Below are 144,179 nucleotides of genomic sequence, written 5' to 3'. Positions count from 1 at the left end.
TTTTTGGTGTTACAAACAAATTTAATAAAACGTCGTTGAAGGAAACGGTATTAACGATATTCCGTTATCACGGACAAAATCTTTGCCCGGCGACGGATGTGTCCTACAGGTCGGAACTCCTGAGAACTAGAGGACCCGACAACTGGGTATCATTTTGTACTGGTAAGGATATTGTAAACTTTATTCAAATAAGAGTCATTTTTCTGCATCTTTGTTAATTTATTTTGTATTTTAAAATGTTACATTCTCAATCAATCCCATGACTGTGTGAGATAGAGGAGGAATGGTACATGAAAAACGGGTCGGTGTTTGTTTACTAATCGTGTTTACTAAAAATGTAATAAAAGTGTCGCAATATATTTTCTTTTTAAAATAGCATACCGGTAAGCTATTATAACACGTGTAGTATATGTTCGAGAGCAATTTTGTAAAATTGTATAATATTTGTAGTAATAAAATGACAAATCCATTTTTTATACAAATTATACACGTTGTAAGTTTTTTATTGGAACATCGGCAAAATGCCTTTGACCATTTACATAAAAGTTAACAAATTATAGTCGAAGTGCATCAGAACCATACAACCAAATTCATAATTATACACATAACTATGTTAAGTGTTCAAACATCATTTAAACAAGATGTGTTTGTGAAACACAATGTCCCCCTATATGATATTTGACCTTGTTGGATGACCTTGACCTTGTGAAGGATGACCTTGACCTTGACCTTTCACCACTCAAAATGTGCAGCTCCATGAGATACACATGCATGCCAAATATCAAGTTGCTATCTTCAATATTGCAAAAGTATTCATAAAATAAGCGACTTGGGCCACATATATTTGACCTCTGACCTTGAAGGATGACCTTGACCTTGACCTTTCACCACTCAAAATGTGAAGCTCCATGAGATGCACATGCATGCCAAATATCAAGTTGCTATCTTCAATATTGCAAAAGTATTTATAAAATAAGCGATTTGGGCCACATATATTTGACCTCTGACCTTGAAGGATGACCTTGACCTTGATCTTTCACCACTCAAAATGTGCAGCTCCACGAGATACACATGCATGCCAAATATCAAGTTGCTATCTTCAATATTGCAAAAGTATTAATAAAATGAGCGATTTTGGCCACATATATTTGACCTCTGACCTTGAAGGATGACCTTGACCTTGACCTTTCACCACTCAAAATGTGCAGCTTTATGAGATACACATGCATGCCAAATATGAAGTTGCTATCTTCAATATAGCAAAAGTTATTGCAAAATGTTAAAGTTGGCGCAGACAGACCAACAGACAGACCAACAGACAGACCAACAGACAGGGCAAAAACAATATGTCCCCCACTACTATAGTGGGGGACATAAAAAGTAAATGTATTAACAGTTAGGTAAGAATAAACAAGTAGTAAATAAACAATATATTAAATGTTTTATACAATATTAATTAAGAACGCACAAACACACCGCGACAACATATAATCAACTTCGTGAAATCTGGTGAAACTGCACAGAGACAACCGACACAGAAAAGCTAAATCCTCAACGGCGCAACCGGGTGGATCATGAAGGTTGACCTTAACAACAAGCTGGTCTCCCCAAGTATCGTGCCTGCAGACAAACCTCAGGCCCGACATCGTGCTGTGGTCAGAGGCAGTGAAACGACTCATCATGATCGAATTAACTGTTCCTTGGGAAATCAGATGCGAAGAGGCCTACGAGAGGAAAAAGTCCCAATATACAGAACTGCTAGAAGCTTGCAATCAAATAGACTGGCGTTTTTGTTGTTCCTCATAGAAGTAGGTGCAAACAGTCCTGTGCAAAATCCGTGTGCCGACTTATGTCAGCAGTCCGGTCTATTGGCAGGGATAGACGGCGGACTATCCAGAAACTAAGCCGAGCTACAGAGCGGTCGTACAGCTGGCTGTGGCTGAGGCGAGATGATGCAGCTTGGAAAAAAGTAGAGCTATCGACATTCACACCGAAAATACGGTGGCCCCATCCTCCCGAGATGTCCATGGGGCAGGGGCAAAACATTGACGACGGAAGAATTCCATGCTGATGAAGAATGTCGATCAGCACTATACAACCATCATAGAACACCTGACACAAACACATACAATCGTGATCTAGAAAATTGTTTACCTTGTAAATAAATTATAATAATTGCTCATGCTTTTCGTCCAGTCAATTGATATAGTGTTTATAAAATGTTTGTAAAATGATGAATAAATATTGTTTATTGGTTTAAATTCAATATGATTGGCGCATAACAATCATTGCAACACTAATCAATCTTGCTTTATAATAAATTCAAATAGTAAAAGTCTAAATACGTATTAAATGCTTACTTGTTATGAAAGTTAATATGTAGGTTGACGTTTACTTTTGATACAATTATAAGAAACGCGTTCCAAAGATTATACAAAATGAATGTGGGCCTAACTTACAAATTATCAGCTGTTGCAAAATGCTTTCTTAAAGCCTAGCGTCTATAAAAAAGGCATTAGCAAACAGCGTAGACCCAGGTATGCGCTGTTTGTATAAAGAAATTTATGTAGGAAATAGTCTAAATATAGAAATACATATACTAGACATCCCTTATGTTGGAAATAAATCTTAATGATAGTATCAACCATGAAATTTTAATTGGTTTGTTTTATTAGTAAAAATCACTGTGTGAATGTCTATACAGGAAATGTAATCAAAATACCTATCCAGAAATATCTGCTGGAATCGAAAAGCTAAAGAATCAAAACGTGACATTACACAACAACATGAACGTCAGATCACTACAAATATGAGGACACTATTCAATATTCGAAAAAGGGGCTAAAAATTAACAATTAAGTAAACAATTAATTAATCCCATAGACATTATCAATAGTCACAGCTGCAAAGACAAATGGCGATGTTGTAACGTGTCTTGACCGAGCGTCGTTCTTTATAGTATGGTTCAGGCAATAATACAAATCACAATACAAAAGTATATAATTTTCCTTAAGCTACCTTGCTTTATTATTGGCTATTTATACAATGATTGGTTTGAACAGTAAATCAAGTATAACCAAATGCTATAATCATATGACCTCGAACCTCACTATTTACGCCTATGACCTCGGGTCTATGTCTGGAGACCTATGTCTTGGGACTATGTATGGAGACCTATTCCTCGATACTATGTATGGAGACCTATGTCTCGGAGCTATGTATGGAGACCTATGACTCGGAGCTATGTATGGAGACCTATGTCTTGGAGCTATGTATTGTGACCTATGTCTCGGGACTATGTATGGAGACCTATGCCTCGAGACTATGTATGGAGACCTATGTCTCGGAGCTATGTATGGAGACCTATGTCTCGGAGCTATGTCTCGAGACCTATGTCTCGGGACTGTGTATGGAGACCTATGCCTCGAGACTATGTATGGAGACCTTTGTCTCGGAGCTATGTATGGAGACCTATGTCCTCGGGGCATGTCGAAATGACTCCGAGTCTGTGTGACTCGATACCCTAGGTATGGAGCCTTTAAGTGTTTGTGTGAAGGTATGTAACTTATATATCAACTATTAGCGACTCGGGCTGCTAAGGGGTAGGAATCCAACTTCAATGCTCCCAGAACGTTTGAGGAGGATAGCCAGTCTCTATGTGCCCAAAGTCCCTTATGTATGTTAATAATATAATTTAATTACCTATGTTCGCGATGTTAACTCGACGAAGTCGGGAGTAGAACTGCTTGTTTAGTGTGTGTGTTTGAGATTTATTTACAGGTCGTCCAGCGTCTTCGCGACTACAGATGTATCGACCTGCCCCTGTGACCCTTCAGGGGAGAAAATTAGGTCATATTATACATCAGAGCACGATGGCCAATGAGACCTTAATGTGTCTAGATGCTTTTTTATGGATTATGTAGTGGTTTGCCTTTTATCGAAATGTTTTTTGCAGTATTCCTATTATCTCTAGAATAGCATTATCCTTATTGGCATTAATGTTTATTCCTTAAAGTTTGTGTGTGGTTTTTGTGCTCTCCGCCCCAAGAGGTGTTAGTGGGGGTTCGAGCGGGATACAGAGGGCGCTCCGATTCCAGAGGCGCCCCTGGTTCTTTTAAGTGCCCGGTGTACAGCACCGATACACTGCACCCCCGTTTAACGTCCCTCGCGGAGGACTGGTTAGTACATAAACATAGATTAGTACATAATTATATTACTCTACTGCCCTGTATCTTGGTGTAAATTCTGCTTGTTTAGAGAGAAAACGAGCGCTTTTATACTGTCTTTACATGCGGCGTTACTCGGACATTTCCATAGTGATAAAGTTGAAATCTACGTAATAGTGGTTTGACTTAATTATATGGCATAATAATGAGGTTCTGGTCTTTATATACTCAATAAACATTTATTAAACAAATGGATATAAAAACAACACACAACGATACATTTCTAGGCATATTTTCAATAATGAATAAAACCTCGACAATGCTTACCGGAAATCAATGGACGCTTTTAATATATTAGCTAAAAGGAACAATATACCCAAAGAAAAATGAACGAAAGTAAAAACGGCGGTAGGTTAAAAATCACCACAATGTTATATACTTTGTCTTGGCCAAAGACCTATAGATGTCTTTGTCTTGGCATAATAGAGCTAAGCTATATTCGATATGAATGGCGCGCAATCCCCCCCCCCCCCCCCCACCCAGTAACTTGGATATAGGCTCGGGTGTAATCAGCTGGCGTTAGGGCAAGAGTCGAGATATTCACTAAAAAAACATAACCAGCGACACTATCAGTATCGAAACTGAATGAACTCATCTGATCCAGGCATGACGCTTTCAAAAGACAAACTCATTCGATCCTTGCGTACAAACCGATTAACCTTGTACAAGGAAAACCATTTATTTATTTCACGTAATCTGATAGTGTAAAAGAAAGAATAATGATGTCACCAGGCACAATCCAGTTGGATTTAAGACAAGAAGTAAAACAATCTCAGAAATATAAGGCATGATATGATATTGCTTCAGGATCATAGAAACTAGTGCATCTTAACCCATTTATGCCTTGTGGACACTCCCATTCTCCTAAATTGGATCAATTTATCTCCAAAATTGGGGATGTCTAGTACTACAATGATTTGTCTGATCACATGTATTATCTCAAATAATTAATAAACATTCCTTTATATGTTTTACCTTTAAATGTATTTGTTTTTTGTTCAAGTGCTTTTATTGTTATAAGTACACAGATTGATTGAACTTCAAACTAAACTCATAAAACGATCAAAATTATTCTGATTTTGGATTTAAGCTTAATTTTCCAACTTTTATTTAAGTTATTAAAATTATGACATAATTATAATTAAACACTATAAATACAAGTTTTAAGCTTGCCTATTAAATTAATAGACTTAGCTACTACTTGCCTAAATCTCCATGTCTGCATCTGCATAATGCTTTGGTTGGGTTAGCTTGCAATGGAGAGTAAGTTGGTTCCTTTTTCCTAGTTCCTTATTCCTTAATTATTCGAATAAGGAATAAGGAACAGTTCCTTATTCCTTATTCACGATATCTTATTCGAAAAAGGAAATGTATTGCAGTTAAAGTTTTGGATACACAACGTGAAAAACAATGATTGCCATTGATTTATCGGTCTCTTTGGTTCATTTTCATTTTTTTTAGTAAGAAATCTCCAGTTCCTTATTCGATTTAAATAAGGAATAAGGAGCCAGTTCCTTATTCATTATCCAAACCGAATAAGGAACTGGATTCTCATTAAATAAAACTTAGCAGCAATGTATTGCAATAAATATTTTATTTACATGTAGCATCATTTCATTGACATTAAGTATTGTTTGGTTAATTTTAATTTATGTTTGAGTAAGACAATGCCATTTCCTTATTATCGTCTTAATAATATTTGTTGTCAGCGTATTTCGTAAAATAGAATAAACAAAGAAATGTGACAGAATATATCCATATAACATAATCAAGCTTATATAACACACACATCTAAACATAAAATATCCGAAAGTGATTGTCCGAAATACAGGCTTCTGAATAAGGAACTAACTTATTTCTAATTCCTTATTAAGAGGCCATAATTTCGGATACTTTAATCGGATCATTCTAGTATCTGATCCTTACCTTTGGCCAAGACTATCCGATGTATCAGACATGTTTTCATCATGTTGAAATCGAATAAGGAACTGGGTAATAATTAAATAAAACTTAGTCGAAATGTACTTCAATAACTATTTTGTTATACCCAACCTACATTAACAGTGGTTTTCATGATTTATTGATCCCAGTGATTCATTTTCACTTATTTTTTATGAAGAAATCGCCAGTTCCTTATTCGATTTGAATAAGGAATAAGGAAACAGTTCCTTATTCCTTATTCAAACCGAATAAGGAACTAGTCTAAAATTAAATAAAAAGTAGACATGTACTACAATTCATATTTTTGATGCCCAATCTACATTTAAAATGATTTTCATTGATGTACAGTAGCCAATTGTATAAATCTGGATAACTCTTAACCAGCGGATAACTTGTGGTTATCTTATCATAAAATTGAAGATAATCAAAAGTTATCCGCTGGATAAGAGTTATCCAGATTTATACAATTGGCCGCTGGTCTCTTTGGTTCACTTTAATTTATCTTTTTTGGCAAGAAAAAATTGCAGTTCCTTATTCGATTTGAATAAGGAATAAGGAACCAGTTCCTTATTCCTTATTGAATTCGAATAAGGAACTGGGTTATAATTATTAAAAAAATAAGTAGAAATGTACCTCAATAAATATTTGTTATACCCAACCTATATTTACAGTGATTTTCATTGATTTATTGATCTCTTTGATTCCTATTTATGTTTTTGTTTAGTAAGAAAATGCCGTTCCTTATTCGATTTTGATTTATTATTTATAGTAAGTACATTCCAGTTCCTTATTCGATTTCAATAAGGAATAAGGAACCAGTTCCTTATTCCTTATTCAAACTGAATAAGGAACTGGTTTATCATTACTTAAAACTTAGTAGAAATGTATTGCAATGCGTATTTTAAATATCCAACCTATGTATACACATGTATATAATGATGTTCATTTATATGTTGAACAATTTTGATCAATTTTATTGATGTTTTAGTAAGAAAATGCAGGTTCCTTATTCGGCTTGAATAAGGAATAAGGAACTGGTTCCCTTTTCCTTATTCGGCCGCGAAAAGGAAATGGAGTTTAACTGAAAACAAATATTAGGAAATGTACTAGATTGCATTTTTATATCACATAAATGTTAAATAAGTATACAGGCTAAAGGTTTGGTTTATTTGAAGTTAGAATTCGAAGAAGATAATGCCGGCTCGGGTTATTCAAAAAATCCTATTAAAACGCTAAGAAGAAACATGAATATGCATCGTTATACACAAATTAAATGTATTCTTGTTATTTAGCTTTGATTTAATTAAGAATTATTTGCATTATTTTTCTTAAAAAGCTTAGTCAAATATGTTAAGCGTGAATAAGGAATAAGAAACTGTTGTTTATTCCTCATTCGAATAAGGAATCGTGAATAAGGAATAAGGAACTGTTCCTTATTCCTTATTCGAATAAGGAATAAGGAACTAGGAAAAAGGAACCAACTTACTCTCCATCAGCTTGCAACATGTTTACAATTGAAAATCACACATGTGTTCAGGATCATTGTGTCATTGAATCAATTTTCATAAATCTGGACTGGAGTTTAGCAGAATTATGCTATGTACTAGTATATTTATTTCTATATTTAATTTTTTTCCTGCAGAAATGCTGAACCTAAAGGTGCGCGCAATTTGACATGCTTTAACAGGGGAATAACCCTGGCAAGAAGAACCTACGAACGAAAATACGGATTAGTGCAAGTTTTGTACAAATATTCTTAACATTTAAACATCTTGTCTGTAATATTTTCATTAGCAGAAAACGAGGCCGATGCGTAAAAAATGAAAATAAAAATAGTCCAATGCAATTTAAGTTAAATTCTGTATAAATGGCATAATTTGTTCTAATGTGTTATTTATAAATTAGTTTGATAATTATTTCAACATCGATTCAGATATTGATGGTGAATATTCATGATATCACTAAAGAAAAAAGTAAAAAATGTAAAATAATATTCGCTGCGAGCAGGGTTCGAACCTGCGCGGGAAGATCCCATTGGATTTCAAGTCCAACGCCTTAACCACTCGGCCATCACAGCTCCTGAAAATTGTATAACTATTTAATATATTGAAGCTGATGTAAAATGTCTGTCTTATAATTTAATAAAAAACGTTATTGTTTAGATCAATTTCTTATTAAATTTCTCATAAGGTTTTCAATTAAATTGACCGAACTTTTATCTCGATAATTGTTCACGCTTCAATATGATTTTCACTTTGCCTACGTATGCGCATGCGCCTTCAGTTTACGAAAACAACAACAGGTGAGAAAAGGTAAATGCAATTGACTGTTTCAAACTAAAGTTTACAAGTTATCGAATACATTTTGCAATTTGACTACACGAAAAAGTTGTTATTCATGACATAACCGGAATCAAAATACTCTGACAAACTGTAAAACGTTTTAGTACAAACTTTATACCTGCCTGTGAATGTTAGTTAACTTTGTGAATTCAATTTCCTGGTTTTCAAAACACCGTTTCAATAGTTGATTGAATCATCAATATTATGTTTCTCGATATCGTTAATATTTTATGTGGAATTTATTTGCAGATTGTTTGATATTACTCTTACCGACTTAAAGCTCTCCTGGTCATGTAAACAAATTGTTTTTACATAGAGCAACCAAGATTTTGAGACCCCATATGCATAGTTTCTTGAATTCTGTGCAACTGTGGTATTAAAAGAGTAATGCAATCTATTACAACCTACAATTTATAATGTTTGAACAGTTACCTTGTCACAACATGTCTTTTTGTTTTCACAAAGCTAGTGCACATCTAGCTAAAGAAACTTCAGCGTACAGTTTATATAGTATTGACAGACCTGTACGCTGAAGCTAACCCCGTATCGAAAGTCAACCAGAGTCGTAACATATTTATGTCACGCTATAAATCAAAGAAAGCTCATTTTCTTGGATACATTTCTACATATATTAGTGAATGAATATAAATTACTGCATCTGGGAATATTTTAAGGTTCAAATATTTCAAATGCATCTTACAATAGATGAAAATAACTCTCATCAGTCTGAAATTCACTATTTTGACGCCATTGTCGCTTTGTCATGTGACGAGTTTTCATTTGGTTACTTTCGGATCGACCTTGACATTTTTTGCTGAAATTGTAAACATTACTTTCGTTTTCTGAAATCAATTATTTGTGATTAACAACTTACGTATGGTGGATTATAAGACTGATTTCAGTGTGAATCAGGTAGTTTTAAATAATATTTACTTTGAGTTCGTATTTACACTACAATTTGTTTACAAAACAAGCCAGAATAATCTAAAATACCGGGAAATGTCATTCTTAATTTGAAAACACTTGAGCACAGTCATGGTATGTTACTAAAAATAGAAATAACGTCATATGACCGTGAAATCTCGGGAGATTTGCATTTCAAGAAAGTCTGTCACATCGCTGTTTTTCTCGATATGTAAGAGCAGAATAGATAAATTTTATATGTTTAAGATAGTATTTTGTGAAAGAATATATCAGTTTAATGTGAAAAATGTTAATCTTTCCGATCAAGTGGTTGATTTGGGTCAATAACTGCCTATAAAAGCTGTTTTGGACCGGTCTTTGTTAACTGTCAACTTTTCGGGAATTTCTGGTTGACTTTCCTAATGGGCTTGGTCCATAACTATAAAGTCGCGCCAGTCAAAAATCATAACAAGCGACATTTAAAGTTATGGTAGCCAGAACTAGTGCACATAGTATTGTTTGACAGAATATTTGACAGCATGTTCTTCTGTTTTTTTTATCATATGATATTTTCAAGATTGCTGTACTCAATATTTGATCTATCTTATATGAACAGAAAATGCTAGGAAATAAAAGAAAATGTGTAAAAGGACATAAAAAATACCATGAAACAGGGCAACAGATAAGATTTTGGGTCAATTAGTTTTCACTGCAAGCTTTTTGCAACAATTAGTTTTTTCCCTCAAAACTATTTGTCAATTAATTTTGTTTTCAATTTGATCAAAACGTACATATATTTCTGGATCAGATTAGCGTGTCATTTTTGGATATTGATAATTCTCAGCAATTCTTATTCCAATTAAGTAATTATAAATTCACAGTGGCAATGGTTGTTTGTAAATATTAGTACTAATTGTATATTTACAAATGGATGATGATGAGTCATTTAATTTCAATCAGTTTCAACTCTCCTGCCTCTCAGTCTCAGATCATACTCACATTGCCAAATCCTCTCCATCAATGACAAGCCAGTGGAGATCATGATGATGTTAGTTAATTTGAGACACGGAATCGCAGCGGTGTTTTGAGCCGAATATTTCAGAATCTGTCACCACTTGCGCTATTAAATGTGATTGTATACTCTTCACAATGTCTTTTCCCGACGGTTTGGCTCGCATACCGAATTGTAAAATATTGGGCGCGCACGCCGTTAATGAAAGTTTCCTAACCAGACAGCGTTTAACAGAGAACCTTTTCCTGAACTTATTTCGGCTGAAGTAACTTTTTATATTGACACCGGCCTATACGAACTAACTGAAAATATTACGGCCGCATTAAAGGTTGCAATACACTTATTATAATTAAAAGCGGTATGGCGGAAAACGGAACAACTTAAACGACAAAGAACCAATTTCAATTGGTTTTCCATTTTCATAATCGTTTTCTGTACGATTGATTTTTCAATTCGTTTTCTGTCAAATATGAATCGTAAAAACGATAAAACGAACCTTATCTGTTGCCCTGATGAAAATAAACAAAATGACTTCACTATACTGTCTGTGTGTTATGATGTTGCTGTCAGGGGTGTCAATTATTCAGATTAATTGTTGCAGAAATCCAGATTTTAGCCAACCAGGGTCGATTTTAATATCAATGTAAATGTGCAGACCACAACGAGAATGAAATTAATATATTTGTTAAAGCTTCATAGTCTTATGGAAATTTGCACTTGGTACCGAATTCGCCCTGGATTTTATTTATTGTTATTGCGTTGTCCGTCCGTCCGGAGCCATATCTTGGGAGTGCTGTGGCGGATTTCATTGAAACTTGGTATGAGAATATATATGGATAAGAGGATGATGCACGCCAAATGGCATTGTTTACCATTTGTTAATAACAGAGTTATGGCCCTTTGTATCTTGAAAAAATGCTCTTTTGAGTGTCAAATATAATTTACATTTTGTGTCCAGAAGCATATTGGCGGGGGATATAAATTCAACAAATTTGCTTGTTTATTTCTGATTGGCTTGGGGATGACATGAACAGTAGCTGACGAATGACGAATACATATGCGATGATATGGACTGTCTGATTTATATTATATTATAATTTATAATATAACACATAGTGTTCACCAGAAATTGTAACTAGAAAGACTATAAAATGGTACAGTAGTAAGGACTTGAGGGTTGGCCACCTGCGCCCCCTTGAGACCACCCGGCATAATTTTCCGGATTTAAAATTTGGGACAATTGACATCCCTCAGGGCAACAGATAAGGATCTTTTTATCGTTTTTACGATTTGTAGTGTACAGAAAACAAATTCAAATACGAAATCGATCGTACAATAAACGATTACAAAATTGGAAAACGAATTGCAATAGATTCTTTGTCGTTTTATTTTACCGATTCCCTCCATACTGTGTTTGATTTGAATTAGTATATTGTAACTTTCAGTGCGGTCGTAATATTAGTGAAAAGTATATATGAACACAGGTTCAGAACGGTGTCTACATAACAATTTTCTTCCGTCAAAAAAAATTAGTGAAAATGTCGGCATCTTGTTCTAAACGCGGACATGCTAAGAAAATTTCATTAGCGGCGTGCGCGCCTAATATGTTTCAATTTGTAACGCAAAAAAAAATTGTCGGGTAAAGAGGTTGTAAAGAGTGTTTTAAAGCTAAAAAGGTGTGCTCTGAGACTGAAACACAGGAGTGGTAAAACAGACTCATTATCATACATGCTTGGTCAATAGACAATTAAATGTATTTATTAATATAAGCAAGCAAACATTGACAATATGAATACATAATGACTTTAATTAATTTATTGCAATAAGAATTGTCACTGCCGAATATTAAAGAGCTCATCTCGCCATGAAATAAAGGTAAATTTTTTATTGACTGTAAAAAACTTTTTGACGTTTTGATTTGAGGGAAAAAACTAATTGTTTAAAAAAGCTTGCAGTAAAAACTAATTGACATGAAATCTTATCTGTTGCCCTGCATACCTGTGCTGTAGTCAACAATGTTGAATACTCTGTTGCCCTGCATACCTGTGCTGTAGTCAACAATGTTGAATACACCAAAATTGATCCAAGAGGTTTTCTCTATTTAATAATGGCTTTTTTCATGTTTTTGTTCATTTATACTTTAACTAATGCATTGTCATAGAATATTTCTGATATTAACTAAATTGCTGTTATAACACACCATCTTGACAGGCTAGGAAAAGTACCAAAAGGCAGATTCTGCCTGTATGTAATCTTATTTAAAACACATAGTGAAGAAAAACAAAATTGTGTCTTATAAAGATGAAAATATTGTCAGGGTTTTCTTATTGAAATGCAAAGCCACAAGATATTTTATAAAAAGTGACTGTGCAATATTAAGTTCAGTTCAATAGTGGTTATGCAACAGATTGCTTTATTTCTTGTGATACACCCATTTCTATAGTATTTGTCAAACACCCATGTAAACTTCCTTTTTATTAACAATTGTTTAGTATCAAAATATAATTCATTCAAATCATGAATGGCTTTGATACTTCAAATTATGATGAAAGATGTAATTTATTTACCCAAAGTACAAAATGATTTGGTTTTAATTGTTATTATTCTGTTTTCAGAATTCATATAACAGATTGACCTTTTTGCAGTCTTGTCATAGAAAAGCATGGTTCAGCAGCCCAGTTATACACCGACAGGTGGTGATGTGTACTCACTGTCAACATCCAAACAGGTGCTGGTAACAAAGGACCCAGTATTTGTACGCAAGGACATAATCAATGGTCACTACATTGGAAAGAAACCCGGGAACTACTTTGTGGTCTGTTTGATCCTCTCCATCATCAACCCTGTGTTTGGACCCATTTCATTGATTTTTTCAGGTATGTACAGATGATCAGTAAGTATTGTGTATCATTATCACCTTATTGAACAAAAAAGATTCAGTGTTTAACATTTTCTGATCCTTTTTTTGCTTTCATAAATTCATAGAGGAATTAAAGAGTTACTTCCTGTTGCACACTTTATCTGCAGGGATTCCTGGTTGAGGAAAAATCCCATGATTCCCAAATGCTATCCAAAACATTCCAAAAAGAAGTTAAAATGGCATTAATTTCTGCAAGGAAACAAATATAATGAGCACTGAAAATAAACATTTCAGCAAAAAAGCAATTAAAAGAACATTACAATGGGTTTGTGCAATTAAATACCAGATTAAATCGACCGATAATTCCCAATCTAACCATTTCAGTTTCGAGGTTTTTCACACAAAAAATTCCCAAATGGAATGGTACAAGTACTATTCCCAACTTGGCCCAAAAATAATGTTTTTATTCCACTAAAGTTCATTATTTATTAATGTATCTTAACGGTCTGTGTAATATACTTAATAATATGCAATTGTTCATCATAACCTCCATACATGCATTGATTTACCATATTATTATATAATTTAAAATCAGATTTGCTACACCAATTAATTAAATGTGTATATATTTTTTGCACATTTAATTCATGGCAATAGTGACATGATGTTTCGTTCTGTCCCCAGTAATGTCTGATCGTGCATACAACAGAGGTGACCTGCGCTACGCTGAGAAGTGGGCCCAGTACACCATGACAGCATGCATGTTCATTTTTATATTCACCGTGATCCTGTACATCGCCATTGGGTTCTCTCTGAGCACGATCGGTATGAATGAAGGCTATCAGTTTGGGGCCTGAAGTCTTTGTTTTATTATTTGTCTGTGTATTTAACAGAGCATAACATTGTAAATATATTTTGAATTCATCCGCAAAATTACTAGATTTGTTCACAAGGGCTCGATCTATCAAATTTGTGTTTTTGAAGTAGATTCTCTCTTGTTTTACCAATGTAGCTCTATCATTGCTGTCCATTAATTTTGTCATTTTAACATTCATCAACTTGCTATGTTATATTGGAAATATATTTGGATCTGAATTAATTAAGTTGAATTCCGGAGTTTTAAGCAATGTTTTATCTTAATATAACCAGAATTCATTTCTGCACAAACTTTGATAAGCGCTTGGCTGTAATGCTTGAGGAAAGTGGAGTCAAAAATGTTTCATGCTGTTTAATCAATATTTTTTGCAACAGTATAAATACTTAAAAAAGCAACTTAAATTTGTTTAGCAGAATTAGGTTGAGTCCATGTTATCACTATTCTAATTTGTTGTGTGCTAAGTCACTCAGGGTTTTAGTACTGATAGGTTGTGAGATACAAACACTACATATCAAGTGAATGTATACATGGATACTTGAGTTAACTCTGTTTTAGTCAAAATGAGATACAACAAATAGTCAAGAAGAAACAACATTGTTTGTAATATCACATCTTTCATAATTGTGCATCTTTTTAGATTTGTATTGCATTGTGTATAGCTTGTAGTAATATTAATACTTAAGTGTCTTCAAACATCTTTTACCTGTGTTGTTTGATAAATTGATGTGAAAATATAAAATGTTTTATTTAAAGCTGTTACTGTCAAAAAATGCTAACTTGTCTTGGTCAGGTGGGAATATTGTATAGCAGAAGGTGTGGAAAATTATTGCAAACTCCACTGCAATAGTGTGACTTATTTGTTATGGTAATTTAACAAAGGGACCAACAAAAAATTTGTAAAACTGCATACCTTGTGTCACCTTTGCGTTAAATTGCATCTTTGTTTAGTTGTTGAGGGAAATCCACCGAGTTGTACAGAGACCCGTATTCATATTATCCTCTCCTTTGGCTGTATTATATGTCAACTGTATTTCATGACATGTAATCACATTGGATGGATTCAGAAAAAAAAAGACAATTCCCATGTTAAATATGGAATTCTCAATTTAGAATGAATTAATTGTAACAAATTTTTTTGTGGGAAATCTAAAAAAAAAAGAAAATATACATTGTCCTAGGAATTATTGTATACTTGAACACTTAAGAGAACACATGTATGTGTCTGTACAAATTCAAGTAAATTATGCAATGAATAGTCTAATAACTGCTGATGTTTTTGCATTCATAATTTATATATTTTGTATATATAATAAGTCATTTGCTGGTTTAAATGATCATCTTTCCTTTCTGTAATACTTTTTAGATATTTTCATAAATATAAAAGAATGACAAAATAGTTAAAATACGAATCTCACTGTTTGTAATTATTTAAGTTTGGTTTAAAGACATCATTATACGGATTACCACACAACATAAGTTGTGTTGTTTTTAAGAACATAGTATTCAATGGCCTTTATTATTTAATATATTATAATAATAATGTAAGCAAGTGCTTATATAGCAAGATTATGAAATTATCATGACTCTAAAAAAATGTATATTCATTTTAATAATGTTAAATTATACAATAATGTGGCCAACTATCAGTGTAAACATGGTTATGTTTTTAAATGAATAATTTCAATTGACAGAGGACAAATATACACTTTTTGCACAATTTGTATAAGTATTTTATTGATCAAGTATGCATTTTTGTATGATTTAAAAACATATCATCTAATGTACATAGTAATTATATACATTTCAATACAAGATAAAATATATCTTTATTATTTGACTTTTATTTTATCTTTCCCTCCCTCCACTCATGTGTTTTTTCCAGATAGATTACAAAATTACTCTGATAGTGAAAAGGTTATGGCACATAAAATACCAAAGATGTTCAACTTTCTGAAGAAAGCACCAAACTTTGTATGAAGCTTATTTAATATACCCTTAATAAAATAAGACGTGAGGACACACTCTATATGTCGTGGAACCTACTTTTAAACCAATTTTATGAATACTTACTGGTAATGATGTAAGAAATATGAGAAGAGGGCATATATTGTCATGATGTGTAGCACAATCTTTCAATAAATTGCTTAGGATACTTAAATGAAGATATATTTAATTAGATGAGCCATTAGACAGTAAAGGGTAATCATATATATATATTATTGGAATATCATGGAACAGTCTAAATATTTTCCTGAAATAAAAATAAAATATTTATTAATAATAAAAATGAAACAAAGTATTTAGAATATTACAGAAATTCCTTTAAGCAAACAGCGTAGACCCTGATGAGACCTGCATCATGCGGCGTCTCTTCTGGGTCTACACTGTTTGCCAAGGCCTTTTTTGCTAGACGCTAGGCATAAATGGGTTAATTACCTTTGGAAGCCCCCAATGCGTTTTTGAATCGATTGTTGCAAGGCAATGACCCCACATTTATTGTCCTGTGTTGGTTTTGTTTACCGTGTTGTGTTAATCTCCCATCTAGGTAAATAGCTCTACACTTAAGGTTTAAAACCCAGTACTTTTGGATTGACCATCCAAGGCAGTACCCCAGTTATGTTCATATTTGGCATTTACAATTTCTTAATCTTGTCAAGTACTTTTATTTTGTGTCTCACTGTTTGGCAATTTTTTCTTTGCCATAAAAATATTGAACTGTATGGTACAATAAGGTTTCTCTACTCCTGGTATGGCTGAAATTTAACTTCCTGTATATTTGTTTGAACGGCCCTTTCCATGTTAACATTTTGTGAGTGTATATAAATATTGTTTATATTCTATGATTGTAATTTTTGGCATGTTTTTTTGCAAAGCAAGACAGAGAACACTTATTTGTACAATTTATTCATTTTCAATATAGTTGCAATATCACACACATCATGAACAGTGAACACAAAAAACACTAAAACCACGCCCTTGATCTTTATTTTAATGTATCTAGAAAATTAAAATAAATGCTTTTGCAGTATTTTTGCTACAACAAACCTTAACATTGTTATATGAGAACTGACCTAAAACCTTTTACCTGCATTCAAGCAACTACATGTGTAGTTTTATATTATTTCTTATACATGTACACACTTAACACAATTACATTTGCAAACTGTTACTATGTACATGAAAATAAATTCATATTTTTTAGTTCCGATATAACAGTACTGGCATTATTTGTCGATGAATAAAGCAGTAAGAAGTGAAACAATGACTTCACGTTATACAAAGAACTACACAGCACATACTTATTTTGTTACATGTATTATGCAATTGCTATAATTATTTTCTAATGCACAAAGGTTTCGTTGAAATCACTCAACCACACACTCCTGTATTGCAAATGAATGAAAGACAAAGAATTTGGCATATCCACTGTCGAAACTATCACATTGGCACCTCACATAAATGAGTTGCGTTCTGAGAAAATTGGACATAATGCATGTGCGTAAAGTGTCGTCCCAGATTAGCCTGTGCAGTCCGCACAGGCTAATCAGGGACGACACTTTCCGCCTTAATTGGATTTTTGCTAAGAAGAGACTTGTCACAAAAGCGGAAAGTGTCGTCCCTGATTAGCCTGTGCGGACTGCACAGGCTAATCTGGGACGACACTTCACGCACATGCATTATGCCCAGTTTTCTCAGAACACGACTCAAATAATTGTTGGTATACATGGACAGCACAAAGAAAGGCATCAGTAGGGCCATGCTGTGTGAAAAAGGGGTTTAATGCTTGTGCATAAAGTGTCGTCTCAGTTTAGCCTGTGCAGTCCAAACAGGCTAATCCTGGATGACACTTTCTCTCTTAACCGGATTTTTTGTAAGAGGTTACTTACTTTAAACAGAAAATATAAGGCAGAAAGTGTCTGAACAGGCTTATCAGGGACAACACTTTACATACATGCATTAAACCCCCTTTTCACAGAGCACAGCCCAATATATAGGGCATGTAGCCGTATAAAACCTGTTAGGATAATACTATTTTACCTTACTATATTTACATACAAATATGTACAAGCTAATGTGTAACACATTATTGGTACATACCTTACATTAAAAAGCACTAGATGGAAAGTTATGAAGTACTATTCATACAAATTGCCCGCAATGCTGAATACATGTTCTGTTTTCATTAAATATCTATTTGCTGTCACTATTGTTTTTGTCATATCAATCTACCAAAAAGCCATTAAAATATGTAGTTTCCTTAGTAAATAAAAAAAAATTAAAGGCAGAAAATGTATGTAATTCAACGTCAGTTTCACTGTACAAAATACATTTTGTGCAACATTTAATAAATGCAGACAATGTACATCTATACAAAATATTAATAAAATAACACCAAAATACTGGGTAACTACATCACCATAAAATGCAGCTGAAACAATTGGAAAATGTGCAGACATTTGACAAATTAATGTACCACAAATATGCAAACTTCATCTGCTGCATCACATCACATTTGACCCGCATTATGGAAAATTGGTCTCGTGCCATATGCGGCCAGCATAGCTCCAGACCAGCTGTGCATGCAAGCGGGCAGCCTGGTCTGCAGGTACGCTGGCCACATAAAAACACATTTTTACTTGAAGTGGTTATTTGTCAAGAATTATCGCTTTAACACCATGGACCAAGCTGTTTTAAACACACACAATTGAGCAAATATTAAATTAAAAATTTGACTGACACCAGAAAAAAATGGACACACATGCACAAAGACAAAAGCTCCAAGACCAAAGACGAAATTAATAAATAATATTATAACAATCAACATTGACACCACATGCCTTTTAATCAACATTAACAGCTATCACATTGCTATGGGATGAACTTACAATATTATATTACATAAAGAAAATAAATGTATCATTCATAAAATAAATCTTGTCATTGCATATTTTAATGATAATGTTTACTGTATTGAACGTAATACATATCGGTAAAAATCATTGGAACATTTTAATTAATGTTTCGTTCAAACTTGAACTTCATATTTTTTATTTTTTTTTATTCCACCAAGTTTTTTTATTTAAATTTTCAATTTTTATCTAGAAATTTCAAAGTGTGTACCAAGTGAATGACGTATAACAATATTTTCTTTTCTTCATGGTCTTCATTGAACAATGGATCACTGGTTATATTTAACTTATATTATGCATGAAAGTTCATGTTCCTATAATACTTTCTTTATAATTTTAAATAATGTTAGATTTTATGGGACTTGGATTTGCGCCTTACAAAGATCAGCTGCAATCACAAAGCCAAGTAGGGAATCTTATAAACACAATTTCAAACTTGCACAAGTCAAAATTTTGCATCAAATTGTCCATATTAAATTCTATGATTGTTGTTGTCAACATAAAAAGAGTTAAGATTTTAAAGACTTGTTTACCAGTTTAAAAAATTACAACCTATTATTTTAATATATTCCCATACAAAACCAATCCAAGACCTAAAGTTAATGCAAGAGAGTTAAAAATTAACTAAAAATGTCAGTAATAACTTTGTGAATACGGACTCTGTACTATATATGTACAATTGCTACATCAGCAAAGGAAGTGTAGCCCCTCAGCTGTCGGAGTGTAGGCCCTTTATGGTGAGCTCATGAGTGGTCTTGTCGCGCATCAGTGACTTGTACTTGGCAAGATCAGCACCCGCCCTCTGGATGATGGAGTAGGCAAGCTCACCTGCAAGTATCACAGCAAACTGATGGTTATAGGTAATGGATAGCATAATATTATGTAATATCTGCTTTTATCATTAGTCTCAATTTGGAAATATAACAAAGTACCCTTTTACTTCTGTTCGCACAGAAATGATTTAAGTAACTTTAATTATGATTCAGAATAATGAATACATTATAAAAATTCAAACTTCTTAATTTCAAGTGTTAACAACTGATTCAATATTAGAGTTGTCTCTGTATTAATCTGTTTGATGTAAGATTATATTAGTTTGATTTCATGAAAAAATATATTTAAAATTAATGTTATGAAATACAATTTTATTGAATGTTATGTCTGATACTTTATAAAAATTACATTTAACTCATATGTGTATGTCTAGGGAGAAAACAACTAACCCATTTATGCCTAGCGTCTAGAAAAAAGGCCTTGTCAAACAGCGCAGACCCAGATGAGACGCCACATGATGCGGCCGCCGCATCATGCGGCGTCTCATCAGGGTCTGCGCTGTTTGCTTAAAGGAAATTCTGTAAGAAAAATTCTAAATATAGAAATAAATGAACTAGACATCCCTAATTTTGGAAATAAATTGATCTGAATCAGAAGGATGGGAGAGTCCACTAGGCATAAATGGGTTAAAGAAATTTAAATTAAATAACATGAAACAGTAGCAAAATAACATACTAGCACTCATTGGCTTATCTCCTCCAATTTTTTGTTTTAAAGTGATTCCAGACTTGAAAGAGCGACTGTCAATATCTCTTAATCTGGACCCCGTCACCCTAGTAGCTCTGTCCTTGGGATAAAGACTGTTGGCGATCGCCAAGGTCTCCCGAGCTCGGGACAAAACCACTTCCTCTTGAGAGGTTACAACACACTCCATATTCGAGGTTTTAATGTCAACCTCCATATGTCTATGACCAAAGTCGTATTCCTCTGGAAGAGCACTATCATCAAAAGATAACCGAGTTGACACCGAGTTTTTAGGGGTATCTTGTAAATCCAGGTCATCATCGAAGAAAAGTTTCTGTTTAGTTGGGAATATTGGACTGCTCATCACATTGTTGTTAATGTTGAAGTCATGCTCATCCTCATCACTGTCATCCCTATCAGCGATAAGTGAAATATGATGAGCCAGATTCATCACAGGGGCTTTGTCGGAGGACTGGCTGGTGTTTGGAAATGCTGTTTCTGGATTGGTCATATTGAATGGCAGAGAGCTGAACTGATTGGTCAAGTTAGTGTGAAGTGATTCTTGATTGGTCGACTGCAGACTAGCTGTCTGGTATCCAGTGTCCTGATTGGACAGGCTGTGGTGCTGCTGTGTGTCGTCATGGAAATGGTCTGACGATGTGAAGTCTCTGGTATCACAAAGACTTGATGTCAGAATATTCTCGCGTGGATTGCCACCAGACTCAAAGTCCATGGTAGTATGCAGGTCTGTACAGCTTCAATAAAAAAGGTTTTGTGTTAAATGTTTGTCTTAATTGAAATCATACTTAATGCTAAAACAGGTATATCTACACAGATTGATTATTGTATATATTGATTATGTGTTGGGATAGGAACAAATACCGTTATTGGAAAAATGCCCAATATTTGAATATGAAATTCCAATTTTACTTTTTGATTTTCTTTCAGAAAAAAATGAAATCATGCATAACAACAGAAGTTGGTACAACTACAAAAATAACTTCTTTTACAAATATTTAAAAGTTTTGCCATTCTCATCAAGAGGCTTATACATAGAATATTTTTATACATTGGTAAAAGCATATTCATAAATAATGTCAGGATTCATCCCAAACCCTAATGTTATGCAACAATATATGCTTAAACTTTAATAAAGACTCTTCACAGACAATTATATCAATTTTCAAATTTTGTCATTCTGTATGAACATAATTTTATGTTATAGCTGTACTAAATAACGACAGAGCAAAAATTAAACAAGGCTATTGTAAAGCAATATGGTCCCCTACCGGCTCCACCATTGTCAGAAATTCCACCATTTTCAGATATTTTTTTTTGGGTTGCCATAGCAACCACAATTTTTGACAAAGGAACAAAATGAAATGAAATGCATAATGTCCATATTGCCATCTATCCATGTTGCAAGTTTCATGAAAAATATTAAGAACTTTTTAAAGTTATCGCAGGATCCAGAAAACCACCATTTTCAGCAGTATTTTTAGTCTATTTGTTGCCATAGCAACCAGAATTTTTGACGTAGGAACATAATGAAATGACGTGCATAATGTCCATATTGCCATCTATCCATGTTTCAAGTTTCATGAAAAAATATTAAGAACTATTAAAGTTATTGCAGGATCCAGAAAAGTGTGACAGACTGACAGACAGACTCACGGACACACAGAGCGCAAACCATAAGTCCACTTCGGTGAAACCGGTAGGGGACAGCAAGCAAACAATTTTGCAAGCAATGTCACTAAAACTCTATTGGAACAGCAACATTTTAGACTAGTGAAATGGATTAAATGACATTAATTTAGATTAAATCCCACTGAAATAAATAAACCTTGATCAATTGAATTTTACAAATTTAGACTTAATTAAAAACCACTTACAATAAGCTCTACAAGACTACAAATCAATGTAAATCGAAGAAGCCCCTTACCTGTGAGATTTAGGGAGCGTTGAGGCATTTTTCTGAGGCAGATTGTGGCAGATGGGAGACATGCTCTCCCCAGAGATGGCAGAGGGGCTGGGCACATGGGGCCTGCTGGACACTGGGGTCACTGACTCCTCCCCATCACTGTCACAAACCTCCTCTGTAATCAATTGAGTTGTCTTATGAGAAAACTGGGCATAATGCATGTGCGTACAGTGTCGTCCCAGATTAGCCTGTGCAGTCCGCACAGGCTAATCAGGGACGACACTTTCTGCTTTTATGACATTTTTCTTACCCAAAATCCAATTTAGGCGGAAAGTGTTGTCCCTGATTAGCCTGTGAGGACTGCTTTATGCATATGCATTAAGCCCAGTTTTCTCAGAACGCGGCTGAATTATTTGCAAAATATGGCCACGCTCTGTGAAAAAGGTGTTTGTTGCATGTTCTAAGTGTTTCCCATATAAGCATGTGCTGTCCGCACTGGCTAAATAGGAACAACACTTTCCAATGTTTTGATTGATGAAGTCTCTACTTAGCAAAAATACAATTTTGGCGGCAAGTGTTGTCCCTTGTTAGCCTGTGCAGAATGCAAAAGCTAATCTGGGACAACACCTTATGCACTTGCATAAAAATACTTTTCATAGAGCGCTGATATTTAAGATCTGTCACGAGTTGTCATATCATACTATATTTTATTTAACGAGTTCAGGAATTTTGTTAGTAAGCGAGCCTGTGGCGAGCTTACCAACGAAGTTCCTGGACGAGTTTAATATAAAATATGGTATGAAATTACGAGTGTCAGATTTTTTGTATCACAGGCTTTAAAAGGAAACAAGGGACAAAATTGTCACAAAACCAGGTTTTCATTGTGAAAAAAAAATCTGATAAAGGGAGAAAACTCAAACTGAACTTTTGAAATGAACAAACAAAATTAACCCCCTTTGTAAGTTTGTTTTTAAAAAAAATCTATTTTTAGTTGTGGCGACCTTGACATTGGAGATATTGACGTGATTCTTTCGTGCGACACACCGTCCCATGATGGTGAACAAATGTGCCAAATGATTTTAAAATCTCACAATGAATGACATAGTTATGGCCAGGACAAGCTCATTTATGGCCATTTTTGACCTTTGAACTCAAAATGTGACCTTGACCTTGGAGATATTGATGTAATTATTTCGCGCGACACACCGTCCAATGATGGTGAACAAATGTGCCAAATGATTTTAAAATCTGACAATGAACGACATAGTTATGGCCCGGACAAGCTTGTTCCGCCCGCCCGCCAGCCAGCCAGCCAGCCAGCCAGCCCGCCCGCATTCGCCAATCTAATAACCAGTTTTTTCCTTCGGAAAACCTGGTTAAAAATTAAATAAATATTTACGCAAACATAATAATAAGTCCTGAATGTTGTTTACATTTTGTGACGTCATTTGAGGTTGCAACGTCATTTCAGCAAAATAACAAAATGCGATTGGTCAATGGAACAAAAACTAAGCCAATGAAAACACATGTGATAAATATATGTTCACAGTGAGTCTGATTTCTATATTTATTTTTGTTCAAGTAGTTTTTGCTCACATGCAATACAACCGTGATTATTGTATACATCAACCATGTACATGTACTCAACTTATAAGTGTTACCCACATAAACAAGACTATTGTCAAGCAATATAAGTCAACTACCGGCTCCACCATTGTCAGAAATTCCACCATTTTCAGATTTTTTATATATATATTTGTTGCTATAGCAACCAGAATTTTTACGTAGGAACAAAATGAAATGAAGTGCATAATGTCCATATTGCCATCTATCCATTTTTCAAGTTTCATGAAAAAATATGAAGAACTTCAAAAGTAATCGCAGGATCTAGAAAACCACCATTTTCAGCAGTATTTTTAGTCTATTTGTTGCCATAGCAACCATAATTTTTGACATAGGAACAAAACGAAATGACATGCATAATGTCCATATTGCCATCTATCCATTTTTAAAGTTTCATGTAAAAATATGAAGAACTTTAAAAGTTTTCGCAGGATCCAGAAAACCACCATTTTCAGCAGTATTTTTAGTCTATTTGTTGCCATAGCAACCATAATTTTTGCATAGGAACAAAACGAAATAACATTCATAATGTCCATATAGCCATCTATCCATGTTTAAAGTTTCATGTAAAAATATGAAGAACTTTAAAAGTTATCGCAGGATCCAGAAAACCACCATTTTCAGCAGTATTTTTAGTCTATTTGTTGCCATAGCAACCACAATTTTTGACGTAGGAACAAAATGAAATGACATGCATAATGTCCATATAGCCATCTATCCATGTTTCAAGTTTCATGTAAAAATATGAAGAACTTTAAAAGTTATCGCAGGATCCAGAAAACCACCATTTACAGCAGTATTTTTAGTCTATTTGTTGCCATAGCAACCATAATTTTTGACGTAGGTACAAAACGAAATGACGTGCATAATGTCCATATTGCCATCTATTCATATTTTAAGTTTCATGTAAAAATATCAATAACTTTTAAAGTTATTGCAGGATCCAGAAAGGTGTGACAGACGCACGGAGCGCAAACCATAAGTCCCCTCCGGTGAAACCGGTAGGGGACTAATAAATCATTATTGCATAAAAAACAGTTGCATTCAGAGATTTTATCACATATTTCTGATCAATATAATTTGCGCCATACAAAAATGGGTCTAAAGCCACTTTCAACAAAAATCTGGTAAGGAGCTACCCTGTCCACTAATGAGACAATGAAACCTTGCATGACTATACAGACGCCTGCAGGACAATGAAGCCTTGCATTACTATACAGATGCCTGCAGGACAATGAGGCCTTGCATGACTATACAGACGCCTGCAGGACAATGAAGCCTTGCATGACTATACAGACGCCTGCAGGACAATGAAGCCTTGCATGACTATACAGACGCCTGCAGGACAATGAAGCCTTGCATGACTATACAGACGCCTGCAGGTCAATGAAGCCTTGCATGACTATACATACGCCTGCAGGACAATGAAGCCTTGCATGACTACATGTATACAGACGCCTGCAGGACAATGAAGCCTTGCATGACTATACAGACGCCTGCAGGACAATGAAGCCTTGCATGACTATACAGACGCCTGCAGGACAATGAAGCCTTGCATGACTATACAGACGCCTGCAGGACAATGAAGTCTTGCATGACTATACAGACGCCTGCAGGACAATGAAGCCTTGCATGACTATACAGACGCCTGCAGGACAATGAAGCCTTGCATGACTATACAGAAGCCTGCAGGACAATGAAGCCTTGCATGACTATACAGACGCCTGCAGGACGCCTGCCTATGCCAATTGATTTTCGCATGACATGGCTCCTGTTTTCAAATCCTCAGTCCTAGTACAACACACTGGATGCAAATCCTCAGTCCTAGTACAACACACTGGATGCAAATTCTGAAAACAAAAAAATCAACACTCAAACCTTGAATATAAGATTCTTCCTGGCTCTTCCTCAAAATCTTTCTGGTGGGTGTTTTGGGTGGTCGTATGGGAGAGAAGCCGGGGCTGTCCTCAAACTTTGGTCTGAAGTCGTCCTCTGTGTTTTCCTCCATCAGCCCCTGAAAGGGTATGGGAGACACTAGGCTGTGGTGTCGCCCGCTGTCCCCTGCCGTAACAGGGCTGATATCAAACTCATCTGGGTGCATTTCAAACATGCCTGAAGACCGCGAACGTGCTCCTGTTTCTGGAAATTAATAAGTACATTTGAAATATGAGTAACATAGGTTTAGTTTTAGTTTCATGTGTTAAATCTTTAGAGCCTTCAGATTTGCGAACTTGAAGCACTGAAATGTATTATTAAAACAATTTCATGAAATTTTAATTGAAAACATTATAATTGAAACAATGTCTTTAAGCTTTCGTAGGTTTTGAGTCTTCTGAAGCCTTAAATTATTAAAAGGCTATTTGTGGTGTGGTTCATAGGAAGAATATAATTGACTCAAACAAACAATGTCCTGGTTACAACATGCCTGACATTACTGCGGCATTACATTTCAAAATGGCAACTGACAACAAACTGATATTAACCAGAAGTAATTCAGTGTAATCAGTGCAGTATTGTAAACAAGAATATCAGTGAAACTGATGGATGCTCCCCGATGATGCGCTTTGTCAATGTATGTGTAAATAAACACCTAAAACATTTATTATTAGCCTCGGTGACATTTACCCAGTGACCTCAACCTCATCAAAAGGTAGAGGTCCATGCAAGGTACCTACATGCCAAGTATGAAAGCGATTGGTAAAGTATTGAAGGAGCTATGAGAAACGGTAGCAAAAGTGTGACGGAAGGAAGTCTATTATTAGCCTCGGTGACCTTGACCCCAGTGACCTCAAACCTCATCAAAAGGTAGAGGTCCATACAAGGTACCTACATGCCAAGTAAAAAAGCGATTGTTAAAGTATTGAAGGCGCTATGAGAAACGGTAGCAAAAGTGTGACGGAAGGAAGTCTATTATTAGCCTCGGTGACCTTGACCCCAGTGACCTCAAACCTCATCAAAAGGTAGAGGTCCATGCAAGGTACCTACATGCCAAGTATGAAAGCGATTGGTGAAGTAGTGAAGGCGCTATGAGAAACGGTAGCAAAAGTGTGACGGAAGGAAGTCTATTATTAGCCTCATCGACCTTGACCCCAGTGACCTCAAACCTCATCAAAAGGTAGAGGTCAATGCAAGGTACCTACATGCCAAATATGAAAGCGATTGGTAAAGTATTGAAGGCGCTATGAGAAACGGTAGCAAAAGTGTGACGGAAGGAAGTCTACTATTAGCCTCGGTGACCTTGACCTTGACCCCAGTGACCTCAAACCTCATCAAAAGGTAGAGGTCCATGCAAGGTACCTACATGCCAAATATGAAAGAGATTGGTTAAGTATTGAAGGTGCTATGAGAAACTGTAACACAAAGTGTGACAGAAGAATCTATTTTTAGCCTCAGTGACCTTGACCCCAGTGACCTCAAACCTCATCAAAAGGTAGAGGTCCATGCAAGGTAACTACATGCCAAATATGAAAGAGATCGGTTAAGTATTGAAAATGCTATGAGAAACGGTAACAAAAGTGTGACGGAAGTAAGGAAGGAAGGACAAATTGGCAACAATATGCTCCGCCGGAATTTTATTTCGGGGAGCATAAAAAGTACAAACAAATATGTACAATTCCAATGAAACTAGACTACCCTAACCTATGAGGGTGTACATACTGGGTATACTGCCTTGTACAATGGGTGACAGTTCTGGTGAGGCAAGGAATTCTGGGTCGGAGGAGCAGCGTCGATGTTGGGGGGTACAGGCACTCTTGATTGGACTTGATGAGAACTGTAACAAGCAATATAGTGTAAGCCCCTTTGTAAGTAGCTTTTATTTTTACAATTAATACTACTAAAAAAACAAAATCACGAATTGGACACTTGTGTCTGAAATACATAAAAAAAAGTTGAAACTTAAGGGGGGGGGGGGAATTTGTTTTGACATGGCAGTTAAGTGTTAGATTCATTCATTTACATTCAAATAAGTGACTTCTAACTAGAAACTTAATAAACAAACAAGAGTTTCTAGATTTTCTTCCACATATATAACACCTTGCAGAACACACATATTGGAAAAAGTTATTTTACAAATAGAATACCAATCAAAGTAATACAAATGCTGTATTGGTCTGTTCATTTGATACTTATTTTTCTCCACAGTCAATAATGTTTGTTATGTTTTCTTCTCAAACAAATAGATAAAACTGATAAAATATCTGAAAGCAACTGATTCCCTCATCCACAGCATGCAGTTTATTACTTGTTAATTACAATGCACTTAACTGCAGTCATGTCAAACTGTCTTATCATAAATACAACAATTGTTTTAATGACAATTGCGCAAGATGGGTAACTCTATAAGTGTGCTTCTGTTGAAATGCTGGAATATTGCAATGATGGCTTAATTTAGTAACTGGTTGTTACACTAGGCTTTAGAGACAACATTATCATGATAGACTTATTTATAAGCTTTGGAAAATAAGGGCAAGTCAAACATTGTTGTTTTACCATATGTTAAGGTATGTTAGAAAAAAAGGGTGTAAGAATAGACAAACAACAGATAGAAAATGCATTTTCAGGTTTAAGGCAAAATTTAGAATCTTCCAATTTAATATCCAACGATGTCTGATATTACCAAATTTCATGTCCACAAAGATAAATAAAATGACAGAAAAAACACAAATTTGTAGTGTGTACCTTTAAGAACACATGAACAGTGTAAAATGCGTATGTTCAAAACTAAATCTTTGTTGGTCTCATTACTTCTGTGCCAATATGATAAAATTATAATAATGCCCTGATACAAATTATTAATCAGTACTTTCCAACAAAACATTTAAACAACATTTAATTTCAATGTTTTTAAATTCATGAGCAACTTCTATGGTCTTACAGCTGGCGTGTTTTTCAAGGGAGTAATTCTTTCCCAGTTGGAATGCCTCTGTTGTCTTCCACAGGGCGACTCTGGCTCCACCTCATGACCCACGTTTCTGAAGCAGCATGCAAACACCGTGCAAATGATGGGCATTACGATGACATCATGGCAATTGCCAGTATGATGAGAATAAATTTACATAAAATAATTTCGCCTGAGAAAATATTATAATATTTCCAATATTTTGTGCACCATAAGTTGTCACAGCAGCACCTTATTTTAATAACCAAACGTACTGACAGGGCTGGGCACAAACCTTACTTAACGGACTTGGTATCCAGACTAGTTGTAACAGAGATACTGAAAAAACTAGATAAGCAGGACTTAATAGAGCTAGGCACCATGTTAGATGTACCAGACTTACTTAACAGGGCTGGGTGCCAGACTAGACGTGTCTCCATGAAAGAAGAGTTTCCTGCGCAGGGAGGAAGTGCTCAGCATCTCCTGTGTCCCTTCGTCTGTGTCACCAGTCACATAGGCACCAAGAACTGCATTAAGGTCAAAATTCACAGGCAGTGACAACATGGTCTGGCAGGAAGCTGAAAAATAAAATAAAAATATAAGCACACAAATGATAACTTAAAGAATATGTGTCTGTCATTTGGGGAAAAATATGTGTCACCTTCTGGGAAAACTAGGAATAATGCATGTGCGTAAAGTGTCGTCCCAGTTTTTGTGCGGACTGCACAGGCTAATCAGGGACGACACTTTCCGCTTGTATGACATTTTTTTGTTTAAATGAAGTCTCTTCTTTACAAAAATCCAATTTAGGCAGATGTCGTCCCTGATTAGCCTGTGCAAACAGCTCAGGCTAATCTGGGACAACACTTTACACACATGCATTGTGTCCAGTTTTCTCAGAACACGACTCATATATACTTGCTGAGATTGGGAATGGGGTCAGATTTCAGTCCAAAATTTGATGAAACAAGGGCTGTTTGTAAAACATGCATGTCCCCCTATATGGGCTATAAGTTGTAGTAGCAGCCATTGTATGAATACGTTTTTTGTCACGGTGGTGGTGGTGGTGGTGGTGGATGTGGTGGTGGATGTGGTGGTGGATGTGGATGTGGTGGTGGTGGTGGTGGTGGTGGAGGTGGTGGTGGTGGAGGAGGTGGTGGTGGTGGTGGTGGAGGAGGAGGAGGAGTAGTAGTAGTAGAAGTAGTAGTAGTAGTAGTAGTAGTAGTAGTAGTAGTAGTAGTAGTAGTAGTAGTAGTAGAAGTAGTAGTAGTAGTAGTAGTAGTAGAAGTAGTAGTAGTAGTAGTAGTAGTAGTAGTTGTAGTAGTAGTAGAAGTAGTAGTAGTAGTAGTAGTAGTAGTAGTAGTAGTAGTAGTAGTAGTAGTAGTAGCAGTAGCAGTAGCAGTAGCAGTAGCAGCAGCATTACAATACCAATACTTTCGAATGATCAAATGGGAAAAGGTAACCTAGCACTGGCAGTAAATATGGGGCTCATTTACAGGTCAGATTTGGAATCTCTGCTGTAAAATGAGATTTTAAATGAATTAAAGGGAGGCAAATTCTGTAATAAAAAGAACATGCATAAACGGTAGTTGTTTCCCTTGTTTGAACCATGCTTAATCCTTAAAATGCCTATTTCCAGTAACTGTGACCTTCACCTGTGACCTTGACCTTTGACCTAGTGACCTCAAAATCAATAGGGGTCATCTGCGAGTCATGATCAATGTACCTATGAAGTTTCATGATCCTAGCCCCAAGCGTTCTTGAGTTATCATCCGGAAACCACCTGGTGGAAGGACCGACCGACCGACCTACCGACCGACCGACATGAGCAAAGCAATATACCCCCTCTTCTTCGAAGGGGGGCATAACAAAACAAGCCTGCCTGTATGTACTCACCGTCCACCTTGCCTTGACTGGCCGGCAATGCCTTCTGAATGGATCCCTGCAGTTCCTGCATCAGAGCCTCACTGTGATGGCTTCCTGATCACAATACACAGGGCACAGGTCAGCATTGCATAGTCTTTGTGTATAAATGTTAATGTAAATACAAAACAAGAGATGTGTTTGTCAAAAATTGCCCCCTAATGCGCCGCTTTGAAGCAATATATTTGACCTTTGACCTTGAAGGATGACCTTGACCTTTCACCACTCAATGTGCAGCTTCATGAGATACACATGCATGCCAAATATGAAGTTGCTATCTTCAATATAGCAAAAGTTATTGCAAAATGTTAAAGTTGGCGCAAACAGACAGACCAACAGACAGACCAACAGACAGGGCAAAAACAAAATGTCCCCCACTACTATACTATACATAAAAACCCTTTGGAGTGTATCATGTAAATAATGCAGTTTTAGACATAATGATGTGGACTGTGGACCAATATCCACCAGACATCTGCTCTGTCCTGACAGGCGGTCTACCAGTTTTTAGGACTCCATAACAAATTTCACAAAATCAAATGCAATAATACATAGTCATTTCACTTGGCCACTAGTGGCATTCTATTTTTTAAGGTAACACTACAGCAATTATGAATATTTATTCAACGAAGACAACAGCCTGAGTGATATAATTATATAGGCGTCATTTAATTAGTCCTATCACAGTTCCCAACACTACTATCAATTTTTCAAAGTGAATGTTCTATTACAAAGGCGGCCAGTAACTGAAAAATTATTAAAAAATTATGGTATCCCAAATACATGCAACTGATACGTTTATGTCAAGATCATTATTAAACAAAGTAAGACCTGATGTCATAAAGCAGTCTAACATATATCCTTGAGAACCACAGATGCCCACTCACCCTGGGGGCCTGGTGTAGACGGGAGGATGTTCTTCTTTCTGGGTTTCTGGGGGTCACTCCAGGGGGAGGGGACTATGAGGTTGTTGGCAAAAAACTGCTCTATCGCCCTCTGGGCCCGCTCCTCGGTCTCCCTGTCAGGTCTGCAACATGACAGAAAGTGTACAAACACTATCAGGTCTGCAACATGACAGAAAGTGTACAAACACTATTGTCTATAAGGGTATGGCTTTGCATTGAATATTTTAACATGGTAACATCAACAATTGTGAAAAATGGCATTATAAAAGACTAAGTTTAAAAGATAATAAAATTGATTAGCAACTTAGACAACAAGAAACCGTCGAGAAAAAGTTTTTTTTTGTCACAATATTGCACTATATACTCAGATAAAAGGGAACGTCTTGAGGGCACAGTAGTTGGGGGGACAAGAATTTTTTTATATAAAATTTCAAAGGGCCATAACTCTGTGAAAAATCATCCGACCAGAACCCGCTGATGATATGCACATATGTATCCTCTTGATAGTGAAGCTTCCCATAAAGTTTCATTGAATTCCGGTCATTAGTTGCTGAGAAATAGCCCGGACAAGAATTGCATTATATGTACAGTTAATGGAAAATTTCAAAGGGCCATAACTCTGTGAAAAATCATCCGACCAGAACCCGCTGATAATATGCACATCTCTTCTTGGTAGTGAAGTTTCCCATAAAGTTTCATTGAATTCCGGTCTTTAGTTACTGAGAAATAGCCCGGACAAAAATTGTGCACGGACGGACACACGGAAGGACACTTGGACGGACGGACAGACAAAGCGGCGACTTTATGCTCCCCCCCAATTTTTTTGGTGGAGCATTAAAATGGGCTCAATGCATGTTTATAAAATGTAATGCCAGATTAGTCTCTGCAAACCAAACAGGCTTATCAGAAACCATGATTTTATGGAATTTTTTATGAAAGGACGTTTCTTATAAACCGAAATCCAGTCTAAGAAGAACATGTCCTCTCTAATCAGTCTGTGAGCACTGCTCATCTGGAATGACACTTTACTCACATGCATTAAGCCCAGTTTTCTAACAGGGTGGTTGAATAATAACAAATGCAATGTGTTTGTCAGAAACACAATGCCCCCTTTTGCGCCGCTTTGCAATAAAATTTCAATATATCATTTGGCAGGTTTATAAATTATCTCCCTTCCAAAGCTTATTTCTTCCCTTGGATTGTATTTTTTTACTTTTGACCTTAAAGGATGACCTTGACCTTTCACCACTCAAAATTTGCAGCTTCATGAGATACACATGCATGCCAAATACATTGTATCAAGTTGCTATATTCAATATTCAGGGTTGATACAGATTTTCTCCAATGAAATTCACACACTTTTTAAGGGAAAAAAACCCAAATGCAAGCACTTTTTTAGTCCGATCTACTGAAAACTGTGTATTATTCTGTGTCCAATACTGAACATTTTCGCTTAATTGGTCTCTTCTTGCTTATCATTCTATGTGACTTAAAAAAGTCTGCACTACCCTGCTTCAGTAACAACTGTTTAATCAACAGTAAGATATTTCATTATGATATAGTAATTAACCAAAGGCATTACACATACCAAAACAAAACTGTTATTTGTATTGAATATGTATTCTTAATGTTCTAATGCACTCTTATGGTGGCTTTTCAACGCCGATTCCCCCACACTAGCGATCTATATATCTGTTCTGCATACTTTACAAGATACTTTGACTTGCTTTGTCAACAACCCAAGGGTACTTCAAAAGCCACCCTTTCTGAAAAATGCACTTATTGGCTGGCATATTTCAACTTGTCTGTACTATAATGGCATAATGCGTACAGAAAAACCCAAATAGACCAATTGGCGGAAGATTAGTAGTAGTTGCCTCCGTTATGTTCTAAAACCTGTACCGCCCCGTACCGATCCATTAACTGCCAGTATGAACAGATCGGAACCATCATAAATCGTGAAAAAAACCACTACGACTTTGGACTATATATTTTTACCCTTGGTACGTTTTTCAAGCACTTTTGAAGCCCAAAATAAGCACTTTTTAAGCATTTTTAAGTTTGTATATGCAAATAAGCACTTTTTAAGCACTCCACAGCCTTTATAAGCACTTTTCAAGGAAAATTAAAATTCAAGCACTTTTCAAGGTCTGTGCAAACCCTGATATTGTAAAAGTTATGGCCAATGTTAAAGTTTTCATACCGACGAACAGACTGACTGACAGTTCACCTGCTATATGCCACCCTACCGGGTGGCATAAAAACACAATAAACCAATGATTCTAGTGGCAACGAAAAAATATGGCTTCTTCCCGGTTACAGCAACATCAACCAACTCTTGTCTGACAAATTATGGCCATGTCTTGTATCAGGAAATATTGCAGGTGTCATTGCTTCCAGCTCCATTTTGTTATCAGGCATTTAACTATGTGTCGCGTTCTGAGAAAACTGTGCATAATACATGTGCGTAAAGTGTCGTCCCAGATTAGCCTGTGCAGTCAGGGACGACACTTTCCGCTTTTATGGTATTTTTTGTTTAAAGGTCAGGAAGTCCCTTCTTACCAAAAATCTTGTTTAGGCGGAAAGTGTCGTCCCTGATTAGCCTGATTAGCAGACTGCACAGGCTCATATGGGACGACACTTTACGCACAGCCATTATGCCCAGTTTTCTCATAACGCGACACAATTATAATGACAGTTTCAAGAATCAAGTTTGTCTTACAGCACAGCTGGTGCCTGGTGCATGGGCATAGGGTCAATGTCAGCAGGGTTGAGCTCTGCAAGGTGTTCTATTGACCAGCGGAACTGCCTCTGCAACACAGATTTTATCAACATGAAAAACTGAATATACTAAGTCACTTGCATCATTGTAATCATTCAGTGATTTAAACAAGCATATGAACATAATCCAAGAATTTAGTACATTTTGAATGGTGAATTCTTAGTTTAATCGCTCATCATCCTTTAAATAATACTTGTGAACTCTATTAGCAAACATTGTATGCTAGAAGTTCTTAATTTATTTGTTTCTGCATGTCTTTCACGCTATAAATCACAACATTATTTGCTGCTGGCTATTGGATTAACGCGACATTAACAATTAAATTCTAGCGTCAAATAAACAGTGCTTTATCCTTTGTTTCAATAAAAAGCGTGCGAAAATTATGCAGACATGTAGAACGTCGCATGAATGAGGGTGTATTTTGTGTTGTATAAAAACATGAACATCATGTCAGGCGATTTACGCTTGTTCAGTGGGAAAAAAAACCCGCCCCTATTGGATGTTATTTCATCACATCTTTAAATAGAAACAAATGCCAAAATTTATTTGACACTTAAGAAAAATAGCGAATGTTTATATTTTTTGAATTTCCTGAGAACTTTAATCGTAAATATTTACCAGAATTTGCTTTAAAACTGGAATATACGGGATTATCGGGTTATGAGTAGCGACGGGAAAAATAGTAAGTATGCAGTAATAGATACATTCAATTAATTATGATTTTAATTATTATTATAATTGTTCTTTTAAAATTATTGACTAACTAATCATTTTTAAAAGATTTTTATTTTATGATGCTCATCAACACGGCATCATATCATTCGCGGCTTGCCTCGGCGGACAGATGTGAAGCATCCCCTAACTTTCTAATCAATTCTGGACGAATTGAGAGATCGACCTCCGGGGCTTGAAAAAAGCCAGAACTTCCGGAAAAAACGGAACACTTTTAGCCATGTGTTCATGCTATCAAGCTATAATATAAGACACCAAACTTGCTTGGCAACATTGTTAATTTCAATAACCGCATAATGGATTTAAAGAAACACCATCTAAAAACATAAATAATTATATGTTGTGATGCTAGTATCCCAATGTGATAACATACTCTCTCCTCTGATGCTGGTGTTGATGTCACAGTAAAGAATCCTGGACTCATGTATGCCGGCAGGTGAAGATCATCCAGTCCTGCCTCAAAGGGGTTCAAGATGACATTCTTGGGTGTCGCATACTTGTGCCCACTGCCTGGGGGTCTGGTTCCTGGAGGTCTAGTGCCCTGGGGTGTGGAGATGCTGCCCCCAGGGTGGGGACTGGGGTCTGGGCCAGTACCGTGGGGCTCAGACTTGCCAGTATGAGGAACCCTTACTGGAGTTGTGTACATAGGGCTGTAGCTGAAGGGTATACATGAACATAACATTATTAGAATCATGTTCTGAGAAAACTGGGCATAATGCATGTGCGTAAAGTGTTGTCCCACATTAGCACAGGCTAATCAGGGACAACACTTTCTGCCTTAATTGGATTTTTGCTAAAAAGAGACTTGACATTTAAACGAAAAATGTCATAAAGCGGAAAGTGTCGTCCCTGAGTAGCCTGTGTGGACTGCACAGGCTAACCTGGGACTACACTTTACGCACATGCATTTTGCCCAGTTTTCTCAAAACATGACTCATTACATTTAACTCTTTATGAAATCAATGGCTTAACATTTCTAAGTGACTCCTTTATTTTAACATAATGCTTGCAGGTTTTTATACAGAAAGAATAAAAGAATGACATAAAATACAAAAATTATTTTAAAAAGGGTAAAACACTTAAGCCAGATTTTTATATTGCCAATCAAGGTACATGTCAAGCTTGGAGGAATAGCATGGAATTTGATGTTCAGTTTGTAAAAGGGATGAAAGTAAACAGGTTTAAAAAGACTCAATATTATACATATATTCCGTTGGTAAATTATGAACTTAAAAGATGACAGATTATTACTGACATAACATATTTGCTTTGATTAATAAAAATGAATTACTGCTTGTTTTAAAAAATTGGGAATTAATGGCTAACTCAAAAAGGGACCATAATGTGAGAATAAAGACTCAACATTTTGTTTGATTGTAGACAAGCATCAAATGCAAACAAATTAACTAACTCATTATAGAAATTTTCAACAGCTAATAATATCCTACCTTTTTCTACAAAATATAGCCAAACAGACCATTTTGTTAAAAGCTTCAAAATATTTCCAAGCACTAAATTTCTCCGGCATTGCTTTATTGCACAACTTACTATGTGCACTGGGACTCATAGCATATGAACAAGCAATAAATCAAACTAGCACTGTGAATCATTAAAGAAGGTGCATCATTTAAATAATGCATGTCCTCACCGATATATATGTGGCTAGAAGCTGGGTGGGAGGACAAGGGTGTGATTTGGACAATAATGCCAATGCATTTCAAGCCAGGAGGCTGTTACAAACAATTAACAGCAATCAGCAGTGGGCAGCAGTTTGTATGCATTATTAATCCAGAATGTTTGGAGGCTTGACAGAACATGTCAGGGAGTTTTTAATGCTGCTGATTGATGTGATGCTGTGACATTTGTGAACAAAAAGTTCTTGATTTTGTTTTAAATTGGGAATAAGTTATTAAAAATTATTAATGAATAGTCATTTTAAAATGTACAACAGCATTTTTCACAATAAGAATCAATTGCCGAAAATCTGTACTTGTTATGCATAAATATTTGTAATTGTCTAGAAAAACTGTCATAAAGATTCTAAATAATGTTATCTTAGAGTCTGAATCACATGAAATAATGTATTCATAGCAACATTCACAGATTAAAGCTAATAACTGCCATGAGCAATTATTATACACCATCCTTTGATTCCTCACATTTTGTTAAAATATTAAAGAGAGTGCTACCCTGCCTATTCGACCACTTAACAAAGCATAACGATTTTTAATGGCTCACAATTTTTAAAGCAGAAAAGATCATTGAATGTGCACTTGTTTTTATGATATATCATTGATAAAAATAGTGTGATGGAGAATGGTAAATTCTCTATGTTAATTTAAAGATAAAGCATTGTTCGATGACAATTCCATTTGACATACATGAAAAACAAAAAAGTGTAATTTTAACTGACTCCTTAGCACATTTCATCTATTAGACCATACCCAGGCGTGGCTGACATTGGCGTATAAGACTTGTGGTATGGGCTGTTCATCAAGGTCTTCATGTAGATGTCATTGCGGGCGTTGTTAGGCAGCCCAATAAACCTCTTCCCTGCAGGGCTCGGTGTCGGACAAGCCATGCAGGACTTTGGGCTCCCGTGGCTCATTGCACAACCGTCAGACACAATAGGGCTGGAAGGAGAAAGAACTTTATGATAAAAAGGTAAATGGTCCGAGTCTCAACATTTAATTGAATTAAAAATGAGTTGAAAAGTTGAAAATAAACACCACAACAACAAAAGTAACTATGTTTATTTGGTAAAACTAACATTGTTATTTTTCATTCAAAATCGTTCCGGTTACTGGGCCCATACCTAATGGAAAAAAAGTATATATTTTTCCAAAATGGGAGCTAAAAATTCCAAATGGAAGGTGTCAAAAAAAAATAAAAAATTATTAGTTCTCAATATTTGTTCATCCCCCATCCATATAAGTTCAAGCTTAGTAAATATAATACTGGACACGCTTGTATCCTCAATTTTGATTATGAAGCAATTTTTAGCAAAACAACACAACACTAATTTCCCAATTTTAGTCAAAACGCTGCAAATTTTCCCAATCCAAAGGGACCCAGCCCCATTCCCAAAACAGTGAAAAAAAAACACTGACTAAGAATTATTAATAGCTTAATATGCACTGAACCAACAAATAAAATCTATAGCTTTAAAATGTTGTCTAAACAATCTTATACCCTCTTTTTAAAAACAGATAAAACTTTGATAAATATAAAATAATAAAGTTTAAAAGAAGTTGCACACGAAAATGTGCAAAAGAAAAGTTGTATTCAATTGCACGTAATTTTCTGCTGTTTACAAAACATGTTTTCCCTTAGGTTAAACCCATTTAACTTTACCGATTCATTCATACCACACAAAGACACAATTTTGGTTCTACGACAAATTAACCCTTTGCATGCTGGGAAATTTGTCGTCTGCTAAAATGTTGTTTGCTGAATTTCTAAAATTAGCATTTTCTTCGATTTTTTTCATAGAATACTATTAAAATAGCAAACAATTTGGATCCTGATGAGACGCCACGTTTTGTGGCGTCTCATCTGGATCCAAACTGTTTGCAAAGACCTTCAAAATTCGGTTCCAGCAGTGAAATAGTTAAGAAGGCTTGTCAGTTTCTGCATTAACTTGCTTTTTATAAATTTCAGTGAAGAAAGAACATTTAATGCTACAATATATAGATTGTTTATTGATTTTAATCCCCATATCTGATTTATATTTAATGCTGGTTTGAGATTGCAAGAATAAAACATGGACATAGTATATACTTACTTTCAACAAAATAGAAAGCAAATTAGATTTATAATTGCATTTTACATATACAGAATTCAAAAGAATTGTGTAAAAATGTTGCAGTTTTTTCAGTCTTTAGCACACAAAAATTGCAATTTATTAATCACTACTATCAGAAACTTGTATGACTCAAATAAAAATAATTAGTTGGAATCATGATAAGCAGAATGTAACTAAAAACAGCATTAATAAGCGATCCAAATTAAATACAATTAAATTTATAATAACATCAAACAGTTAACAGCACGTAATAAAACAAAATGTAATATGGTCTTTTTTGTGTTGAGGTTGGGTTCCATGCCTTTTTCTGCCTATCTCACAGGTCCGATAGTTGGACCCATTCCCAATGGCTAATATGCATATTTTTTCCCAATTCTCAAAAAAAAATCCCAATTTTAATTAATTTTTTTTTTTTTCTTTTTTAGAAAAAAGGGTCTCCTGACTTATGATTATTAGACTCTATATCTCAATTTTATTTTGTAAACAACTTACAAAATATATAACCATAATTTATATGAATTTTATCCAAAATGACTGGAAAACTCCCTGCCCAAATAATGCTTTTGTCGATGAAAATTAGTCCCAATTTGGAAGATTTCGCAACTTGAAAAATCCCAATTTTGCTAGGTACTTTTCCCCAAAATAGACAGAAAAAGGCCTGGGTTCTTTTGCACTTATTAGGGTTAAGTAGGGATATGATAAATATATTTCAGGTACACTACAAAAGGAAATCAGTCCTTTAAATCACACAAACCTGCAGAGAGGCTGTGGCAGTGGATGATGGGACGGGTTCCTAGGTGGGCTGGTTACATCTCTCACTTGCCCATGAACCTCCATATTTCAGCATGAAACACAGAGACACTGTCAAACTGTCATGCAGTCGATTGACCACAGCTGCAAGATATACAGGTTATCATCAATATGATAAGTATCTTAATGGGCATAAAAAAAACCAAACAGATATCCAGATAAGACGCACATCAGTATCAACATAAAATAATAATACAAATGGGACCCTTAGGCCCCACCCTGCCCGTTTATTTAAAAATTAAGTGTTTTTTTATTTATTTATTTTGGGGGGGGAGGGGTGGGGGGGGGTGGGGCATAATTGAGCTTATTACGTTTTATTTCATTCGCAAAATTGGCACCTATTCCAATAAATATAAAGTAGGAATGAATGTCCCTGAAAGGAATAATGTAGGAACTTAATTCACTTTTGTCCAGGGTGTCAATATTACGAATGAATAAAATGTCCCAGCTGTCAGAATAATGTAGGAACAATTGTCTGGATTGTCAAGATAATGTAGAGGCAACTGCCTGAGTTGCCAAATTAATGAAGGAGAAACTGTCTGGGTAATCAAAAACAACGTACCGTAATTACTCTATGTTTTCGGACACCCCTTTTTTTAGCAAAAATAATTATTTTTCGTGACTCTTAATTTTCGGACACACGAGTTTTCGTCCATTATTAATATCTCTAAGTTTTCGGACAGTATATTTTACAGCGCTATTTTACCAAATTTCGGTCCTGTTTTCGATATCTAATGACACTTCAATCATGGGGTTTTACAACTGGATTAACATCATAAAACATGGCAGGTGCATGCCTGAGGGCCATGGACCATTACATTTGCATTATTGGGTAAATAACCTTGTTAACCGGTATTCAACATTGGTTTTGCCCGATAGCATAAGCGTTATGACAATTATCAGGAGTATTGTCAATAAACAAGTTCATTTATCTACCGCAATGGTATTGCCGATTCTCAGTAAAAAAGCTGTGACAAATAATAAACGCTTCAAAGTGTGATGCACTCTATTGCAAGTTTTACGACCAATAGAAGGTGTAAGACAACAACAATCGGAAACAAAAAAACAAAGAATTCATAGTTTGCTTTTTTATTGCGTTAATTACAGGTTCATACTAGCGAGTATCGGTACTTCACATGCTCTTCTTTGAACTCGTTGGCCAAAGTACAACCTTGTAGTAACTTTCTGTCAAATAAATTAAGCATTTAAAATTATTTAAAATGCAACGCAAACATAACTGTAATTTATTCTTTATGGTATTTTACAAGCGCGTGCTATGACCGGTAGTCGTTGATACAATGGACGCTATTTTCGGACACTTCAATTTTCGACTCTAAGTTTTCGGACACCTGTATTTTGAGAACATTTTTCGTATCTAAGTTTTCGGACACGAATAAAAATAATTATTTTTAAGTGTCCGAAAACATAGAGTAATTACGGTAGGAGCTAACAGCTGCCTTGACAAGTCAGCGTAGGAGGGACTTCCAGGATTCCTATTGATGTCCACTTGCATGCCTTTTTCTGCCTATCTCATGGGTCCGATAGTCGGACCCATTCCCTATGCCTAATATGCATATTTTTTCCCAATTCTAAAAAAAAAATCCCAATTAAAAAAAAAAAATTTTTTTTTTTTTTTTTAAAAGAAGTGTCTTATGAAATATGATTACCGGTATTAGACTCTATATCTCAATTTTATTTTGCAAACAACCTACAAAATATATAACCATAATTTTTATGAATTTTATCCAAAATGACTGGAAAACTCCCTGCCAAAATCATGCTTTTGTTGATGAAAATTATTCCCAATTTGGAAGATTTCGTGACTCGAAAAATCCCAATTTTGCTAGGTACTTTGTCCCAAAATAGACAATAATTTTTATTATTCAACTGGACATGCTTATACTATAAACATATGTGGAATTTTTTTCCTTACATTTTTGCTTTTACGACTGACAAACTTTGGACTGAAGGTATGTACTCATTAAAGCTCCAAGCATTTAAGAAGACTTATCACACTCCTAACCAAATGAATACACTGCAACGCCGATATATCGCGGACCAGTATATCGCGCTGTCCTATATATCGCGCTTTGGCTCCCAAAAATCCGACAAGCATGATCACTAAATGACATGTTTTAATCTGAGAATTCGCTAACTTAAGCAAAAAACCGGTTCAAGCTAGTATTAACACCCTATATTTTGCGGCTCGCTATGGCACGCAGTGAAGCGTGAAAAACAGTCGATTAGTGACAGTTTTGTTTACAAACGGCTGGGGTTGTTTTTAACACTTAGGAAATAACAAATTAGTGTCATTGAAAAGGTAATAATGGCAGTTTACTGGTATATAAATCGTTAAATTTCGGTGCTGGTCATGAATTTCTTTGTCCTGATAAAAAGCGCGCGAAAATTTGCGTGGGTGTATTTATTTGTAAATAAAAATTTCGTAGCGGTACAACATTGAGATAGTTTAATTTCCATTAAAAGTATCGTTGTAAATTTCAACTTAAGTACTGGGGTATCTCGCGAATTATGTGGCATTGACATTTACTCTAAATAAAATATAACTTAAACACGCTGTATCGTTACCGTTACGCTGTTTCAGTTCCTTCATTAGGACTATTTATAAGGGTAAATTCGAATCTATGCACAATTATATTTTAAAAGTTTTTTTACGGCAAGAATTGTTCTTTTTAGCTGATTCGAGAGTGATTGTACATGAAAACAGGATATGTGTTTGTTAGAAACACTATGTCCCCTTTTGTTCCTCTTTTAAGCTATATATTTGACCTTTGACTTTGAAGGATGACCTTGACCTTTCACCACTCAAAATGTGCAGCTCCATGAAATACACATGCATGCCAAACATCAAGTTGCTATCTTCAATTTTTCAAAAGTTATTGCAAATGTTAAAGTTGGCGCAAACAAACAAACACACACACACAAACCAACAGACAGGGCAAAACAATATCTCCCACAGTAGTGGTGGGGGACATAACAAAAAATATAATTTACATTTTGGTTTTTATGATAAATACAGATACGTATGTAGTTATGAAAATGTTTATTGTAGAATTGGTTTTCAATAATTACTATTCAACAGTGATATTTTTACAAATTTTCTCATCCGAGTCCTTGGACTCAGTAACTTGCAAATCTATGAGTCCCAGAATTTAAGGAATGAGACAAAATATTAAATATTATTTTTTGAGAAATTGTATGCTTTTTTGGGACTTGCATAATTCGAAACTTTGCATCCCCAGAGGTTTTTGTGAGTCCAAGACGCAGGACTCGCAGGTAAAAAAATCACTGATTCAAATATGTACAAGCACCATATATAAAATGAAAACATTGGGGAAATTTGACAAATTAACCGCAATACAATTAAGTTAGACATTTCTCGAGTTATACCGCGCACCGGATATATCGCGCTCGCGTTCTTTGGAACCCACCAACCGCGATATATAGGCGTTGCAGTGTAGTTTTATAAGGCACGAGTTGACCATGGTACGAGTTGAATACCGTACATGTTAACCACAGTCAAAGTTGACTGTAGTGTAAACCTTGGAATTGTCGATTTAAATTATCTGATCCGCCCAGTCTATTTTCCTAGTTCTTCTTGAATGCTCTGAGCTTTAATAAGTACATACATACGGCTCAGAGTTCTTCTTGGTAACCCATTTTTTAATGTCAATTTTTTGTCTCACGTAATGTCAATAAAATCGATTTCAATCAACCCAAGGGTTTTTATCTGATTTTGGGGAAAGGGCCTGGCCTTGTTAGAGGGGAACAAAAAATCGTGCGAAATGCCGGATTTTGGGGAAAAAATCACGCGAAACGCCAGATTTGGGGGAAAATAAGGCAAGTCTAAAATAATCAATTTAACATTTTTTGCTGTTTTTAAAACAAATTCAAGGCAACAGATAATTTAATTATGCAATATGTTATATTTTCTACACTGGATCATGTTAACTTATGTATTTAAAGTTTAATATAAAAAGAAGTCTGGGGGAAAATTTACCTGCTGAGGGGAAAAAAAATCTGAGGTGAAAGGGCCGTTTTTCGGAATTACTAACAACTTGCCCCCTTAACGACTTGCCCCATGTTTTATAACGACTCGCCCCACCTATATAACGACTCGCCCCACCTATATAACGACTCGCCCCACCTATATAACGACTCGCCCCACCTATATAACGACTCGCCCCACCTATATAACGACTCGCCCCACCTATATAACGACTCGCCCCATTAGGATTAGGCAAATTAGAAGTTTGATGAAATTTGTTAAAATGCTTTTAAAACACATAACTTTTCTGAAATTAATGTTATTGAATGGTTTATTGTTTATTTATTGTTATAGAAACCTTTTTTCAGGAATGTCACAGTGTCAACAGAAACTGAGATATGCATGTACTGTATCGCATCCTGCAGATTTCTACACCTGGAATTCTATTAACTCTTGCTTTTTTTACATTGCATAACTACTACATTTGTATAAACTATGATAAATGTAAACAGTCCAGATGAATAGCAAGAGAAATATATCAGAAAAACAACTTTTTGCTGAGGGTTTATTAGAAACATATGTATCTACAAATAACAATAGCATATACATACACAACATTAGAAATGTTATTATTGAGCAAATATTATCAACATTCAATTTATGTACATGATTTTATTTACAGATGTTATTCATAACAATAGCATATACATGCATAACATTACAAATGTTATTATTGAGCAAATATTATCAACATTCAATTGATGTACAAGATTTTATATATTATATTTACAAGTGTTATTCATAAAACATTTACACACTATTAAGTGATTCATTTTGCTGTGCGTCCCGCGTGCCAGACGCACGTTTTTTTCTGGGATGCATCATTCCCAAACATGTGCCTCCTCTGGATGCTAAGTTTAAAAACTCCGATTTTCAACATTGTCAAAGTTGTACACGATACCGAGTTCGATTTGTGGAGATAAGCGAAACACATGTCAACATTGTTTTGAAAAGTAGAAAGGAAGTCACATTACTATATTCGGGATGTAGTATGCGTATTTTGATTGGTTGAAGTATATCAATTATCCAATCAGTTACAGTGTTTTATTAAAAGTTTGTTGGACGTTTCATTGGCTGTCCCGGATGGTAAACAAAGAAAATGCCACCCAAAAAGGTTTTCAAAATTGATACTCAACAATTTAAACTTGCTGTGTAGATATTTATCGATAACGCAGCCTCGATGTAAACCATGTGGTTTAAATGTGAAGAATAAACAACGGAAAAAACAGTTTGCATTCGTCTGTTGTGTGCGCAGACAGTTATATATAAAGCGATGTTATTATACTTACTCTGGATTAATTGAGCATTGTTGTTTTTTCTAAAGTGACAATTTAAAATTTGCAAGTTCTGAAATAAATAGCATCTTTTATTTGTTTACAGTACATACATAATAATATTATGTATGTACTGTCAGTTTTTTTTTTCTCTTTTTTGGGAAGATAGCCCATGGGTTTGGAATTGGGAATTTTATCGGCATTTTCATGAAATTGGGAAAATTAATTCATTAGCCTTTTTTTTCCACACGAAAAGTCCACTAATTAGGGAAATACTTAATTTGATATAACACTTTATAATCATAAAAATTAAAATTGAGATAAATTAGACACTTCTTTCTAAAAAAAAAACAAAAAAAAAACACAATTTTTTTTTTTTTGGAATTTGGGAATTTTTTGCCACATTTTGGGAAAAAAGTATACTTTTTGGGATTGGGAACATAGCCAAATTTCGGCCATAAAATCGGGCCAAAAAAACCCTGACTGTAAACAAATAAAAGATGCTATTTATTTCAGAACTTGCAAATTTTTAATATTATAGTGAAACAAATCGTACAGTATTCCGTCCTATGTAACATAAAATGTAAGTCCTTTTAATAACACAGACATCTGCTATTCATACTGCAGGATGTGAATTTTTTTTTTCTGTACATAACAAGGTCTTGACCAAATTCAGGAACAGGTTCAGGGCTCAACATTAACAGTTGTCCTATTGCCCCTGGCAAGTAAAAGTTGGGTCCGGGCAAGTTACTTTATAATCTAGTTGTCCGCCCGGGCAAGTGCAAAAAAGAACAAAGCATTTAATTTAGACTTTAATTGCTGTAATCATTTTGTTAAATGTGCAAAAATAAAAAAAGGTTTTGTGGTGTATCATTTTGATCTTCATTAAAAAATATGAGGTTAACAGTTAATGTGATATTTCATGTTTGGGCAAATGGCTTTATGTTCAGGGCAAGTAGATTTTCTAAGTACTTGCCCGGCAGGGCAAGTTGGATTTTAGGTTAATGTTGAGCCCTGAGGTTAACTGTAGGGAAACAAGACAAACTTATGAGAGTGAAGTTAAGCAAATTTGCCCGGAATTTCTGGAAGAAGTTCTCCCTGTTTGGAACAAAAAACAAGGCAAGAAGGCTATACACCTTAAATACAGTACGAGTGTTGTTACGCTAAATCTGTATTGAAGGTGTAAACCTTTTGACCAAAGGAGAAATTGTCTTTTGTCACACTGTTTGAAAGGGCTCATTTTGACCTAAAAATGATAAACAATAGTCATCCAATTTATTAAAACTCAAGTCAGTCCAAATTGTTAAAGATATTAAAAGATCTCTGTTTAAGATGTTATATGTTTCACTGTTTGTTATTAAAAGTAAAACAAATAAAATATTTTACTTGCTAAAAACCTTATTCTGTATTTAGCTGTAAAATTGCATAAAAGAGCCCCTGGCTAAGGCGTATCATTTTAAGTAGATTATTTTTTAACAAATTTACAAAGACACAATATGGGACCCATTGTTTTCAGTTTGGACCCATTGTTTAAAAATATGCGAGTCCCAGGGACTCATTGATGTAGATTTCAAAATGAATCACTGACTATTTACACTGGCCCGTACATTGATGAACACAAATCCAGCAGCTGACTTGTTGAGATGTTACGATCGTTTCCAGACTCCCCACAGCTTCCCCTGTATCTTGAGTGTCTGCTTTGTCTGGTACCTTTGCAGCTTCCTCTCTCGCACCAAATGCACAACATCTTGGCCTCTTCAAACAAGAGCTGGACTAACAAATAAAAGGGGAGATTCCCTTTCTTGGCACGACGGTTCAGGCGATGATGCCAGCCCTCGCAGTCGTTGTTAGTGCGTATGGACCGATCGAAGACGTACCAACTTTCAATGGGCCACATTTAATTCGTCATTCACGTCCGTCCTAGGTAGTCAAAGTATTGGTCAGTCGTGTCAGTGTCTGATTTTGTCCGTAATGTGACGAAAGCAGGTCGAATGTCATCCACGGGTAGTAGCGGCAGTTCAAAGGTCTTTCTGAGAAGAGCATAAATGTCAGAGCGGGCGTTGTATGCAGTCTGAAAATAGATAAATTATTATACACTATCAGAGTGAAGACGTCGCCAGACTGCTTAACCGATGCTGTGCATGCTATGGCTTTACCGCGCACACTACATCGCCAAACAACGTCACCAGATTTCAGTTGTCTCTTGACCACAAAGGAATGTCCGTCTGATGACGCAAGCTTTGGTTTTCCTTTCTCTGTACCGCTATCGGCAATCGTGTAGGTGACTGGAGCAGTGGGCATGATGTCCGTTACTGTCGCGTCATGTAATGTGTTCTCCATTTCTTCTGATGGGAGTTGCCGTTCCGGTCACGTTATGTCAAATGAGTCGTCAACCTCCATTTCCTCTTGAAGGAGAGACATGGCTGATGTTGTTGTGGTTTCAAATGTGGTGTTGGTAGACTCTGCAATTGAGCTGACTGTCTCTTCCATCACGTCACCATTTTCGTCGGTGTTGTTGTGACGAAAGCGCATGCACACAAATTGCAGATCCCGACCTTCTCAGAAAATAGTTTATGTTGCTAATATTTCTGATTAATCTGCCACCTGGATTCTGGGCATCGAGTTTCTATGGAAAATCAGGTTGTAAGTTGCAATTCCCAGCCTATCGGAGAGTCAATAGCTGGGAGTTGTATTATTGTAACTATCTATTTTCCTAAACTGACCCTACACATGTTGTAAATGCAAGTAAAAATCAGAACATGAGTGTGATCAATTTATTACTGAATAAAAGGGGCATAACCAACAAATGTTTATGGCAACTGGAACTGAACATGCTGAAAAGAAAGGTTAAATTCAATTGAGTTAATGAACAGAAGTTGAATTTATTCCGCCAGTCGCCAATTCATAAGGTTATTTATAAAGTTATACCTTCAGTCTCTGCAACCACCAAAAGTCACATTTATCTATTTTTATTTTTCGACAATACTCTTTTTTAATGACGACATCAACCAACCATGTTAAAACTTGTCTTCAGAAAGGTTTCGGTTTGGAATACCCGCCACCGATTAACCAATCAACATTTAGAAGAGTAATGCACACCCTGATCAAAATAGTTACTTTAAATCAAATAAAGCGGTTAAATGGGATTGTAGAATAATTGTTATAAAATTAGTGTTTTATCATCTTTATTCGAAAATATTAAATGAAACTTAATTCAAATAAAAATGTGATTTACAGTGTGCATTACATCGGGTCAAAGTAAAGACCAGATCCTACCAAAATCTACCAAAATATACCGGAATCTACCAAAATATACTGGAATCTTCCAAAATCCATATAAATAACACCAAAATCGAGTATTTATCTATCAATATATTTCATAGTACTGCCTCACGCCTCTCGCGAGTATTATGGGCAGAGTGCGCGTTGGCTGTTAGTAAAATAAACGAGTAAAAGCTGAGAGAGATATCTTTCAGCAAAGCAAGAATGTGTACAATAATAAAGATAGTGTTGTTAGGTGATCAAGAGATTTAGAAGTCATACAGTATACAAGGGAATACAATGGATACAAACAATTCCGATTGGTTTAATGGCTAAATTGGGATACTGCCTGCTGGAAGCTCTTAAGATCAGGCAGCATTGCGACGGGGTGGGGTAACCTAGCTGTTCAACAGGACTGTGGTGTTGGGGAAGAAAGACTTAAAATAATCATAACCTGTGTGGAATTGACGAAGACTGAAGGGATGCGTGTGTCTGTTTAACCTGGTTGGGACTTCAAGATTGGTTGGGAGGGATATGGCCACACGATGGAGATAGACTTTGTAGAAAAGGACGAGTTTGGAATCTTTGCGTCTGTTCTCGAGGGTGCGCCATGCAGTTGAGTGCATTTTGCAGATGTGTGACACTAGTATACAGGGAGTAGTAATTTTTAACCCATCTGAATGCTCGCCGCTGAATCATTTCTATGTTGTGATTGTTCACCTGAGTGTGTGGTGAATATACGGGGGAAGCATATTCAAGTTGGGGACGTACTAGTGTTTGATATGATATTGATTTGACCTTTTCATATTTTGTCTTCAGGAAATCTAATGTTTTGCTTGCATTTGTCGTGATCCTGGAGATATGTGTATTCTAACTTTAATCATGGAAAATGTCAACACCAAGGTATTTTGCGTCCTTAACTGGGGATAGGATTTGTTCATGGAGCTTGTATTGGTATTAAATGGGCTTACGATTCCGTGTGAGAACCTGGCACTTGCCAGGGTTAAACCCCATGTCCCATAACTCTTACAATTTTTCTAGTTTACGGAGATCGTTTTGTTACATTTGGCAGTCCGCATCGGATGACACTGTAGGATAGGTGGCAGTGTCATCCGCAAAGAGGCGTACTTGGGATGTAACAAGGGAATGGAGGTCATTTATGTATATGAGGAAGGGGAGAGGGCCGAGGACAGATCCCTGTGGATATCAAGAGGTAACCGGAACTTGGTCAGACTGAATACCATCTACTACAACTGATTTACAGTTATATTAATTGTATATTGATACAATATAAAACAAAAGACCACACACATGTATTTTTAAATTTATTTCATCAAATATATATCAACAATCAAATCAAGAACATGAGAAAAAAATGTGCATTGATACTCATCAATTATTTTATATTCCTCTACAAAATTATGTTTAAATAAATCTTTCACCTGCTGTATTATGATGAATAAACACATGTACTCACGTTTATTTATTATGTCAAAATGTAAGAATGTTAGGATATTACAACTTAAATTTATTTACAAATATATGATAGTGTTTAATAATTTTTTGTAAAGACTTTAAGTAATTTTACATAAATAAAACATCTTGACATACATTCAGACACAGAAACATGCAGCGATATTAAATTACCTTTTAAATTATTATGGACTTTAAATTACACAACAATTTTTTTTCAAACATACCAAAATATAACACACAAACATACCAAAATATAACACAAACTACGAAATGTTCAATAACACTTTTGACATTTATTTACAAAGCTTGTGATATACTACATGCACGTGTTTTATTACAACGCGTTTTCGTAAAACTACTACAGTATATTATATGATATTTACCTTATTTGCGATTTCTGGGTACTTTAGGGCAGTGGTTCTGACAAGTGTGTTTCTTTTACGAGTTACGAGTGCCCGTTTTTAGCCGTTCGCCCGTCTTTGGGGCGACAGTACGGGTCTGACCATAATGCAACGTAACCATCTTAATTGCTGAGACTTTGTACTGGCGCAATTTCTGCAGACAGTTTCGTGCCTCGATTAACATACTAATCCAGTGTGACTTGGAAACCTAAGTGTTTGCATGCATCAACTAATGTCAATGTTCCGCTACACAACAGAGCACTTTTTCTAATTGACACTGAATCAAAGTATGAAGCTACTGGACAATGTTGCCAAATTATTTATTAGCAGTCTCATAAACAACCAAGCTATGTAATGTTGAACTTTAACACCCATTAGTGCTGCTTCTTCCTGTATTTACGCGATTATGATCTGAAATATTAACTTTATGATATTATATTCTTAAATCTTTTCTATAAAGTAGCAATGTAGTTGACACTTGTTAGTAGTTTCATTTCATCGTCCCTCAAAAAGTTGTAACTCTGTTGCTCTGGTCTCTTTCCTACCATTGAGTAATTAAATGGTAATTAAATTGAATGCGTTTTAATTCTCTTTTATTATTGCTTAATTTGAGTTGCAATGCTATGAGGTTAAATTTTATTAACACTTAAATGTATCATGAATATTGCTGGGCCAAATGTGAGGTTGAGCGCTCAAAACTGGTTTAAACCCCCAAATGCTTTGCATTGACCGTTCCAAGGCGGTGACCCCAACATTATTGTTTGATGTGTTATGTATGTTGTTTTGTATTGTGCTGTTTTGTGCTGTTTTGTACTGTTTTGGCAATTTGTCACTTGCCTTAAATAAAGGACCAGCTAATTGTATATAATTTCACTTTTTTATATTGTGTTCTTCAATTGACAATTAATTTCAGGGCATGATTTATTGACTCAAAATTAATATTTGTCCAATTAAATGTGACTGTGCCATTCGAAAAAAGACAAGATCTAAAATACCGTTTTTTACACTAATTAGTTTATATTTATTAAAATAACACCTTTGGTATATAACATTACATGGACACAATGGAACATCATCATCATCATCATCAGCATCATCATCATCATCATCATCATCATCATCATCATCATCATCATCATCATCATCAAGTAGTAGAAGTAGTAGTAGTTGTAGTAGAGTAGTAGTAGTAGAAGTAGTATAGTAGTAGTAGTAGTAGTAGTAGTAGTAGTAGTAGTAGTAGTAGTAGTAGTAGTAGTAGTAGTAGAGTAGTAGTAGTAGTTGTAGTATAGTAGTAGTAGTAGTAGTAGTAGTAGTAGTAGTAGTAGTAGTAGTAGTAGTAGTAGTAGTAGTAGTAGTAGTAGAGTAGTAGTAGTAGTAGTAGTAGAGTAGTAGTAGTAGTAGTAGTAGTATTGTAGTAGTAGTAGTAGTAGTAGTAGTAGTAGTAGTTGTAGTAGTAGTAGTAGTAGTAGTAGTAGTAGAAGAAGAAGTAGTAGTAGTAGTAGGAGTAGTAGTAGTAGTAGAAGTAGTAGTAGTAGTAGTAGTAGTAGTAGTAGTTGTTGTAGTAGTAGTAGTGTGTCACTGTTTATCTTTGTCTGTAGGTCGGCCTTCCTGCCAGCGTGCCCGTCTGACTGACAGTCTGTCTGTCTGTATGTCCATCTGTTTGATTTTTCGTCTCTCGAAGTATCTGTCTATCGATCTGTATTTTTACCTTTCGGTCTGTCAATCTCGGTCTGTCTTGTCTGTCAGTTTGTCTTTTTATCGGTTTATCTGTCCATGTCTCGGTTAGTCTTTCTGTCTCTCGGTTTTCTGTCCATCGCTTTTTTGTCTATTATCAGTCTGTATGTCTAACACTCTCTAGGTTTGTCTGTCAGGCTGTCTGACTTTTCTTCTCTGGGTTTGTCTGTCTTGTCATCGGTATTTATGTCAGTGGATCGGTCTATTTGCTAGTTGGTGCCTGTCTGTCCGTCTTTCTGCTTGTCCGTGTGTCCAACTCTCGGTGTCTCTGGTCGGCCTCAAGCTCCATAATAGAAAGCTGTCAGTCTCAAGGTCTGTCTGTATGTACGTCTCCTTGTCTCTCTCTTGGTTTATCTGGCAGTTGCTCTGTCTATATAAGTCTGTCTTTCCGTATCTCTGTCTGTTCGTCTCTCGATATATCTGACTGTTTGTCTTTCTGCTTGTTACTGTCTTTTTCTCCCTCAGTCTGAGTCTTTCTGTGCGTACGTCACTCAGTCTGTCTATGTGCCTGCCGGTATGGATCTTTCTGTTTGTCCGTTTCTCGGTCTTCCTGTTTCTCCGTCTCTCGGTCTGTCTGTTTGTACGTCTCTCTGTCGGCCTGTCCGTCTCTCTGTCTATTCGTCTCTTGGTCTGTCTATACATTGGTCAGTCTGTCTGTCGATCTGTTTTCCGTCGCTTGGTGTGTATGTTCGTCTCTCAGTCCGTTTGTCCGACTGGTCTGTCTTTCCGTCTCACGTATTTCTGTCCGTATTTCTATCTAGTTTTTCGTTTCACTGTCCGCTTTTATTTCCGTCTCTTTGTCTGACCGTTCGTCATTCTTTCGGTATGTCTGTCTGTTCATCGATATGTCTGTCTATCAATTTTTATGTCTGTCTATTCATCGGTCCTTCTGTATGATTGTCCGTCTGTTTATCGGCCTATCTCTTAGTCTGTCTAATGATCCATATGCCCGTGTGTCTATCTTTTTGATATTTTAGACTACTAGTATCTGTCCGTACGAATCTCATTGTGTCTGTCTTAACGCCCGCCTTTCCGTCTGTCTGTTTCGGTCCCTCTGTTTTTATGTCTGCATGTCCGTCTCTCGGTCGGTTTGAACATATTCCCGTAAATAATGGATTAAAGATTGTATTTATGGATGTTTTATTTGTTTTGTTTCGATAGATGGTTTTGAATATACAATGTAATTCTTTATTAAAAATCTTTTAAAATTAGAATGTGATATTGCGCTGTGGAGGTGAACCAGAGCACCCAGAGGAAACCTCAGCCGTTCAGTATTATGGCCACCAACCATACGTGAAGTAGGGAGTGGGAATTGAACTCGGGTTTCTATGTGAATACACGAAATGTCGCTAACCCAAAAGTTACTAGTTTAAAATGCTTTAAATGTAGATAAGTCAGGTAGAATCGCACTTTTTCCAAACAAAAACATGTTTTGGATAGGACAGTTGATGAATTATCATACAAAACCTTATTGCATCGCAACAAGGCGCCACACAAAGTATGGAATCTTACCTTCACAATGTTTTTATCGCGACGAATCGCATTCTTGAGAAATATCACGTTCTATTAAGATGTGTAAAGATCTCAAGAACAATGCTGGATCACGATCCGCAAAACGGCTGAAACCATGTCCTATATAAGTGATCTAATCGTGGTGTTTTATCCCAACTTTGCTGATAACGAGTTCAATCGTGATAATCACTTTTTATCCGGTATTTGTGGTCTAGTGTTAATGTTCTGACTTGATAATGCGTTTATGTTCGTATTTGCTTTATATACTAGTCTTCTTTTTGTCAAACGTTCTGTCGAGGTGCCGTGATCTAGTTGCTTCATAACGGACATTTATTAGACAAGCATCAGTAAAATTAAGGTTTAATATTTGGTGTGTAACATCGTAATGTGTTCCTCTACAAACTGTGCTCAGATTATACTGCTGACAACATCCGGTGTCAGATCAAATGTCTAATTAAACATTTATTAGCACAATAATTTTCAAAGTATATGTTGTCTCTCACAATTCAAGTTTTAATCAAATGAGCAATTTTCGTATTTTTCCTCGTTTGAGCAACATTCATGTACAAAATACTAGATAACTGTTTATTTCTGGTGGTTTTTATATATGTTTATTATATCATTTTTTCTGAAAGTTTAAAAAGAAACACAGTCACTGTAATATAGCCAATTACATAATTTTCATTTAATATAAAATTATGAAAATTTGATTTAATAATTGATAATCACCTTAAATAAATATTTGATGCCACTCCTGAATCTACTATATTGAATGGTTACTTCGTTATATTTACAATAAAATTCACTATATTTAATATTAAAGAATTATTTTTTATTTTCTGGTATCGAATTATAATAAATTTAGAATTATGAAAGCTATTTTTCATTAAAATCAGTGTAAAGTGTATAAGTTCATTGGTTATTGCAATTAATTTACAAAGAATGCTTATTTACATAAATGCCGCAACAGTGCGTAATATAAATTAAAACTGTATGTTTCACGTGAATCACGTTTCACTTACTTAAAACATTATAAACAATTACCCGTTGTCAATTTATCGGCAATCGTGCAAAACAGGAATATATCATAGAAAAATGAATGCAATAAAATAATGTTAGCATCAAAATAGTATGCGCATTATCGTTTTATATCGGCTAATAGACAGCTTCCTCTTGTTCTGATTTGTTGTTATTCAACAATTGGGACGAACGCCCACGTGATAAAATTTCTACGTTTCATGATGTAATTTAATGACTTATAAGCACGCTAGGTGAAAAAATATTTCGCAGATGTGAAAATGTTTCATTATTAATAGTTTGTGCATTATCAAAAATGATATTTTCAGAATATGCAAAGACCTATAGATAACATGTTATCTATAGGTCTTTGGAATATGTGACACTTCAACAAACATAATTATGTACTTCCAATTAATACACAGATGTCTTCCCGTTACTATGCATAGTATCACGCTTCGATTGTAGTCATCTAGCATTACTGTTGTTATGCCCCCCTTCGAAGAAGAGGGGGTATATTGCTTTGCTCATGTCGGTCGGTCTGTCGGTCGGTCTGTCGGTCTGTCCACCAGGTGGTTGTCAGACGATAACTCAAGAACGCTTGGGCCTAGGATCATGAAACTTCATAGGTACATAGGTACATTGATCATGACTCGCAGATGACCCCTATTGATTTTGATGTCACTAGGTCAAAGGTCAAGGTCACGGTGACCCGAAATAGTAAAATGGTTTTTGAATGATAACTCAAGAACGCATACGCCTAGGATCATGAAACTTCATGGGTAGATTGATCATGACTTGCAGATGACCCCTATTGATTTTGAGGTCACTAGGTCAAAGGTCAAGGTCACGGTGACCCGAAATAGTAAAATGGTTTTCGGATGATAACTCAAGAACGCATACGCCTAGGATCATGAAACTTCATAGGTAGATTGATCATGACTTGCAGATGATCCCTATTGATTTTGAGGTCACAAGGTCAAAGGTCAATGTCACAGTGACCCGAAATAGTAAAATGGTTTTCGGATGATAACTCAAGAACGCATACGCCTAGGATCATGAAACTTCATAGGTAGATTGATCATGACTTGCAGATGATCCCTATTGATTTTGAGGTCAAAAGGTCAAAGGTCAAGGTCACGGTGACCCGAAATATTAAAATAATTTTCGGATGATAACTCAAGAACGCTTTTGCCTAGGATCATGACACTTCATAGGTACATTGATCGTGACTCGCAGATGACCCCTATTGATTTTCAGGTCACTAGGTCAAAGGTCAAGGTCACAGTGACAAAAATCGTATTCACACAATGGCTGCCTCTACAACGGACAGCCCATATGGGGGCATGCATGTTTTACAAACAGCCCTTGTTAATTTTTTATTCATTTATATATGAAAAAATAGACATCTCAAATCTTTGAAAATCGATAAAATATATTACTTTTTAGTGTACAAAATAAACCTCAGATATGTACCGATATCAGAAAACATGTGAATAATTTAATTAACAAACATTTCAATTACTCATTAAATTCACTCACTACCTTGTCATCAAGTGTATATATTTTAAGCTACTTGTAAGCTCAGATCACAATATATACAGGGTGCAGGATAAACGGGTTTTGCACACGTGTTGGACATATTTTTCAAATATGTAAAATTATTGAAATACATTTGCGAAAAGCTTTTGTGCACAAAAGACAGTTTTTCTTGAAGTTTGTGCTGATATCTTAATATTTAAGAATAAATCATTGAATACGTCTTACTTTGGTGCCAAAATTTCACGTTGCGTGTAGCATGAACATGTAAATAAATGCGTAAAACATCGAATATTTGGCCAAAAACACAGGCTTATTAAATAACATAGTTCACAGTGCCGAAAGCAGCATACAAACTGTATTTTATGTTCTAGTAGAAATTCTTAATAAAAATCGTTAAACAAGCTATTTGGAGAAAAGCCCACATACCGGTTTGTTTACATCCATTAACTTTCAATTGATAGTTTGCATTTAGACAGTATATATCCAATATTGTTTTGTAATATCCTACCATAACGAGGACGTCAATTGAGAGTCTTCTGATGATTTTGGAGAGTTATTAATAAATTTGATAGAATTTCATTATTTTTGGTCAATTTTATGATACTTATAATAATATATACAAAGTATAACGTTTTATTTTATATTTGGCATTCTATACATAGATGGTGACGACACCATGTTATTGTCAGTAAGACCGGTGTGTACACAATGAAATTTTGGTAGATTTTGGATAGTATCCGGTAGATTCCAGTAGAATTTTGCTTGATTACGGTAGAATTTTGGTAGTGTCCGGTATTTCCAAGTACCACATTAAAAATTGTATAAACAAACATGACGGACGTTGGAAAAACAAAGCCATCTTCCGCAAAGGAAACCATGGACGGTTGTGTAAATTTATGTTTAAAAAACTTATGGAACGATTGAACTTTACCGGTACGCAACGCTTAACATCAAACAGCGTACCCTAACCCTTAACACATAACAACTAACGTAACACCTTATAATCCTTTTTATGTCGATAGTGGTATACCCATGCATGCCAGAATTTTTCAGGTCCAAATCGGGACTTTCCGTAAACAATTGTCGGGACATTTTACCAAAAAGCGGGACACCTAAAACGATTAGCTGAAATAATTCGCGTTCAGAATTAATCTGAGTCTGCCAAAGCAAAAATCATCAAAAGACTCTTAGGCGGCAATTTATATTGACTACTAAAACGATCAATCATTCCACCTTTTCTATATACTCAACAGTCAGTATATTACTTACAAAAACTCTAAATTTCTGCCCAATCTTGACGATAAATGTGTGTTCAGAATTTCGTGAACACAGACTTTCTCCATTTTCCGGAAGTAAACACACTCCATAAATTAAAATGAGGGCTATCCCCATATGCCTCGATTTGACATCCAATTGGTAGAGGGATATCCCCTTGAACATATGTATATCGCGTGACATGATGTGAGTGCATCGAGCACTGTTCTTATTAAACTAATCATAAATTGACTCTAAATTTGGATTGATGCAATATGTACAAACTATTTTCTGAAAATCAGTCGGAAACAAAAGGTAATTTGTGAGAAACATCAATGTATATTGGTCATCATTCAATTTGTTTGATGTACAAAATCGGTGTTTTGACAGGATTTATTACCTTAGGTTGTATAATACACAGGATAAAAGTATCGTTGGACTTAATTGGGCCATGAAATACAAACGCAGTCGGCGTCAATTTCTGTACGATACATCTTTCGATAACAATTAGCAACCCCTATCATAAAAACACCATGGTGTGAATGCTGATTAAATCAATAAGTTGCTGATAAATCGCTGATAAGGTGTCAAAAACAACACTGGTGCACTCGAGTTGTAGAAGTGGGTTGTTAATTGGGGGCAATAAAGGGTTAAGCGATGATAAGTTTTAGCCAGAAAGAGCTCGAAAAGCGATTTTGTTTGGGAACTTATAGATCTTATATTGTTTTTAACGAATGTCGGGACAAATCGTCTCATATCGGGATGCCGGGACAAAGAGCCCAAAAGCTGGACTGTCCCGCCGAGATTGGGACGTCTGGCATGTATGGGTATACCACTGCGTACCGGTAAAGTTCAATCTAGCCAGACCTAAATCTGGACATACAAAACTTTAAAAAACAAATTTATACATAAGACATTTCTTCGGAACAGCCTACTACTCAGTTGTACAGCTAGTCCAACTTGTTGACGCTCTCAAATATTAAGCTACTTTTTATATCGGTAATATTTGGAGCTGGGGAGGCATTCAAATAATGTTGCACATTTTTCCTTCTTAGTCTGTATTGTTGCGCAAGGATTTGGTGCGCAACATTCAAGCCCCGATATCAGACACTTAATATCAACGGATTGCAATAATATTTACATACCTGTGTAGAGAATTCATTTTTCAATAATGTTCCGTAAAAATTATGTAATGACACTTTGAATTTTGCACGCATGAGCAATTTAAATCCAACCAATATTCAAATTTTCAATATCTCTCGATTCACTCGCTGTCTAGATATAAATCGATAACATGGCCTCGATGTAAAGCATCTGGTTTAAATGTGGAAGAAGAAACGGCGTCAAATACAGTTTGGGCGCGTCTGTTATGGTGCAGAGCGTTACATAGTAAACCGATGTTATTATACTTTTCTGGATGAATTAAGCATTGTTTTTTCTAAAGTGACAATTAAAAAGTTCTGAAATAAATTACATCTTTTATTTTTATGCTGTACATAAATAACATTGTTATAGATCGTACAGTATACCGTCCTATGTAACGTAGATTGTAAGTTAAATCCGGTAATCTTGCGCGTCCAGTAATCTTGCGCACTCCGCAGTTTGCGAATTTCGCAGACGACGAATGATTTTCTTTAGTAATGAAAGATGGAATTTCACATTTTTAAGAATTAACAGATTTAAAAGGTACGTATTCCATGCATAATAAAATTTGATCATTACATTTTAACACCTGTTGCGACATCCCTATACATTGTACATGTATTGTAAACACTGACCTACTTACGATAAATTCGAAATGAGTCACAAATTCCCTGCAGTCTTTAGCGTTTTCATACTTTAAATTAAGAATTCAAAAATCCAACGTGTAATTTAGCATTCCATTGCACAATATCAGATCAGTATGTTCTCCGCATGCGCAATGGCCTAGTTTTGATATTTTCTGTAAACTTTGGAAACATGATCGTGGTAAAATTAAACCTGCTATGCATAAACATTTTGTTCATGCTAGAAATCAATTAACTTAAAATTTTAATGTTTCTTTTGCTACAGTCAACACAATGCCACCACTATCAGCAAAGAAACCGAAGTACAGCTATTTATCCACATTAAATTTGAAAGGATTTACAAACTGATTTTTTAAATAATTTTCTGGAATGTGTATTTGTCCCTAATTGGACACCATGTGTCTACAATTTTGCCTAAATAAGGTCATTACACCAAGTGTGCAAGATTACCAGACACTGTGATAGATCAAAAATGAGGCGAGTCATGTTTGTTTTTAAATCAAATCGGACAGTTCTTCACTGAATTAATCAGATATTTTTGTGTTAATAAGCACATGAACTTCTTATTTTCATAATAAATTAAAAAAAATATGTTGTCAATTAACAAAAGAACATGTTTTTAAACCAATTGACCCTTAACTGCACAAGATTACCGGACATCATCGTACATAAAACAACACTGACAGAGGTGCGAAAAAGTGGCTGAAACTTTGAAGAGTGAATAGAAACTGCACCATATCAGTTTTGAACATATGCTTTAGCCTTATTAAATTGACAAAGATGAGCATACTAGATCTAGTTAGGTAAAAGTCGGTGTTAAAAGCTCATGTTAAATAAAATTACACTGTAATGCCTTCTTCAGATTGGTTGATATTAAAATTATACTGTAATGCCTTCTTCTGATTCAGCACACATGCCATACGTCCCGGATTGTCCGGGACAGTCCCGGAAATAAAGAACTTGTCCCGCTGTCCCGGAAATCTGTCAAATGTCCCGGAATTTACAAAATCCATATATACATGTACCTTATCTTATGCTTAACTGCACCTCGAATCTGTGTATATCTGCAGCGTCTCCATGACAATGCCTACCCAAATAGGCAGACGTGCAGACTACGCTACGTGTCAAAATTGATCAATTAACAGGGGTCCTGTTATCATATCGATTGTCTCACGTTCGCGGTAAAACCGAAAAGGCGGCATTGTATAATGTAGTTGTTAATGGACTTTACTCTACTACGTCATTATTTCCCGCTGCGTAAGGGCAAAGGATAGTTATTCACACATCTGAAGTCCAACATCGCTGAGTAAAAAAAAAAAAAGCAGTTTATGTTCGCACGTTTAACGGACAAAGAAGTATACCGGCACTGTTTTGTTGTATTTGTTTTATTGTGATTGGTTGTATGTATTGTGAATTGATTTGAGTTGACGATCTAACGGTACTGTAGTGTTGTATTTTTTATTATATAAATGTTATAAATGAATAAAGACGTATCAACAACTACGCGTTACACACCGGTCTTAATAACAATAACGCAGTGACGTCACCATCTATGTTTAGAATGCTTACACTGAAAACACGTGGCTTGTATCAAGTAACAGAAGTAGTAATGTTTAATTTGACGTTAAAAGATCAAGTGTATTTCGGATAGGTTTTCGAACTTTTGCAATTAACGATGCGAAACAAAAAAACGTACCAAAATGCATATGTCTATTAATATCGCTACATTTTATACATGTCCCGGAAAATCGGCAAAAGTCCCGGACAATTTAATTCAATGTCCCGGAATTGGTCTGAAAAATTATGGCATGTATGTCTGATTGGTTGATATTTAAATCTGTTTCATAATATGGCAAGAGGTCAGTGATATTGTTGCGATTTAAGCAGAAGTTTAACTGTAGAATTTATGCCTTTCTAATTTCAATTTGATGATATTTGAGGTAAAAATGGACTTCTGAACTAAAACTGAATGAGTTGGTAATGTTATTTTGCAATTTTACGCAAATTGATGAAAATTTAAACTTTCTGGTGTCAAACACATAATGGGTCCTTCACAGATAAGACGTTCCAAAGAATTTAGCCCATATAAAAAGTATCTCTAAATTCTTTGCGCGTCTTATAAATAAGACTATTGTACAGCAGTCAATGCACAAAACATTGTTTTAACTTTTTAACAACTTATAACCTGTTAATATGTTTCTTCTTGTTTAACACTATCACACTTTTCAGGGCTATAGATAACAAGCATATTTGAGTTATTACTCAATTAAAATAACCAAAAACGTAATTTTATTCAAAATAAAGCATACTAAAACGAAAATACAAATTTAATAAAGTAATTCCCATAAAAAAACTTTTGTCAAGAAATGCAGTTCTCACCATTACCCAATTACAGGTATAAGGAAGGTCAAGCCTATAGCATAGTAGTCTGACTGTCTTGGACAACCCAATTACAGGTATAAGGAAGGACAAGCATATGGCATAGTAGTCTGACTGTCTTGGACAACCCAATTACAGGTATAAGGAAGGACAAGCATATAGCATAGTAGTCTGACAGTCTTGGACAACCCAATTACAGGTATAAGGAAGGTCAAGCCTATAGCATAGTAGTCTGACTGTCTTGGACAACCCAATTACAGGTATAAGGAAGGTCAAGCCTATAGCATAGTAGTCTGACTGTCTTGGACAACCCAATTACAGGTATAAGGAAGGACTAGCATATAGCATAGTAGTCGGACAGTCTTGGACAACCCAATTACAGGTATAAGGAAGGACAAGCATATACATGTAGTATAGTAGTCTGACAGTCTAGGACAACCCAATTACAGGTATAAGGAAGGACAAGCATATAGCATAGTAGTCTGACAGTCTTGGACAACCCAATTACAGGTATAAGGCCACGACTTTTTTTTTTATTGGTTTACAAAAATTATTTTGAAAATGGTTCATCGGGCGGTCGAAAAAAAAAAAAAAAAAAACATCATTGGAAAAAAAAGTTAATACTAATAACATCAGAACAAAGACAACATATCTTTTATAACCTTAACACAGAGACAAAAAATCAAATTATGCAATGAAACACATCTATATCTTCAAATGAAATGAGTCCTAACAGCACCTTATGTAACATCAGGCAATTTTAAACACTCCATTACATGACATGCGTTCTTCTCCCATTAAAACGAAAAACTGCGCTTCATTTCCAAAATTGGATGCGCACCATTACGCAATGCGATGCCCGTTGCATAAATCTTATATAAGATAAACTACTCATACACAAATTACCCGGTATGTGTTTGCTCTTACTCGACTTATGAGATCGTACATGAAAAAAAAAATCGAGGTAGATCGATCCATGCGTCGTCGCAGTAATGTTTGTCAAAGTTGTTGTTGTCATGAAAACTCGTTGATTTACAATGCAAAACGTCTTATTTGAACTGACGCGAATTAATTCAATCATATTTGTCAACTTCGCTTTTGCTTTATTTTGATAATTTAATCCAAAGTTTAATGTTAGCAAGTGTTTTTTTTTTACTGGAATTGTAAACAAGGAGTCAGTTAAAGTCTTCCGAAAATGTGCAGTCTGTGTGAATTGACAGTTTGACGTCATCAAAGGAAAGCCGCTTTCTGTCGGAAGCAATTAAGCGACAAATTTCGCGCCGAAAAAATTGGCTTCCTTTGTCTAGCAATCAACATGCCGAACCAATCGTGTGTTTGTTTCTCAATTGCAATCCTCCAATTTAATAAAAGCACGTGCATAGCTCCGCCTTCGAATCTTTTGCAGAGAACGGAGGCGGAGTTTAACGGTTAATTGAGTTAACGGTTTTACACAAGTTGAGTTCCGATTTGCCGAAATTACTCGGCCCTAAGCATTGAAACGACAAATACATTTATCAATGATTTTCCGAGATATACCGATTTGTTCCGATTTCCAAACTTTCTGTACAGTTCCTATAAACTATGGCGGACGTGTTTACAAAATTCCTAAACACATATATCGTAAATAATGGCAGTGTTTTATTGGATTATTTATACTAATTATCAAATACTATCGGGTTTGTTTAATATAATTAACATGTTAAACAATATAGTTGCGTCACAGACACGGAAATAAATTTTGATGGGGTCGACATTTGACTGACGCTGATTTTCTTATTGTCTGTAATTTTTACCCGAAATAAATTTTGAGAAGTGCCCATAAAAGGACTGGTACATAATGTGTCACATTGAAAAATATCCCGATCTCTGCAATATATGTGAACCAATGGTTGATTGTACTTACTTGATTTTATTCGCAACCGTACTCAAACCGGATCGTTTTTTTTCTCGTTTCGCTCGTTTTGCAGTGCGGTCGGGAATAAAATATTTAAAAAAAAGACGATTTTCCGATTTTATTTTTTTTCCCATTTTCCAAAAATTAGGGTCGGCGGTTTTGTAAACCAAGAAATATAAAAGTCGTGGCCTAAGGAAGGACAAGCATATAGCATAGTAGTCTGACAGTCTAGGACAACCCAATTACAGGTATAAGGAAGGACAGGCATATAGCATTGTAGCCCGACTGTCTAGGACAATGCAGTTACAGGTATAAGGAAGGACAAGCATATAGCATAGTAGTCTGACAGTCTAGGACAACCCAATTACAGGTATAAGGAAGGACAAGCATATAGCATTGTAGCCCGACTGTCTAGGACAATGCAGTTACAGGTATAAGGAAGGACAAGCATAAAGCATAGTAGTCTGACTGTCTAGGACAACGCAATTACAGGTATAAGGAAGGACAAGCATATCAAGAATCTGCTTGTACAAATTGACAAGTGAGAGGTCATTGTCTTCTATTTTGCTCTAATAATCTAGCTTCTCTTTTCTTCTTAAAACTAGCTAGTAAAAAGTTAAAATTAGCTATTTACCAAAACAGCAATAGTCTAATCAACAATTAAAATTGATAAGGGTGCAGGGAAGAAGGGGCCTTTAATTAAGCAGTGCCTTCCCCAGGAATTTTTTCAGGCGCCCCGGGGCCGATCGGGGTGGGTTCGGGAGGGGTGTCCCCTCCGTACGTTGATTTTTTATTTATTTAAAGTGTCAATTCACGTTCTGTGGTGCGTTATAACTCAAATAAAAACAGCGTCAAAAGACGTCATTTGGTGCGCTATGACTCTTAAAAAAAATCCCCCAGTCATTTAAAAATATATTTTTTTATATTGTTTAATTGTTTTAAAACTTTTCCGCACAGATAGTAAAATCCCGCCTCGAACGATTCCCCAATACATCCGTTTCAACCCGACTCTATTCCTGTATTCTTACTATTTTTCAAGTTTCTATTTATTACCCGATAATCCCGTTTATTCCGTTGTTATCAATCTCTTTCTAGTAAATATTTACAATAAAATCTTTCAGTTATTTCTTTAACACAAACCTTGCCATTTTTTAAGTGACTATTTATAGATTTGATGAAATATTGCCTCTGAATATGCCTCTGAATATGCGTCAATCCCCTGACCTGTTGTGTGCTTGTTAAAACGCTCAATACACGCCATTTGTATGCAATAGACGCGACGTTGTACATGCTGCATAATTTTCGCGCTCTTTTTAATTGAGAAAAATATTCGACACAAAATAAATTTGCATTGCTAATTTGAAGCAAAAATATTTGACGTTGCGGTAACATTTACATTCGGAAGTGTGTTTCGGATTAAAAACGCGTTCACATCGACTTACGGGAATGGGTTTCGGATTACAAATTTAATTATTCCCATTTGAGATTTCAACAAATATTAACCGTTGCGTTATAAATTCAACGATAATTTGTTTAAACACTTTACGAGTCGAATAAATGTTTTGACGGAATAATGCATGAAATTCACGTTGTCCACGAGGATCACGGCCGGTTGCCATCATCAGCCTTCTAACTATCGATTATCGGACGAAACATTTACAAGTGTGCGTAATTAATTCAACGAAAATTTGTTAAAGCGCATTACGTGTCGAATAAATGTCAGAAAAACGAGGTGAATCAATTCTATAAATGGACATGTTGAAATATACATGTACTGGAATTAAATAAATTGTTATCACATAATTGTAACCGGGAGTCATTTGCACAACTTACTCGCTATAATAATTAATTGTTTACCACTTGCAATTAATTTCTCGTATTAATTATGAGTCATAGGTAACACTTGTTTACAGTAAAAAGGTGTGATGATGATGCCCGAAACCGTCTTTAATGTTCTGTACTGTACTAATTACCGGTTTTATATTGCTCAAATGGTACAACTTCTTGCTAATCAAGCTGCGATAAACTCTTACTTCATGCCCGACGTCAATCAAAAATAATGGTCGATAGTTAACCCCGCCCTCATAAGCATTCGCGTAACCGATTGGACGATGAACTTCACAGTTTGACGACTGGAAAGTTACCAGATACATCCTTGTCAGCATTTAAATGACCGTGTAATGTGGCTAGAATAATCGATACGCGCGTCATGCTATTCTCTTATCAGTGGATTATCCATTACCCCATGTGGTGTTTATGGCGATTACTTGTGAAAGTAGGTACCGAGTGCTCTTTTAAAACAGGAAATATTGATACACTGATAGGGAAACCTTGATTTTTTTGGACAATCTCCACTTCCTTTTACTGAAAAATACACTGATCGGAAAATTTCAAGCGCCCCGGGGACTCTGATTTCGAAATTCAAGCGCCCCGGCAAGGGGCGCTTAAATGGCCTGGGGAAGACCCTGATTAAGTTATGTGTTTGCTTATTTCATTTCGCCATTTTTAGGTTTGGCAGGTATGGCAAACTTCTTATCAATTTGTTGAAGCTTTACACAATTTGCAAATATTTTATTGTCACCGCTTCTTTTATATGCAACGCTCAAACTCAAGATCATTGAAACTCTAGCACTGTACTCCTCTTATCGATGGAAAGTAGAAGTTCTACCAGTTCTAGTTACTTAATACCAAAAATACAACAACTTGACCAGCCCTGCTGTATAACATAATATGAAGAATCTGAGCAAGCCTAGTTTAACATTGACCTGTGCTTGCAGGCATGTCCTGGCTTCATTCAATGACTATGTACTTAGCTAAATGGTTGTCTGGTTCTTACCCACATGCGTGTCATTTCCCTAATAAAAACATTTTAATTGAAATCAAATACACTTCTGTTGTTGTCAACTGTGTTTTTGAGACAATCCAATCTATGCTATGGTGATGTTGAATTTTCATTGTGTTGGACATGTTGTTCTGTCACTTTCAGTATTGATGGAGATGTCTCGCATACTGAACACAGGCCTGGATCTGGAGACACTGGCCACTGTCGTACGGCTGTGTGAGAGTGGAGTCAACCCAGAGGCAATAGCCCTCGTCTTCAATGAACTGCGCAAGGAGTCCTCAGCAATAAAAGTATGTGGTAAACTTAAAATTAAACCTTCTGAATTCTGTATTGCCTACAGATATTCTAATGCTTTAATTGTAAAAATTATTTCCACTTTTCTAGAGCTATTAAATGGAAATACAAATATGTGTTCATAATGAACCTTTTCTGTGCAAGACACTTCATCTGCAGTGATCCACTCATTCCTTTGTAATTTGCCCATATTTTATTATGTTGAGCATAGCTGTCTCAGCAGTCATGTTTGTGTCCAGGTTCAAGTATCACTGCCGAGTTTTAAAGTATTTTTTAATTATGTGGATTTTAAACTAAAATAGGAAATAAATGCAAAAATGAAAGAGGACAAAGAAAACAGGGCACTCACAGGCGTAAATATAAAGGTAAGGTTGCACTGAGATTGCTTCAGGGGGCTCACTTGATTGTGTTATCAAATTTGCATATAGATTATTGATTCAATGTCGAAGAATCTAGAACTTTGTATTTACGATGCTTTTTGGAGTTGTTTTTTTATGCTCCCCGAAAAATTTTGGGGAGCATAAGTTGCCAGTTTGAAGTTCCTTCCTTACTTCCGTACTTCGTTCCTTCGGTCACACTTTTGTTACAGTTTCTCATAGCAACTTTAATACTTAACCGATCTCTTTCATATTTGGCATGTAGGTACCTTGCATTGACCTCTACCTTTTGATGAGGTTTGAGGTCACTGGGTCAAGGTCACCGAGGCTAATAATAATATACTTTTTCCGTCACACATTTGTAACCATTTCTCATAGCACCTTCAATACTTTACTGATCTCTTTCATATTTGGCATGTAGGTACCTTGCATGGACCTCTACCTTTTGATCTTTTGATGAGGTTTGAGGTCACTGGGGTCAAGGTCAAGGTCACCGAGGCTAATAATATACTGTTTCTCATAGCACCTTTAATACTTTACTGAATTATTTCATATAATTTATTTGGCATGTAGGTACCTTGCATGGACCTCTACCTTTTGATGAGGTTTGAGGTCACTGGGGTCAAGGTCACAGAGGCTAATAATATACTTTTTCCATCACACTTATTTGTTTACAGTTTCTCATAGCACCTTCAATACTTTACCGATCTCTTTCATATTTGGCATGTAGGTACCTTGCATGGAACTCTACCTTTGATGAGGTTTGAGGTCACTGGGTCAAGGTCACCGAGGCTAATAATAATATACTTTTTCCGTCACACTTTTGATACCGTTTCTCATGTCTCCTTCAATACTTTACCGATCTCTTTCATATTTGGCATGTAGGTACCTTGCATGGGCCTCTACCTTTTGATGAGGTTTGAGGTCACTGGGGTCAAGGTCACAGAGGCTAATACACACATGTAATATACTTTTTCTGTCACACTTTTTTTTACAGTAACTGTTTCTCATAGCACCTTCAATACTTTACTACCGATCTCTGTCATATTTGGCATGTAGTTACCTTGCATGGACCTCTACCTTTTGATGAGGTTTGAGGTCACTAGGGTCAAGGTCACCAAGGCTTATAAAGAATTTTCCGTCACATTTTTTTGTACAGTTTTTCATAGTTCCTTCAATGCTTTACCGATCTCTTTCATATTTGGCATGTAGGTACCTTGCATGGACCTCTACCTTTTGATTAGGTTTGAGGTCACTGGGGTCAAGGTCACAGAGGCTAATAATATATTTTTCCTTCACACTTTTGTTACAGTTTCTCATAGCACCTTCAATACTTTACAGATCTCTTTCATATTTGGCATGTAGGTGCCTTGCATGGACCTCTACCTTTTGATGAGGTTTAAGTTCATTGGGGTCAAGGTCAAGGTCACCAAGGCTTATAATAGATTTTCCCGTCACACTTTTGGTACAGTTTCTCATAGAACCTTCAATACTTTATCAATCCCTTTCATATTTGGCATGTAGGTACCTTGCATGGACCTCTACCTTTTGATGAGGTTTGAGGTCACTGGGGTCAAGGTCGGGGTCACAGTGGCTAATTGAAGATTTTTTTAGTTGGTTATTAACACATAGATTGCCAAAGCGCATCATGGGGGAGCATCCATCAGTTTCACTGATATTCTTGTTTTAATTTGTTAAAAGGTTGTATGGCGAACAAAATGAATTTTAAGTTTCAGATGAAGGCCTTGTTTACAATAACAAATTATGTCGAATCATCTCAATATTGCCGATAAAATAAAGTGAATAAAGTGACAACAAAATAAAACCATTTAAAATTGCCATAATTTTTATGTCCCCCACTATAGTAGTGGGGGACATATTGTTTTTGCCCTGTCTGTCTGTTGGTCTGTTTGCGCCAACTTGAACATTTTGCAATAACTTTTGCTATATTGAAGATAGCAACTTCATATTTGGCATGCATGTGTATCTCATGAAGCTGCACATTTTGAGTGGTGAAAGGTCAAGGTCATCCTTCAAGGTCAGAGGTCAAATATATGTGGCTAAAAACGCTCATTTTATGAATACTTTTGCAATATTGAAGATAGCAACTTGATATTTGGCATGCATGTGTATCTCATAGAGTTGCACATTTTGAGTGGTGAAAGGTCAAGGTCATCCTTCAATGTCAAAGGTCAAATATATGTGGCCCAAATCGCTTATTTTATAAATACTTTTGCAATATTGAAGATAGCAACTTGATATTTGGCATGCATGTGCATCTCATGGAGCTGCACATTTTGAGTGGTGAAAGGTCAAGGTCATCCTTCAAGGTCAGAGGTCAAATATATGTGTCCCAAATCGCTTTTTTATGAATACTTTTGCAATATTGAAGATAGCAACTTGATATTTGGCATGCATGTGTATCTCATGGAGCTGCACATTTTGAGTGGTGAAAGGTCAAGGTCAAGGTCATCCTTCACAAGGTCAAGGTCATCCTTCAAGGTCAAACATCATATAGGGGGACATTGTGTTTCACAAACACATCTTGTTAATTATTCTTTATTAGAGAATTTGTAATAATGATGATAAGTGTTATTGTCTAAATAATATTTATATAACTATCACTTTAATTATTATAATTTCATAAATGTTTGCTTCTCTGCATAAGTTAAATTATCACTCATCTTCAACATAAAAGATCACTTCTCTGTTTGTTTGGAATTGAGTGTGACAGGGCATTGTTGGTATTAGTGAAGTTGTCATTGGTGCTGGGTATTTCCATATTTCATGTCTTCTTAAAGTCATGTTGTTTTATTTCTTATTTTTCTTTAATGGTTTGTTTTTCAGCATTTGAAATAAAATAAAACAAGATGTCTGCTTTTTTAAGATGATTGGTTGAATGTTTCCATATACCCCATATACAATGCACAATATGTCTTATTGGATGCAAATGAGAAATAAAAAAAAATCAAATATCAATGATTATTATAATTATGTTATATAACACATTTAATGTATCCCATTTATTGGGAAGGAATTTAATTTGGGTATATAATTCTTTGTTGCCTTATTGATGTGTGTAAAATACATGTATTAGCATGTTATAGTGTTCTTACAGTATTCAAATAGTAATTATAAATTAATAACTTGACTACATCCCAATCATTTTGAATGTATAATATCATGTGATATACACAATGATTACATTCATTGTTCTATTGTTTTGCTGATGAAATGAGCCTTGTTTTGAGAAAACAGGGCTTAATGCATGTGCGTAAAGTGTGATCCCAGATTAGCCTGTGCAGTCCCCACAGTCTAATCAGGGACGACACTTTCCGCCTAAATTGGATTTTTGCTAAGAAGAGAATGTCATCAAAGCGGAAAGTGTCTTCCCTGATTAGCCTGTGCGGACTGCAAAGGCTAATCTGGGACGACACTTTAGGCACATGCATGATGCCCAGTTTTCTCAGAACATGACTCAAATACAGAACTGTACCCTAACGTAGTGTGTACTTATCACTTAGCATTTGTGAGCAAATAGAGCAATTAGCATGATGATCCATTAGTCAACAAAATGAACATCGTGATTTTTTTTGTGCCGCTCATTTTTAGGACATATACAAACCTATTTCATTTTATAAACATTCATTCCATTTGGAATATCACATAAAATGTGGAAAATTGTGCAAAATCATTTTCAGTTTATAGATTTTCTTACTAATTTATTGTACATACCGATTAAATGTTAATAATGTGTAAATTTTCAATGATTTTCAAGCGTTATCCTTTGTTAATTAAAGTAACATAAATACTCAAAATCAACAAATATATCGTAAAATGAAGTTAACCCATACACAATCAGTGTTTTCTTATAAAAATAGTCAAAAATTCAATTTTTGTGCGTCGATATATTTCATGTTAATTTCAAGCCACGATTTTCCGAACATTTACTATCAAACGTGTGACTGGCCTCAGGCAGCACCGGAAGAAGGACGAATTCATGAGAGACTGGCCTCAGGCAGCGCCGGAAGAAGGACGAATTAATGAGAGACTGGCCTCAGGCAGCGCCGGAAGGAGGACGAATTCATGAGAGACTGGCCTCAGGCAGTGCCGGAAGAAGGATGATTTCATGAGAGACGGGCATCAGGCAGCACCGGAAGAAGGATGAATTCATGAGAGACTGGCCTCAGGCAGCGCCAGAAGAAGAACGAATTCATGAGAGACTGGCCTCAGGCAGCACCGGAAGAAGGACAAATTCATGAGAGACTGGCCTCTGGCAGCACCGGGAGAAGGACTAATTCATGAGAGACTGGCCTCAGGCAGCGCCGGAAGAAGGACGAATTCATGAGAGACTGGCCTCAGGCAGCGTCGGAAGAAGGACAAATTCATGTGAGACAGGCCTCAGGCAGCGCCAGAAGAAGGATGAATTCATGAGAGACTGGCCTCAGGCAGCACCAGAAGAAGGACGAATTCATGAGAGAGAACTACATCATGCTTCAGAAGCTGCCCTAAGCCAATTTTACGTTCGCTCGTGACTGTTTGGATGTTGTGGCTGGAAAATCACATGGAATATATTGGGACACACAAAAATACAAACGAGCATTTTGTATCGTGATAAATCTATGTTACAAGACCACATCTAGCATTAAAATCTCGCCTATAAGAAACATAGGCTTTTTATGTGTTAACTTGATAGTTCAAAATATTGTTCAAAATATTTGTTGATTGTGAGTGTTTATGTGCTTTTAATTGAATTACATTGGAAAGGAAACACGGAAAATGTATATCTCAAATTAAATGAGCCTCACTCAGTGAAAAAGGGGTTTAATGCATGTGCGTTATTTAAGTGTTGTACCAGAGTCAGCACAGGCTAATCAGGGACAACATATTCCGCTTTAATTGAATTGTTTTTTTAAAGAAAGACTTCTTGACAAATATCCTGTAAAGGCGAAAAGTGTCGTCCCAGATAAGCCTTGCAGACTGCACAGGCTAATCTGGGACAATACTTTACTCACATGCATTAATTGCATTTTACCCCCTTTTCTCAGAGCGCAAATGTACAAATTCCAGAATTTCCTCCCATGGCAACCATTAAGATCGTTCTTTTATCTTTTCAGAATGACTCTAATCAGAGTGGCAGCTGAAGTGTAGCCAGGTTCCAGATTGGTGGGCGTGCATTAATCTGCAGTTGTTGGCAAAGACAATTTCATCATTCTTCAGGATTTGTGTGGCTCTTTTACCTAATTGATCCTTGTCCTAAAGTAACTGTACTGTTTGAAGTGTTTAATAGCTTGAATGATAGACATTAATATATGGATCTATGGATGGAAATGAAATTGACATATTACATGTATGTTTTGTAAAGAGAAATAGCAGAAATATTGGAATTATTGCATATGATTATAATTTCTTATATTGTGAAATTACATAAGGTGACTTGGTGTAAACTTGATCTGAGATTAATATATTGTCATGCACGTAAATCTTAAAGATTCATAAAATTGTATGCACGTTATCAAAATTATATTAAAAAGAGAGAAATAATTGTGTAGAAATAATAAATTTAAGCTGAAGGTTCTCTGTGAAAATGTTTGGAATGAAATAAATAAAAGTTACAAGTATGAAAATTAATTTAATGAACCATAGCTTGAATAAAAATTGTGCTTAAATTGATATTAGTTCAAACCACTATTTTTTATTTGGAATACAAAATGTACTGCCAGTAACAGCTTTTTTTCCGCTTTACCGGTAGTTCATAGAAAACTTGCCCTTTTTCTATGATTTTATGATGCTTTAGAAAAAAAATTGCACATAAATTATTTATGCTTGCAGTTCTGTTTTTCATTATTTCAAATTTTTTACCTTAATTTAATGCTAATACATAGCCCCTGTTTACGAATGCTTTTTATACGCCCTTTTTGACAAAACGGGACATAATAGTTTTACCTTGGCGGACGGGCGGCGGCGGCGTCCACAGCAGTGTCCGCTCTCTAATTCAAATAGTTTCATCGGATCTATAACAAACTTGGTCAGAAGTTGTATCTAGACAATATCTAGGTCAAGTTGGAATATGGGTCATGCCGGGTCAAAAACTAGGTCATTGGACATTGGGTAACTTAGTGCATTTCAAGGATTTAGCATGGTGTCCGCTCTCTAATTGAAGTAGTTTTCATCAGATCGTCACCAAATTTGGTCAGAAGTTGTGCCTAAATGATTTCTAGGTCAAGTTGAATTATGGGTCATGTCAGGTTAAAAACTAGATCACAAGGTCACTTAGTGCATTTCAAGCATTTAGCATGGTGTCCGCTCTCTAATTGAAGCAGTTTTCATCCGATCTTCACCAAATTTGGTCAGACGTTTATGTAGACAATATCTGAATAAAGGTCAAATATGGGTCATGCCGGGTCAAAAACTAGGTCACGGGGTCACTTAGTGCATTTCAAGGAATTAGCATGGTGCCTGCATTCTAATTAAAGTAGTTTTCATCCGATCTTCACCAAATTTGGTCAGAAGTTGTGTCTAAATGATATCTTTGTCAAGTTAAAATATTGGTCATGCCGGGTCAAAAACTAGGTCATGAGGTCACTTAGTACATTTCAAGCATTTAGCATGGTGGCCGCTCTCTAATTGAAGTAGTTTTCATCCGATCTTCACCAAATTTGGTTAGAAGTTGTATCTAGACAATATCTAGGTCAGGTTCGAATATGGGTAATGTCAGGTAAAAAACTAGGTCACAGGGTCACTTAGTGCATTTCAAGGATTTAGCATGGTGTCCCCTCTCTAATTGAAATAGTTTTCATCCGATATTCACCAAATTTGGTGAGAAGTTGTGTCTAAATGATATCTAGGTCAAGTTCAAAAATGGGTCATGCCAGGTCAAAAACTAGGTCACTACGTAACTTAGTGCATTTCAAGCACTTAGCATGGTGTCCATAACCTTCAAACGGTCGTATCTTGTGAGTTTGGCACTCTTGTTTTGTTATAAAAACTGATAAAAGACTGTGTTTAAGAAATAACATAGAGTGAAATGTTTCAGACCATGGAATCTTGTTACGAGTATGATTACAAGGCTCTTTATGGCTAACATTTCCATAGCATTGATTATCATATTCTGTTTTGCAAAGCATGATTTCAAACAAGTGACAAAATTGTCACAAAACCAGGTTTTCAATTTTTAAAAAGTCTGATAAAGGGAAACAATTCCAAATATGCATTGTTACCCCCCTTGTTTCAAATTCAATCTATTTTTACTTGTGGCAACCTTGATTTCGATTTGAAAAAAGTCTGATTAAGGGAGACAACTCAAACTCAAAATGTGCATTGTTACTTATTGTTCATAGTTACCCCCTTGTTTCAAAATCAATATATTTTTAGTCGTGCCAACCTTTACCTTGGAGATATTGACGTAATTCTTTCGCGTGACACACCGTCTAATGATGGTGAACAAATGTGCCAAATGATTTTAAAATCTCACAATAAACGACATAGTTATGGCCCAGACAAGCTCATTTATGGCCATTTTTGACATTTGAATTCAAAGTGTGACCTTGACCTTGGAGATATCAACGTAATTCTTTCGCGTGACACACTGTCCAATGATGGTGAACAAATGTGCCAAATGATTTTAAAATCTCACAATGAACGACAAAGTTATGGCTCGGACAAGCTTGTTTCGCCAGCCCGCCCGCCGGCCGACATTCGCCAATCTAATAACCAGTTTTTTCCTTCCGAAAACCTGGTTAATAAATTTTGTTGTATTGTCATTGCATGATAAAGTGTTTGCATCAAGCAACTGATCATTTTACATAACAATATCGAGTATTATTAAGACTATATATTGAGTTTTATGCAGCTTCAACAAAGGAGGCATTAGCAGAGCACTTGTATATCTGAACATGCCAAAATATTCTCTGTAGCTTACCATTAATGAGGGTATTTTAATACAACATTTATTATGCGTCTTAACCCATTTATGCCTAGCGTCTAGAAAAAAAAGCCTTGGCAAACAGCTAACCAGATGAGAAGCCGCATGATGCTGCGTCCCATCTGGGTCCGCGCTGTTTACTTAAATGCATTTCTGTAAGAAATATTCTAAATATAGAAATAAATATATTAGACATCCCTAATTTTGGAAATAAATTGATCAAATTTGGAAGGATGGGAGAGTCCACTAGGCATAAATGGGTTAAACTAGCTGAAAGGTCCTCATCAAACTTACTGGTCTTAAATGGAACAAATATCATATTTGTACTGCAACTTTATCTTTTTTATTCAATTTAAAAATAATGTGACACAAAAGAGAACTGTGAGGTAACACCATTTCATATACAGTTCACATACACCAGTTCCTAGCTCAAAGGTCTAGGTCATAGGTTAAAAATGGGCATATTGGTGAAACAGAGTGGCAATTCTGTTTTTAAGTCATTAAATATGCACTTTGAACAAAACGTGCTAAACCATATCAATATTATGCAGACCTTGTGTCATTTGCAACACCTATGTCCATATTTCTAAGGTCCATGGCATACAGTTCAAATGTTCAACTATATGGCATAATTATAATCCTTATTTCAGCTTGCCTTGACTGGAACTTTGTCACAAGGTCAACTTGCCAAAAATGTTTGTTAATCAGAATCGTGTTCAATGCCCGTGCCTCTAGCTCAGGCACATTTGCAGATCAAGGTCAAATGAATATATTATAAAGCTTTGTGAACTTGAACAATCCAATTTTGAATAATCTTCTCAAATGATCACTGTTAGTTTCGACAGCAATATTTGTCCCATATGTGAAGGCTGAGGTCACACTCACTTATCACTGCACGTTTAAACAAGAGCACCGCCTTGCGGGTGCAGACCGCTCATCTTTTTTCTTTTAAAGGTGAAGGGACCATTCTCAATACTTCAATCACAAAAGAGGGAGGGGTGGGGTGGAGAGGGGTGTATAGTGTGGGTGTGTGGTCATTTATTACATTATATTCCAAAAATAGGGGAAAAAATGCAAAAATTAAAAAAAAAATTGGGGTGGGATGGTTGGACGGTATTTCAAACATAAAAAAATAAACAAAATATTTTTGATTTTTTAACCACGTTTAAAAAAAATTGGCGGGGGGGGGGGGGGTGGGGAGTATAGTGTGAGAGTGTAGTCATTTATTAGATGATCTTTAAAAAAAAATGAAAAAACAAATATTTCTTTTGGGGGTGGGGGGGGGGGGGGGGCACGGGTGATGTTTTGGGTGGAGTCTATTGTGGTATGTCAGGTAAGAGTTGTTATGTCAAAGTATCGATCAAATCTAATCATAAATAAAGAAGTTCTGACAATTTTAGCAAAATTTAATAATTTGATCTTGATAGTCAAGGTCATTCAAAGGTCAAGGTAAAATTCAACTTGCCAGGTACAGTACCCTCATGATAGCATGAAAGTATTTGAAGTTTGAAAGCAATTGCCTTGATACTTTAGAAGTAAAGTGGATCTAAACACAAAATTTAACCATATATTCAAAGTTACTAAGTCAAAAAAGGCCATAATTCCGTCAAAATGACAACCAGAGTTATGCAACTTGTACTTTACTGTCCCCTTATGATAGTTTGAGAGTGTTCCAAGTATGAAAGCAATATCTATGATACTTTAGGAGTAAAGTGGACCAAAACACAAAATTTAAATCAAATTTGCATTTTCTAAATATAAAGGGCCCATAATTTTGTCAAATTGCCAGTCAGAGTTACATAACATTGCCTGTACAGTCCTCTTAAGATAGTTAGTAAGTGTTGCAAGTATGAAAGCAATAGCTTTGATACTTAAGGAATAAATTGGACCTAAACACGAAACTTAACCAAATTGTCAATTGTCTAAGTATAAAAAGGGCACATTATTCTGTCAAAATGCATGCCAGAGTTATCTAACTTTGCCTGCCCAGTCCCCTCATGATAGTAAGTGTACCAAGTTTGAATGCAATAGCATTGATACTTTTTGAGAAAAGTGGACCTTAACACAAAACTTAACCGGACGCCGACGCCAAGGTGATGACAATAGCTCTTTTTTTTTCAAAAAATAGATGAGCTAAAAACGATTGCATCGCCTTCAGGTAAAGCCTTCAAGAACCATGGTCACACTTACGAGTGAATGGTAAAATTTACCTTGTATAATGCAAACACTAAAAAACTTGTTTAAAATTTAAATGATTAACACTTAATGCATCACTGATGGTGTTGGCAACATGTCCTTAGTCAGAACTCAAACATTGCTCCCGTGGGCATCTGCTTCTGTGTCTCTTCTAGTGCTTATGTTGATCAGAGCTGTCAAAAGTGTAATATGTTATCAATAAACAGGAATTCAGTGGCTTCACTGTAAGTTGAATCGTACCATTTGACTGTATATGGTATACAGTGTAAAATAAATGAAACAACATTCTAGGCGAGTATTTCATACACCTTCATAAGTGAAAACAATTTGCATGTTCATTTATTTAAATTAAGGTTATGACACATTAACACAGTATACATTTATTTTTGGAGAGTTAGAAACAATACAAACATGTATGTCAGTAAGTTATAAAACACCATGTGTGAAACACAGGTATTGATGTCAATTTATACATTAACATTCTTGGATTTGTCAACAAATCTGTAGCACATTTAATACAACAGTAAAACATCAGGGCAAAAGGCCCAGGGTTGCTCAGTTGAGAAACGACGGAACAAAACTGTTTCATGGAGCTTGTGATGCTTTTATATGTTAAATGTGGCCTTTAACCTTAGTAAAATCCGCAAAGATATCAAAAGAACATTTGTTTTGATAAACTAAATGTTTATTAGGCAAAACATGTGACTTAAAGTGTTTTTATATGTTAAACTCTAGCTAGTTTTTTAAAGGATCGGAGCCATTTTCAAACAGGGCCAAGGTATCGCTATATCAAAGGTGCTGAGAAAATTTCATGAAACTTGGACTTGAACTTAATATGACTGATAGTATAAACAAGTTTTTTTAAGGTAGCCAAATAAACAAAACTGCACCGCCACCACCCCTGAAGGCTATGTTTTAAACGAACCGGAACCATTTTCCAAATCAGCTAATACATCATAAGAGCACATTATTTTTCAACGTTTATGTTGAAGAAAAAAGTGACATCTAGAGTTTTCACAAGGTTCACTATGGTCATATGAAGAAAAATGCCCCGCCTCCAGATGGTTTTGTTTTTATAATGAACCGCTCGCATTTTCCAACTCAGCTGAGATATGATTACAACAAAAGTTATGCGCGAGTTTTATAAAGATTGGACAAAACTTCAGACTTCAGTGACTCACTGTTGCCATAAAACCTAAACTGCCGCGTCCCGTTTCATGGCGCCCATGTTTTAAACGGACCGGAAGCATTTCAAACTCCGTAGGGGCATTACAAGATTCACTAATAGTTCAATTATAACCTAATATTTAACGCTTACACCGGCATATTATAATGCGAAGCAGGCTTACAAATACAAATAACGATCACATTTTGAATATTAATATTGTATTAACATAGATATAAAGATATAATAAAGAAACCAACCGATACGAAATCGGACCAGACATTACTGCGGCAAGTATAAAAAAGTTATGTGAATCATTCTACGTGTTGATACGTTAACGGCTCGATGTTTTTCCGTAAAATTTCCGGATCAAATTTAGCGCAGCATCCCATGGTAAACAATCGGTACGGGGGCGGTGTGTGTTCTGCTGTGTTTCTTTTGAAACTCACTTTCCGGTTGAATGCAACCATATATACCTCCATCAGTTCACTTGTGTTGTCATCTTTTCCACGAATTACCCACATGGATTTGTCGTCACCGACGCAAATGAACTGGCGTCGAGGATGCCCCTTCATTCCCTCGTAGTAATCTGTTACATGCGTTTGTTTCCAACATGCAACCCGACTGGAATCGTTTTGGTCAACTGGAATTTCGAGGTTAATCATTATCGTTCCGTCCAACATACTGTTCAATAAGAAAACCAGGCGATCATCCTCGACTGGTATTAAGTCGCCTATCCATTTATGGGATGAGTAAGGACCGACTGAATCAGATTCATTTGAATCTGCGTAATAAATGAGATATGTTGCTATCTGGAATACAGTTTCATCATCGCGAAGTTCCTTTTCTAAATAGTACTTGTCCGTCTTGTGACCAGTAAAAATATGCAGCGTTTCGTCATTTTCAACGAACAAAATAGTTGTGAACAGACCGTGTCTTAACGGTTTCATTGGAATGTTTTGCATCATGAACAGCTCCGTGAGTCGTCTTTCTTTCGCCCGAGCTTTATCTTGCTCAGTTTCTTTATCATTCCCCACTTTCTTCTCTTTGTCTATTGGAATTTGTATGTATAATTTCGTTGTTGTATTCCTATGGTCAAATTTCTGTTCGCTTTCATTTAACTTAAAAATCTTGTAGCGGGCATGGACGGTAATCTCTTTTTCGTCCTCTTGATCGCGTCGCCACTGGGTCATGTACCGTATATACTGATGGTAGTCCGGGTGGACAATCCTTACCACAGCGTACAGTGTCCTACCCATTACTGCAAGCTCAATGCCATCTGCAATGCTAGACAATTTACGCTCGTCTTCGTCTTTTTTCTCCACTGACAGATCAAAGTTTAATTGGGACCAAGACGATTTCTCGATATCATGACAATAGACTGCACTGCAAGCTAGCTGATGATAAAAGTACAGTCTGTGCTTGAAATACAATGTCTTCCAGAGTATGTCACTTAGAGGCGGCGGTGCTTTGAGACGCACTTCAGTATCCTGACCAGCATTCATTCCACGGCTTCTATGATCGTCCATCATTTCAAAAGGTATTCCACCAAACATTTCCATCGACCTAGGCATACGGCCTCGCATCATCTCCCGTTCCATTCGCCTGCGGATCGATGGCGGCATACTGTGCATAATCATCATCATATCGCGCGGTTCGGCCCCACGCATCATGTGCATCATTCGCTTCATTTCAGCACTATCGCCGTACTCGTCGTCGTCATCAGAATCTTGGTCTCTGTACGCAGCTCCGTATAACGTATTACGTATTTTCATCCTTGGCGGTTCTTTAGATTTGTCGGAAGGTTTTGTGTAACCTGGAAATGCCAACATGATACTATGCATATCAAGCCTGGTTATTTTGTACCAGCCGCGTTTTCTTGTTATATATATAGATACATCAAGTGTGTCGTTTGAGATAAACCCATTAATTGACGATGGCGCAAGAACAACAATACCACTCAGCAGCTTAGACTCTTCAAGAATTTCTTCATCAGTCTTCACATGAAAACTTCTGTTTGGATAGGGTTTCGGATCGACTTCTCGACGTATGCGTTTGGGTCGATTTGGATCATCGTCTCCTCTCAATGAAAACTTCTGTGGATACTTGGCTGCCCACTCCCTGTGTTGTTCAGCCTCCGCCATGTCTGCATGGTGCTTGACGTACATTTCCTGTTCTTTCTCGGTATAGCCCTTCTCCTTTGTTCGAGGACCGTACTCCGGCCATTTGTAATCAAACTCACACCGTTCCCTCGGTGGCAGATCCTCAAGGTCTGAATCACACAAAGTGTTAAGACTGTGTAAATGTCTCTCGTTAGCGATGCCGTCAGGTTGCAGTTTAGCGAGCTTCAGAAGTAATTCTTCTCGTGTTTGAGCATCGACGAAAGCGTTCGCATCATCTAGATGTTCTTTTATGGTCTCGATTCTGCCTTCTAATTCCATGTACGTATGTCGGCTTATTTTAAACTCTACGTCAAGAGCACGCAACATCAGCTCGGCACGTTCTTCTGTTTCTGACCTTGAATACCATTTCAGCACAAACAGAATATACTCAGCTTTTCTACATATGAATTTAGTCTTTATATGTGATATTAGATACTCAAATGAACTGGGACTAAGTTCCAATATATCTTCCTGTAGCAAGATAAAGTCGTGGAATCTAGATCCAATAATTGGAGCAATCTGCTGTTGAAGCGCCTCAAGACTGAAGTTCATTGCAATTTGTATCAACGAGGGCATGTTTTCTAGATAAATATTCCCTTGGATAACCAACGAACACATCTCTTTCATCGGTTCTAGACACAGCATCTCAGCCATATTGAGAACGTCGTACACGTTTTTAATCGTCAGTTCGAACGCCTGTCCATAGAAACTCTTTATAACACTCTCGATCGTCTCGGGGTTATCTGCCAGATGCGAGACATCCACCTCACCACTAGCACTTTCAATAAAATCACTTGCAAACATCAGCTCGAAGAACTCGCTGCTTTGAGCCAGTATGGCCTTGTGGGCAAATATAGTTCTCGACTGTGATAATTTCAGCTGAATATCGCAGAATTTACCTTCCTCTCGATGCTTGTTCATAGTGTCCAGTATACCCTGGGCGCTGCTCTCTGGAGGGTATGTAATCACCCTCATGGGCCGGGGCGCGTTGGTCTCCATGGCCTTCCCTTTGTCTTCCGTACTCGTCGACTGTCGCGGCTCAGATGGCATCTCGCTAATCTTGCACTTATCATTCACTGAAACAGTAAGCACTTGATTATTTAAGAACAGAAAACATATGAATACATAGGTCATCTGTTTTACTCGTAATTCAGTATCATATTATTTCATGTGCTGCTTTTTTAACGATGTGTTTACGTTAATGGCCTTGAGGCCGCGCCTTTCATTGAAGTCATTTAAACGGTGGAAAGACTTAGAAAGCAATGGCCTTGAGTGCAATGAACAAAAGCAAGTGGGGAATATTAGGTCTTTATAAACCACCATCTATGCCAAACTCAGTTTAAAAACAGCATTTAACATGTCTTGATAAAATGTGCCTTTCGTTCGACCACCTGTTATGTATAGGACATTTAAACTTTGACTTGTTGAAAAAAGAAAAATGTAAAACTCTTTTAAACATCTGTGATAATTTTAATTTGGAAAATCTGGTAAAAGGCCCTACTTGTATGATGAAAAATCAAATCCCAACCCTTATAGATGTTTTCTTAACTAATGCCAAAAACTTTTTCTGTAACATAGTGAATTTTAATTGTGGTCTAAGAGACTGACATAATTTTATTGCAACATCATTAAGAGAACAATGTCAGGCAGTATCAAGAAAAAGGGTTAAGTTCAGAAGTTATAAATTTTTTGATGAAACCAAATTTAATGAAGTCCTTTCAAATGCCCCAATTTCATATTGCCCACGTCCTTGATGATATAGATGATATTAACCGGACGCATGAACACATGCTTAAACAGGTAATTGATGAACAAGCCCCAGTTAAATAAAAGGTCCCCAAGAAACACACCCCACCATACATGAACTCACAATATCGAAAGATTATATACAAGACCCGGGAAGCCAAAAATAAGTATCAGAAACATAGGTCAAGGAAAAATTGTTTACAGTACACTAAACTTAGAAAATCAGGTCGAAACGAGAGTCCATCTCAGTCTATTTCAAAGAAAGGTGTGATAGGGGCCCATATCCAAAGACTTCTGGCTCACCATAAAACCCTTCTTATCCCAAAAGTCAACACAGAAATCAGACAGTCAAATTATCCTTAAAAACACTGGAAATAATACACTGATTTCTGATCAACACCAGGTAGCAGAACATTTAAACACATTTTACATCAACATTGCTAAGAATATAGGTATAGAAAACAAAGTCCCAGTAAATGATGAACACCCTAGCATAAACACCATACGCAATAAAATTAAGGCCAAGACTTTCGACTTTAAAAAGGTTACGGAAAAGTGTGTTAGTAAATGTATAAAAAATCTAAATCCTAAAAAGGCCACTGGTGTTGACTTAATCCCTCCTAAAATTATCATAGCAGGTCAAAATAGCCTTAAAATTCCAATCACAATTCTAGCAAACACCATTATAGATAAAGGTAAATTTCCCGCTAAACTTAAGCAAGCACGGGTTACCCTAATCTACAAGAAAGAAGATCCATTTATTGAAAGTAATTATAGACCAGTTAGTATCCTGCCCACATTGTCAAAGATATATGAAAGAATCATTAGCAACCAACTCGCTGAACACTTTAATAATAATGTTTTCTACTCTTATCTATCAGCATTCAGGTCATCTTATGGTTGTCAGTCAACTTTATTGAAACAAGTAGAAGATTGGAAACAGGCCCTAGATGAAAACATGTTTGTAGGTGATGTATTAATGGACCTGTCTAAAGCGTTCGATTGTCTACCTCACAATCTAATTGTACCTTAACTTAAGGCCTATGGGTTAACTGAGCATGCATGTCAATTAATGTTAAATTATCTTTCAAACAGGTCTCAAAGGGTTAAATTAAACAATTGTACAAGTGAATGGCAATAAATCATTAATGGAGTGCCCCAAGGCTCTATACTTGGCCCCTGGTCTTCAGCAAATTCCTAAATGTAAGCACTAGGTTAGTCATCTTTAAATCATTTATCCGATCAAACTTTAACTAGTGTCCCCTTATCCGGCATTTTTGTAGCAAATTCAACAAAGAGAAACTAGAAAAGATGCAGTTCAGAGCACTTAGAATTGTTTTTTAATGATTATGAATCCATTCATATACACTACTAAAAAAGGTTAACCTTACTACTCTTCACTTAAACAGGTTAAGCCTCATTGCGCCAGAAACATTTAAATGTATCTACAATCTTTCCCGAGAATATCTACAATCCTTGGTTAAAGTTAAATCTTCTACTTATAATTTCAGGTATTCAAACATCCTAGAGACACCACAAGTAAGGACAACAAGGTATGGCAAAAATTCCTTTCGTTTTGAAGCTGTCCGGGTGTGGAACAGCCTGCCAGAGGATTTACGCACATTTGATAAATATAACGACTTTGTCCGGCTGATCCGCACCTGGACGGGTCCAAAATGCAAATGCGCCATGTGTGAGTAATCTGCTTCTCACGTTTTTGCTTCCTGTTTATATATATTTTTCATTTATATATATTTTTCAGTTACTCTTTCCATGTTATATATTGTATATGTTAGCTTTTTCATTGGTGCTGCCTGCCTATATTTTTCAGTTGAGTAGTAGCAGGTACTAGGACACTTATGCTTTTTCTAGTACCAGCAAGTACTAGAGAAACAATTCTATTGTAAAATTTGACGTATTCACCTGTTGGGACAGATTTAGACATTCCAACGTCAGTAAGAACCTAGTGCTCAGCTTACTGCCAATGCTTGCTTTGTTTGTTTGTTTGTGTTTTTTCACTATTGTCTTATGTTCCTTATTATGCTTTAATCAGTCATATCTATGTGCTTAAATGTTTCGTTTCTTGTGTGCTTTAAAATGTTTTAAAAATGTATATATGTGCTATGTAGTTGTTATTCGTGTGCTTTTATATGCTTTTATCATGTATTTCTGCAAAGCTTGCTTTGTTGTTTGTTTGTTTTTTGCACTGTTTGTCTTATGTTCATTATTATGTTTTAAATCAGTCATATCTATCTGCTTAAATGTTTTCGTTTCTTGTGTGTTTTAAACATGTATGTATGTGCTATGTAGTTGTTATTCATGTGCTTTAATATGCTTTTAAACATTTACTTGTGTGCTTTGCTTGCTTTAATATCTTAAATTTATAACTGGTATGCTATGCTTTGTCTTTAGTGTTTAAATGTGTATAATATATGCGTTAATATTGAATAATGCAAGATAAATTTAATGTAGTTTTAGGTATCTTACCCTTTGTCTTATATGTATGTGTTTGTAACATGCAAAAATTGTATACTCTTAATGTACATTTGCACTTAATTTGTGTTTTATGTTCTTTAATTATGTCTTTATACTTTAAATGCTTATAAAATATGCATAATCTTTCTTTTTATCTCATTTATACTTGTTATACTATATACATCTGTTTGTCGGGAAATAGCTCATAGCTATGTTTACTCCGACGTAAAATAAAGATTCTTGTATCTTGTATCTAAGTCCGCGTAGATAGAAAACGTAATATTAGTAGGATTGCATGATACAGAGCAGATAGTGTTTTTCTAAATAGATTATTAATTGTCAAAGTAAATAATTACTTTCTGAATATATCATATTAGAACTGTAATTTAAATACTTGCAATTGTAAACGCTTCGAAGTAGCCTATTCAATTTAGTCGAATTGGTAACTATTGAGGTTGAATGAGCTGAAGTAGATCTTATCAGAACAGTTTCACAGTTGATCAACACTTATATCACTCTAACGGCTTAACCCGTGCACTGTATTTGATAAAATTTTCAAATGTCAATAATTGTGTGCATCGAATGATAGAAATCTGTAATTTGATGCATTTCTTTCAAAGATTTAACTTCTTTACAAACTATTATTTAAAATATGTATTATATAATTTTAATAGTTTAGCTGTTGTATAAGTGTATGTGTGTTATAACCGTTTTTTATTGTCGTTAGTTTTTTAGGTTCATTATTCGGTTGAAAAGTTTACGTATATACTCGAGGCGGAGGTTTTTTCCCGCATTTACAAAAAATATAGTCCTTACCCTTTTTCCCCTCACGGTGTAAGTAAGTTAACATGTGTTTAGTTGAAATATGATCTCATTATGACTTTGTTAGTATAGAAATGTCTAAGTTACCCCTACAAGTAAATGTTTTAGCCAATAATGTTTTCGTACCCTGATTTCGTACTCTTCGTTTTGCTCCTTTATTTTTCATAATATGATGCATTACTTGACTATCATTGTATCGTTGAGAATTTATAATAAGGTTTAATGTACTCATCGTTTTCGCCACTTTATTTTTATAATATGATGCATATCCTCACTATCATTGTATCGTTTAGAATTAATAATAAGCTGTTAATGTATTTCTTTTATCTTTCTATATTTTCAGCTTTTTACCATGCAACATATGGTATACAGTAGAATAAAGGTTAACTGAACTCCGTTGTTCGTCTTGGCGGTGACAGTATGCTAACAAACATACTTGTTTTTATTGTTACACATATTTGTTCTGATAGTCATATTTGTTCATCATTAATTTATATAATTGTATGATTTCCTGTTTTGGCCATATTTATTTTGTATATATGTACTGAGTACATGGCCAAAGGAAGAATGTCGGATTGCAGATAAACTTTGAAACTTAATTTATTAACCATTACGGGTTTCCATATACCACTACCTAAAACAAGAGCACCGCCTTGCGGGTGCAGGCCGCTCATCTATTTTTCTTTTTAAAGGTGTAGTGACCTATCTCAATTGCAATCACAAAGGAGGGAGGGGTGGAGTGGAGAGGGGTGTATAGTGTGGGTGTGTGGTCATTTATTACATTATCTTCAAAAAATGCACACACAAAAAAAATTGGGGGGGGGGGGGATTTTTGGGTTGGATGGTTGGACGGTATTTAAAAAATAAAATAATAAAAATAAATATTTGTGTTTTTCAACCATGTTTGAAAAAAACAAGAGATGTGTTCGTCAGAAACACAATGCCCCCTATTGTGCCGCTTTGGAAAAAAAATGTTTTTTTTTACCTTTGACCTTGAAGGATGACCTTGACCTTGATTTTCCGACACTCAAAATGTGCAGCTTCATGAGAACGCCGCTTTGAAATTATAAAAAAAAATTGACCTTTGACCTTGAAGGATGACCTTGACCTTGAAGGATGACCTTGACCTTGAACTTCCGCCACTCAAAATGTGCAGCTTCATGAAATCGCCACTTTGAATTTTTATTATTTTTTTCACCTTGAAGGATGACCTTTACCTTGAACTTCACCACTCAAAATGTGCATCTTCATGATAACGCTGCTTTGATTTTGATTATTTTTTTACCTTTGACCCTGAAGGATGACCTTGACCTTGAAGGATGACCTTGAACTTTCACCACTCAATGTGCAGCTTCATGAGAACGCCGCTTTGAATTCTTTTTTTTGTACCTTGAAGGATGACATTGACCTTGAACTTCCACTACTCAAAATGTGCAGCTTCATGAGATACACATGCATGCCAAATATCAAGTTTCTATCTTCAATATTAAAAAAGTTTTGGTCAATGTTCAAGTTTTCGGACGGACAGACACCATATATTTGACATTTGACCGTGAAGGATGACCTTGACCTTCACCTTTCACCACTCAAAATGTTCAGCTCCACGAGATACACATGCATGCCAAATATCAAGTTGCTATCTTCAATATTGAAAAAATTATGGCCAATGTTTAAGTTTTCGGACGGACAGACGCCATAAATTTGACATTTGACCTTGATGAATATCCTTGACCTTTCACCACTCAAAATGTGCAGCTCCATTAGATACACATGCGTGCCAAATATCAAGTTGCTATCTTCAATAGTGAAAAAGTTATGGCCAAGTTAAAGTTTTTTTCGGACGGACCGACGGACTGACTGACATACTGACACACTGACATACAGACGGACAGTTCAACTGCTATATGCCACCCTACCGGGGAAATAAAAATAATTTTTTGGGGGGTGGGGGTATAGTGTGAGGGTGTGGTGGTCATTTATTAGATGATCTTTAAAAATGAGGGGGGATTGAGGGGGGGATGGTTTGGGTGGAGTCTATTGTGGTATATCAGATAAGAGCTGTTTTGCCAAAGTATCAAGCAAATCTTATCACAAATAAAGAAGTTATGGCAATTTTAGCAAAATTAAATAATTTGACATTGAGAGTCAAGGTCATTCAAAGGTCAAGGTAAAATTCAACTTGCCAGGTACAGTACCCTCATAATAGCATGAAAGTATTTGAAGTTTGAAAGCAATAGCATTGATACTTTAGAAGTAAAGTGGATCTAAACGCAAAATGTAACCATATATTCAAAGTTACTAATTCAAAAAAGGGCCATAATTCCGTAAAAATGACAACCAGAGTTATGCAACTTGTCCTTTACTGTCCCGTCATGATAGTTTGCGAGTGTTCCAAGTATGAAAGCAATATCTATGATACTTTAGGGGTAAAGTGGACCAAAACACAAAACATAACCAAATTTTCAATTTTCTAAGTATAAAAATGGCACATATTTCTGTCAAAATGTCAGTCAGAGTTACATAACTTTGCCTGCACAGTCCCCTTATGATAGTTAGTCAGTGTTGCAAGTATGAAAGCAATAGCTTTGATACTTAAGGAATAAAATGGACCTAAACACAAAACTTAACCAAAATTTTCAATTTTCTAAGTATAAAAAGGGCACATAATTATGTCAAAATGCAAGACAGAGTTATCTAACTTTGCCTGCCAAGTCCCCTCATGATAGTAAGTAAGTGTACCAAGTTTGAATGCAATAGCATAGATACTTTATGAGAAAAGTGGACCCAAACGCAAAACTTAACCGGACGCCGACACCGACAACAAGGTGATGACAATAGCTCTTTTTTTTCAAAAAATAGATGAGCTAACAAGAGGGCCTGAAAGGCCCAAAGTCGCTCACCTGAGATAACATGATATTATTAGGACAAATCTTCTGACAAAGTTACATGAAGATCGGAAAATAAACTTGGCCTCTATAGTATAAACAAGGTTTTACTATAGCCATATAGATCTAAACCCTAAAGGAAAAATGCCCCGCCCCTGGAAGCCATGTTTTTTCAACCAACCGGCATCATTTTTTAACTCTTCCAAAATATTATCGGGATGAATCTTCTGACCAAGTTTCATGAAGATCGGACAATAAATGTGGCCTCTAGACAGGGTTTTTTTTGGCCCGATTTTTTAGCCGATTTTCGGCTATGTTCCTCATCCCAAAAAGTATACTTTTTTCCCAAAATGTGGCAAAAAATTCCCAATTTTCAAAAAAACAAACATTTGTTTTTAGAAAGTAGTGTCTAATGCGTATTTTATCTCAATTTTAATTCAATTGCATCTAACAAAGTATTATACGATTTTGTTCTTTTAATTTGAATGATTATAAAGAGTCATATCAAGTTTAGTAATTCCCTAATCAGTGGACTTTTCGTGTGAAAATAAAGGCTAGTGAATAGAGCTGTAATGAATACACTAGGTGACGAATACGATATGTATCACGAATACAGGGTGGCGAATACGAATAAAATTCGCGAATATGAATTTCAATGAACAAAAATAATACTGACAACTTGACATTACTTTATATAGTATGAAACTATGAGTATTTGTCAATTTGATTAATTTAGTATCATTGCATACTGAAAATATGAAATATAAAACTTTGAAATAACAAAACACTGACTAGAACTGCTTAAACTTTGAACACAGTTTTGAAAACATGACTAGTAGTGTCAACATTATCAGTAGCACTCCCTTTGCTAGGCTCCATGTTTGTTGATAAGTTGTACAATCATTGACGTAAAGATGTAACCGGTTTCCCTTCGTAAATACTGTTTACAACCAAAACACCTTTATGCAAGACACATTTTTATTTAAATTCTCTGTTGTTCCATATAAACACAAGTTAAACATAATCACTGTTTTATAAATACTTTAAATACTAAATTTAATGAAATAATCTAAACTTATTTGACACGTCCTAATTAAATGAATTTACCTTTCCAATTATTGAAAACAATTTACTATTTAAAGGGGAGGAGAAGGTTCCGTTCTCGACTTAGGTAAAAGTTACCTTGGATGTCTCTTGAACTCGGCGATAACTTTCAAAAATCCAAAGCCTTATATACCCTTTTGGCAGAGACAAGCATGGGAATCTCATGCACAAAAAGGCGGCAACTGTATAATGTTAGAGGGACCATACACAAGTAATCTATACATTAATTAGATATTTAAATTATCCAATATAGACTAAAAGGGTTTATAGCTTATAGTAAAGTTTAACTCAAGTTGTGAAACAGCCCTCCTGTGTATTAAATAAAATGCACGAGTGATTCAACATGTACACAGGCGTAGACAACCTTAGTTAAATAACTGGAAACAATTGCAGAATAAGATCTATAATGTATAACAATAGTTGGCTGATAAAAGAATGTTAATCTTAATTGTAAAGACTAGATTTAATACTAAATTATATAATACTGTAATGTAACAATCATTCCTGCTACAAAGATGAACAAAAAAGAAATTCTATCTGCTTATCATTTTTGTGTATGTTTGAGCATCAAATCACTCGTATTTACCTAAATAATCATTAAACAACCATCGAAAGATTTTTCAATTCAATGTCGTAAATTTTCAAATGGTGCCCGCCATTTTTGTTGATAATCTCACTGTGTAACATAGTGGGTGGGGTAAATATGATGAAAATGCCGGAATAAGAGAAAAACATTTAAATATAGGGGTTCATTGTATGGATCTACATTTGTAAGGTAAGATAAGATGATTAAACTTGTAATTTCGAAACCACATTGTTTGTATTCGTCAAATAATCGGTTCGGGAGGTGGCGAATAACGAATACGATTCATCCACAGTCGTATTCAAGTAATTCGAATATTCGAATGAATCGTTACAGCCCTACTTGTGAATTTATTTTCTCAATTTCATGAAAATGCCGAAAAAATTCCCAATTCCAAAGCAATGGACTATCTTCCCAAAAAGTGGAGAAAAAACCCTGCTAGAGTGTTAACAAGATTTTTTTACTATAGCCATATATAGCCATATAACGAAAAATGCCCCGCCCCTTGGCAGCCATGTTTTTCAAGCAAACGTAACCATTTTCGAACTCATCTAAGATATCATTGAGACCAATCTTCTGACCAAATTTCATGAAGATTTGACAATAAATGTGGCCTCTAGAGAGTTAACAATGCAAATGTTGACGGCGCACGACGGACAAAATCGATCACAAAAGCTGACAATGACCACGTTTTGCTCAAGTGAGCTAAAAAGCTGAATTATACCGATCGACAACAAAAACTTAATTATACCGATTGATAACACTGTCGCATTTTTGTTTAATATGTGATAATTATGATAAGTCTTATTTGTTATTACATTGCATTTTCATGGCGCTTGTATATATTTGTTCATGGAATCCCAGGCAAGAAATTCCATAAACATATATGATCTGTTTACTTAAATACGTGAGGCCTACATATGTTTCACATTTAGGGAGCTGACATATTAGCATTAATTAGGCACGCTGTTTTCAAATGTTGTAAACTGATCTTTCGCTTATTGTATTGTGGATTATGTCCGGCATAATGTAACCATTATGATAACCTGAAAATAGCAGAAAATACACAATAATTCAATTCAGCAATACTCAAATCAGTTTTAAATCACTTTACTTTTGGTAAGATTTAAGTTTAAAATTAAAAACAAATAAACATACAATAGCATTATATATTTCAAATCGTTTCATTGACAAAACGTTTAGTATTACAAATTATATAATAAAGAATTTACCAAATGCTGATCGGAAGTTCAATTGTTCGATCGCTTACCTACAAGTTTTGTTTGAACACGTCAGTATCGCGTTTAGCTCATTGCAACTCTGGTGATCCTGTTAAGAGTCATTTCAATGTCACGCTTACTAAACTAAATAGCAAATTCACTTTTGTTGTTTAACTAATAGCTTACAACAAATAACTACAAGCATTGATAATAAGTAAACCCAAAGTAACCCTTATCCACACACAACGGTTTTTCCAATTGTATTCTACAAATAACTTGCCGGTAAACCAGGTTTGTTCCTATCCAATCATTGTCTACATTTATTTATAGATCCATCTAACATGCGCAATCTGAACGCTTCGGACAGTGGGCTACACCACACCGTCTCTCTGATGTACGAAGGCAATTGTAACACTTCGTCCATCTCCGGATTTTCCGTAAAGAGTATTCCTATGCAATAAAAAGCCGGTTGGATCCAAAATGGTACGAAGGCAACCTCCGCACAGTGATTTGACGGGATCCAGCATAGTTGTAGGTCACAATATACTAAATAGTTTCCCTATATAATTCAATGTAAAAGCGACATCTTTATGCGAAAATAAATGCAACATTTTGCACATAGAGACCCCCATACCCATACCTTTTCTTAAAGGCCATTCTAAGCGGAGTCGATTTGTGCAATAAAAAAGATATGTCATGTACGAACCAAGAAAGAACTTGTCAAAAGTCAAAATCGACTGTTTTTGCAACTTTTTTTCCGGCCGTTGTATAGTGGAATTTAACCTTTTTCAGTGCAATGTTTTACTTTAGTCTCTAAGTTTATCACATTACAGGGATTTAGTAGTGAGCACATATTCATGCCCTACTACTTTCTCCAAAAGATAAAGCCAGAACAATAGTTTAAATGGTACAACATGCCTTCGAATCAACTATGATATTTTTTAGAGAGTACAGCAACTACATGAAACGGTTATTTAGTATATTGTAACCTGTATGTGAGAGCAAGCAACGACAATTCTGCATGGAGATTGATACGAAGGCGGCCGTTATAGGTTACAGTATACTAAATAACCGTTTCATGTAGGAGGTTACAGTATACTAAATAACCGTTTCATGTAGGGCTAAACTTTCTAAAAAAATATCATAGTTGATTCGAAGGCATGTTGTACACTTTAAACTATTGTTCTGGCGTTATCATTTGGAGAAAGTAGTAGGGCATGAATAGGTGCTCACTACTAAATCCCTGGTATATGATAAACGTAGAGACAATACTAAAACATTGCACGTGAAAAGGTAACATTCCACTAAAAAACGGCCGGAAAAAAAGTTGCAAAAACAGTCGATTTTTACTTTTGACAAGTTATTTCTTGGTTTGTACATGGCATATCTTTTTTATTGCACAAATCGACTCCGCTTAAAATGGCCTTTAAGAAAAGGTATGGTTATGGGGGTCTCTATGTTCAAAATGTTGCATTTATTTTTGCTTAAAGATGTCGCTTTTTACATTGAATTATATAGGGAAACTATTTAGAATATTGTGACCTAATTGGCGTCGCACTGAAGTGCGGCGACTAGTATGTTATACGTTTTTTTAGATGGCGTTTAGCGACCGTCTAAGTTGGTTAGTCAAAAATTCAGGTCAATACGGCTTAGCTACTAGGAGCCCAATACCCGCTTACCACGCGTATCCGCGCGAGAAAGAGTTGTATAATTTATGCAAGAGGTTTGAGTTCTCCAATTATATTCATTCACAAATGGAAACATGATATTAATATCGTGTTAAATGCAATAGTTTCGAACGGTGCTTTTATAGAAAAGAATCAATAAACAATGATTGTATTGTACGTGTCGCGGAGGAGATTGTTTATGAATGAATAAAATAGTCCACTTTCTGCAGCGTGTTCATGTCGTAGTATTTTTGCTCAGTCCATTCATAATATGAGGCTATTGATAGATGCGCCTGTCGATAAACAAAGGCAAGTCCACCAAAATGACGTAGTACAGGTCGTAAATTGAGGCTATTAATAGATTCGGGAAAAAGTTAACGCTTATTTATATTCTCAATTTATAAAACGTTGAACATAAGTTCAACAATAACTTCATCGATACGATAGACAAAAACACAAAAAAAATGTTTCATCATCGCTAAACTCGAATATAACAAACATTTTATAATAATAATACGAATGACCTGTTTCGTAACCTCGTTCATGCTACTACAGCGGGTATTTCTGGAAAACGTTCTTTGGTTCTCAACAGATAGCGCGATCATTTGTATTTACGGGTGCTATCAACGCAATAGTAGAAGGTTAGTAGAAGGTTTAGCTTTGTTTATATTCACAGTTCTGAATACATAGACAGTTGGATATGAGTTCATCAATTACTACAGGCATACTATAGACAACCTCGAAAATACTTTATAATCGCTAAAACCGAAAACAATTAAATATATTATATTAAATATATTTATAACAATAAATATCTGTTAAAAATGTAGTCGGCGTATACACTGACTTTGAAATAAAGTTTGCAATTTACTTTTTTAAATAAATAAATACAATTAAAATAAAGTTAAACTATTGTGTTGTGTTTTTCACTTGTAAGTTGCATATTCACCTCATGAAATGTGTGTTAGCATTGTCAAACCACACATTAGTGTGAGAAGATAACAAATACTAGTATACTACGGGAGAGCACTTCAAATGTGTCCTCATATGCCTTGTTATGAGTATCTTTCTTCACTATCGAAATATATCGTATGTTGATATTTGATTTAAACGCAGTTTTCTTTCGACACTTTTAAATCACACGTCAATAGCGCCGTCATGCGAAAATGGGTCTTGTGCGTTTCGGCAAGCGTTTGTTAAACCCAACATGTGCTTTTGCGCAGTCAGGCCATAGGCGATGCTGTTCGCTATTAAATCACTCAATATGTTATGTTTCTCCTTACCAGAAGGAGAGATAGCTGAGTGGGCTATTTATATGATGGGCGCATATAGAATAAGACCCATTTTCGCATGACGAGGGTCATTACAAATCTCATTGCGAATTGAAAATGCCACATTTAAGAACAATGCGTTTTGATTCAAAATTGAATTCAAAATAGCAAACTTGTTAATAATGGCAGCCTTTCCATACATTAAGGAATGATTTCCAGACGTGCTGATCATTTACGGCAAACATTGTGGTATGATAATTAAACGATTTTCTCTTATCGTGGCACTATACTATTTCGCTAATGATTGTTTTCTCATCTTGGAGGCGGAAGTGAAATTCTGCGAGATGGATTGTAACGCGTAATTGTAACAGGGCCACAATTTGTGTCGTTTGAGCATACAGGGAGTAGTCCGGAATTCTTTACACTGAACAGTGCTACATCCTTTGAATTGAGCACATACGCAGTGATGTAGCAAAAATTCAGAGGTTGTATCTCGAATCAGCTTATTAAATATTCGAAAATATTCATGCGTGTCTGTTGGCGTTTTGTAAAAGTCACTAAGATGAAAACTGAGTAAAACAGCCTAGCCTAAAAGCGCATTAGTGCTCTATACCTATGTTTATGTAAGCGTTGTTGACACCGTGTGAACTGCTCGGGTAACAAGTAAAGCATAAACAGCAATGTTTATATACTTTTATTCCTCCATATACAAGATACGAAGATTATTGTTTATTTTGAATTTGTATATGGTGTCAAAAATCAAAAGTTTTGTACACGGAACTTTCATTATGAAGTTATATTCTTGGTGAGATAGTTATTTTATATTAGAAAAAATATTCCTTTAATATGATGGTGACTGCAAATTGTCTTTATATTAAGTTCAAGTTGTCATTTTCATCATACTTTCTATGCTTTCAGAACGTCCAAAAAGCATGCTGTTTCTATTTTATCTAAGTTATTTTTATGAAATAATATGGATGATAAAAAGTGCACACAAAACTCGACCCGTGCGCTATGAAACACACTTTATACATTTTTTACACGCTCGCTTCACATGTGATAGGCCCAAGGTTCGAGCCCCAGTAGAATCAAATTTTTGTATTTGTGTTCTATGTAAACTTTTTGTTTTGATATAGACATTTTAGTTTAAATAAATATGCTGTTTTATTGTAACCATTTTTGTTTTTATTATGCCCCTGAAATATATGTGTGAGAGGGTGGGGGGGGGGCAGGGTTCGTAAACACATTAAAACTTTTACAGTGTTTTCATATCAATGAGTACTCAACCCCTATCGTGAATGAGCAGCGTAAGAATAAGTTCAGAATCATCTACCCTTAAAGTTGAGAAAAATTTGAAATAACTCTTACAAGATGAAGCAGATTTTAAAAAACCTACACAGTTCTGTTCCATTAATGAAAACTGCACACGAATGCCAGAAAAAAGGAAAACACTGTAAATAAAATGAACTATGAAATATTTGGGGGTTACAACACAAAATCAGAGATAATGTTTATTTGGGGGTTATAACACAACATCATAGATAATGGTTATTTGGGATTTATAACACAAAATCATAGATAATGGTTATACCAGTTTCTTTTTCTTTTTTGTTTAAAATAATCGGCCAATATATTCAGTTTTACAGTAGAAAAAAAATCGTTCCATGTAACTTCAATATGTGCCTTTTACACTGAAATTCCCGACGCCCTTTGATGCTTTGCATCAATACGTATCTTGTATTGGATTTGGAACTACTTTTGAAAACAATATGGCGGCCCCCTCGGTTCAAACGCCTCATAAAGAGGAAAAATTAAAATGTGTGTTTTTTTGGCTCGTCTGTTTCAAGATTACATTCTTTAAGTAATAATTTAATGTAGATCTGTGAATTCCCACCACATACTTACAAACTTGTGAAAGTTTAAAGATGCCAGTATTGACATTGAGTTAGATCTAATTTAGTTCTGGCTACCTTAACCACTGTCTATCATCAACACCGGAAAAAGATAACCAGCGAAGGGAGAATAAACAAAACAACCGAGGTAGTGCTAGTGAAAAGAGTAAGTTAAGGAAGACTTACTTTCTTTTTTTAAATTTTATTATTGTTTTTTTTATTGAGGTATTTTGTTCCAATTTTTACTTATCAATTTAAAGTATTTAATAACAAACTTCAATACATGTCTAAATCTGTGAAAAGGTCCCTTTGAAATTGCTAGTTTTCCTCTTACATGCCCATGTATTTTAAGATAGAATACTTTCCTCTCCAGAAGAACACTGTCTTTCATCACCACCGGAAATAGATGACCAGCGAAGCAAAAACAAAACAACCATGGAGAGCAGTGAGTATTTACCTAAAATATCTAATAATGACTCGTTCCTGGATAACCAGTGCGTGTTAGGCATCTTACAGACAGATTACTATGTTTTAAAATGTGTATCTATATTGCAATTCGTATTGATGAAGCGTTATTTACACAAATTTATGACTGCTTGGTACCGGTTTGAAATTGGAACTTCTCGAAGAAACAGCTTTTCTTTTATGATTACATGGTTTGTCATCGTGTATGGGGTTGATTTTCTATTCTTATAGGCAATATCTACCATCTGAACGCTATTTTTGGTCTTGGTTTGATTATTGTTCGTGGAAATCTATTAAAATAAAATAACTGTAATGTACGGCGAATAGTTGTTTATGGCAAAAGTCGTGTACGGCGAAAAGTTAAAGTCGTGTACGGCGAATAGTTGCAGCGTATTGGCATTTTAACACTAGTCTGATAACTGATTATAATCAAATAAATAGTCAAGTGAAAACATTCCCTTGAATGTTAATTATTTGAATGTTTAACCCATTTTACCACGCATATGCAGTAAACTGCTATTTTTTAGTGGTTGCAAATACCATTTTCAGGCGAAAACTCGTTCTGATTTATGATCCAAACATACACTGTGAGAACACGTTACACTTGTTTCGCTTTTAAAAACAGAATCTATCCACAATATTGAGTTATGCTAAAGAGGACAAACCAGAATGAAGAATATGCCACTGCAAACAGAATTTTGAATACGGTCTACCCCTAAACCCAGGGATCCTAAATACATGGGTTTGATAAAATTATTGAGTCGATGACCGTATTATAAGTCTATGCTTGTTGTGGTATTTTGGATTTTGGAGTAAGAGAAAGGTAGAAATGCAATGAAAACGAAAACAACATGTGGACATAATCATGAGTTAGAGTGAAACGCGAGAATTAAAGGTATACAATGTTGAGTGATAAATTATGGCACTTCAATAAAGGCATACCATACAACTTTCCTTATTAGTTTGTCTTCCTATTTCAGAAATGGATGAGTCGCTCGATGTTTCTGGCTTTGAAGAGAGCTATCAAGAGATCGATTGGAAAATCAAATGCTCCAAGAAAACAACGTTTTTTTTACGCAGGGGCTACGTGTAAGTCGACTTGCGTGTAATTCATTGGGGGAGCACGTGCATTAGCCAGCAACAAAGACGCATTGATAATATTGCAACGCCAAGCAGTCTGTTATCATATAAAGATTTAAGAATAAATAAAGATGTCGTTATTATCCCAAGAATGATGAACTTAAACGTTATTTTGTTTTAGTTAAAGTTATATATTTCTTAAATTAAATTGCAATGACAAACTTTCTGCTATCAATCGATAATTTAAGAATGAATGAAACGTCATTTTTTTCTCCAAAAGAGCGTGGAAAATAAACAGTTTTTAAATGAGGCTTTTTTGTTCAAGTCAGTATATTTGTATACACATGTGTCTTGCATCTATGTGCACATGACAGTCAAACGGAGCCCCATAAACACGATCATTTTAATGTATTTCATTTTTTATGCATTTCCACTTGTTCCAAAATAGACGAATTGCACCCAATTATGATACAAACATATCTCAAATAAAGGAATATGTCAGCAATAAAAATAATCCCGTTCAGCGGTCCTTTCCTTCTGCATTGTGGGTTACCAAACTCAAAACTATTCGCCGTACACAATTTAATTTTATTTTGCTATACGCCGTACACATCAGGTTCTATTCGTCGTACACAATGAAGTTTTTATTTTAGCCGAGCATTAGCATACTATCCAGATTTTTGGGCTGAAGCTTTCAAAAACCGATAGTTTATATAATTATTTTTGCACACCATTGAAAAATTCGGCGAAATAAGTATACTTCTCACGGACAAAAGGAAAAAAAGATGTCCCAATGAACTTAACTTTCGGTACCAGGTAGCTGATTATTGATTTATTTCAACACTCGAATGTATTTATAAAGAACTCCACCTACTTTCGATAGAAGTTTGATATGTCCACTAGTCATTTGTCACACAGGTTTTGGAAAACGTTCGCGATAAAATGGTATAACTTACTCTTTTCACTAGCACTACCTCGGTTGTTTTGTTTATTGTCGCTTCGCTGGTTATCTATTTCCGGTGGTGATGATAGACGGTGAGGAAAGAAATATGGGTTTGATTCCAATCAGGGGCTTCAGAGGATGATTCATTTAGAGACAAATGTTTATATTTGCTTTAGTGTTTCCCAAAATTAACCTAATATTAAATAAATAACTGTGAAAAATAATTCAAAATAATGTTTGTTTCTATAAAGTACACTGTGATCCATGGACATGCACATTCAATTACGCAAGAAACATGTATAATTTGAGGGAAGAATACGACAGCAAACTTAGAATGGACATTCATTTTAGATTGTTAAGTAACTAATACTATCAATGTTGTAAAGCTTGTGTTTGACCTCCTTGCTTTTGGACAGCAGAACAGTTTAGGCATAAATGATCACTCTAGCTTTTTCTTTAGAATCAACATTGATGCATTATTACTTAAGCAAGTTGAACTCTCAAAAACACGATGACTGGGGAACTGAATTTTTCATGTTTGTTGCTTTCAATTTACTGCATATAATGTTACTGGTGAACAAATGCCTTCTCTCTTTACAGGGAGATGGTGTTTTTCATAAACATCCAGGTTAATTTGTATAAATAAGACCTCATAACATATTTATATACATGTAGTATAAAATGAATTCTAAGCTATTCATTTATAATGATGACATTATGTGTTTCGCTGTAAATTTACAGAGAAAATATACTACAGCCGCATGTCACCAAGGGCATTTTGACAGTAGTGCCCTTGACTTTTGCCCATTTTGAAAGATTCTTATAAAAAACTGATTCTTTGTTTAGCGTGCAAAGGGGATGGAGGAGCATGTGTTGGTGCCTTTTAAAAAAGTTGTTCCATAGTGTGGAAAATTGAGTTTTAAAATGTATACACAAAATGCCTAATATGTGGTTTTTCATTTAAAAACAAGAGATGTGTTTGTCAGAAACATAATGCCCCCTATTGCGCCGCTTTGAAGCCGTATATTTGACCTTTGATCTTTAAGGATGGCCTTGACCTTTTAGTACTCAAAATGTGCAGCTCCATGAGATACACGTGTTTGCCAAATATCAAGTTGCTATCTTCAATATTGCAAAAATTATGTAAAATGTTTAAGTTTTCGGACAAACAGACTGACAGACAGACAGACTAACGGACAGTTAAAAAGCTATATGCCACCCTACCGGGGGCATAAAAGACTGTATTCTTAATTGGTTTATTGGTGTTATTGGTGTCTCCACTGTATTGGAATAACCAATTTACACTTAAGGCTAAAACAGGGCTGATCCATTACCTTTCCACCACCAGGTTCATTAAATACTTACTGGTGATATGTGATCTTGAAAGGATTTTTTATATCTTTTTTGTTAGCACATATAACGTCCCGACCCTGCGAAAAGGGCCAACCTCAATATTTACATGTTTTCAGGAGATGGAAAAAACTTCTTTTTTTAATTGCAGAATGAAGATAAAACTTTGTATTATGACTTTTCCCTACATGTGTCCTTATGTTTAAAGTGACGTTTGACTGTTTCTGTAGTCAATATGAGAAAATTGTCTAACTCAAGCTTAACTCAAGCTTTTACAGCTTGAGTTAGACAATTTGCTAATATTTTTTTCACTTGTTTACATTTAGTTTGGAAATTTTCGTTCCAACCATCGAACTTTGCCAGCTCCTCACATGGTTTAACTGTGTAAGCCGATTGGATAGAACCTTGGAATTCTTCGCGGGAGAAGCGGGCCGTTTTCACCATTGCGAAAATGTCAAAACCCGTTTTCGCGCCAAAACTGAGATTGGCCTTTTTCGCGGGGAGGGGACGATAAGTTGGTTTTACAAATTCACTGTAAACATTGGGCACTTATATAGCTCAAAGTTACTTTGAAACAAATTCTTTTGTTCTGATTTACATACAAGTATTTACACTTGCAAAATTCAAAGCACATTCAAACAACTGCATAGATCTTAACATTTTTAAACTGGTTGTTTTGTCTTTATTACTACTTGTGTACATTCTTTTGTATTGCCCTCTTTATATTAACTTTCAACATATATATTATATCCAGTATTTGTAGATCTCAGATGTTCTACAATGTAAATGTGTAGGGTTCTTGTTACTTGTTACACCCATATCCATTTCATAATGCCTTAACACTGATACAGGATATAAGTGAATTTTGATTATTTTATTTATGTAAACTTATTCTTTATGCTGATGACAGTGCCATCCTCACATTCTCACAAAGATCCTAGTATCAGCAGGAGTGTTTTGGGTAAAGAACGTAAAATTGTAGTAAATGGTTAGTGGATAACAAACTGTCTTTACATCTTGGAAAACTGAATGTATAGTGTTTGGTTCCAAAAGAAAATAATCTATACTTCATAACTTAATTGTAATGATCACACTATTGTTTCTCAATCTGTTAAATACCTTGGTTAAATATTGGACACTGATCTTTCTGCTACATCTATTGTTAATAATATTATTTAAAAGGTGAACTCAAGAATAAGATTATTGTATAGACAAAACCACTGTTTGAATATGGAATTAAGAAAATTGTTATGTAGCTCATTGGTTCAATGCCATGTTGACTATGCTAGCTCTACATGGTATAATGGTTTTAGTAAACATTAAAAAATAGATTACAAGTTGTACAGAATAAAGTTCTTAAATTTATTCATGGATGTGACTCTAGAAAATCTTTGAAAGTTAAAGATTTTAGTAGTATTGGTTGGTTAAATGTTCAAAATAGAGTTAAGCAATAAACACTCAACCATGTTTATAAAATTGTTAACAAGAAATGTCCTTCTTATATGTATAATAAATTTAGTTAAATGTATGATATACATAGTCGTAACAGTAGACATAGTAAAGGTAATTTTTATTTACCTCCAGTGAATGGTTTTACCAGCACTACTTTTTATTATAATAAAGAGATCAAAGACTGGAACTGTCTACCTGCTGATGTTAAAACCTTTAAGAATAAATATTAATTTAAAAAGAAAGTGAAAACTGCTCTCACAGACAATATGAAATTGAAAGAAAATGCCGATTTTGTTTTTTACTAGTAGTCTTATTGTTTGAATTAATGTTTTATGTGATTGGTTTGTTATATATATATATATATATATATATATATATATATATATATATATATATATATATATATATATATATATATATATATATATATATATATATGACTGTTGTTTAAATAAGTCATCAATACAGTACCTGTACGTACATCTAAATGTGATAACAAGATAATAGTATAACCAGTGCTCTCTTATAATATATGGTAATTACTATTTGATCAATATTAAATGAATGATATTTGTATGCGTATTAATGCCACCATTTTTGTACATTTGCCACCCATTTATAGGACCCCATTGGAAATAAGTTGCAAAACTATCATGGGACATCCTGTGGTATATATGTCTTGTCTTGATTTCAACATTTTGTAACTACTTGCTATTTCAGATCTCTGCTAAATACACTGACTAGTTACTTGTAATGTAACTGAATTTAACTGATTAACTTTGACTGTGATATTCAAAATGTGATCTATCATTGCATTGTGATCCAAAACCTGTGATAATTGTTTTCAAATTGTTAAATGATGTTAATTGAATATATTGTATGATCTGTACTTGTATGACATATATATACATATGCACAAATAAATCAATAAATCAATATTAAGTACAGTGTGACTGTGTTGCCAGACATATTACAGTTTAATTACTTCATGTCAGTAATGGCAGTCAGGGATGGAAACTATCTTTTTACAGTTGTTGCCTGCACTGTCAACCATATTTAGTGTTTTTGTTTCCCAGCTAAATAGTACCGAACCCAAAACCATGGGCATATCTGTGATATGTATCTTAAATTTTCTTAAAAGATAAAAAATATAAATTTTAACAACACCACTCCTGAGTTTTAACATTTCCAATACAATATGTATTATTTTGAGAGGCCATTCTGAATTGAGTTCATTTCCAAGGGCAAAGTTATGCTTTAATTTATGAATATTACACAACTGAACATTGTTACATTGTCCCTAATTTTAATGGCACTGGATTGTTTAACACTTTAAAAACCTAATTACCTGGCCGGGATAACAACATCTTGAATTAAAATGCCTAGGCTAAAATATAAACAATATCTGTCGGAAGTACTGTATGGTTGCCATCATCAAATGTACAGAAAGAATCGTTTTTCAAATTCAATCGAGCTCCCCACTAATTCCATTCTATGAAAGCTTTCAACTGTCTCAATACTGGTAATAGTAAACACCACTGAGGGCCATATGGCTATGGTCCATATACAGTTTGTGACTGCCTGGCTGGTCACTATAATGCCATTGGGACCAACGTGGAGTTTACTATTTCTTATATTAAACCGAAGAGTTTTCTCTGCACCACTGTACAGTGTTGTACGATTGTTTATGGTATAGAACATAAACATATTGATTGAATCTCAAAGTTTGTCGCCATGCCGAACATCAGCAATGTTGCATTGAATATAATTTAAGAAATACTGGTTCTTTTAAGTTTGAATAATCTTGTTGTTTTCACTTCAATAAACAACTAATTGGCTTTTTTAACATTTTATTAACATTTGAATATTTTGTATGCAATGACAGCTTATTTGAAACAATAACAGAAATAAATATTCTATTATATTACTCCTCAGAGATATTGGTCCTTATATATCTATAGTATCGTTGAATTTAGTGCAAATATAGTGGTGTGTAACCCGAACTATATTTTCGGTGTAATATCTTCCGCCTAGAGGTCACAATATACCAAACGATTTCCTACACAAATTCAATGTAAAAGCAATAACTTCAACAAAAAATAAAGTCAAACTTTTGCGCATAGAGACCCCCATAACCATCCCTTTTCTTAAAGAGCATTCCAAGCCGCAATAATTTAGACAATAAAAAAGGGGGGTCATGCGTTATGCAAGAAAGAACTCTGCGAATCAGCGGTTACTGTTTTACAGCCATCTATTTACCGGGTTCGTACCAGTGGATGAGGGTTTCCCGCCATCTGTCAAAGTCTCATGTAGTCTCCAACCTTCAAGCAAATGAGTGAATTTCTGTTAAACATCAATGTTTTCCCTACCACATGCACAAAAAAACATTCTAAAATAAAGTCATGGCAAGTGCCCACACAGAGGATTGTGTCTTCTTGTAAATGATGTTCAGGTTTTTAAAGAGTATAGTATATTGCACTCCAAAAAGATTTAGTATATTGTAACCTAGAGGCGTTAGAAATGTCCTTCCACCAAATACACCCGAGAGACGATCGCCGTTATGGTAACATACACCTTCAAAACGAAATAATTTATGAAAATGAAATACAAAGTGGAAAAACAATGGGGAAAGTGAGCAATAAAGAAATTGAAGAAGTTATAAGAAACCTTAATACCAGAAAAGCACCAGATCAAGGATGGAATTGCAGCAGAGCAAATTTAATCAGCTAAAAATGAACTAACACCAGTTATAGCTGACATTATAAATACCATATTCATAGAGTTAGATGTACCGGATGAACTGAAAGAAGGAACGTTAACGCCAGTCCACAAAAGGGAAAATCAAAAACAAATCCAGGGAACTATAGGGGTATCGTCGTAACAAACACGTTCATGAAAATCCTTGAAAGTATACTTAAAAACAGAATCGACGCATTTTTTGACAGTCAGCAAAATCCCATGCAAAGAGGCTTTACTGCAAATAGCTCCTCAATGAATGCGGCATTCATCAAATCAGAGACTATCTACAACACCAAATCTTCAGAAAACCTGTACCTCGCTAGCCTAGATGCTCAGAAGGCCTTTGACAATGTAGACCACAACATTATGTTTAACAAGCTGTACCATCTTGGAATACAAGGTCACCTATGGATCCCGCGTCGAAATATATTTAAAAGAATACCTCGGTTAAAGTGAAATGGGACAATTTACTATCTGACAAGTTTCTTCTACAACAAGGCACCAAGCAAGGAGCAAAGTTATCAACAACCTTATGTAAATGCTACCACAACAGCACGCTAGACTCTTTAACCAGAAGTAACCCTGGGGCAAATTTAGGAGAAACGAGAGTAGCAGCACCTACATGTGCAGATGACACGGCACTATTAGCAACATCCAAATCAGGACCCGTGTTCACAAAACATTTTTTGCAATCGAAAATAGATTTTTTGCATGTCATTGAAAATGGATTTCCATTGTAGTTGATAGCCAAAAAGCAAAATCGATGTCAGTTAAAATCGATTTTCCATTGCAAAATCGTTTTGTGAACACGGGGCCAGACCTACAGTCCATGCTTGACATAATTAATTTTTGCACTAGTAAGGATAAAGTGACTATTAATCCAGAAAAATCAGAGATACTTACAATTAAAGGAAACTCCTCTGGCTCCATCTATCTCAACGGCGCACCTGTAAAACATTCTACTGAAGTAAAACACCTAGGAATCATAAGAATCCCAAAGAACAACTTTAATACAGACAATCGCCTTAAAACTGCAAGGCAGACAATATATGCACTTCTTGGCCCCGGGTTACATGCAAGAAAAGGTTTCTCACCAGTTGTTGCTCTCAAATTATGGAACACCTATGCAATACCAAGAGCTTTGTATGGGGTTGAAATCTTAAAGGTCACCAAAGGGGATATAGAAAAGCTTAGCAGACAACAAAGGAGTATGTTTACGCACTTCCAAGGTCTACCAACAACTCGTACTGCGACTGCAGGAGTACATTTACTTCTAGGCAGTGAACCTATTGAGTCGATCATAGATAGACGAAGACTCTCACTCTTCACCAATATTTCTAGGCTCCAAGGCTCAGCAGAGTACAACATACTGTCTAGACAAATGACCATGGCCTCATATGACAGTCACTCTTTAGCTTCAGTCTCCAGGAAGGCTCTTCAAAAGTACAATCTCCCAGACGTCAGATACCTTTTTGAGCATCCTTTTGGAAAACCCAACACTTCCTGCTTGATTGCGAACAACTCGAAGAAACACGAAAAATTGGGACCAAAATGTTAGCAGAGATCATTGAAGAGATCCATCTCCTTGAACTTTCACTAATCAACACCAGGGAGGACCTTACCCAACTTATCATGGACTGTTCCCACAAAAACATTAGAAGTATCATACAACTACCCATGCGACTACAACTCCGTATAGAAAGAGCCAGCCAAAGCTACATCTACCACCTACACAATAAAAGAATGCAACTGCTTACACCTGGCCCCTTTGTTAACCCCACTTAATAAGACAGACCACACATAAAAATGGCAAGCGATAATAACTTTTTAATAAATTTCAATAATGATGCGCGACCGAATATTTCAGGCTAAATGATATATCATCTGTCCATACACCATAATAAACATGTGTTAAGCCGCAGTTTAAACCAATTCTGAGACACGGTCTGCTGATTTAAGGTAGCGCACCTCTAATGGGCACATATCCAAATATAATCTAATTTATTATTTTCTTAATCAGCATCATTTCACTGAACTACATACAAATTTGTGGGTAGGCTCTCCATGCTTTAAAAAAAAAATATACCGTTTTTTTTCAAACCACCCCCACGCTCGGCTTTTGTCCAGTTTATTTTCACCCATGGGGTATATAAAAGTTCCATAATTCATTCAAATTTCCAAATATGGGCATGCAGATGGTGTTTACAGATGCAGTTAAGGTGTTTTTAAAGTTTAAACAAGATGAAATAAGTATTATTTTACAGACATTTTTTGTACTAATTTTTATCTATGGAAGAGCGCCATGAAATGTAAGTTATTTCAGCCAAGTAAAAATTGAGTCGGTTAAAAACAAAGTGTCATAAAATTCAAAATAGTATCATTTAAGTTATATTTTAAACGTAGCTTTTATAGAAACACTATATACAGCAAACATACCAAAAAATAAACAGATTTAACGTTTACTTTTTGAAATAAAAATAAAAAGGCAACATGCATCATTCGTATTTTCAGCAGTCAATCACCCAATTTAGCCATAACGTTGTTTTAATTTAAAAAAAATTGAAGGATGTGCATAAAAATTCAACATATTTAACAATAAACATAGCATATACGCTATATTAAATCAAATTACGTTAGAAAAGAAATAAAACTCGTCGCAAAAAGTATGCGATGTCGGCAGGATTCGAACCTTCGCGGGAGATCCCAAAAGATTTGCAGTCCATCGCCTTAACCACTCGGCCACGACAACTTCACATAAGTGCTAGCTTAATTTACATATCCATAAGTAAACAGGTAAAAAGGCTCGTCGATCTTTGAAGAAATCGCGAAATCGAATTTTTTCAGATGATATTTTGATCAAAGTCAATATTTATTGAGAAAATAATGTATTCTAAAGGAATTACGTAAACATATATCAAAATTCGAAGTTTGAAAAAAATAAAATGCATCTCTCGGAAATAACCGATCATTGAATATCGGCAATGATCGTAAAATAAATCGCGGGAAATCATTAGGGGTGCGCTACCTTAAGTGCTGTATATAGTGTACAAAGGCATGCCTGTAAAGTTCATTGTGTTTATATGAATTCACTATTGGATTTAAACGTGAAACTTGATTTAAACCTTATCTTGGCTGGACTACCAAGATTGGGGGAAAGTACAGAACAGAACAGAACGTATGGCGGAATTTCCGAGGGTTCCCGATTGCTAACATGCGGAGACAGTCGATTTATTACCAATAGTGATACGTCGGCTATCTCCGGACTCCTCCGTAAGATTGGCAGGCAATCTCTTGCACAACGGTTAGGTTGTTTCCATTAATAAATTGAACATGTGTGTATGATGTGACTCCTTTTTTTCACTTGTTTGTTTTCCATACACTGCAGATGTTTTCATTTAATTTATTGAAAATACATGTATAATGTTTAAGAGTTTAACATAACAGGTGTCTGTGTTCAAAAAGATAAACCATACAAAGGATTTCATTATGAGTAAAATAATAAACTAGATTCGAACACCACACGATTATTCTTACATATCCGTCATACAAAAGCATACTAAATTCAACTTAATGTCTTATCATGTAATAACATGGCCGTTAATTACGGGCGCTCCGCTCATTTGGAAACGTGAGGACTTTTATAAGTTGTGGGTTGGTAGAGTTTGTAAAATCAAATCGATGTTATTTATTCCCAGCCATTTCAATTGCTTATTACATAAAACGATGGCTTTGAACATCTACAAGTAATTGCATGCACAAAAACATCAGCTTCTAGACTATCTAATAGATAATTTTCCAATTTTAGAAAAGAGATGGAGCCAATTTCTAGGAGGTGGTGCTAAGAACAGGAGGTGGCGCCAATGCAAATGTTAAGCTATTTTAAAGAGATATATTTTACGTATGGTTCCTACGTATTCTGTTAACAGATCTTATATTTATATATGTAAATGGCCTACTTTAGCACTCGTACGTTTTTAATTTGAACAAGTAGTTTTCTAATAATGCCTTGATGAATTGAAACGTTCGTCTTTGTGAGATACCAACAATTAATATGTATAATGATAAAAGTTAATGGAAAAAGACCGAGGTGTCTACATTTGCTTTGGAGTTAAAAGTGGGTAAACAACACTGGCCTTTCAGTGACATTTGGATTAAGGAACACAAATCATCGTTCCGACGACGAAATACCTGAGGCAAACGACAAACAAACATTTTTCAAATGGAATTTACTTGAATGAAGATAATAAAATACTGTATTAAACAATATTCCATAATTATAAAGAGTATCGACCAACATATTAACAACGATTTATTCAAATTATAATTGGGCCAAAAAGCCGGGTACTAGTGCCGAATGAGCCTGAAATTGAGGCCGAATGAGCCTGAAAAATACTGGGACCTAACGAGCCGACAACCGCTTCAAGAAGAAGTATTTTCCTTTATTTATTTCGTGAATTAGCATTTATTTATATAATTACTTTATAAAAACTGTTAAATTAAATTATTGGTTGTATTGAGTAGTAACACTTTTGGTATATATCGTACAACTGTTTTATTCAGAATGCTAACTTCTTAATAGAGAAGAGTAATGATTAAAACATATATTAAAACATGTACGCCTTATTTTGTTATCAATGAAATATATGTGTTTGTTCTGTAAAGATTTGGGACTACGTATTTACGTTAAAAATTAAAAATGTAAATATAACAAATAGCATCTATCAATTAAACCGTATGTCATGTGATGATGACATTGCCATACGACTGTTAATACATCGTGCATTGGGGCCACCTCCTATCATTAGCGACATCTCCTAAGCATTGGCTCCATTATCTTTTGGGAAAATGCAAATTTATATATTTGATCGACAAGAGGTCAATGTGTCTTGCATGTAACAGCTAGTATATGTTGTACGCAATAGTTAAATGTCGTTAGCGATTAAATTTGAATGTCACACAGGCAAACATTAACCAATTGCTTTTAAAATCTCCACCATGTTACAGCTTATAAAGGTTCTCACATTTCCAAATGGTTTGTGTTTGTATGTTTCTGTACATAAGTGGATGAATTAATCTTCGCTGAATCGCACTACATTGCCCGATTTTTTAAATATTGCGAAACATTCTGAAAACACATAAAAAACCAACCTACACGCTAGAATTATCCATGAAATTTCAAAACATCCCGGTCTGAGCGCCACCTCGGAAGTTGCATAGGCTCATTTATTAATGCATCTCAAAAAAGAGGTGGCGCCCGCGAGTAAAGGACGTGAAGAAACTTCGTGTAATTTCGCCGAATTTCATAAATAACTGACAAGATAATACACGAGAAATGATCTGAAAAAGTCTCCGCGGCGTAGAAATAGGGCATATGCTTTTGGCAATTGATGCCCGGCCGGTTTGATTCCTTTGATAAGCAGATTTTTCACGTATTTTTGTTCATGCTATCAAAATTATTTTAGGCTATTCCGCATATTATACTGTTTTTATTTATACTACGGAATGACATAAAGAACGAAAACGCGAGCAAATCCATGTATTTTCCCCTATCAACATTTCTCTTGCTTTACACATTTTAGACTTCCATTATGCACAATTTCAACGCTAGATGTGGTATGGTAAGACAGATTAAACGAGATTCAAAATGCTAGTTTTTATTTGGGGGGGGGCACAATATATTTCATTTGAATTGCCAGCAACGATATCCATTCATTAGACATGTATTTAATATATTTTCCTACAAAAATCAATAAGGAACATTGATTTTTATATGCTATTTTTTCGAAATATTGTACGGAATATTCGTTGTTTTTTTAGTGCTTATGGGCTTTTAATTGTAAATTTAATTGTTCCGAAACTTAGATTACGGATGAAGAATACAATGATGTAATAAAAATTAATTGTTTGAGCAAATTAATTAATTTATCTAAAATGGTTTAGAAAAGAAAAATATGGATAAACATTGTTCATATGTTTTTAAATGTAAACAATAGATAAATACGTGTTTACATAAGTCTCCAATATATTTTACAATTGCTTTAAACAGATGACCAGCCTAGAATTGAATCATATTTAAAATCATTTTAGATTTATTCATGTTTGTTTCGTAATTTCTACATTTTTCAATTGTTTACATTCCTTTTCAAGTACTAGTCTCAATGTGATGTTCGGCTCGCAAATAAACATTTTGATTACAAAACCTAATGCTTTTAATTGAGCGTTCCAAAATGGTGACCCCCAGCGTTGACGCTATACGTGTTTTATCATAGCGAAGCAAGATGATAATACAAATTGCATAAACACACTCCCATTTATCTTGTACTTTTATTCAAGAGATGCTTGAAAACTCAGTGGAGAACATCCGATAAAACAGCGACTGACCTCAATTGTTATCTGGACGACCCAAGCAAACGTATAATGGGGTATGATTAGATATGTGTGCAACGCATTATTAGTGCGGACTATACAACAATAAAGCAGGTATTTTATGTACACATACTAGTAATTTCTACAATTGTATATATTTGGAAATAAGTTTTGTCTTTGTGTAGTATTTCACTTTGAAGGTAAATATGCTTGTAAATTGAATTTTTATTAATCAGAAACGTGTGCTTTTTAATAAAATCAACTGAGATAATCTGCAATGTCATGAAACAAATAAAACGTTCAATCGTTGACAATATAAACTGATATCTCTAAAATAGAATGTAATGAAACAAGTAAGCAAATAGTGGTAAATCTCATTGCATACGAACACCGACCGATGTTTTCTGAATTAATGTCCAAAATATACAACACATACGCGAATGTTTTTTTCGGCATAGCTGTTAAAATGTTTTTTAGCTACATTACTTGCGACAATACCTGTCAACACATGAGCTTTTATTTTAAAAAGAATTCATAAAATGATTGCTTAACACATATGTTTTAATAAACATTAACAATATTTACCCGGAATTGGGGAAATTAGTAGCTGTAGAAGTAAAATCGTTATGAATTACAGGTACATAAATATTTATGAAGAATTGTATCGAGTGTTTGTTGTGATCATAAAAATTCACGAGAACCAAGAAAAAACGTTTTTTGTAGCCTACAAATCATGCACATCTCTTTGCAACCCAAGTTAAATGATACAGATCATGGATTGAGAAGTAAATTAATGTGTCGTGGTATTATATGTTCGTAATGTTGCCTATTACAATTATTAGTTTTTGTTATTGTAGATGGTGAAAATAATCCACCCATGGATACACAGATTATAAAAATCAGATCGGATCGATCTTATATTTCCTACAGTCATTGTTCCAAGAAGTAATTATCCCAACGCTTTTTGAAAAGCGTGGGGATATTGTGGTTATCTCCGCCGTCTGTCCGTCCGTCTGTCTGTCGTCCGTCCTAGCCACTATTATCTCCTACAATATTAGCACTAGAACCTTGAAACTAACACACATGGTAGCTATGAGCATATGTGCGACGGTGCACTATTCGTAATTTTAATCTGACCCCTGGGTCAAATATTATGGGGGTTTGGGTGGGGCCGGGTCAGAGATTTTCACTTATTGTTATGCCCCCGGTACGTTGCATTGGCCATAACTTTTGCAATATTGAAGATAGCAACTTGATATTTGGCATGCATGTGTACCTCATGAAGCTGCACATTTTGAGTGGTGAAAGGTTAAGGTCAAGGTCATTCTTCAAGGTCAAAGGTCAAAAAATCAAATCCAAGGGAAGTAATAAGCTTTAAAGGGAGGTAGGTAAATAACCTGCCGAATGATATAAAAAAAATAATAAATCAAAGCGGCGCAGGAGGGGCCATTGTGTTTGTTCATCCTTCAAGGTCAAAGTTTAAAAAAAACAAATCCAAGGAAAGTAATAAGCTTCAAGGGGAGGTAAGTAATGAACCTGCCAAATGATTTATTTTATAATAAATCAACGCGGCGCAGGAGGGGGCATTGTGTTTCTGACAAACACATCTTTTGATTTATGTTATTTTACATTTACTTCTTTATTTTTACACCGATTCACTTCCAATTGATACTGGACATCTCTTATGACAATACGGTCAATCTCAACTATGCATGGCCCCATTACCAACCCTGGGGTGCCCGCTGGGTCAAACATGCGGCGTGGGGATACGCGTCGGCCTCTGCCGCGCCATTTCTAGTTAATATTGTACTGGCTTCCCGCTACATAAGTAAAACCCCTTCCAAACGAAAGTTCCCTTCTGAAAATTGTACGCAGCTGTGGATACAAAAATTTGAATAGCGAGAGAATGGCACAGGAAATAGACCACTGGAGATATACATATTGTGTGGCCATAAATTGGAATGCAGTAGCATGAGAAATTGTAGTAATTAAGTCAGGACAATAATGCTAAAACTCCAGCATCATAATCAGGGAATACATTCTCGTTTGTAGGCTACCCGGTAGTCTTATATGGCCAATATACGTAAATAAATCATTTAATATCTTTGTTATACTGCTACTGCTGCTAAATACCGGTACACGAGTAGTAACGACATTATACTATTTAACGGAGGATATTTTGCCTATTGGCTAATTACTACTACTTCTACTGCTGTTGCTGCTGCTGCTGCAACTACTACTGTTGCTACTACTACTGCTACTACTACTGCTACTACTACTACTACAACTACTTCTTCTTCTACTACTACTACTACTACTACTACTTCTTCTACTACTACTACTACTACTACTACTACTACTACTACTACTACTAGTAGTAGTAGTAGCAGTAGTAGTACTACTACTACTACTGCTGCTGCTGCTGCTGCTGCTGCTTCAACAACTACTACTGCTACTTATACTACTACTACTACTACTAGTACTCTTACTACTAGAACTACTATTACTACTACTACTAATTTTACTACTACTACTACTACTACTACTACTACTACTACTACTACTACTACTTCTACTACTACTACTACTACTACTTCTACTACTACTACTACTACTACAACAACTACTACTACTACTACTACTACTACTACTACTACTACTACTACTACTACTACTACTACTACTACTACTACTACTACTACAACTACTTCTACCACTACTACTTCTACTACTACTACTACAACAACAACAACTACTACTACTACTACTACTACTACTACTACTACTACTACTACTACTACTACTACTTCTACTACTACTACTACTACTACTACTACTACTACTACTACTACTACTACTATTAATTATATAATAATGATAATAATAATCATTATAACATAATAATAATAATAATAATAATAATAATAATAACGTCAAGGTTTTATGTAGCATTGTCACTTCTTTAGTAGATTGGGCATAAACACTATCTAAGCCTTATTTTAACTACGTGTTGACCTTTCTTAGACTATGTACACTTCAGTACTGCAATTTGTTCTGTCGAATTGAATATATAGCCAGGAAAAGGGACACATAACCTATTGGGTACTGAAACTCATTCGGTAGAATAAATACGTAGTTGTAGATTCTTAAATAATACTCCGTGTATATGTACGGTGTTCCGAGTCTTTATTAAGCAATTTTAGTGTCCAAATCTTCCGAACGCATGTCAATACTCCATCGTACCAGTTTTCAAGTCGTTGTTATGTCCAATTCGACCAAACAATGTGCAGTACTCCAAAGATTTGAGGTCTCTATAATGTGTGTCGCCTCCATATACTATCAAGTTCTACCCAACAGTTTTAGTACTGCATGATTCCGGGTCCTTTTTATGTCCAGTTTTACCGAACAAATGGCATTTCTTTATAGTAGCAGGTCTTTTTTTTATTCTGTTTAGAGTATAACCATGTCCAAATCTAACGAACAAGCAGTGGCAGTACTATATGTGCCGGATTAATCTCTGTAGTTAGAAGGTCTTTCGTCTTTCCTTCATGCTAGTTGCAGCACGTCAGAGTACTTTCTCTATCGGTATACACAATAGAGAACGTCAAAAGAATAAGAGGCTAGTCTATCATTATTTTCGCTCGATTGGTCATTTTCCGGCTCGTGTACTACTTAAATGTACCTCGGTTACTCTTACGTATACTTAAATGTACCCCGGGTACGGAAAATATACTTAAACGTACCCGGGAATTATAACGCTTTATTGGTCGTTGTCGGCTATTTTTTTAAATTAATAATGTTCATATGTATGACAATATTTTGTAAACTGGCCTCCATATTATCGAAACTCATACTAAAACAGAATGTTGAGGCAGTTTTCCTTCAAAGGGAATTTTAAGACATCGGATTTTGGGTACAGTCTAAATTTGTAGACAACGTTTTCGTATATTTCCCGTTCCCGGCGCACGGCTCCAATGGTTATTGTCGGCTCAGGTAAAACTTAATGCATCCCGCGTACTCTTATGTATGCTTAAATGTACCCCCGGGTACGGAAAATATACTTACACGTTCCCGGCTAATGGAAACTGTATCCGAGTTTTATTCCCGCCCAAATCCGATGTCTTAAAACGCGCTACGGAATACAAAATAACATTCTCTTTGAACAAAACCTGCCTCAACATGCCTTTTGGAGTAGCAGTTTTGAGAATATAGATGCCATTTTACATACATATGAAAATACTTAATTTGAAGAAAATAGCCGACAACGACTAATAACCGAAATAATTCCTGTGTACGTTTAAGTATATTTTCAGTACCCGGGGTACATTTAAGTATAGATCTATTTAAGAGAATGCGGGGTACTCTTAAGGGGCCGTCCATAAAGTACGTCACACTATTTTTGACAATTCTTACCCTCTCCCGCCCCCCTGTCACAAACTGTCACAAATCTCTGACCCCCCCCCCCCCCCCTAAAGTACATAACACTTTCTAACAATTGTTTTTTTTAATTTACACCTAATTTAAATTTCATCTTAAAAACTCTTCACTATGAAAATGTATTTAAATATAAAATGGCCACTTATAACATTTACCATATTATTAAAGGGACTTGTTCACAGATTTTGGCATGTTTTGAAGTTTGTCATTAAATGCTTTAAATTGATAAATGAAAGCTCCAGTTTCAAACAAGAATAAAATGAAAGAACGAAAAAAGAGAGTAATCAACACCGGGCCTCGAACCACTGACCCTAGGAGCAATCCGATAACAACAAAACTTGCCGAATTATTCGATTGTTTCGCGTGTGTAACGTTTTATAATTTTCAGGTTTTTAAATCGTCAATAGGTGCATATAATGGATATCTAAGAGCATTTTAAATGTTCAGTATTAATATTTCATCGAAGATATCATTACTACAACGAAAATTTGCAAAATCTGAAACATTTATTTTTTAATTTTGTCTATTTACAAATGACTTTGATAGTAGATTTTTTTTTAGTATTAGTTTTAAGGCTTTAACATTCTAATAAAAAATAATAAATAATAGAGATAAAATTATAATTTAAAAATGTGTAACGTCACACATAACCTGACCCCCTCCCTCCCTAATGTCACAAACTGTCACAGTTTCTTACATCCCCTCCGTCTGAAGCGTGACGTACTTTATGGACGGCCCCTAAGTAGTCCGAGTCACTCTGGATCAGCAGACGATTTATATTAAGGTTACATTATACTAAATAAGAAGTTGCAAAATTGTCGATTTTGATTTGTGTTAAGTTCTTTTATAGTTTGTAAATGACATATCCTTTTATTTGCTGAAATCGATTCAGCTTAAAATGCCCTTTTAGAAACGCTATGGTTATGGTGGTCTGTACATGCAAAGGGTTGAATTGTTTTCGCTTAAAGTTGTCGGTTTTACAATGAATTAAATATGGAAAAGATTTAGTATATTGTGACCTTCAGTGTCACTGACAATCGCACTCTGGATCAGCAGACGATTTATTTCATAAATCAATCTCTGGGTTAATGGTCGCCATCTTTCGAACTACTTTAAAAAGTACAACAACAACAATAACAGTAGAAGACAAGTTTAATTGCGAAAAGTTGAAAAATTGAGTCCATGTGTCACGGTTGTTGAGTGAAATAGTGTTATTTTCAACTGTGTATGAAGCATGTGAACTGGTAGAGGAATAACCGAATTGTTGGTGGAAATGGAATTTAGAAATATATCTAATTATTCATCATCGTGTAGAATTATCATCAGCATCATTTCTGTGGAACATTGCACTATTCAAAATACAAGTGTTTCATAGATATGGTGCTTTTGACATAGTTCACTAACCATCAAGACTGAAATGATTCATGCACACAGGTAAAGTAAATAATTGAATTTGTGCAGAATGTTTATTTTTTACAAATTATTATTTAATTTGACCAATTTATTTAAGATTGAGTGCACTGAAACTCAGAGTCTAAAGCTTAGTAAGACACTTAAGCCAGTTTTCTGAGAAGAAACAATACTTGTTCAGAGTATAGCAGGCTCATGCGGCCTCTGGTTTATTTATTTTGCCTCGGCCTTTAACCTGGGTCGCTTTGATTTCAGGTGTTTAGCCCCCATATCAACAAGGCTCTTGACCCTATATGTAGTTATTCATATTGTTTAAAGATTTTGAGAACCCTCACTCGGTGCCAGTGGGGATAAAACAGGGACCTTCTTATAGCTAGATGAATGCATCAAATATGCCAGCAACACTTTATAATCAATAACTTTATAATTGATGATTCTGCTCATTTAACTTAATAACTACATTACTAATTTACCAAAACAATGTGAAACACATTTTTATGCCCCCAAAGGAGGGCATATAGTGATCGCACTGTCCGTCTGTCTATCCGTCACACTTTGCATTTAGGTTTCGAAAAAATGCTCATAACTTCTATGTCGCTTCAGATGTAACATTCATATTTGGTATGCATGTGTATATGGACAAGGCCTTCCCATACACACACAAATTTTGACCCCTTTGACCTTGAACTTAGGGTCGGCGTTTAGGTTTTGAAAAATGCTCATAACTTCTATTAAAGCGTTTATCGGGGGCGTATGTCATCATACGGAGACAGCACTTGTTTTTGCTACTGTCCTCTGCACAAACCATGATATAACTGCATATATGCATCCAACCAAATCAGTAAAACTATTTGTCACTTAATTACAGTAAACTTATTGCATGTTAACTTTTCAACAATATATATATACATGTACATGTATATATAATTATATATAACAGATCTTGAAAAAAACACACATCAACTTCAAATTGTTTTAGTAAATTATAGGCTTTACTTGGTATTGTGACATTGACACCACTCATGCATGCGACTATACAATTATACAACTATGGAACACATTATTTATGAGAAATTCCAATACATCAACACATCGTCTCAGATTTAAGGCAGATAATCTAGTGCTTTTTTGATGCCATTTTTACTATTACACAAATTTTCATTTTATGTTATGATGCATTGATCTTGTTTCTAAATTAACCAAGCAATCATGTTAAACTTTTGAAGAAAGATGTTGTCTGATAAATATAGAAAATATAATCACTACAAAGTGAACAAAATTCAGTTGACTACTGTGACCAACAAAGATTTGCCAAAGAGCAATTCAGATCATGATTTAAATTAAATACAAGTAATATGAAAGTCTGCCTATTGGATCCCAGTTAAGACTTATTTGTCAAATCTGCACATTAATTTTCCCTTAGCCATGTAGAATTGGGGACTAAATACCATCAAGTCATGTAAAAAGGAGCAGGGTATAGCACGCTGCTATTGATCTCTTGAGCTTTCACATGAATTTTACGGGCAATTTTCATACAACAAATGATATTATATAGTGTAATGATAAAGCATTATGAGCACAAATTATATCTCTTACTAGTGGTGCAAAAATCTATTAAGTGTCACATTTCAAAAGAAAATTTATATAAAAAGGTATTATTAATTGTTAAAACGTTATAAAAGGTTATTTCAATTCACTAAAGCATTTAATTACAAGAACAAGTGCATTTTATGTCCATTACAATACATGTAACAGTATTGGCATTGTATTTATCTGCATTTGATGTATTTATTACACTTAAAAATGCAGACAAGACACACTTCTAACAGAAACAAATATATTTTTTTCTGCATTTTTCCAGCATTAATACTCTTCAAGTGTATTTTTTATCATCCCAAATACACTTTACCAGGAAAGAGGTATGTTAAAATGCATTTTTAGTTTGTTTTAAGTATATTTTCAAATGCATTAAGACACTCTTTTCTTTTGCAAAAAATGTTGAACAAAAACTTGAAAATATTTAATATACTAAAGTGTTGTAATAATTAAAGTTTTGTATGAGCATCAAAAACAGTGTCAAATTCATACCAGTGCCTATTTAGTAGCAGTAGGCCTTATATGGTCTACTTGTGGTAGAAATAATGCATTTTGTATAATACAACATACATAAATTAAAAAATATAGCTGCCCATACAGTTCAATACAATGTTCAATTAACTACACTATGCAAAGTTGAAATATGACATCAAGCTTGGAATATTCTTTTCAATAATGAATAATATGCTGTTTTAATTTATAAGTGAAATAGACACTTGCATATAAAAACTGATTTTACATCAAAACTAAATGTTTAATTTGATTTTTAGCTCCACTGGCCAAAGGTCATGTGTCCATCGTGCATCCATGCATAAACTTTTCCTTTAAACATCTTCTCCTAAACTACTGGTCCAATTTCTTAGGAATGTTCCTGGGGTGAACCTCTTTCAAATTTGTTCAAATTATGCCCCTGGGGTCAAATTTGACTCTGCCCTGGGGGTCACAAAATTGAAAATTTGCTTAAATAAGGCCTATTTTGTGAAAACTTTCAAAATCTCCCGTCCATAACCATTGGGCCTAGGGCTATCAAATTTGGTATGTAGAGACATCTAATAGTCCTCTACCAAATTTGTTCAAATTATACCCCTGGGGTCAAATTTGACCCTGCCCCGGGGGTCACAAAATTGAATATATGCTTATAAAGGTCTTATTTTTTGAAAACTTTAAAAATCTACTCGTCCATAAACATTGGGCCTAGGGCTACCAAATTTGGTATGTAGAGACATCTAATAGTCCTCTACCAAATTTGTTCAAATTATACCCCTGGGGTCAAATTTGACCCTGCCCCGGGGGTCACAAAATTGAACATATACTTATATAGGGTATATTTTGTGAAAACTACAAATCTTCTCGTCCATAACCATTGGGCCTAGGGCTACCAAATTTGGTATGTAGTGGCATCTTATAGTCCTCTACCAAGTTTGTTCAAATTATGCCCCTGGGGTCAAGTTTGGCCCTGCCCTGAGGGTCACAAAATTGAACATATGCTTATATAAGGCCTATTTTGTGAAAACTTCAAAAAATTTCTTGTCAATAACAATCCGGCCTAGGGCTATCAAATTTGGTATATAGTGACATCTAATAGTCCTCTACCAAATTTGTTCAAATTTAATCCCTAGGGTCAAATTTGACCCTGCCCCGGGGGTCACAAAATTGAACATATGCTTATATAATGCCTATTTTGTGATAACTTAAAAAAAAATCTTGTCCATAACCATTAGGCCTAGGGTTACACAATTTGGTATGTAGTGACATTGTATAGCCCTCTACTTAGTTTGTTCAAATTATGCCCCAGGGGTCAAATTTGACCCTGCCCTGGGGGCCACAAAATCAATTATATGCTTATACATGTATAGTGCCTATTTTGTGAAAATTTTAAAACTCTTATTGTCCTTAACCATAAGGCATAGGGCTACCAAATTTGGTATGTAGTGACATGTTATAGTTCTCTACCAAGTTTGTTCAAATTATGCCCCTTGGGTCAAATTTTACCCTGCCCGGGATCACAAAACTGAACATACGCTTATATGGGGCCTATTTTGTGAAAACTTTAAAAATCTTGTTGTCCATAACCATTGGGCCTAGGGCTACCAAATTTGGTATGTAGGGCCACGACTTTTTTTTTTATTGGTTTACAAAAATTATTTTGAAAATGGTCCATCGGGCGGTCGAAAAAAAAAAAAAAAAAAAAACATCATTGGAAAAAAAGTTAATACTAATAACATCAGAACAAAGACAACATATCTTTTATAACCTTAACACAGAGACAAATTATGCAATGAAACACATCTATATCTTCAAATGAAATGAGTCCTAACAGCACCTTATGTAACATCAGGCAATTTTAAACACTCCATTACATGACATGCGTTCTTCTCCCATTAAAACGAAAAACTGCGCTTCATTTCCATAATTGGATGCGCACCATTACGCAATGCGATGCCCGTAAACTACTCATACACAAATTACCCGGTATGTGTTTGCTCTTACTCGACTTATGAGATCGTACATGAAAAAAATAATCGAGGTAGATCGATCCATGCGTCGTCGCGGTTATGTTTGTCAAAGTTGTTGTTGTCATGAAAACTCGTTGATTTACAACGCAAAACGTCTTATTTGAACTGACGCGAATTAATTTAATCATATTTGTCAACTTCGCTTTTGCTTTATTTTGATAATTTAATCCAAAGTTTAATGTTAGCAAGTGTTTTTTTAACTGGAATTGTAAACAAGGAGTCAGTTAAAGTCTTCCGAAAATGTGCAGTCTGTGTGAATTGACAGTTTGACGTCATCAAAGGAAAGCCGCTTTCTGTCGGAAGCAATAAAGCGACAAATTTCGCGCCGAAAAAATTGGCTTCCTTTGTCTAGCAATCAACATGCCGAACCAATCGTGTGTTTGTTTCTCAATTGCAATCCTCCAATTTAATAAAAGTACGTGCATAGCTCCGCCTGCGAATCTTTTGCAGAGAACGGAGGCGGAGTTTAACGGTTAATTGAGCTAGTGTTTTACACAAGTTGAGTTCCGATTTGCCGAAATTACTCGGCCCTAAGCATTGAAACGACAAATACATTTATCAATGATTTTCCGAGATATACCGATTTGTTCCGATTTCCAAACTTTCTGTACAGTTCCTATAAACTATGGCGGATGTGTTTACAAAATTCCTAAACACATATATCGTAAATAATGGCAGTGTTTTATTGGATTATTTATACTTATTATCAAATACTATCGGGTTTGTTTAATATAATTAACATGTTAAACAATATAGTTGCGTCACAGACACGGAAATAAATTTTGATGGGGTCGACATTTGACTGACGCTGATTTTCTTATTGTCTGTAATTTTTACCCGAAATAAATTTTGAGAAGTGCCCATAAAAGGACTGGTACATAATGTGTCACATTTAAAAATATCCCGATCTCTGCAATATATGTGAACCAATCGTTGATTGTACTTACTTGATTTTATTCGCAACCGTACTCAAACCGGATCGTTTTTTTTTTCTCATTTCGCTCATTTTGCAGTGCGGTCGGGAATAAAATATTAAAAAAAAAGACGAATTTCCGATTTTATTTTTTTCCCTATTTTCCAAAAATTAGGGTCGGCGGTTTTGTAAACCAAGAAATATAAAAGTCGTGGCCTAGTGACATCTAATAAACCACTACCAAATTTGTTCAAATAATGACTCTGGGGTCAACTTTGACCCTGCCCCGGGGGGTCACAAAATTGAATAAACGCTTTTAAAGCGCCTATTTTGTGAAATCTTTAAAAAATCTTCTTGTCGAAAACCATTTGGACTATGGCTACCAAATTTGGTATGCAGTAACATCTTATAGACCTCTACCAAGTTTGTTCAAATTATGCCCTTTGGGTCAAATTTGATCCTGACCCGCATGTCACAAAATTGAACATTACATACGCTTATATCTTGCTTATTTTGTGAAAACTTTAAAAATATTCTTGTCCTTAACTCTAGGACCTAGGGCTACCACATTTTGTATGTAGTGAGATATAGTAGTCCTCTACAAAGTTTTCTCAAATTATGCCCCTGGGGTTAAATTTGACCCAGCCCAGAAGGTCACAAAAGTGTACATGTGCTTAAATAGGACCTATATTTAAGTATTTGCACATGCAGAGAAATTTGTTTCAGCCTTTTTTTTCAGCAGTGGAGTGATACACAGCCATCATAGCCCTCTTGTTTAAATACTCAAAAAATGAAACCGTGTTCATGCTTGCATGAACACAGTTTATAAATGCTGTCAGAATGATAAAATATGCAATTACTATAAATACAAATGCCAGGGAAAAGTGCTTTTTGTACTAAAAAATTCGAATGAATATTACAATAATACATTCTGAATACTTTAGTATGTAATTAACAGTTTTTGTCTGAGAAAATCACTAAATTTTATATATTTATTCAAATTCACATAAATCATATTTCAAAAACACATCATTACTTCAAATCCTTTCACACAATACTGAAAAAAATGCACAGTTTCTGATTGTTATTGATTGTTTATTAATTTATACATGTACCATTTTTTAATCTTGATGCATCCTCAGTTGTATAATGCACATCTTAATCTGTTTTAACAGTTATAATATAAAGATTAAGACTGACTCAGTAAAATAATAATCCATGATTTCTGCAGTACTTGCAGACAAAATAGGAATACTGCTGTGATATTATCTATCTATCTAATGGGATATTAATTTGGCTTCAATAGAAAAAAATCAAAGCATACACATGTATAAAATGTGTATGTATATATTAGTTAAACTTAAATTGATTGACCATTGATAAAAAGATATTATAATATATATGTATGTATATATAAATCCTTGTAAAACTAAAAATTAAATATGTATGTTTCTATTACATCATTTAGGACTTTTATTTTCAGACAAAGTAGAGTGAAGCTTAAAACAGTATCCAATTGTAACAGTCAATTTTGGGAAAATCAACCTTATAATTGTTTTCTGTGTTGGCCAATGTCATAATTGGTATAAAATGTATATTGAACTGGAAGTTTTCTTTATTTTAAATGATAACATTTGCTTGGTCAGCCATAATTGTCACAATCAAGTGGTCTTTTTACACTGTAGTTTTCTCACTGACTATGGGTTTGTTCTGAGAATGAGCCACACAAAGTATCGTTGGGGAGATGAGTTGTCAATTTTATGTTTATCAGTCTTTCATAATCCAGTATACCTGTAAAAAGGGAATTTGTAACTAATAATCACACAATATACACAATTAAAATTGTATGCATTTAGATTTATTTAGTACTGCACATTAATCATTTTCCAAAAATATGTAGCAACATTACATTGTATAATGCTGCAATACTAAAGTAATTTACTAATTAAAGGTCGCTGATGTGTAATGGATGTGGTGTCCACCTAATGATCTGGAGGTCACTGGTTTGATCCCCAGTGTGGGAGCATTCTTAAGAAATCTCCAAGAGAACACCCAAGTACTGGTTCTAGGCCCAGGAAACGAACTCAAGAGCATTTCACATACATGTACGTAGTTAGTACTTTAAATTTAATCGAACTAAAAATGGGTTAAAACTAACAACTGAAACCCTTATTATTACATTTTATTTTGAATCAAGCAAATGTGCAAATTCATTAAAAATAATGAGTAAAATTTAAAAATTCTACTTTAAAGTAATCATGATAATTTAGATCATTTTCAGAATATTTAATGATGATAATGATACAATTATATATTCCCTAAATGATAAAAATAAAACATGTAATGTTAATTTATGAAAAAATCGTTTTAATTTTATCAATATCATGGTAATTACAACTAGATACAGGCAATTAGATCAGAAACGTGAAATATTAACCCATTCATGCCTAGCGTCCTGAAAAAAAGGACATTGCAAACAGCGTAGACCCAGATGAGACGCCGCATAATGCGGCGTCTCATCTGGGTCTGCGCTGTTTGCTTAAAGGAATTTCTGTAAGAAATATTCTAAATATAGAAATAAATATACCAGACACCCCTACTTTTGGAAACAAATTGATCCAATTTAGAAGGATGGGAGAGTCCACTGGGCATAAATGGGTTAATGAACAACCCAGACATTTGTAGTGATTTATGGTCACTATTTGATTAACGTTCTATACATGACCTGTCATAAAAGGTATTTTTTAGCCAGTACTACAATCGGCAATGATAGTCTGTATTGCATACATATTCCAACGTCTATTATCGATTCGCTTCCTCAAACTGAACAAATATTTAATGTTTACATCGCGAAACAAAATGCATCCAGTTTCACTTTCGGTTTGGTTGGTTTTGTAAACACCGTAATTTCATCTTAAAAATTGGTTGATAGGGTGATTAAATAATAATGGAAAAGTAAATCACTTGGATAATAGGTCAAATTGCAACACAAATGAACGTTAATAGTGCTCTTAATATCAAAGTTTCGGTAAAAAGTTTGGCGCTAGTTCAACGCGCATGTATATAGCCTCATAACAATAGACTGACAACCTTTTGGGTAGTAAAGTAGTAATACAAGGCAATATGGCGACCGTTAGCCACGAGGCCTATCTTACGGAGGAATCCGAGATAGCCGATGTATCACGATTGTGACAATCGGGCAGATTGTTTACATTTGCGTAAATAAACATTTAAGGTTGGGAGAAAATGACATTAAACAAACTATCTGTAAGTTACAATGAATGCATATCATAAAATGGTAACTTAATGACACAAATCAAATAAAGTATCTTAGTTGTCATCATACTAAATAGATTTCCAACGTTAAATAACAGTTTGATGGAAAGTCGATATATAATAAATGGTACTTTATGTTTGGTTTCTTGCCCTTGAGAAGACACCATACATCTGATTTCAAATCTACTAGATTCAAACAGTTCATGACGAAAAATTATAAGTTCATTCAGTAATATATCACATCTGATCAAATATGCTTTCCTTTATAACTGGATTACTTTTTAGCTATCAAAGACATACAGTATATGAGTATGACTTAGATTTTGATTATGACCCAGATCGTAGCCTTGCTTTTAAATGCCTAGTAGCTTTATTCCTCCAGTGATAAGTGAATTATTAATTGATGTATGTAATTTGTACACTGTAATTATGTATATTCACCGCGCATGTCTGTAAAACTATTTGTATGTGACGATAAACTTGTTATGCTTAAGTCAAAATAAATATACTGTTCTGTTCTGTTTATTGGTAGTGAACTGGACTACAAATCCAAGGGTGGCAGATTCTATGATGTGTGTTTCAATTGGTCACAAAATCTTTTCAATGACCATTCACCCTTATACCTCTGATTCAGTTTATTTAGTGTAGTTGTATGTTACTGGTATAAGAGGAGTACAGGGATAGAAATTAGTGGTTGCCCGTGAGCCCAGGGCCAGTAGATTTTGGCCCATGCAATTCAAATTCTAATGTCAGAAGTCCAATCTGGCAACTTGCTTTTGTTAGTTTGAAACAATTCAGTGCAATTAAATATTTAATAATATTTGCCATTGTGAATTAATAATAAGATAAATAACATTTATTTATTAAGCCAATCGAATGCTTTTAGTTAGACTCATATTAAGACATAATACAAAGAATTTTTTTTATGTTAGCAATGTTGTTGTTTAATTATCTATTATTTTGTTTAAACAAAGTATTATATACACATGACACTACATGTAAATGGTACAGGGCTTGTTACTCAACCAAACTACAAAAGATGGTTGCCCATTTGGGCAACCAATTGTAAAGCGTTAGTTTACATCCCTGGATTATGTGCACAATGACACTGGTTAACCAGCTATTCCAGGAAAATTGTGAGTTGGTAATATGACTGCCATGATATTAGTAAAATACTTAGTATTGATAGAAATTCAAAAGATAATCATATTTTCTTAAGTGCTACCAGGTAATTTTGTTTGGGTGGCCAATTTAGGGCAGTTGCAGACTTAGGCACTGCACTAGTTGTCGCTATCTTCCTAGAACCTGTCGTTGTTAAACTGGGCTTCTATGCATCTGTGTTAATTTGGCCTCGATCCGCCTAACTGACATTATTTATAGTATGAGATTTATGTATCCAGGGGCCTTGCTACACTTTGGGGATTGGGGCCGGGGCCCTAAGAGGGGAGAATTTCACATCGTTTTGGGCGAAAAGGGAAATTTCAGATGATCTTTTCACCAATCATTTAACACTTAATATTGCTATATTTAACCAGGTTTTCCGAAGGAAAAAACTGGTTATTAGATTGGCGAATGCGGGCGGGCTGGCGGGCTGGCGGGCGGAACAAGCTTGTCCGGGCCATAACTATGTTGTTCATTGTCAGATTTTAAAATCATTTGGCACATTTGTTCACCATCATTGGACGGTGTGTCGCGCGAAATAATTACGTCGATATCTCCAAGGTCAAGGTCACACTTTGAGTTCAAAGGTCAAAAATGGCCATAAATGAGCTTTTCCTGGCCATAACTATGTCATTCATTGTGAGATTTTAAAATCATTTGGCACATTTGTTCACCATCATGGTACGGTGTGTCGCACGAAAGAATCACGTCAATATCTCCAATGTCAAGGTCGCCACGACTAAAAATAGATTAAAAAAAAAAAAAAACTTACAAAGGGGGTTAATTTTGTTTGTTCATTTCAAAAGTTCAGTTTGAGTTTTCTCCCTTTATCAGATTTTTTTTCACAATGAAAACCTGGTTTTGTGACAATTTTGTCCCTTGTTTAATGTAATTTACATAAATACACATTAAATTAAAGGTTTTTAGCACGATACCAGCTGGCAACATAAGTATAAAAGTTAAAAATAAATTATTATTACTTTTTTTTTGGAGGGGGGAATTTTAAGCTGAAAAAGTATGCTATTTAAAGGGGGGAATGGGGTCAAATTTCGGCCTCAAAAACAGCCAAACGAGGGCCCTGTTATCACTTCTGTGTATTATTTTACTCGTTTCAAATATGAGCTTTCACAAACTATGATATTCATATTTTAGTGAAAAGCTAGCATAAATATCAGTTGGTTAGCTTTTTGTTAAGAAAAACCAAGTCATGATTTGGACTTCATTTTCTATATTGTATTTTCTTTTATTCTCAGGTTGCTTGTTGTGCTGTTCAACAGACAGCTAGATATGTTGCTGCACGATCATACGTCACTGCATCAACATCCTCATTTAAGGTCAGTTCTTGATGTCACTTTTAATTCATGAAGACATTTTTTGTTGAACAAAAATATTTGAAAGCTCTGATGGTAGAGCTCTGGACTTCAATTGGGATCGGTTATGAAATCCTTTTGACAGCCAATTTCAACTACAGGGGTTTTAATCTGATTTTTATCTGATTTGGGTGAAAGGGCCTGGCCTCTTTGAGGGGAAATAAAATCACGCGAAATGCCTGATTTTGGGGAAAAAAATCATGCGAAACGTTGGATTTGGGGGAAAATAAGGAAAGTCTTAAATAATCAATTTAACATATTTTGTTGTTTTTAAAACATATTCAAGGCAACAGATAATTTAATTATGCAATATGTTATATTTTCTACACTTGATCAGGTTAACTTATGTATTTAAAGTATAAAATAATATTAAAAAAAAATATTTTTATTTTTTTTTTAGGGGAAAAAATTGAAGTCTGGGGGACAATTTATCTGCTGAGGGGGAAAAAAATCCGAGGGGAAAGGGCCAATTTTTGGCGGGTCCCAAAGAAGGAAAAAAAGCCCTGAACTAAATCTGTTTTTTTGCAGTTCTTTAAATTTAAAAAAATGTAACTTCTTAAAAAAGGCAAAATTTTCATATTCTATTGTTTATAAGGACACATCTCAGCATATTTATGTTTGTCCAATCTGGACAACAACTGTAAGACTGCATGAGATTGTAAACCTGATAAAATACCTGTTAGCAGAAAACAGTGTCTAAAAAATTGTTGCACATGCACAAAGAGCGAGGGCCTTAAGTTAGCTAACTACAAACATATTTTTACTTGGCAAGCAGTACATACAACAGTTAGTTTGGTTTAAATAAACCTACATAAGCAGGCCTCATGACCATGGCTAGATTAATGACTTTTGAGGAGAATATACTGTTTTTATATTTGAGTTAATTACAAATCTGTTTAATGTATCATTTCAGGCTAAAGATGTTGAAATTACAAGAACAAAATCTCCAGCTGCAAAGCCAGATGTGTCCAAGTTGAAATTTGGCCATCACTTTTCAGATCACATGCTAGAAGTTGACTGGTCTGAATCTAAAGGATGGGAAAAGCCACGCATTTGTCCAATGAAGAATTTCCAGATTCACCCAGCAGCAAAGTGTCTGCATTATGCAGTAGAGGTACTAGATTTAACCCTTTCAGTGCGGTAACCGAATTTTGAAGGCCTTTGCAAACAGTTTGGATCCAGATGAGACGCCACAGAACGTGGCGTCTCATCAGGATCCAAACTGTTTGCTATTCCGATAATATTCTTTGAAAAAAATCGAAGAAAATGCTAAATTTAGAAATTCAGCAGAAGACATTTTAGCAGACGACAAATTTCCCAGCATGCAAAGGGTTAAAAAAATCAACATCAAACAAACTTGTATTGTTTTTTTAGTTAAATCAAACTATTATTGTAATTTAAAGGATGTCCAATGGTTGTATTTATATGTTTATGAGGTCCTTGTGAGGCTGCATAATGTGAGGACCAGGAGTTTGTCCCAGCATCTACTTATTTTGCTAACTAGACTCACAAAAGTTGAGAACTTTGAAGATTTCTGAAAAATGTTCAACTCTGATGTAGTCTTATATTGTTGGGTGAAGGGGGCACAGAACATGCAGGAACTCCACCTGTCTGATATGTTGAACACCAACTAAACTCACATGCTTCCAGGGACAAGCATTGCACCTACATTGCGAAGGTTACAAGCGTGTGTAATAACCACTGCGCTAACCGGACAGCCTGTTAGGATAACAATGTGATGAACACCAGTATGAGTTTCATTATTATCACATGTTTTAAATATGGTTTCTGGAAGGCGATTATGGCATGTCATTACTGACACCTCTTCTTAATCAAGGGTGGTCTACTCTAACAGCCTTTATTACAGAGACATGATTGTAGTATTTACCCTATGTGATATGAATGTTAATTTCTAATAAACTGTTAATGAAGATCTCAAACCTTGACAGGAAAGGCTCGAGTTGTAATCAATTAGAGAAGAGAACCCAAGATTATTGATTTCATTGTTGTTCTCCTATTGAGACAATTAGGGAGGTGTTGTTTGCGTCGGCATTAAACTGTGGTTATAATGATTAAATTGATCTTTTTTGTAGAAACTGTGAAAATGAAATTTACCAAAATAATGCAAGTACTAAGATGTTTTTGCTTTAACTGTTCGAAGATACATTTAATTTTAATCTCATAATTGAACATTGAATATTATGGATAATTTGTTTTATTTATCTGCAGATCTAACTTTTATAATTTTGAAAGTCGGATGTTAATTCACCATCCATATAATATTGGAAGTTGTAGTTTTCATATTGACGAAACTGGCGATTCATGTTTATGTTATTAAATCTTTTTTTTTAGAATGAATGTTAATATTTTTGGAAATTATGTGTTCATTTTGTTTTGCAATAAAGAGAAACAAAAAGTGTATATTTTTAAGTTTAACTAAAATTGAACCATAAAAGACCTAAAATGAAGAAGTCTCTAATACCCAACAATTAGATACCAAGTATGATATTGTTAAAAAGGGACTTTCCAGTTTCTCTTGAAATTCATTTAAAAACATTTTCCTGTTCTGTATTCTATTTATTACTTCATGACTTTCTGTGCAAGTAATACTTGCATTTTGATTATTAAATTAGTTCAGTGAATGATCGTCGTAAAAAAATGCTGTGTTTTTTTCAGTTGTTCGAGGGAATGAAGGCTTTCCGTGGTGTTGACAATCGGATTCGATTGTTCCGACCAATGGAAAACATGAAGAGAATGCTGACCAGCGCTGAGCGATCTGCTCTGCCAGTAAGATATTTATTTTTCAAGGTATCCTTAGATAAGTTTTACAATAACATTCATGCAGTTTGAGGATCTTTTGTGATGTCTTTTGAACTGACTGCCTAACTGTTAAAAGAGTATATTGAATTTGCTGTTTGTCAACTTGTATCTGGTATAATGGTAACATTTGTTTTTAGATGCATATGGATTCACATTTCTTATTTGAAGTTCAATGCCCCTGATCAGCAACGCATTATTTGGTTAATTGGTACACATGGGAATTGTTTGGAAAAAAATATATCTTCAATTCTTGTTATTGAATATCTGAGAATTTAGTCATGCAATAATGCTAATTGGGAAAACAATATGTATGGAAAATCGATTGTAGTTCAACGCAGGAATAAAAAAATGTTATAGGACATGGTGAGGTCTAAATAAACAGCTAAATTGAAATACTCTGAAACACTGCAAAAAAACTGAAACAAAAAGTAAAAATAAAAACATTAAAATAAATATAATAAATATATATTTTTATATCCCCAAGGTAATTTTGCACCATGTCCCTGTTTAAGCACTTTCATCATACACTGTTCTCTGTGAGCAGACTTTTGAAGGACGGGAGCTGGTGGAGTTGATAAAGAAGCTGATCTCGATAGATGTCGACTGGGTCCCCAAGGCATCTAAGGAGCAACCCAGCTCTCTCTATGTTCGACCTACCTATATTGCAACGGAAGTAAGGATGGGCTTCTCCTAGGGCTGTTGGTTGAATTTTGAAATTTTGATATCCCCCAGTCTATACTGGTGGACATATTGTTTTTGCCCTGCCTGATTGTTGGTTTGTTTGGTATGTTCAAACTTTAACATTGGCCATAACATTTGCCATATTGAAGATAGCAACTTAATATTTGGCATGCATGTGTATCTCATGGAGCTGCACATTTTGAGTGGTGAAAGATCAAGGTCATCCTTCAAGGTCAAAGGTCAAATATATTGGGGGGGGGGGGGGGGATATAGTGTTTCAAAAACACATCTTGTTTAAATTAATGTAACTCACAATCTTACAATCTTTACATTTAAATCAAATAACATGAGAATTGATCTGGCATGTTGTGTCTTGTTCATTTCACTTGCTCTTAAAATAAGAATTAAAATAATTTAATTATGAAAGTACCATATAAAATTGAGTGTATTGCTTACTTGACTATTGCACATATATTTAGTATATTTGTGTTTTGTGTTCAAGAACATTTACTGGTATTCAATGTTTTGTCTCTCAATTTTTATTTTAGCAAATGACTTGTAGACATCATATACTATGGTTTTTATACCAGTATATTATCTATTGCTTGCAGCCTACCTTGGGTGTAGCAATTTCAACGACTGCCAAACTGTTTGTTATTATTGGGCCTGTGGGCCCGTACTATGCCACGGGTTTGGCCCCTGTGAAGCTACTGGCTGACCCCCAATACGTGAGGTCCTGGCCTGGAGGCAGTGGGGGCTTCAAGATGGGCTGGTTAGTGGCACTTGTAGAATTGTGGTTTATTTGAGTCGTGTTCTGAGAAAACTGGGCATAATGCATGTGCGTAAAGTATCATCCCAGATTAGCCTGTGCAGACTGCACAGGCTTATCAGGGAAGACACTTCCCGTCTAAATTGGATTTTTGCTAAGGAGAGACTTCATTCAAACGAAAAATGTCATGAAAGCAGAAAGTGTTGTCCCTGATCAGCCTGTGTGGATTGCACAGGCTAATCTGGGACGACACTTTACCCACATGCATTATGCCCAGTTTTCTCTGAACTCGGCTCATTTAATTTTTCCGATTTGTATGTTTTAAAATTTAAAATAATGTAATATGTAATTTCTTGAAACAAACTTTATGTTGTACATAGTATTAAGTATGAAAAAGGACATGTACATACATTTTGTTCAGAGAAAGTTAAATTGTGATTCTTGTTTGTCTTTCAAGGAGTTATATTTGGTTGTATTATACTATACAAGAATTTAATGTCACTCTTCAAAGATTGACAGAGGCAAATAATATTGACCCTGCAATCTTTCAAAGCAAAAAGTTAAATGACAAAAATATTAATTTTAGAAAGTATTTCAATGTACATATTATCCAGTATGTTTGTATCTATCATATAAGAATCTTATCATATGTTGAATACTGTAGGCAAAATACATTTCACTATGCATTGAAAGGATCGAGTATCCCACAAGGTTTTGTGGTCTCAAAATTTGACAGGATAGCTCCTGATCAGTTCCTGCAAATGTGCAGGCTGGGCTGGAGGTATTCTGGCAACTTGTGGCTTAATATTATTATGCCCCCCTTCGAAGAAGTGGGGGTATATTGCTTTGCTCATGTCGGTCTGTGGGTCGGTCTGTCGGTCCGTCCACCAGATGGTTGTCAGACGATAACTCAAGAACGCTTGGGCCTAGGATCATGAAACTTCATAGGTACATTGATCATGACTCGCAGATAACCCCAAGGGATTTTGAGGTCACTAGGTCAAAGGTCAAGGTCACGGTGACCCGAAATAGTAAAATGGTTTCCGGATAACTCAAGAACGCATATGCTTAGGATCATGAAACTTCATAGGTAGATTGATCATGACTTGCAGATGACCCTGACTGATTTTGAGGTCACAAGGTCAAAGGTCATTGTCACGGTGACCCGAAATAGTAAAATGATTTTCGGATGATAACTCAAGAACGCTTCTGTCTAGGATCATGACACTTCATAGGTACATTGATCGTGACCCGCAGATGACCCCTATTGATTTTCAGGTCACTAGGTCAAAGATCAAGGTCACAGTGACAAAAATCGTATTCACACAATGGCTGCCACTACAACGGACAGCCCATATGGCGGGCATGCATGTTTTACAAACAGCCCTTGTCCATTTGCGGATGATGCTGGTTATATAGATTTCAATATTTATAATGTCCATATTGCACACTAATTATAAACAAATACACAGGTAAATTATTGTTTGTGAACAAACCAAAAATCTTTCCAGCAAAAAAAGAAATTATGTACATAGTTAGCTATACACATTTCTTATGGCCTTTACATGTTGCGATACAAAAGTACTGAAAAAAAGGTGTAAGGTTTCAAATGCCCACCTGGTAAGCTTTTGGCTATGGATAAATTTATAACGAGAGGGCTCTTGGTTTTCCAGTAATTATGCGCCAACATTGTACACGCAGACAATAGCTGCAAGTCATGGTTGCCAGCAGGTGCTTTGGTTGTTCGGAGATGACCATCAGCTTACAGAGGTTGGAGCCATGAACCTGTTCACCTTCTGGGTCAACGAACATGGAGGTCAAGAGTTACAGCTCACAATGGCTGAATACTTTTTTTAGCCAGATTTACTGTAGACAGGGGTGTGATTTTGTCTCCTCTCAGCTGATTTCCTCTCTTTGAATGCTTTTAAGATAATTTGACTATTACATTACTATAATCTGCATATAGTGAACTTTTTTGAGCCCCTTTTGTCTGCAGTGTGCATACAACAAACACATTTACCTTGTTAACACTCTAGAGGCCACATTTACCTTCAGATCTTCATGAAACTTGGTTAGTAGTATGTCCCAATTATTACTTGGCTAAGTTTGAAACTTGCTCAATTGCGGTCAAAACTAGGTAACTAGGTCAACTTTAATAAATGGTTGTTAATTATCTAGAAAACACATTTATAATCCAATCTTGATGAAACTTAGTCACACCATTTGTTCTTATCTGGTACCAAGTTTCAAAATGGTTCTGGTTCCTTGAAAAACATTGCAAAACAGGGGACAAGGACCATATATGACTATAGTAAAACCTTGTTAAAACTCTATAAGTAACATTAATTGTCCAATCTTTATGAAACTTGGTCACAATATTTAGTTCTTATGATATCTCAGCCTTTCATTACTATACGAGACAATTTCTAATAAGCTTTGTTGTTGGCCACCAGGAGGGACAGTTTTCCTTCTTTGGATATTGCAAATAGTATATAGTCCTCTAACAAACATTTGTAGACAGGTATGGTTTATTATTTTTTTCCAAACTGAGGGCTAATTATTCAAATTATTGCATTCATGTGTTGATAAGTATTGCATTCATGTGTTGATAAGGTGGTCCTATGCCAAACGTTTTGGATGAACTGTTATGACCAGGATGGTCGCTTGAGCTTAGATGATATTCTTTTATTTTACATACTAAATATCAAACTTCCATACTTTTTCTCAAACCTGGATGTGGGAGGTCAATATATTTAGTTGGATTCTATAAATAATTCACAAGTGACCTCTGGAATCTTGTATAGGCAGCCTCTTTGCAGAAGATACAGGACTGGCTTAATAGGTTATCCCCCTGAAATAAATCTAAGGTTTTAATATGTACATACACATTCTCTGTCGGAAATATTTTCAATTATCAAAAGATTGTCATAATTATTTGCTGAGAAATTAAATATTTGTTGAATATAATACTTTTATTCTTCTGCAGTACACCTTTGGTTCTGTTGTTCATAGGTGGGTAATATCGTCCCCTCCCCGCGAAAATGGCCAAACTCAATATTTACAAGTTTTTAGGAGAAGGAAAAAACTTCTTTTCTTTTTTAAATTACAGAATGAAGCTAAAACTTTGCATAATAACTTTTAAATATCCCTTCATGTTTCATAATGTTTAAAGTGACGTGTGACATTTTCTGTTGTCAATATGAGGAAATTGTCTAACTCGAGCTATGACTCAAGCTTTTCTCATATTTGTTCATCCGCCGCTGACTTTTTTACAATTTACTTTGGAAATTTTCGCACACATTTACATGGGTATAACTTTGTAAGCCGATTGGATAGGACCTTGGAATTCTTCGCGGGAGAAGCAGGCCGTTTTTACCACTGCGAAAATGTCAAAATCCGTTTTCGTGCCAAAACTGAGGTTGGCCATTTTCGCCGGGAGGGGACGATTTTTCATATAAGGCCGGAGTAGATCCTGACCTACTTGCGCCATTTTGAAGTCTGTATAGGAGCTACACTGTTTCAAAAGGTTTCATGTTCTCATAAACAGACAGGGTAGCTTCTGACCAGCCTGTGCAAAATGTAAGGCTGGCCTGGAGCTACACTGGCCACATATTGCATAAGACACATTTTCGCATTACATAGGTCAAACCTGAAGCCTGGTGTTTGCATTTAAGTATCACAACCATAGTAGAAACTGCCGTAGTTGTGTCTCCAAAATGAAATCGACAGCTTTTCAACTTTTAGATGTTTTAATTTAATTTCATCTGAAAAGATTTGATAGTAAAAAAATAATCTCTTAGTATTATTTATGATGTTTCTTATTGCTTTATTTCTTAATTTAGAAAAGGAGTTAGTGACTGCTCCCCTAGACGGGCTTGTATTGCCAGGAGTCACGCGGAAAAGTCTCTTAGAGCTCAGTAAAAAATGGGTAAATTTTTTAATGTTATTTTGTTGTGGTTGTTAATAAAGAACTGCAAGGAAATAATCCAAAATGTGTGACATTGAAATCAGGTTGTTTTTGTTGCTAATGACAAGCTTGGAGTTCAAAGTATAATCTCTCTTCAAGTGAACATTTTAGAAGAAATTTCATGTGTACATTTTATGAATTAAAGGATATTAGTTTGTTTCAATATACAATGTTTTTTCGATTTTAATTCTATCAGCGATCAGAGAAATAAATATTTTCATGAGTGGCACATATGAATTTTTTATGATCAATGTTTGAATACACTCAAGAATCACAAAATAAAAAAAACAACATGTTTATTTAGTGCTTTTAAATTATAACAGTGTAAAAATGAATAATTTTATGAGAATAACATAAAACTTACAATCTCATTTCACAGTAAAAAAGTGACAATTACTAAAAAAAAACAGTTTGAAACCATGTATAACCGTTTTTAAATCACCATATACAGCATATAGTATACCATGTTGAATATAAGTACTGGTATACCCTTGTGAATAAATTAAATATACTGGTAAATTTATGTACCAGTAAACAGTTATCAGTGTGTGTTATAGATAAATAGTATTTCCTTTTTATGCCTCCAAAGGAGGGCATATAGTGATCGGACCATCCGTCCGTCTGTCCTTCAGTCATTCTTTGCATTTAGGTTTCACATTAAGGTTTCGAAAAATGCTCATAACTTCTGTGTCCCTTCACATAGCAACTTGATATTTGGCATGCTTGTGTATCTCATGCAGCTGCACATTTTGAGTGGTAAAAGGTCAATGTCATACTTCAAGGTCAAAGGTAAAAAAACATGTATCAAAGCGGCGCAGTTGGGGGCATTGTGTTTTTGACAAACACATCTCTTGTTGTAAGTATGTTGCTGCATCAGGCATTTACATGTTTGAATCTATATAGTGAATAGTCAAGTTGTATGCATTGTAGTTAGTAAATGTTTAACCCTTTACCACTTAGATACATATTTTTACGCATTTGTAGTCCCTTAAAAAATTTAATTTAATTAAAGGCCTTTCTTACTGTATTCAAGTATTAAAGGCTTCATTTCCAAACCTAGAGTAACTCGCAGGCTGTTCTGGTTTTATGCTGTTTGTACATAGCCATTTTGACTTTGCTTCTGAAATGTTTAAGTACTCTGTAATAATCACTCAGGCTTCATTAAGTGACATGACAGGTATGTACAATTCCAGGGAGAATTTAAAGTGACTGAGAGAAAATACACGATGAAGGAGGTCACCAAAGCACTCAATGAAAATAGGGTGAGACCGCAATTTAGATAATGTTTAACATTATATATTAGGATAATTATTGTTATGCTTATACTTTCATCTCAATAAATGTATTATATTTGTTTATTGATTGCCACTGTTCATGCTGAATCCCCCCTCTTTTCTTCTTAAAGGTTTAAAATATATCTAAATTTTGCATATAATTGCATATATTTACCCCCAGCACAAAAGCATGTCTGTTGTTCTTTATTACTTCTTCTGTAGCTCCTCGAAATGTTTGGTGCTGGGACAGCATGCGTTGTGAGTCCAATAGACGGATTGTTCTACAAGAATGAAATGCTGAAGATACCAACCATGAACAATCCGGCAGTGACCAATAGATGCATGAAAGAGCTCCTTGATATACAGGTATAAATGCTATTTGGGCTTAATGCATGTGAATAAAGTATCACCTTACATTAGCCTGTACAGTAAACACAGTATAATAGCACGTTCTGCTTTTCTGGAATTGTTCGTTTAAAGATTGGTATCTTTTAAAGAAAAATCCAGTCTAGTGGGAAAGTATTATCCCTGGTAAGCCCTTGCAGATTGTTCAGGCAAATCTGCAATGATACCTTACACACCTGCATAAAGCTTGGTTTTCCCAGAAATAAAATATTATAAGAGTAGGATAAAGACATGCTTTATTAAGCAAGTTTTTCATGCAGAGAGACATGCAAAGTGTTTTAGCATTTATAACTCAATTTGAATGCCCAAAATTGAAGGCATATACTTATGCCATAGTCCACTTGTCCATAGTTATGCCATAGTCCACTTGTCCATAGTTATGCCATAGTCCACTTGTCCATAGTTATGCCATAGTCCACTTGTCCTTCTGATCAGCAGTCTGTGCAGCTTTTTTGTGGGTATGATAAACACGGAAGTAGAAAAGGTATTCAATGAAACTTCATAAGCTTATAATAGGCATTATGGGTAAGTGCACAGTATAAAAACCATAACCTTTTTATCAGGATTTACAGATTTCTGGAATTCTTGTCATTGCTTATGCCCTGTTTAATTTCTGAATGATTGGTTAAATGTTGTTCAATTTAAAGTATAGGTGAACATGTAACTTAAAGAATTAAAGGAGTTTCTTCATGGAACAATACAATATATATTTCTAGATTTTTATATACATGTACTTCCAATTACTGCTGTCACCTATGTGAAACAACATGCCACACTGATCCATATTTAATGTGTCAACCAACAAAGCAAAAAAAAAACAATGACCCAGTTCTTTGCTGTTATAAACAATGATTGGCTTTGACCATTGACACTTTTGTTTTACATTTGTTTTATTTGCAAAGTTTACTTTAAATAAAAGGTTTGTATATTAAATTGGGATTTGGTAGGTTGGCAGGCAGGCTATAGAGTTGCATCAAATAGGTCGAAATATTTAGTTAACATTGATGATCTTGATCAAACTTTACATTTAGAAAGCTTGCATAGAGACCTTACTCTGAAGTATAAAAGGTCGTGGTGGGTTATTGGATATGGTGTCCACCTTGCAACCAAGAGATCACGGGTTTGATCCCCACTGTGGGAGTGCTCTCGAGATCTCCCATATAGACACCAAGCGCTGGTTCTAGTCCCTGGAAAGGGTCTTGAGAGCATTTCAAATAAGCCTCAGGCTTTTGATACATTAAAGCTAAAATAAACAGGATTAAACTAACTCTGGATTATATTTGGGGCCAGTGATGTGAGGGTCAATTTAAATGTTTCTAAAAATATCAAAACAGCTTCTGCTTGATTTCTTCACCCGGGATTAAAGTAATACTCAGAATCCATGAATTGGGGCTATTCAAAGTCACTGTTACTTAAAATAGACAAATGATATGTGCATAAAAACTTAAGTTTTGAGGTATAGTGCTAAAATTAAAAGGGTAGGCAATTAACATGTGGCTGGTCTGGTTAAGTTCAAGGTCACTGTGACTAAAAGTGACTAAAAGTAGAGAAAATATAATAGTTTTTTCTCAATATCTTGAGTTTTAATGGAGGTTTTGTGCTACAGTGACCTTGACCTTGATCTAACTGGTCCCAAGTGTAATCTTTATCAAGGACTGCATGTAATTTACCTGCCTATTCACAAAATATGGTGTGCAGGCAGACATACCTGGAAGCCTTTTCTGGTACAATCCCTAACTTTACCAGGGAATAATCTAGAATTTACTATCTATGGGTCCCTGAACTCGCAGATTTTAGACCAATGAGTCCCAGACCAAAATTAATGAGTCCACCTTGAAAAAGAATGGGTCCCAAATTTTGAAAGATACCAAGTAGTGAAGAAAATATGTCTTAATCACACTAGCTCAATAACTATACTTGCATTAAACTTTTAATAATATCAAAAACTTGTTGAAACCAACAAAAAAAACAAATTCAGAGTTATCACTATCTTGTTTGCCTTCACATAGGCTATAACATTATCTGTTACATGAATGTAATCTGTTATAACTTTTCAACTTGATTCAAATCGATGATAATATTATTGTTAACATCCGAATTGCGAGCTTGATAATATTATTGTTAACGTCCAAATTGCGAGCTGTTTACCTACCATTATTAAAGTTTAGATTTGTTTGTTTTGGATAATTAAGCTTCAACACCTTATTTCGGAGGCATTTTTTCTTTATTATTTATGACTAAGTTACACAAAGTTAAAGCAGGTTTTCATCAGGGGACTCGTGAAAATATCATAACACCTTCTATTTTTAATGGTCAATTCTAATTGGTTCGTATTATACATCAGCGGCTCGACTAGAGCCAATCAAAAGACTTGCTGGAGTCTTCAAGCCTCATTCGGTTAAACTAAGCCCTCATTGCTACACTTTTGACTTGTACACAAGATGGTTCGTACCTATCAGGATTCGCGTATGCGTTAACGGATACAGTTCAGCAATGCGTCCACTGAGTCCGAGTGAACGCACATATTTTAAAACGATGCGTCTATTTCGATATTTGTGCGTTATAGACGCGGGACGCACATGTAGATTATTCCCTGCTTTACTGACCAAAATTAAGTGGATTTTATAAACCAAACGTAGCCATAAAAATAAGTTCCTATGCATGGGTACTTTGATAAAATAAGTCGGATAAAGGCGTAGACCTAATGGAGAGTATTTGAACATATTGTCTGTAAACATGGATTTTAGAGCGTACTTCAAACATGGAAGCAGTCAAAAAGAGACAGATTAGCTGACACATGTTGAAATATTGTATTACCGGTATATCAAATGTGTCTTGTTCTGTGAACATTGGGCAAAATGCATGTGCGTAAAGTGTCATTCCAGATTAGCCTGTGCAGTCTGGCTAATCAGGGACAACACTTACCGCTTAAATGGTATTTTTTCGTTTAAAGGAAGTCCCTTTTTACCGAATTTCTAGTTAAAGCAGAAAGTGTCGTCCCTGATTAGCCTGTGCGAACTGCACAAGCTAATCTGGGACGACACTTTACGCTCATGCATTATGCCCAGTTTTCTAAGAACACAACACTTATCAAATCATGCGCATAAACAATTGCGTCTTGTTAAAAGTTATATATTTGGTCTATTTGAGAATCTCTTATATCATTTATCTCTATTATCCTACTCCTATACATTTTAGGACACGTGCCGTCTCCAAAATATTGGTAAAAAGGCCGCCATATTTTCTAAAAAGTCCTGAATTACACAAGAATAGAAGAATATGTAATTTTACATGAAATAATAAGTATTTTTTTTTTATAGAAATGCTACAATGCTTACGTTCTACACTTACATATGATGTTTGAACGTTCCTAAGAAATACCTCCCAGGTCCTCATATATTGATTCTCATGGCTTATTGACCTTTGACGCTTCCAGATACACACGCCTGTATACCGATATATCCAGCATTATTTTCAATTCTCATTACAGTATGGCAGGACGCCAAGTGACTGGGTGGAGCTTGTAGAGTGAGGCAGATAATAGCTAGGCATTCCAAGAGGGCTTGCAGAAATAGTTTAATTGTGTTGATTTACATGTAATTACCAAAATCTTTGTGATAGAAGTATTAAATTCGTTTGCTGGTATTGAAACTTAAATGTGTTTTTCTTTCTTGTAAATATGTTTTGCAGTTCCTTTTTCATGATTTTTACATTTTTTTATGTGAGATTTTGAACAGTTTTTATTCATATCACTTGGATTTTGTGAAGGCACAAATGCAAATACCTGCAGTTGGTTATGGTACATTTTTAATTGTATAAATGATGTCTAAAGCAAGTTCTAAATGATTATTTTCTGAAATTTTAACACATCAATACCCATTATTATGCCCCCCCCCCCCCTTTGAAGAAGAGGGGGTATATTGCTTTGCTCATGTCGGTCGGTCAGTCGGTAGGTCGGTCGGTCGGTCCACCAGGTGGTTGTCAGACAATAATTCAAGAACGCTTGGGCCTAGAATCATGAAACTTCATAGGTACATTGATCATGACTTGCAGATGACCCCTATTGATTTTGAGGTCACTAGGTCAAAGGTCAAGGTCACGGTGACCCAATAGTAAAATGGTTTCCGGATGATAACTCAAGAACGCATACGCCTAGGATCATGAAACTTCATGGGTAGATTGATCATGACTCGCAGATGACCCCTATTGATTTTGAGGTCACTAGGTCAAAGGTCACGGTGACCCGAAATAGTAAAATGGTTTCCGGATGATAACTCAAGAACGCATACGCCTAGGATCATGAAACTTCATGGGTAGATTGATCATGGCTCGCAGATGACCTCTATTGATTTTGAGGTCACTAGGTCAAAGGTCAAGGTCATGGTGACCCGAAATAGTAAAATGATTTTCAGATAATTCAAGAACGCATATGCCTAGGATCATGAAACTTTATAGGTAGATTGATCATGACTCGCAGATGACCCCTATTGATTTTCAGGTCACTAGGTCAAAGGTCAAGGTCACGGTGACCTGAAATAGTAAAATGATTTTTCGGATGATAACTCAAGAACGCATATGTCTAGGATCATGAAACTTCATAGGTAGATTGATCATGACTCGCAGATAACCCCTATTGATTTTGAGGTCACAAGGTTAAAGGTCAAGGTCACGATGACCCAAAATAGTATAATGATTTTCGGATGATAACTAAAGAACGCTTTTGCCTAGGATCATGACACTTCATAGGTACATTGATCGTGACTTGCAGATGACCCCTATTGATTTTCAGGTCACTAGGTCAAAGGTCAAGGTCACAGTGTCAAAAGTCATATTCACACAATGGCTGCCAGTACAACGGACAGCCCATATGGGGGGCATGCATGTTTTACAAACAGCCCTTGTTTTAACATTTAGGTTTATATGTTTAAACCACTTGCTAAAAGGCCCTAGAAATGGCTTGCACATTGTTTTGGACTTTTTAGAAACCTTGTTGTTTTGTATTTTGTTTATATTCAGATTTGTCTTGTTATAAGAAATTCTTTTTCAGGATTTATGGTTTATGATACTTAACTAATCTCGTTATGCCATACTGTTGTATGTGTCGTTTAAATCTCGTTTTTATTTATTCATGTATGTACGCATGTACATCATAAAGCTTTTGTTATGTCCCCCACTATAGTAGTGGGGGACATATTGTTTTTGCCCTGTCTGTTGGTTGGTTGGTTGGTCTGTTGGTTTGCGCCAACTTTAACATTTGCAATAACTTTTGCAATATTGAATATAGCAACTTGATATTTGGCATGCATATGTACCGGTATCTCATGGAGCTGCACATTTTGAGTGGTGAAAGGTCAAGGTCATCCTTCAATGTCAAAGGTCAAATATATGGGTCAAAATCGCTCATTTAATGTACACTTGCAATATTTCAATATTCAAGATAGCAACTTGACATTTGGCATGCATGTGTATCTCATGGAGCTGCACATTTTGAGTGGTGAAAGGTCAAGGTCATCCTTCATGGTCAAATATATGGGTCAAAATTGCTCATGTAATGTCACTTCTGCAATATTGAAGCTAGCAATTTTATATTTGACATGCATGTGTATCTCATGGAGCTGCACATTTTGAGTGGTGAAGGGTCATCCTTCAAGGTCAAACGTCATATACGGGGACATAGTGTTTCACAAACACATCTTGTTTTTAACTTGTCTTTACATACTGGGTAGATCTCTCGAAAAATATGTAGTTCCACAATTTTGTGCATATCATTTCTGTATCTGAATGGCTAAGTTTTTGTTACCTTTAGACATGTAACTTTTCAGTACGGATTTTTTAATGCTCCTGAAATTAAAATTGTGTTGTTGTTTTCTTATGTATAACCTTGTGTAAAAATTGAATGGAATAACATTCAATTTAGATTAAAATAAAAGAAAAATAACTCGTAGTTGCTGTTTAGTTATTTTCACACGAACTTGAGTCGCTTTCTAAGAAAACTGGGCATAAAGCATGTGCGTAAAGTTTCGTCCCAGATTAGCCTGTGTAGTCCACACAGGCTAATTAGGGGCGACAATTTCCGCCTAAATTAGATTTTTGCAAAAAAGAGACTTCATTTAAACGAAAAATGTAATAAAAGCAGAAAGTGTCGTCCCTGATTAGCCTGTGCAGACTGCACAGGCTAATCTGGGACAACACTTTACTCACATGCATTATGCCAAGTTTTCTCAGTACGTGATGCGTTAATACTTATACTCAAACAAGTATCCTGTTTTCAGCCTTAAATATGGTAGATACCTCTGACTGCTAGTAATCCACTGTAGTCAATTCAATACTGTACATAATAGCAGGCTGTGTGTTAACCACGTCATCTAAGTGCAGTTTTTTTTAGTGACAGTCTTTGACAAATATAGTACTTAAAGTAATGCTTATTTGCTAGAGGGGACAGTAGGAACTTAGCCTGTAGCTGTTGATACAAATTTGACTTTCATACTATTATTATAGCAACTGATATTATAAATTTTGATTAGAAAACAATCTTGTGCAATACATATTTAGACAATGTAATAATTGAGTCAAGTTTTTTAAATATGGCAGTTACAAATGACTGGAAATGGATAATGTGGTAGCCTTTTAATCCAAAGTTTAGTGGTTTGAGCCCATGTTGGGCCAACAATCTGTGAACAAGTCCCTTTAAAATAAATCCCAGTCTGAGTTGACTATGTAATTCTTAACTTATCACTTTCAATAATGACCAAAGTTGCATTACATGTTACATGTTATCCATGTCCAAAACCAAACTCTGTGTTTAACATCTGGTTATACATGTTGTAAATATAATTTATTTATGACTGAAATTTAATAATTTTGATTTTTTTTCACCAAGAAACTTCACAGTGGATTTTGTGGAAGTTCACATACAGGGATCACTGAATCACCACATCAAAGCAGTAGGGTTACAGTAATGGAAGACAGCATTCCATCAGTGAGTGCATGCATCC

General features: G+C 35.3%; 5 protein-coding genes and 2 non-coding genes across 9 annotated transcripts; 3 read left to right on the top strand and 4 right to left on the bottom strand.

The window, feature by feature from the left end:
• Positions 1 to 8,162: 8,162 nt before the first annotated feature.
• On the bottom strand, positions 8,163 to 8,244 carry Trnas-uga (transfer RNA serine (anticodon UGA)). Its single transcript has one exon. It is a non-coding gene; the product is annotated as a tRNA-Ser (tRNA).
• Positions 8,245 to 8,363: 119 nt separating this feature from the next.
• Positions 8,364 to 15,852, top strand: LOC127877577 (uncharacterized). Of its 2 annotated transcripts, none has more exons than XM_052423554.1 (3): positions 8,364 to 8,479; positions 13,040 to 13,300; positions 13,969 to 15,851. In XM_052423554.1, the coding sequence occupies exons 2-3, from the start codon at positions 13,087 to 13,089 to the stop codon at positions 14,139 to 14,141; spliced, it is 387 nt and encodes a 128-aa protein (XP_052279514.1). In that variant the 5' UTR covers positions 8,364 to 8,479; positions 13,040 to 13,086; the 3' UTR covers positions 14,142 to 15,851. The 2 variants fall into 2 exon arrangements, with proteins under 2 accessions (XP_052279514.1, XP_052279515.1); XM_052423555.1 differs by having other exon boundaries at positions 8,441 to 8,469; positions 13,969 to 15,852.
• Positions 15,853 to 17,048: 1,196 nt separating this feature from the next.
• Positions 17,049 to 48,522, bottom strand: LOC127877079 (uncharacterized). Its single transcript, XM_052422702.1, has 14 exons — positions 48,241 to 48,522; positions 39,917 to 40,056; positions 37,802 to 37,990; positions 35,731 to 36,013; positions 34,566 to 34,654; positions 31,826 to 31,965; positions 30,912 to 30,995; positions 29,419 to 29,593; positions 29,013 to 29,109; positions 27,794 to 27,908; positions 26,015 to 26,275; positions 22,535 to 22,688; positions 20,581 to 21,344; positions 17,049 to 19,899 (listed from the first exon to the last, which is right to left on the bottom strand). The coding sequence occupies exons 2-14, from the start codon at positions 39,997 to 39,999 to the stop codon at positions 19,781 to 19,783; spliced, it is 2,553 nt and encodes an 850-aa protein (XP_052278662.1). The 5' UTR covers positions 40,000 to 40,056; positions 48,241 to 48,522; the 3' UTR covers positions 17,049 to 19,780.
• An 8,474-nt stretch (positions 48,523 to 56,996) lies between these two features.
• On the top strand, positions 56,997 to 72,913 carry LOC127877579 (mitotic-spindle organizing protein 1-like). Its single transcript, XM_052423558.1, has 3 exons — positions 56,997 to 57,138; positions 66,556 to 66,701; positions 72,200 to 72,913. Exons 1-3 carry the CDS (start codon positions 57,087 to 57,089, stop codon positions 72,224 to 72,226), a joined length of 225 nt encoding a protein of 74 aa, XP_052279518.1. The 5' UTR covers positions 56,997 to 57,086; the 3' UTR covers positions 72,227 to 72,913.
• Positions 72,914 to 77,570: 4,657 nt separating this feature from the next.
• On the bottom strand, positions 77,571 to 91,616 carry LOC127877569 (uncharacterized). Its single transcript, XM_052423545.1, has 2 exons — positions 91,377 to 91,616; positions 77,571 to 81,605 (listed from the first exon to the last, which is right to left on the bottom strand). Exon 2 carries the CDS (start codon positions 81,577 to 81,579, stop codon positions 78,682 to 78,684), a length of 2,898 nt encoding a protein of 965 aa, XP_052279505.1. The 5' UTR covers positions 81,580 to 81,605; positions 91,377 to 91,616; the 3' UTR covers positions 77,571 to 78,681.
• A 15,275-nt stretch (positions 91,617 to 106,891) lies between these two features.
• Trnac-gca (transfer RNA cysteine (anticodon GCA)) lies at positions 106,892 to 106,972 on the bottom strand. Its single transcript has one exon. It is a non-coding gene; the product is annotated as a tRNA-Cys (tRNA).
• A 3,644-nt stretch (positions 106,973 to 110,616) lies between these two features.
• LOC127877573 (branched-chain-amino-acid aminotransferase, cytosolic-like) lies at positions 110,617 to 143,128 on the top strand. 2 transcript variants are annotated; one of them, XM_052423550.1, is made up of 11 exons: positions 110,617 to 110,703; positions 127,152 to 127,232; positions 128,182 to 128,382; positions 129,945 to 130,055; positions 130,633 to 130,761; positions 131,381 to 131,541; positions 133,212 to 133,354; positions 135,381 to 135,466; positions 136,699 to 136,767; positions 137,002 to 137,145; positions 140,675 to 143,128. In XM_052423550.1, the coding sequence occupies exons 3-11, from the start codon at positions 128,272 to 128,274 to the stop codon at positions 140,714 to 140,716; spliced, it is 996 nt and encodes a 331-aa protein (XP_052279510.1). In that variant the 5' UTR covers positions 110,617 to 110,703; positions 127,152 to 127,232; positions 128,182 to 128,271; the 3' UTR covers positions 140,717 to 143,128. The 2 variants fall into 2 exon arrangements, with proteins under 2 accessions (XP_052279510.1, XP_052279509.1); XM_052423549.1 differs by lacking the exon at positions 110,617 to 110,703 and adding an exon at positions 124,651 to 124,728.
• The last annotated feature ends 1,051 nt before the right edge of the window (positions 143,129 to 144,179 follow it).

The sequence above is a fragment of the Dreissena polymorpha genome, chromosome 4 (assembly GCF_020536995.1).
Source record: "Dreissena polymorpha isolate Duluth1 chromosome 4, UMN_Dpol_1.0, whole genome shotgun sequence".
In the NCBI taxonomy this organism is placed as follows: Eukaryota; Metazoa; Mollusca; class Bivalvia; order Myida; family Dreissenidae; genus Dreissena; species Dreissena polymorpha.
Note: the sequence above shows the minus strand (reverse complement) of the source record. Positions and strands in the feature narration are given on the sequence as shown.

Excerpts from the sequence above, each read along its gene's own strand:
- LOC127877577 (XM_052423555.1), top strand. The coding sequence starts at position 13,087 with ATGGTTCAGCAGCCCAGTTATACACCGACAGGTGGTGATGTGTACTCA. Across the intron at positions 13,301-13,968 it reads CATTTCATTGATTTTTTCAG|TAATGTCTGATCGTGCATAC; the intron begins GTATGTACAGAT and ends TTCTGTCCCCAG.
- LOC127877079 (XM_052422702.1), bottom strand. The coding sequence starts at position 39,999 with ATGGAGGTTCATGGGCAAGTGAGAGATGTAACCAGCCCACCTAGGAAC. Across the intron at positions 37,991-39,916 it reads CTGCCACAGCCTCTCTGCAG|CCCTATTGTGTCTGACGGTT; the intron begins GTTTGTGTGATT and ends TTCTCCTTCCAG. Across the intron at positions 29,110-29,418 it reads CTGGCACCCAGCCCTGTTAA|AAACGTGGGTCATGAGGTGG; the intron begins GTAAGTCTGGTA and ends ATGCTGCTTCAG.
- LOC127877579 (XM_052423558.1), top strand. The coding sequence starts at position 57,087 with ATGACGGACGTTGGAAAAACAAAGCCATCTTCCGCAAAGGAAACCATG. Across the intron at positions 57,139-66,555 it reads CGCAAAGGAAACCATGGACG|TATTGATGGAGATGTCTCGC; the intron begins GTTGTGTAAATT and ends TGTCACTTTCAG. Across the intron at positions 66,702-72,199 it reads AGGAGTCCTCAGCAATAAAA|AATGACTCTAATCAGAGTGG; the intron begins GTATGTGGTAAA and ends TTATCTTTTCAG.
- LOC127877569 (XM_052423545.1), bottom strand. The coding sequence starts at position 81,579 with ATGCCATCTGAGCCGCGACAGTCGACGAGTACGGAAGACAAAGGGAAG.
- LOC127877573 (XM_052423549.1), top strand. The coding sequence starts at position 124,708 with ATGACATTAAACAAACTATCT. Across the intron at positions 124,729-127,151 it reads TGACATTAAACAAACTATCT|GTTGCTTGTTGTGCTGTTCA; the intron begins GTAAGTTACAAT and ends TTTTATTCTCAG. Across the intron at positions 128,383-129,944 it reads GTCTGCATTATGCAGTAGAG|TTGTTCGAGGGAATGAAGGC; the intron begins GTACTAGATTTA and ends TGTTTTTTTCAG.